This window comes from Salminus brasiliensis, chromosome 20, assembly GCF_030463535.1.
Source record: "Salminus brasiliensis chromosome 20, fSalBra1.hap2, whole genome shotgun sequence".
In the NCBI taxonomy this organism is placed as follows: domain Eukaryota; kingdom Metazoa; phylum Chordata; class Actinopteri; order Characiformes; family Bryconidae; genus Salminus; species Salminus brasiliensis.
In genome coordinates this window covers 20,134,468-20,278,646 of record NC_132897.1, presented here as the reverse complement: position 1 = coordinate 20,278,646, position 144,179 = coordinate 20,134,468, and the positions used below count along the sequence as shown (strand labels likewise).

The window sequence follows — 144,179 nt, the reverse complement described above, 5'->3', positions numbered from 1 at the left end:
CAAGACACTCAGATGCAAAAACGTAGATAAATTACCAATATATACACAATATAAATAATAAAAGTAAATAAGATAACAACAATATTATTTACAGATTATCTACAGATAATTGCAAATGGACTCTTAATTGCACATGTGTGTGTAGTTTAAGTGTGTGTATGTGGTATAACTATATATTGTATATATTTAAATATATTTAATTAATAATTAATTAATATATATTACATGTCTTATATATATATATATATATATATATATATATATATATATATATATATATATATATATATATAGTATTTACTTTTTATATTGGTTTAGGTCAACTTTCCAGGCATGCACTGAATCCTCTTAGAGAGAGTCTGGTAATGATGATTTTTTAAAGAGCCCATATCTTCCAATTCTTTCTTTTGAGGTCCACCTCAAATCATCATCATTCCTAAATCAGGATTTTCAAGTCCCTCTTTATTCTTTTAAACCTTTGACATTTTGTGGGTTTATGGGTTATTTACTGTAATGTGGGACATTGCCTAATGTGGGAAACCTCAGCTATTTGGTGTATCTCTTCCTCAAGCAAAAGAAAGCAAATAAAATACTATTGTAATCATACATGTTATCAAAATCACATGACTTGCTCAAATATCTTACATTGTGGTGGAGTAATCATCAAACAGATCGCATCCCATTTGAAGACCACCCAAACGTCAGTGACATACCGTCTACAAAATGAATGTTAAGGGTATGATTTTCTTAATATGGGACAGCTCTAAAAGTACACTATATGGACAAAAGTATTGGGACACACCTCTTAATCATAACACACCGCATAGCATTGTCACTTATTACAGGTGGCACAAGGCCGTTAGGTAGGTAATGTTCTCCTGGCATTTGCCAAACCCAGACTCGTTCATCAGACTTCTAGATAGAGAAGCGGGATTCATTACTCCACAGAACACGTTTCCACAGTGGTGGTGTGATTTACAACACTCCATCCAACGCATTGCATACAGCTGCTCAGCCATGGAAACCCTCTTTTTTGGGCCAGCATAGTGTTGGTGACTGTTATGCACTATACTCCTCAGAGTTACTGTGGTTCCTTAACACTTTTCAATGTTATCACTCACAATTAAAGGTGGAATATCCGGGAGGGAAGGGACCCCCTTTTTATGAGTTTGTTTCTTATGATTTTAAAGTATATAGCTATGCTAACCCAGCATTCTAGCAGGCTATTTAACATTATTAAGAGATAACTAGCTTTCCAACACAACACAAAAGAGTGTTGTTGGGCAACTTAAATCCACCGATTTCCAAAGAAGATGGCCTGCTTCCATGATTATAAGGGACTAAATTTAAAACATCCACCCAAACGTCCACACGTCTGCTCTTACCATTTTGTGGAGGGGAAACTTGGTTGTGAAGCAGATGCATCAGCTGCTTGTGAGGCTTTCAGATAAGATGTTAGCCTAAGAGCTAACCCAGGAGGCTCAGAAGCACCCTGTGCATCAGGAGCTTTACAACCAAGCCATTTCTCTGGGTATGGTGTTGGTTTCCACTTCACAGAAGGGTAAGAGCAGATGTATGGATGTTTGGGTGAATGGTTTAAATCCAGCACCTTTAACCATAGATGCAGTAATTCAGAATCAATCATTCTGACACCCTCTAACTAAGCATTATTATTGCTGTGGTTATAACCCATGTCAACGGATTCGCTGTTTGCACCAGGTTAATTTGATTAATTCAAAATAAATCTTACAGATTTCTTTCCATATATATATATATATAGACTTGTTAGCGAACAGTCTACCTTGAAACATGTTTTCATACAGACAAAGATTTGGCACTCATTGCTAAATGCACTATGTAAGTTATGAAAAACAGATAAATCACCTTTATAAGCGTAATGAATTCTTTGACTTTTCAAACCTTGTGCCAACACATGATCAAACATGGGCACCGCTACTCAACCGTCTAAAAATCCAAAGACAAAAATAATAGATGCCCACAAGGCAGGTGAAAGATGTATAAGAAGACAGCCAAGTATTTTTCAGCCTGTGGTTTCTTTACAGTGCAGCATGTTATTAAGAAGTGACAGTTCAAGAGAACTGTGGAGGCTGAGAGCAGATCTAAAAGCCCAAGAAAACTCATATGCCTGCAAAGACCCTACAGGAAGTTTTAGCTGTGCAAGTGTGGTGGCCCACTGTTCCGCTGTGCAGCATATAAGTCAGATGAGCTTTGGTGATGTGACGAGTGCAGTGGAGTTTTATGAAGTCAAAATAAAACTGCCCACAATCAGCAAAAAGGTACATTCGGTATGTTATTTCATGAAAAGAACACCTCGCCAACTGTGAATCATGGGGGTGGAGCTATCATGATTTGGGATTGTGTTACTGCCAGTGGTATTAGCAATATTGCACAGAATCTCAGCCAATCCTGGATTCAAATGGGAAATTATCTGTTAACATCTTAAGGCTAAAGCTAAAAAGAGGCTTTTACAACTAGATCCAAAATACAAATAGCCTCAAAACACCATGAACAACCCCAAGAGAGACAAACTAAAGCTTTTGTAATAGACCTTCTTCTCATGTCTGTTGATTTCTATTAGCAGGTAATTTAGTTACTTGTCAAACCAAAATGAAGGGCACAGTGCAGCTCTTCAAGGTGTTTTGCTGTGTTTCTCAATGCCACAGATGTGCTACCTAGCAGCTCTGTGCACCTCTAGACCCTCATACCTTACTTTACTGTTATTATGTGTTACAAAAATGTACATGACTTTAAATTTAAATCTAATACATTTAAATAAATAAATTCTATTTCCTATATCTTTACCATCTAATACACTGATTTAGGCTATCTAAATATCCTGCCTGTTCTAGCTGCTGGGGCCTATATATATATATATATATATATATATATATATATATATATATATATATATATATATATATATATATATGCCGATATATCAAAATACCCTACCTGCTGTTTATTAAGGCAGATGTACCTATAAATATACACTATGTAAGCACACTTTGACAAGGTACTACAACTCATCAGAACTTCAGCATTCATGCCTTCATGCCAATTTGACAAGAATATTGTCTATATGACTCATTTGAATCAATACATGCTCTGAGGTGGTGCTGTACCCTTTCATTTCTCTTGGAATAACTTTTAATAGCCCAATATGACCATGACCACGCATCTCTGCGATCCCAGGGAAATTATCTGGTCTTTAGTATTACAATGTAAGATTGTTGAATAGTAATTGTTTTGTTGTGGTGTATAAGTTAGTTTTATTATTTTATTTTATTTGTCCACATCACTGCTTGAAATATGAGGAAGGTCTTTGAGACAACTGTAAAGTGCCTTACTGCCATGTTAACACCTGCTAAGCTTTTTTTTATTTTTTTTATTTTACCTGCTTAGTTGCTATTTCCTATTAACAGCACAGTTTTCTGACTTAAACATCATAGACAATTTGTCAGTAGACCTTAAAAAGCTGTCCAATTCAAGAACATCTCAGCCCTAAAAAAGAGTAGGGACAAATTTCAACTATGCGAACTAAAAGACTGCTACAAAAAGTGTTAGCAAGCTAAGAATGGGGCTCTACTAAGTCCTAAAGCTGTAAGGTGCCCAAACCTCAAGGCCATTTTTATTATTTAGTAACTCTGCATTAGGATTCACACTGTTTTATAAGCTCATGAAAAGCTTGTTAATGAGCAGACAAGTCTGCATTTCCTGCTAAGGAAACACAGTCCTCCTGGCATTAAGACAGATCAGTGTTGTATGTGACACAATTTATAGCCAACCGGTTCTGTGTTTATAAAGACCTATCTGTGTGCTCCTCAACAAAAAGGATTTTGACTGAGGTAAACATTAACGAAGTAGGACACATGATAACACACAGTTCCAATTTTAAATCCATTTTTATATTTGCATGATATCACAAAAGTCACATAATGGCTCTCAGCAGACACCCTCTATGATTTGGCGCCAACGTCTTTGTTCCAAAGAAGAAAAGTATCCAGCTCATCTGGCTGACTGTCACGTACAACATATTGAATCTTTTTTCCATATTTTGATTCTTTCCTTGAACTTTCATTTAGAGTAATGGAAGAAGATGTTGACAGAAGTGTTGCTTTGGCCAATGCTGAAGTAAACTGCAAAACGATCCTGTGCTTTGGTAAACGTGTATGTCTGCCATCACTCATGGTACGTGAGCAAGGTCACGGAGTAGATGTTGGCATTATCACTCTCTCACGTGTGTTCTGAAGAACTGTAAGCCATATGATATAATGCTCTGACAATCTCAGGATATGATTTACTTCCAAGAACACAAACCCCAAGACAAGACAAGACAACCATATTCACCAGATGGAATTTGGCCTCCACCTGTATCCCATCCATGCAGTGAACACACACATACACACTAGTGATCAAACACAGTGACCATGAGCACACAGTGGGCAGCCATTGCTGCAGGGGAGCAGGGCCTTGCTCAAGGGCCCAACAGTGGCAGCTTGCCAAGCTCAAGTATTGAACCCACAACCCTGTCATCAATTGCCTTGTGCTATAACCACTGAGCAACCACTGCAAGTAGACTTATAAAGCATCTAAACCACAGTATTTATGGAGTGTAGCACCACTGTCCTCCGCCTGGAAGACTGGGCTTTGATTTTCCTTTCAAGCAAGAACATTATGTGAAACCAATAAAAGTCCTTGGGCAGGATATTAACACTACTGAAGGGTGGCATTTTTTAAGGCTACATGACGCCTACATAAGCCTCACAGAACTACTGACATAAACCAACATAACCCCTCATAATGGTCTATACAAACATGTGTCATATGTAGCCATAGCCATAACACTTGTTGAGGTAAAATTTAACCTGAATTGACAAATGTAGCTTTTAGGACAACTGAACTTGGTTGGAATAAGTCTTCATGAATGTTTATGTAGGTTTATGACAGTAGATGATGGCCGTCCTACAGTGAAATGTCATCAGTAGGACTACCCATGCTGTATTTTCCTATCACTGCAACAAGACGTGCAACAAGCTTTGCTGTCTAAGTGTTGCCCTCATTGCTGGGAGATTGGGAGTTTGATTCCCGGTGATGCCACAATTGTACATGACTAGGAGTCAAAGAGAGAGAGTATTACTGGCCTCACTCTCTCTATGGGTGGGTAGGATGGCCCTCCTTCTTTCCCAATCACTCAGCACAATGCTAGCCAGTGCAGGTATCTGTTAACTGATGTAACAGTGGAGCTTCATGCGCCTCAGAGCAAGAACGTGCTAGCCATCAACCTCCTAGTGGCTGACTGGAGAGATTTAGCTAGCTAGGGTGTTTGTCCAAATGTCTATGGCTAAAAATTGGAAGTTCCACCAAGGATACATAGGGCAGTAGCAGCGTTTCAGCCCAGAGTGGCAATGACAGAGATGCTATTCTCTGAATTACACTCAGTGAAGCATCAACATGATTTTGGAGATGCTATTATAAGGTAAAATTGCTACATAATCTTGCTTTAAATCGAATTTGATCTGACTCTTTTTACAGAGTAGGGTTTTTGCTAGACTAAGGTTAAAGAAATGATTCAGTGATGAATCAAATGAACCCCTTATTTCATTTGTAGTCGGTCAGCCAAAACATTTGGCTTGGTGTCTTTAGTTTAGTTTAAAGGTTTCATTGCTTTGTACCGACCTTTAAGTCTAGTTTTCATGATTTCTAAGCCATCTTTGTTTTGTTCTGTTTGTAAATGCATGTGTGAATCTATTGTTTTTCTTGGAATGTTCTAGTTATGCATGTGATATCATGCCATATGTTGATTTCCAAAGTTTGATGTGTATCTTGATGAGCAGGTTTTTCTGAGTCTCAGACTACAGTGTCTTTGGGGATTCTTCACTTAAAATCCTATAATTGTCTATTAGCATTTCATCTGCGGTGAGAAAACCTGTCCTAAGAGAATCAGGTTTAATTCCATTACATTTTTTAGAGCACCTGTTGGTCCAACACAAAGAATACAGTGCAAATTTCACCGAATTTGAAAACTTTGAGACAAATGAGCACAGTCCTCTATAGCTATATATAACATCTGTTCACAATATGCCACAGGTGTTGTTTCCCGTTGTTGCAGCAATGTGGTAACAGAGCTATCTTCTTGTTATCTCATTTACCTCAGTTGGCTTCTCCCCGGCATATTTCTACTACTTGCGTGGACCTGTCTCTTTGTCCCAGCCTATGATAAGTCCATGTTTTTTTTTTTTTACATGACAAACTGGTTCAACCAAATGTAGACTTACTCACTTCCCTTCACTTGTAGATTACAGTATGTGGCATGAATGATGGCAACATATCTTCAACAACAACAACAACCCAGATTACCGAAAATATTGCTTAACCATCATTCATCTTACTCTCTTTAGATTAAAACACTGCAGCCGCCGGTCCTAACCGGTCCAAGCTGCAGCTAGAGTCACGGAACAAGTGAGCAAATGGTATCAGTGGGGTGGAGACCTGTCATACTGATAGGAGCTTATAGACTATAGGCCCTGATGGACAGTTCCATTAGCGGGGTTGCTCCAAATGTAAACAGCTGTGCTAAACTGAAGGAGGGGCATGCGGTCCCTTTTCATAGATTAACCATTAGATGATGAACTTATCCCCAGTGAGAATAAAAGTATGTGTTAATTGGAATTCTTAATGTTCAATCCACTCCACATTTCTAAGTAGAAGAGGAGCAATTTTATTATGCCTATTATTGTAGCAGATTATGAAAATACACATTCTTTTAAATATATAAAATGTATTCTTTGAAATAATCACTTGTGTGCATACATTGACACTGTGTCTTAAATGCATTTAGGGACCCATTCAAAAGTGCAGCTAGGGAGTCATTTTGAAACCAGGATATACAGGAATTACTGCTTGGCTTCATTTTCATTTAAGCCACTGCTTTATCAACTTGACTACAGTGCAATAAAGCAGATACTGTAGGCCCACACTTGACACTGTATTTGGTTAATGTAACATTATTAGCATCCTGGCTGGTTGCAGTAAAGCCGGCGGGTCCTAAAAGAGGTAGAAATCATTCTGCAGTCCTGTAGTTCACCCTGTACAGCTTCTTACATTGCATGCCACCAGAAAGTAAGCATTTTCATCACAGTAGCCAAAAGCATGAATTTCTTTAGAACTTAGTGATCTGGTTTAAAGGAGTTTACAACTTCCTGTCAAACTTGTTATCCAAGGGTTGGCATGCATTAAAAAACCCCACAGTGGATTAAAGGTGCTTACATAGAACTGATTGCGGAGGCACTCTTCCTGAAGTCCTGTAAAATATATTTTTTTAAATCCACCGAAAAAATTAGTTGGCTGTTTGCCTAAGTGATACATATTTTCTTTGTCAATTGCTTCCTCCACACATACACTCTCAACACATTTTCTTTAATATTTAATAATTAAAAACATTTAGCACTGAAAATTGTCTTTCCCATATGGTACAGATTGGGTTTGCCAACTCATTTGCCCATTTGACTGTCTGGCGCTTCATTACTTTTAAAAGTGCTGGCCCCCCTGGTGATTTCTCAGCTTTTTAGAGAGAAACCTGCTTCATTTTTAATTACTTGCACCCCTTTTAGTCCCTGAAATCACTGTCTTCCCAAGATATTTCATATTGTTGTTGCTGTATGAAAACCACGTTTCCCATAACCGGTTATATAACTAGATTTTGGATCATTTCTCCTGCACTTTTATTAATGACGTTCACACATTATAAAGGATAGCTAGCCTTAGAAGAAGAGACATTTGGTCATCTGAGAAGGTTTTGGGTTATCCAGCTCATTGAACTGCCAAATAGTGGGAAGTCAAGACCACTGTATTCGCTATATAATCTATAATCATCAGGTATAAGGCATCATCACTGTACATCAACCACAGAGTTAATTAGAGATTTGAATACCCCCATCATATCCCCACCAGTCACTTGTTTGAACCCCCCTGAATGGATGTCAAATATCTTTAAGGTTCACCACACGTCCAGTTGCCCTGGATCATCTATCAATGGATAATGCTTTAAAAGTTGTCCTACAAGAAATCATGGCACTTAGCCTTGCAGGATCATTTTCAAGCCGTTTGGACACAAATCCATGGTCTACAGCCTTGTATAAAAATTTGACTCAAAGTGGAAACTATACCACTAGCAGTGGTGGCCTTTTAAAACCCCAGAAACGCTAGTCAAAAGCTAGCCTGAAAATGCTGTATGACATCTGCACACCAACTAATGTCCAGAAGCTCCACCTCTTCTGCAGTGGGCATTTATAGAGGTAGAGTAGTTTAATACCTCCCCATGACCCAGGTTAATTCTTCTCGTCAAGAGTGATGGCACAAAGCTACTCTTTGATTTTAATCCTTTCCAGATGGTCAGACAAACTTTGGTTTGCGAAGATGTGTGCTGACCTAGCGTTGTTCAGACAGGTAATTCATTCCAGGCTTGACCTTTGGAATTTGTGGAACTTTCCCTGGAGGAGGTCATGTTGGAGGCCTCTTCCTCCCCACTACTCCACTGTCCATGTTGAGATGGTCTGTTTTTGATGTTTCTCCGAGAGGCCTGGAGACTGGTTCCATACAACTGCCCTTTATGTAGTTTCCACACCAAGTGTCCAGAAGAAACACCGGACTCACCTAACATTCAAGGCATGTCTTTTTGCCTTTAAACTCATGTTTACTCACTTTCTGTCCTTCCTTGGATCTCAAATCTAGCTTTTACTTGCTGAGACCGAGGGCTTCATAACTTATGCCAAAGGTGTCATCTGAACTCTTTTGACAAATTGACAGGGACATAAGCAATAGTGCAAACACCTTTGTTTTTGTCAGACAGCTCCAGGCTAAGAAAGAGTCTTAACACTTGATTTAAAACATTGGCACATGGCAGCGGATAAGCAGGTTTGGATAGACCCTCCTACAGGTAGAAGTGGTAGAAGTGTACTTTAAACTATGGCTGTAGCTACAGGGCTTTAACGTACAGTTTTACAGTTTGATGGCCCTTTCAGGCTTTTTTCAAATGTAAATGTTAAGAAACAGTTTGGTTTCCTGTTTGTATTGTGTGTATCCCACTGTTGTGAAAGGGTTTCCCGCAATACAAACAGTTGTATTCTAAGTAAATACTTGTCAGGTCAAGTTGCCCTTAAAGCAGCAGTATGTGAAAAACTGTATTTCCTGCTACTTTATTAAGGTATTTGCTGCTTATCATTTATTATTATTATTGACTTATTGGTATCGGTTAAATTATCAGTTGGCAAAAGCTCACTTTTAAGGAATACAAATAAAAACTTACTTTCAGCTCCGAAGTAGCTGTTTGTTGAGATGTTTATGGTATATTTAGCAAATATACAGCATATTTAATACTGCATTTTATACTGTTTCTGCCTATAAACTGCTAGAATACCACAATACACAGCGCATGTCAAAAAAAGCCCAGCACAACAAACACATCCAGTGTGAAAGGCAACATTCACCGTATCTGGTAATCAGCAAGCTTTAGGAGTCTTGCCCACAGACTTTTACTGGTGTAGCATGAAGAGCTTGTACAGCTGGGGGTTCAAACCCTAGTCTGTCAGGGGAAAGACTCTGTTGTTACCCACTAAAATGCAAATTTGAGCTTTACTGAGTAGTTTTGGTATAGTAACTGAGTATGATTTGGTGTGCCCACACTACTTGACCTAAGGTTAACGTGTCTCTTGCGACTTCATGTTTTAGGAGAACTTCGAAAGTAATGAAAGGTTATTTCCTCATTACTCGAGATACAAAGATTAGATGTAAAATCAAAACGGGCGTACTCACAGGTGAGACATACGCTTAATGATGGACAGTTTCTTGAGAACAATGCATCAGGATGAAAGAAAGAGAAAGAAACCCCAGTCACGTAATAGCGAGATTTGTGTCATGCATAGATTAATGCCCCCCACCCCTTTCCACTGAAATCTGAATGATTCAGAAACTGCATAAACAATGGCAGAACTTGCTCTGCAGCTAACTTAAAGTAAAAATGAACATTCACAGGGGACTTCCGGGGATGAAGATACATGGCTGAATTTGGGCCTTCTTTATTGGAAGTCTGGGATAGGACCAAGTAACGGTGTCAACAAGAAATTAAAGAACATTGGACAGCACACACACCCAAGAATATTAGTGAACAGGAGGACAGGCTAAGATTCCTCAGGAACACTGCCAAAAACTATGCATCCCATTGGCAGCAGGTCATAATAGCAAAGGATGCTTCTACTACAGAGGCTTGTCATGAAGGGGGTTAATAATTCAGAGACCAGTGTCTTCATTAAAAGTAGCATTTGGTGTTAAATTTGGAAAAGCATTCGTTCTAATCATGTCATGTTTAGTCATCTTGAGCTATTTAAATTGTTCTTGTTTGATTGGTTTGTTGCAGCTGAAGATTTGTCAATTTTGCTAATAAATCCAAAATATTTTACTCTATTTTACTTTTCAACAAATAAAACCATCAGTTTGCCCATTTGAGCGTCTGACATGCAAACACGTCAGCGAATTATCAGGTGAGAACTGCTAAGTGGTGTGCAGCACAAGCTCACCACCCTACGCTGGACATTAGCGGATCTGCTGTGGAAATCGCCAGGGGCACCTTGGGTGTTTCTGGGTGATCACATCGCAGAGAACCTCACTGGGTCCCTTAACACCAGCTCCATAGCCAAGAGAGCCCAGCAGCACCTCTACTTCCTGAGGAGACTGAGGAAAGCTCATCTTCCTCCTCACATCCTTACCATGTTATATGGGGGATGGGGGGGGGGGGGACTGTGAAGAGCATCATTGTCTGTAACTTCACTCCACTGTGTAATTGTACTCGGATTAATTGACAATAAAAGCCTTTACTGTCAAACACATGAGCGAATCGTCGGGTGTGAAAGGCACAATGACTGTATCCATCTTCACTTCACCCCACCTGTGTCCTCCTGCCTGAGGTGTGTTCTGTTTTTTATGCAGGTAGGGCCAGACCTGTCCTATCTGGTCGAAACAGCCCTACAAGACCTTATTTTTCACCTCTCAGCTCCTCCCACCACAATGCTGTTACTACTAACTAGCTACCTCAAAGGTTCCAGAGTAGCATGTTTTGTTGTTAACGTCCTTAATGCAAACATAAGTCACCTTTGACAAGCTCCAGATATCCCTGCAGCCATGAGTTTCTCTTCCTGCGCTTCCAGTTTGTTGTTAAAGTAATGAAAACAACATGCTAGTTGTTTTAGCCCATTGCTGTTATGACTGCCCTTTTGGCAAGAAGATGTTAGATTAGCTGAGTTCTTTTTCGGTTCCAGTCAAGTCAGCGCAAGTCAGAGCTGAATGAACTGCTTACAGAAGGAATGTACTCAAACTGTCATTCTGTAGTAATCTGAGGCCAGATTTGTGGGTCATGATTGCCTAGGGCGCTGCAAAAACACAACTATTAGCTTAGTACAGTAGGGTGTATGGTGGTACCACAACCATTCTCCAGCTTTTGAACCTCAAAATTAGCTTTGCCTAGCTTTGACATGCTTAATAATAGGGGTCAAATGACTTTGTGGTTTTGAATCTGCAGCCCCATGTGGCATACAGTATGTGTACAAGGTGGCGTGGTAGTCCATTAGCACTCTTAAATATTAAGGAGCTAAAAAAAGATTTGAGGTGATGCCACAGAAGAACCACCATCAATTCCCTACTGAAGATTTGCATGGTGTATTGGCTTATACCAGGGGTTACGGTCTCTACAATGCTAATCCACCCCCACCTTCTTATCCACTTCTTCCTGGTCAGGGTAACGGGGGATCCAGAGTGCATCCTACACATAATCAATGAGCGAAAGGCAAGAATACCCCGCGAGTAGAGAGTGCTAGTACACCACAGGGTTCAACACACACCAATTGTCTCAAACGTAGGGGCAATTTAGCATGGCTCCTAATAGACAGGGACCAGAGCGAGGATCCATCCCACAACCCCAGAGCTCTGACGGGGAAACACGCACTACATTCTTTACCACCAAGCTACCTACAAAATAGCTATATAAATATATATATATATATATATATATATATATATATATATATATATATATATATATATATATATGTGTGTGTGTGTGTGTGTGTGTTGTTAGGTACCTGTCCTACAATTTGTTTAGGGGGCTTCCGAGTAGCACAACTGTCTAGGTAATAACCCTGTCATTGTGAAATTGTGAGTACAATCCCTGTGAAGCCATAGCCATATATGGTTGGGAGTCCAAAAGAGCATCTCTCTGGGTGAGTGGAATGGCGCTCTTCTAATCCCTGGGGGTTGGGGGTAAACCTGTCTCTCACCCTGAGTATCTATGACGTGTCATACTATGACTCTTGGTTTCCTCTGAATCAGTGTTGTCACTGTATTTTCAGTCGCTACTGTTAGTCAACACGAATGGTGACAGTATGTAACCACAGCTTTCACAATCCAGCTTTCGCAATAAAAATGAATATTGACAGAAACTCTGCATCTACAGCAGGAATGTCAAAAGAGAAGCAGCTAATCTCACTCATCTTCTAGGACATTCTGTGTCACACCGAGCTTACTCCGAAAAAGCAATGTCCTTCTATGTGAAATCCACCTGTGTGATTACTGGTTCTTCACACCTGCCGCAGATTTCACACAAGATTTTGACGCAAGGTGCCTGCCATCGCTTTTCAGTTGCGACTCCAGACAAATAATAGCAGGTGATTAAGTTTCAGACAGCTGACAAAAGACCAGGACACAAAGGATTGGAATGGGTATGAAAAACAAAAAAGATGTTGTGCGCATGAGAGGAGCGACACTGGCAGAAGCGAAACAAAGGAGGGTGTAAAAAACACACAAAAAAAAAGAAAGAAAAAAAGGAGTACATTTAGTAAAGAGAGTCTGAGATGTTGAAAGGCCACTGCTTAAGGACTGAAGCATCTCCTACAAAAATATCATAAAAAAGGAAAAGCTCTCTATGAACCATTCTTTAGTCTGAATTTTATGAACAGATAATAACGATCGGATTTGGCTGCAGTAATTTGTCCGTACCATCATGGAACTTGTTGTAGCATATCCGAACATCAACCTGAGATTCAGTATTAGTAATGAGCTGGAATTAATATCATTCACACGTAACCTTTTCACTTTCTTTATGTAACATTTATTTTTTTCAGAAGCTTGTATGGACCTGTGGTTTACACAATAGATTCTGAGATCACAATATTCCCATAACACTTATTTTGATGCCAGCTCTGATCACCACCCAAAACCGCCGCAGTTTCTCTTTTAATAAAGTTTCCTAAATGGACGCACACTTGTGGAAAACAAAAATGTACATTCTGTGAAGGTTCTTTAACCTTGGTTAAAAGATCATGGATCCTCACTCTTAATAGGTGCCAAAGAATGCATTTCTTATGTATTCTAACTTACTAAGTTAGGCTATAAATATTGTACAAATAATAAAGTATGTAACTCTTGTTTGGGATGAAGTCTTAAAGATGCTCAGATGCAGTTTTAGAAGCCAGTTTACAACCCTGTTATTTCCCCCCAGAATAAAAACACTGTTTTTCATAAAATGGTTGGCTTGTAAGATAAAAATTATATGCTCTGCTTTTTTTGCAGATTTATGGCAGCATCATATCATTCCACCCAGTCAGCTTTATTGGCTTCCTTGCAGTCCATGATACTGCATTCAAGCAAAGCTTCACGCATCAGCTAGCGGGGGATACATAATTATCAGAAATGATGCATCCTGAGTCTTAATAGATAACTTTGTTGTCCTCTCAATGTCCTCTCAACGCAGTGTGTGGTTAGCTAGCTGAAGAGACAGACGCTAGACAACTAGGGTTAGCTTTTAGCTCGACACTCGCTTGCTTAGCACCTAGTTCGCACTTCTTTCTTATTCAGTCGGCATACTGTTAGCTTTTACCCGTTTTAGCCTTGCTGCCATATTCTCCCAAAGTAGATGTTGCATTTAGCCTTGATAGGCTTTCACTAGTAGGCTGGGTTTGGTGTAAAGTTTGGGACCGTAAATGAAATGAGTCAAGTCAAGACTGTTACATAACAGTTTTGCGGTTTTGGAATTGGCTGTTTAACTGCTCTGTTTTACTTACTTAACATGGATGTCTCTTTTAAAGCAGAAGATAAAAATGGCAAAATAAATACAGTTTTCCATTCTGGAAATGTATACGTTGAGAGTTTTACTAGAAGATCTTTGGCATTGTTCCAAAACCTTTTTGGCACCTTTAGGGGTTCCCTGGGGTTCCAAGGTATGTACCATTCCAATCAAGGATGCTCATAAAAGTGTAATCTATCTAGATCATCTTTGTAGCATATTACATAACAGACTGTCAGTCTCAGGAGTATTTTGACTTGGTCTCCCTTCTTGACTCAGTAAGTAAGATAGAGTTCAAGTACAAGGCCTCCTTTTTCACTTTTTTTCACTTGCATATCTAAAATAAAAGCTGCACTCTTGTTTGGCTTACAGGACAAATAACTCCTTAGTCAGTTCAATTTTATTCAGTCTAATGTGAAGACAGAGCTGAAGAACCATGAAATGATCTTTGACTTTGATTCAAAACTATAAGACATTTTTTTTTACCTTAATCTTCTCCTCTTCTTAGTCTTCTTAGCATGACCCAGCATATTTAATTTGTGTGAATGGAAAACAGAGCTAAGCTGTAGTGTTGTAGTCAGATGGAAGTATAAAGTAAATGCTGAATGTGTCCCAATACTTTTGTCAAAATAGTGTAATTTGTAAATGAGTTGACTTCATTAAGCTATTAAAAACAGGCTATTAGGAACATCAGTACATGAACCACATATAGCCTATATTTCACTTCTAAAGTTTGATGAAAGACCACGCCTGAAGCTAAGCATCTTTTGGAAATGTCCATCTCTGCCTTCTATTTCTGGTGACACTCCACCCTCACCTCATCTCCGCCCTGTTTCCTAGTCCTCTTTCAGTCTGACCTCTGTTCACCAAACAGGGGGTCTGGCCAGCTACTGTAGCTAATTGCAGAAGCCACCTAGACTTCCAGCTCAAGTTCTTAAAGTTCTCAACCCCCCCTAAAGTAGAAGTTTGCCAAATGGCAGTTTGTCCAGACTTACACTCTGATGTATGATTTTACCTTCCTGAAGAACCAAATATCCAAAATGATGCTGTAGAAGTTTATTTATTGATGATTTTCTGCCAGTGCATGTGTAGTCACATACCTTGCAGCTCAGACTGCTACATCTTTATGTCAGCCCGATGCCAACAGGGTGGCTTGGCAAAGAACATAACATATTCCATGTGAATACATAATGGAAAATCATCATTGGCCAGATGTCATAACCTTATATCACATTCTTAAATCATTCATTCGTACTCCATCTACCCTAGAATCTTAACACATATAACATCTAACAGCATTAGGATTATCCCTCATTTTCCAAGCTACAGATTGAGGCTAACCATGAGATCGCCTTCCACTCTGCACTCCTCTCATAGACAACCATAAAACAAGTTCCTGCTCACACAGAGTTTTACAGACTCCCTCCATTTCATGTTCACACATGAAAACGGAGATCCATCCTTCTTGTCATTCTTTCCCCGACATAATTACTCCATAGAAAAGAGAAGGCCCGAGGTGGTACTTGAAAAAAAAGCCTTCAGTTCTTGTGGCTCCTTCAACCAGGGACATCTGACAGTTTGTCCAAATGCAAACAGCTGCAGGAGAGATACAGTGAAGGAATGCAGTTTAATGGACTGCAGTTATTATTATCACATTGTGTAACAGCACTTTTAAGGTGCTATGCAAGGTGAGGTCACGTCAAGATGATTTGAGATGTATATTTGTAATAGGAATGCCACAGGTCTTTTGCTAAGGTTAAGTGACAAGAATACGTCATTTGTACGGTCACTGGTCTTCTTTTTTTTAGCTACTTCAAGCTGCTGACAGGGATGTACAAATGCACCCACACACAGCTTGTCCCTGTAGAGAAGTAGTGGCAAGATGGCAGATGATCGTGAACCTATTGGCACCATGCATAATGCTAGGTGTGGGCTAGAGGAGTATAAAGCCCCCCAGCATTGAGCTGTGGAGCAGTGTTCATTTGAAATGATGGTGGTGCTCCATCCAATACTTTTGTTATGAGTTAAGGTGTGGTGGTAATCACCCAACATCAGGACCTTACTAACGTCTTTGTTACTGAATGCAATCAAATTCTCACAGCAATGTGGTCCAATGCTGGATAGTTGAGACAGTTCCTCCAACAAATGCAGGATAGTCTGTTTTTAAATACCCTTGATTTTTTTTAAAGAAACAATGAATGAGCAGGTGTCCCAATACTTTTTGTTCTTATAGTGTAGTTGAAGTGTATGAAATGACATTTTGGATTTTTGGTTGCAGGAACATGCCTGATGCCCCTCCTCCTCCCAATCTATGTCCCGTGCAGAAGTTTACACAACCAACCACTACCCTGTCTCCTCCCTCATATCTTTCAGTCCTAGCTCCACTGATCAGAGGGGGTCTGGCCTTATACCATCTGAATTCCTGTTCCCTTCTTTTTACAGTCTCCTCCCACATTATCTCATGTAGACGGCATGCCCCTTACTCGCAAATGGGAAATGATTGGATTAGGAGAAAAATAAAGAAGAAATATGAAGGTTCGCAGTTTAAAGAGCCATTTCTGAAGCATCACTCAGTTTGGGAAATTCACAATGTTTTCGTCTTTCTACAGTAAGGCCTGATTTGTCATAGTCTCTTCCATTGAAGCTTGTGTTCAGAAGACCCCCATGTGGTTTTGATCTACTTTTCAAAGGCTTTTACACAAACCTGTGGAGGCCATGCCAGGTCGAGTCCAGGTCTTTAAACCAAAGAAGAAACCAAATACTAACATTATAAAATCTGAAATGCATGTTAGATTTTCAACAATTCAGCTTTTCACACAAATTGATGGTAATAATTTCATATTTAATCAATTATTTTGAATTAAATTACAAAATGATGTAGAAGTACAGCCCTAAGAAGTACAGCCCTATTTGAAATAACCATTTATTAGGACCTAAGGGTCCTCACATTGGGTAGGGCCTCCTTTTGCTAGCACAACAGCCTCAGTTATTCATGGAATAAATTCCATAAGGTGCTGGAAATGTTTCATTGAGCTTCTGGTCCATGTTGACCTGACGGTCACGTGGATGTGGCCATAAAGAGATGCTCAAGGTCATGAACAATACTCAATATAGGTTGTGGCATTCAAGCCATGACTGGTATTAACAGTCTCAAAGTGTGCCGAGAAAACATTCCCCACATCACTGCACCACCTCTACCAGGCTGGACTGTTGACACAAGGCAGGTTAGATCAATGGATGTATGCTACTGGCACCATATTCGGGGCATCTACCATCAGAAATTGATCAGCAGTTACAGAAATACTCAAAGCAGCCCGTCTGACACAAACAATCATGCCAACATTTTCCAGTATTTTTCCATTTTCCACATTTTCCACATTACCTGAAGCTGCTGGCCTGTATCTGCATGATTTTTTGCATTGCACTGCTGCCAGATGATTGGCTAATTAGATAATTACATGATTCAGACAGGCATCATTTTATGTTTATGGAATCATACCAAGGTGCCCAAACGTTTGCATATGACTCTTTTTTGTCTGCATGTGTTTAAAAGAAGATGCTTGGTCCATGGATCTCTGCATGGATGTCCACTGTCACTGACAGTGATCTGCTTGACCCCCTTAAATCACGCCTGCATGCTTTGACGCTTTTCTCAGAATGTTCACAAAACCAACTCTGGGAAGAAATTACCCCCTCCTTTAGGGTTTCAGCACAAGAACTAAGGTGAGCCAGGGTGGGGGCATGACTGCGTGTCGGTGCTTGAAACAGAAACTATAAAGTCGTTGCATGTGCATGGGCAGGGCCACTGTGGAGGAGGGTGTGTGTCCAGAGAGCGTGAAAGCAGGCTGAGGGGTTGGTCCTTTTCTTACAGTGTGTATATAGAGGAGAACAGAGCATCACTAGGCACACTCCTTTAAGGAACGTAAAGAGCAGCACTTAATAACGGGCAGGAGAAGAGCTTCAGCTCAGCTGCAAGATGGGCAAGCAGAAGATTTTCCTGGATAAGCTGTCCCGTGCGTTGCAGATTCGCAACAAGCTGCTGCGGGAAGGACTTGCTGAATGCTTGGGCACCCTCATCCTGGTGGTGAGTGTCCACCTGGGGGGGGGGGGTTCATCTGTTATTACTAAAACTTGTTAAACTTCCACCAATGTAGAACCTTTACACAATGTGAAGGTCTTAAACATCTTCACAATCATTTCTTTAAAAAGTGCCATTCATTGTGAAGCTTAATGAGATGGTTCTTCTACGACATCTACAACATTTTCCATTTAGCAGTGATCTGCTTAAACACATGTCCAGTGCAGAAGACAGTTGTAAATGAAGGCAGAATGGTGTTATAGCAGAGATGGTTCAAGATGGGTTCACATATGAGGTCTACTGGACAGTGCATCCAGTCTGCAAGCTGAGAAGCTGAAAGCTATTTGCCTGTACAGCTGATGCATAGCTGGTACACCTGCTCCTAGCTGGCTACCATTATCAGCATAATCAGGATTCAAACAATGAACTTTACTGACTAAATCTAGAGTCATTCAGTAGCACATTCAAAGGAAGCACTGATAGAATCTCATTCAGCTCAGCTCACTGAGATGAATAAAAAAAAGGCTCTTGGCATGCATCCTTAAAAAACAAACAGAAAACACCCTCTGCCTTCGCTCCCTGTTGCCACTGTTCCGACTGTTACTAAGATGAGATAAGAAACAAGCTCACTTATGACACGGGTCAAATTGTTTTACAGAGAAGTGTTACTGCTTGAACACGGCACTCGTTTTCCCATCTCTCCAGGCTGTGAGTACAATAGGGTGACTGTAAATTGGACAGAGTGGTTCCCCATCGACGGACTTCCTATTGCTTATGCAGAATTACACTTATGAGTGGACTAAAAAAGGATTTGGACATTTGTGCCAATCTTCGAAATGTTATTCATTCATTGTGTTGAAAAAATGGAAGCAACCTGTTAAGCTAAGTGACATTTATTGTGAACGATTCTCTCCAAGACTGTTATTTACTTTTTGGCAAAGTGTTCTTTCAAAAGGCAGCGTTGTGCACCAGGCCATTACAGTTGGAGCGGTTTCTTTGCAGACTGTCCGCAGGTTTGCCTCCAAAATGTCTTTGTGCACTTCTGAGTTCATGATCCCATCGAATAACACAAACTCACTAACACCAGTGTAAGAACAATAGCTCCACTACGTCCACCACTGTGCTTTACAGTACCTTTGTTGCAGTGTGTCTGTGCTTCTTCTAACAGGCATGCTCTGCTTAGTCAGCTACCAGTAAAGCTTCTGAGTTGTACAAGTGCTTTCTGGGACCTCTATACATAAAACTATGGCTAACTACTAGAAGTAGAAGTCATACCGGATTCAAATGTGTGTGGAAAGTTTTAATGATTAAAAAAAAAAAATATTCAATGCATTACATTTTTTCAGGGTAAACACAAAATGACACATTTTCTTTGTATCATAGCCCAAAATCATTTATGTTCCAAAACCATGAAAGCTCAGTCTTGGTGCTTTTACACAGTAACAATTGGGTCCTAATCAATCAGCCAGCAGCAAGACTCACTCACGCACACATGCTTAACCCTCAAAATACGTATGTGCACACAGGGAGTGCCTCTTGCACAATAAGTAGTAATTTTCTGGACATAGGTTAAACCTAGGTCTGGAATAAAGTGCACTGTTAATCATGACTGTGCAGTGACAGTTCTTTGAAACACAAGACTAGAGGGTTAATCTGTGTCCGGGAAGCTAGAGGCCGTAGACATCTCTAACACAGCATTCCTGAAGGTTTCTGTGTATATACTCAAACTAGGAGCCAAAGAGGTTATTTGACTTATAGATTGCACAGTGTGTCAACAGTAATGTTAAATGTTAAATGCATTTTATATGATATTAAAACTAATTGTTTTTACACTTGAAAACATTCTTTAAACTCGTATATCACATTTACGATGACAGTTCTATAAAGACCTGGAATCAAAAGTGGTTATTTTAGGGCATCGGTTCAAAGAACTCTTTAGGAGTTCATATTGTGGCTGTTGTGCCAAAACCTTGACGGTTTTGACAATTTTATGGCGAATGGATCAATAGAAATGCTCCCAAATCTTTTTGAACAAAATCACTTTAAGCTGAATTCCACTGAAAATTAATAATTTTTGAGATACAAAGATTTGGCATGATCTGCTTAAATACAAATGCTTGATTTGATTTATACCGAGTTAATCTCGGTATTTTACTGTGCCATGTAGTGGAGTGCAGATCATACTGAAGGAATACAGTACGTGATGTGATGGTGTGTGTGTGTGTGTGTATTGCACCCAGAAAAGGACTTTGATAAAGGATGACTTGACTTTCAAATCATGTGTATGAATGTACATGTGTATAAACACAATATTAATTGTATATATATTATTTATATACCAGTATTTTACCACCTTAAATCTTTTCATAGTTTCATAGTTTGCTATTCAGTACAGGACAGTTTCCATTTGTACCAGAGGGGGCGGCAAATTCTTAGTCACAATATGTGGCCGGTGCCTGATAACAAAGTAGCATGTAATATGCTCATGAATTCAAAAGGTATACCTACTGACTTTACAGGTGTTCTCAATAATTATCAATAAATAAAACAATAAGAGGTCCCAGCTTACATAATTGCATTTACACAAGTTTATTCACAGATTATAAACCCACAGGAATTCTCAGGTAACCACAAAATAAATCAATTAATAATAATAACTCTTAACTTGTCTTTCCGTGGGTTTAGTACAAGACGTCAGAGTCTACAGTGTGCACTACAGTGTATTGTTAAAAATGCCATAAATCATGGTGCCGCACCCGTTACTATGGTTGGCGTGTTTTGTTCTGGTATATCAGTGGAACATCATGCACAGTTGCGATGTGCTCAAAGTGTACACAGACTTCTTGAGACAGAACTAGAAAAAGAAATGGCAATTAAAATCTAATTCGCTAACAGATATGTAAACACTAGTGATTTTCAAGACAGGTAAGACTTAAAAGTGTGCTTTTTAGAACCCCCTGTATAAAGGTACCTGTATGTAGGCCTGAAATTAGTCAACAGGACTGTAGTAGGAGCTTGTTTTCTCAACTCAGTCATTTAAAAAGAGCCCACAAGATAATAAGATTAGCAGCAGTAACTCTCAGTACAAGTTTAAGTGGTTTTGAGCGGTGAACAGGGCGGCGGAGAGGGGGATTCTGGCCGACATCTGAAGTTCCCTGCAGGGCCATAGAACAGTCTTTGTTTGTTTGTGAAGGTCAGCATGTTGACACCCACAATCATTTACTCAAATTTGATAATTAGGACGTCACCCATGGGTTAACCAAAGTGGAAGCTCATTTCAGCCACTGAAAGTGAGGACTGTCCAAAACTATTTGGACAAAATGAATAGACTTATTTTTATAGCTTGTCCGCTTAACCTTGTACTTAGAGCCATGCAGTTATGGGCCCAGTTTCCCAAGAGCATCTTAGTGCCCATCATTTAAACTGGTAGAGAGACCGTTCAGTATGATACTTGCTCGACCAGTTAAGAATCGCCTTCATGCTAAGATGCTTTTGGGAAACCCAGCCCTGAACAATTAAAGGATTTGAACTCGAACTGAAACACGAACCACGTAATTCCACCATTTGACACCAAAAGCTTTCTAAAGTGAGACTGAATGCACATCATTGAAACAGTTCAGTTTTCCAGTAGGACTACAGTGCTGATGTGGCATGGTTTCTTCTGGGGATGGGCTCCAAACCTCTTCATGTGGACTACACGCTTAGTCTTAGTGTTAACGCTGAACATTTAGAGTGCATGTTCAAGTAACACGGCTCACAGCTGAGCTCTCACCTCTTCCTGTTTGCCACTTTTACTCATTGATGCTACATTGTCTAGCCTTCCTCATTTGTGTAGCCCATAATGTACACAGTGCATGTCAGAACTTCCTGTTGTGAAATGTGGCTGATATGCAGTGTATCTTCTCTGCTGATAGCCACATGTGTTTGAACAGAGATCTGAAGCGAAATAAATTTGATCCAGAGAACCTAAAAGACGGAATGCTCCAGTCCAGGCCATATGATCAATCACTCCATACCTGCTCTTTTAAAGGGAACATTCTGTTCTTGGGCTTAAACTTGGCTCTAGGGGGACAAAGTTCATGTACCACCCTGTTTTCCCTTTAGGTCTGATACACACCAGAAGAAAAATCTGGCACACCACTCCAAGTTCTTGGAAGCTGCAGAACTTTGGGTTGTTTGCCAGAATTGTCAAAAGCCTCTCAGTTTAGCAGAAGACAAGTGACTTCAACTGTTTCATTTGAAGCACACAAATGTAGAGAGGCTGGTGGTAACCCTTTAATTTGAGAATCCACCTTAGATACTTTGTAGACGTTGCCGATAACTGACAATCAACTGAACACTTATTAAACACAACTTAACAGTGAGTTGAGCTTATTATGCGCTTTTGAATCTAAACCTAAACCTAACCTTAACTTTAACCATGCCCTGAAGCTAGAGATTGAAAATTAAGGTCTACCTTCTCTACCTCATGTTAATTTTAAACTTAAGCCTAATCTTTAAACTGGTGATAATCAACTGAGTTTCACTAGATGATGAATTACCAGTTTGGGCTCAGTGTAATACCTTTTCATAGAAGTAAAACATTACACGGCAGGACCGTTACACTGGTTTTACATAGTATAACAAACAGTTCCACAATTTTCAGTTAATTTTCTCCATTTTTTTAAAATGTGAGTAAACCGGATGGGCCCATCAGTTTACCACCAATGTATCAGCATCAACAAAGTTATATTGATTCTCACAAAAATGTGGGATGTTAACAGGCAAAACAAACTAACAAACAAACCAAAGGTCATTGAGGTATGCAGGTGATCAACCATTTAGAGCTGTAAAAACAAGTAAAAGAACTATCCTCAAATCTGTCCTGAGAGATACAGCTAACTAGTGCAGCTGTGTTCTTTTACAACAGGCAGGTGTGTCCTCTCTTTCTTTTTCTTTTTGCATTTTGTACAAGCTGTAGGAAATTGATTATTTCCTTGGGAAGACCACAATCATCTTATCATATTGGCACATAATTTTCCTTGTTGTAAACATCTTCAATTCTTTAGATAGATAAGGATGGTTAAGAATAACACAGTTTCTCTAATTAAAAATATTTAAAAACAATTATAATCCTTAAATAATCATAAACAATGTTTCATCTTGTCATAATTTTTTGCAGTGTGTATTATGCGTATAAGCAAGTATGCAAATGGTTTGAATTCCTCAATCACAGCATTTTTTTTACTGAAGAATGGCATCTAATTTGCTATGATAGTATCAGAAAGGGTCACTCCCAAAAGGTTTGATCATATCAGCAATGTGGACCTACACCCTGTTGCCTTCACTGTTGTTCTATGCATTTCTGGGGACTTCTGCGGACCTAGCATTATCCAATTGTGAAACAGGGCAGGCCGGCATTACTGCAGGTCTAGACGTTGCCATGAAAAATCCTACTGCAAAGACCACATATGAGCAGACAAATATAGCTTTCTAAATGTGTCCCTTGCAATCAAGCTCATGTTGTTGTTTTTTTGTCCTTTCCTCTGTTCTCAGATGTTTGGCTGTGGATCAGTGGCCCAGTTTACTCTCAGTGATGGAACTCACGGCCTCTTCCTCGCTGTGAACTTAGCGTTCGGTTTTGCAGCCACCCTTGGAATCCTGGTGTGCGGCCAGGTCTCAGGTACCTGGAGCAGCTTTAGCCTAATGCATGTTCTCAAAAACCATGTGAAGAAGGAGCTAAAGTGTTTCTGGAATTCTTTATTGCTCACGTTGATAACTTTTTCTGTCCTCACAGGAGGTCATCTAAACCCAGCTGTGACCTTTGCCCTCTGCCTCCTGGGAAGAAATAAATGGAAAAAATTCCCTGTGTACTTTCTCTTCCAAACACTTGGTGCCTTCTTGGGTGCTGGTGTGATCTTCGGCTTGTACTATGGCAAGTATCATGAAAAAGAAAGCAGCTCTAAATGTCAGACACCAATGACAATATTAAGTATTGGGATATTACTAATGACGGCATCACTTTTGACACTATGATATTGCAGAACATAACAACAATGACTAGCAAATTGCAAGTGATCTACATAACCAATGTGACTTACAGTCAGTAAAGGCCAAAACAGAGTCTATGAAGCCTTCAAGACTTGAAGAGTCAAGTTCTAGTTGGAGTTACTGGGCCTATTGCTTCATAAATGTAGGGCAAAAGTTTCAGAGTGAGGTGTCGCAATTTGAATCCCAAGCCATGCTGTTATGCCATCAGCAGCTAGAGTCTGATAGAGCACAATTGGCCATGCTCTATCCTTTCATTGCTCTTAAGCAATGTTGGCAGGCAAAGGCATCTGGTGTGGTGGACCTGGGGACCCAGTGCTTTCTTCTAAACACATTGGGTGCTTGGCTTAAACTAATTTCAGTCTTTTGTTCTAAATCAAGATGCCCTGAAGAAAAAGGTAGAGGCCTCCGGTGAATTGCCAATTGGAATCTTTGCTACCTACCCTGGTGAGCACCTGAGTACCATCAATGGATTTTTTGACCAGGTTAGTAATTGCAAGAGTTTCATTTCTTCTATCGTCAAATAGTACAATTCTACTCATGAATGATGCAAGATTGTAATTGATGGAGAGTTTGTTATGCATGGGCCGTCACTTCCAGAATAGCCGTGTCTGATGCTATCTCATCTTCCAGTGAAAGAGCAGGGGGTAGTTACCCAAATGGTTCATTTTAGGCTCAGTGGGTTCCACTAACAAAATCCATGTGTGGTCTGTTCTCACTCATTCAGGCCATGATTCAGTAGTCAATGCTCTTCTGCATGTACATGATATTTTAGAAGCCCAAACAGTGGAGGGGAGACACAGGTATATGTAAGCTATGAAAAGCCCAGAAAACAGCCCATAAAACTGTTAGTTAACAGTGGAGTATAATATTTAAAATTTATAGCAAACAAAATTATGCCTAAACAGACAAAGTAACAAAACCTTTTATCTCCATTTTTGGCATTTATCTCCAATCATTTGACATCATAGGGATGGGGCTCCCTTACTTCTGCAGATAAACATTAGGCTAGAAATGGAGTTTTCCCCTAACTTAAAGGGTGTCCTCATTGATATTTTCATAGGTTATTCTCTCTGTTGAAATGTCAATGGACCCATACTGGTGGGAAATGCCCTAACTCGGATCCTCCTGGGACCTGTTTCATAAAACTGTTTGTAATGATGTTTCCCAGAGGCCCTGTAATGTTCAGCAGCTCAAATTATGCTCTGAGTCAGGTCCATTCAATACCAGCAAGATGATGAAAAGGTGGTTTCTGTTTGCTTAGAAAGACCACCTGTGAAAATATCCTTTGCACAGTGTGTATGTGCTTTATAAATCTGTGCATTATTTGTGTGTGCTGGAACTGTAAGAAACATAAAAAAAAATGCACAGAGCCCTCTGCACCCTTGCTCACACCAGAGCAAGAAAGAGAAATTATATAGTACACATAAAAGAGCAATAGCTTAGGCTTAATACTCTTATAAGTTTTAAAATATTCTGGAGAAAGGAATTGTACCTATTAATAAAAAAGGAAGTAAATTTTGTTTGTTAAAAACGAGTAAATATATAAATAAATAAATAACATGTAAAAAAGTTTTACATTTAACTTTTTTATTAAGATTAACAAGATTTTGATATCTTCAAAAAATTATAATACCATTGGAGCATTTATTACAATAAAACTGGCTTATTGACCCAGGTGCATTAAATTACAGCCTCTACAATTAAAGAAGCACACTAAAAACAACAGAGGAAACTCTAAAATTCAGATACACCAGCTGGTTGAGAACTGTGTGGAGTGTAGTATCCTCTTGGCGAAGGCATGTTTTGGATCTGGTGTGGGAACGAGTGGAATGTTTACAGCCGCCTCTCTCTTTGTGTGAAAAGAGTGGCTTTGACTGCAGAGTTCAAACCTGCCAATTAGTCTGGCTCTGTTTTGGTGGACACACTGGCAAACAGCTCTGCATCTCTGCCTTCAAGCCTTTCTTTCATAACGTACTGAATGTTTGCCAGGTCTTTCAAAAGCACTCACAAAATATGTACAGTACTGTGCAAACACTTTAGATACTTATGTATAAGTAAAAAACTCCATATCATTAGAATAATTCCAAGAAAACATAAATATGTATTTCGTATTTTGAGAAGACTAGTTGGTATCCTGTGAGCCAGATAAAAGACCAAGGTTTGGTCCCAGATTCCTCATGAATGACAATACCATGCCAGTACACTGATTTATGAAATGTTATTATAAGCTCTGATTTTACTTAAGGAAGGAGTCATTCACTAAACCAAGTGTTGGAAAAGCTAATAATGCTGGGCAGCGACATGACAAGCTTATGGAATGCTAAATGTTTGATTTTACTGAGCAAATCAATGCTGTATAAGAAGCCTTTTCAATTCAAATTTCTTTGGGACCAAAGTATTTGCAACATACTGTATATTTAACAACAATGATTGATCTGCAATGGGAATCTATAGAAAAGTAAACCTGATTAAAACAGTTCAAATGACTAATTTTGAATCTGAACTTTGGGGAAAACAAACAGATGGGTGCAGTTTTGAACAAGTGTTTTGTTTGTGGGGCTTTTTGACAGTGAGGAGATTCATATTTAGCTCACTGACGGTTTGTTTCTCTTTTAAAGCTGATTGGCACGGCTGCACTGATTGTTTGTGTCCTGGCCATCGTGGACCCATTCAACAACCCCATCCCACAAGGACTTGAAGCTTTCACTGTGGGATTCACTGTACTTGTCATTGGTTTATCCATGGGCTTTAACTCTGGCTATGCTGTAAACCCAGCCAGGGACCTGGGCCCTCGCCTTTTCACTTCCATAGCAGGCTGGGGCTCCAAAGTCTTCACGTAAGTCACTCTATATCAGCTAATGTTCTTTCCCTATGATGAATCACCTTCTGTTGTCATACTTTCATACTCAAAATTAAGGTTCCTATAAGGCTCTGGTCTCAAATCTCAAAAATATTTTTTGGATTGGTTATTGTACCTTTACTTTACTAATGAATGATCTTTCTCTCCAACAGTAATGGCAACTACTGGTTCCTGGTGCCCATCTTTGCCCCATTCCTGGGGACCATCGTCGGTGTGATTGTGTACCAGGTGATGGTGGGCTGGCATGTGGAGGGCGAGGTACGAGACAAGAAGAAGGCAACGGAGGACAATGTCAAACTAAATGACATGAATGACGCGTAACCTCCCTAACCTCTGTCAAACCACAGTGCAACTGATCCTGCCACTACTTTACTCATGATTCAGTAAGTTCCAAATGATGAGATACACCTTCAATCATCTTATAAGACGGGGGTGTCCAGTCTTATCCACAAGCTCACAAGTTCTGACTCACACTTTTGATCCAGTATTTGAAAACTGAGACTAACTGGCCTTTTGCAGATAATACTGAACACCCCTGTCACAAGAAGTCCTGGCATTAAATGCACCTCACAGAAGAGGTGCAAATAAAAGAGTATGGACGACCAAAGTTGCAGATCTTCAAATTTGTTACATTTCACAGCAGTGCTGTCAATCATGACCTAGTTGATTGACTGTGTACTCATCATTTTCACTAATCAAGATTGCGCCATAAAAGGGAAACCATCTTTTCATCATCACGAATTATATTAATTCTGTAAAAGAAAGGAACCATTGGAACAGAAAATCAAATGATGGCTCATGGTGAATTATTGTGTATTTACAGTATCTTGTATTTTGTATATTTTTTAAATCTTTTTATACTGTAAACATGCTGACAATGCTTTTGTACTTATGCTTATGGCTGTTTAACCACTTGTACACGTACATGCTACACAACTGCTATCATTTTATTGTTGTATTGTATTACATATATAGATACATATGTAGACGGGTAGACATCATTTACAGCAGGAAACCTGGATATCAAATATTGTACTTAGAAACTGCTTTTATTGTTTACTGTGTTTTAACTCAATGTGTCCTTGATCAGTTGTACAGAAGACGTCTCAACTGGTCCATTCTAACTGTCCAACTGTAGCTATTGAACGCTGTTTACTGTAGCTGTAGCTTTCACATTTGTTGTATATGTAGAAGGGATGGAACTGACTATAAGCTCTCTCTGGTTGGTAAACCTCAGAATTACAACCCTTGTAAATAGTTTACTTTCTATATTAAATGTGAGCCATTTTAGCTTGGGCACTATCTGCAGTTTCGGGGAAGGGCAGCTTGCTTTCATAAAAGCTAGAAAAAAATGCACTTCACAATTTTAAGACAAATGCTGGATGTTTTATTTGATTAATGAAACTTACATTTGCCATTTGTGCACATTCGTCATCCAAGCTGCAATGTTGTACACTGCAAAAACAGTATCTTGACAAGTAAAAGAAGCTTATTTGTAGTCAATATATCCCTATTTCTAGATATTTTACTTATTTTAAGTGATGACCCATTGGCAAATAGTTCAGCTTGTTGGCAGTGTGTCTTGAGATATATATTTAAAGAGTAAAGTACTTAAAAGAAGTTTAAAAACTGAATAATCCTAAATAATTGTATATTATTTTTAATGACAAGAAAGTGTCTTTTACATTTCTAGCGCTATTACATGTTTAAAGGTTCTTTTTTTTTCATACTAAATACCAAAGAAATTTTACTCCAGCTTCTGCATTTGTTGGGATTCTTAAAGCCATTTTGATCATGTTCAAATAAAAGCAGTAAAAGATCATTCATTTGTTTGTTGAATCATCATGTCTGCTAATGTTTTATTCGCTTTTACTTTTTACTTTTAAAATTTTTTGCAGGACATTTACCACAGCTCCCAAGCAGGGCCTGGTAGTGTATCACTGGAAGCACTGGAGAAGGTTTAGACTTAGAGGCTCAGTAACACTGCGTCACAACTAACCCCATCGTATGGAGGGTGTACTTTAGCCTGGGGTACATTTCCCATACGCTGGAGGCTAGTATTGAACTAACATGGTACAATGTATCATTAAACAAACTATAATATATATATATATATATATATATATATATATATATATATATATATATATATATATAGGACTATATATATATATATATATATATACATATATATATATATACAGTGCATCCGGAAAGTATTCACAGCGCTTCACTTTTTCCACATTTTGTTAGGTTACAGCCTTATTCCAAATTGTATTAAATTAATCTCTTTCCTCAAAATTCTACACAAAATACCCCATTATGACCATGTGAAAAAAGTTTTCTTGAGAGTTCTGAAAATTTATTAAGAATAAAAAACTAAGAAATCACATTTACGTAAGTATTCACAGCCTTCGCCATGAAGCTCAAAATTGAGCTCAGGTGCATCCTGTTTCCACTGATCATCCTTGAGATGTTTCTACAGCTTAAATGGAGTCCCCCTGTGGTAAATCCAGTTGATTGGACATGATTTGGAAAGGCACACACCTGTCTATATAAGGTCCCACAGTTGACTGCATGTCAGAGCGCAAACACCAAGCATGAAGTCAAAGGAATTGTCTGTAGACCTCCGAGACAAAATAGTCTCGAGGCACAAATCTAGGGAAGGATACAGAAAAATTTCTGCTGCTTTGAAGGTCCCAATGAGCACAGTGGCCTCCATCATCCGTAAATGGAAGAAGTTTGGAACCACCAGGACTCTTCCTAGAGCTGGCCGGCCATCTAAATTGAGCGATCGGGGGAGAAGGGCCTTGGTCAGGGAGGTGACCAAGAACCCGATGGTCACTCTGTTAGAGCTCCAGCGTTCCTCCGTGGAGAGAGGAGAACCTTGCAGAAGGACAACCATCTCTGCAGCAATCCACCAATCAGGCCTGTATGGCAGAGTGGCCAGGCGAAAGCCACTCCTTAGTAAAAGGCACAAGGCAGCCCGTCTGGAATTTGCCAAAAGGCACCTGAAGGACTCTCAGACCATGAGAAACAAAATTCTCTGGTCTGATGAGACAAAGATTGAACTCTTTGGTGTGAATGCCAGGCGTCATGTTTGGAGGAAACCAGGCACTGCTCATCACGAGGCCAATACCATCCCTACAGTCAAGCATGGTGGTGGCAGCATCATGCTATGGGGATGTTTTTCAGCAGCAGGAACTGCCAGACTAGTCAGGATAGAGGGAAAGATGAATGCAGCAATGTACAGAGACATCCTGGATGAAAACCTACTCCATAGCGCTCTTGACCTCAGACTGGGGCGACGGTTCATTTTTCAGCAGGACAACGATCCGAAGCACACAGCCAAGATCTCAAAGGAGTGGCTTCAGGACCACTCTGTGAATGTCCTGGAGTGGCCCAGCCAGAGCCCAGACTTGAATCCGATTGAACATCTCTGGAGAGATCTGAAAATGGCTGTGCACAGACGTCTCCCATCCAACCTGATGGAGCTTCAGAGGTACTGCAAGGAAGAATGGGCAAAACTGCCTAAAGAGAGGTGTGCCAAGCTTGTGGCATCATATTCAAAAAGACTTGAGGCTGTAGTTGCTGCCAAGGGTGGTTCTACAAAGTATTAAGCAAAGGCTGTGAATACTTATGTAAATATGATTTCTTTGTTTTTTAATTTTAATACATTTTCAGAACTCTCAAGAAAACTTTTTTCACATGGTCATAATGGGGTATTTTGTGTAGAATTTTGAGGAAAGAGATTAATTTAATACAATTTGGAATAAGGCTGTAACCTAACAAAATGTGGAAAAAGTGAAGCGCTGTGAATACTTTCCGGATGCACTGTATATACAATGATATACAAACTATAATCATTAAACATCAGATGTGTCTGTTGAGCATTTATTCCCCAAAAAATAATAATAATAGGCAACGCTTCTTTAAGAAAAATATAGAAGAACTAATAATTATTCCAATTAATTTATAGAAGCTACCCAGAAAAACACACCTGGTTCAGCACACATGAACAGTCTGCATAAGTGGCTAAGTGGGATAGATAGCAGTAAGATGCCCCACTCTAAACAGCTGATGTGTATTTTATCTTTTATCTTTTTTATAATATCAATACAATCCCTCAATAATTAAGAATTGATTTGTTAAAGTAGTGTGAAGATTTCTCTTGTTGCTTCTATATATATTTGCAATAAAAGTTGATAACATTAATAATAACATTAACATTAATATTTTACGAAATGATTTATTTATAACTATATGGGGAAATATTAGTTAGGTAGTATATCTTAAGTTTTAGCTAATATATATTTAACATGGCAAAAACAAGTTGGCAGAACTATATTGTTTTTTTAACCGAGAATTAAAACAAATTTATATGAATATATACATATATAATGAAAATATATACATAGAATTTCATATTTTTTGGCCATTTGGTTTTAAGGGCAAACATTGTTTTTGGCAAAACATGCAATCATACTCAAACACAGAAACACATTAGAAAGTACACTAAAAGCTACACGTTAAAAGCATGTGATGTTCTAAATGTTCATACAGCAAGATTGAAGTACATTTTCAGCTTGCAGGACTGCATACAAATTGATAGATGATGGTGCTATTGGTATCAAGAGAATCAATACTAGGGCTGGTATGTAGGGCTGGTAATGCTTAAATAAGGCATTAATGTGATAAATTGTTATTGGCAGACCATTGAGGCATTTTCCTAATTTGACCTTTTGAACCATTCACAGCATGTTTTGATGATATTCTAAATTCAAATGAGCTAACTAATCTTCTACATGAAACAAATGTAATGTAAAGTAGAGCTCAAGTTCCTGAAGAGACTCTACTGTACAAAGAGTGTAACATCAGAGTTGCATGAGAGACAGAGAGAACATGTAGCCACTGTTGGTCCCACTAGACATCAGTGTTCCATCAGTGAATCCTGTGCTCACAGCATGAAAATAATACTACGAACGCATTCAGCTACTTTGAGTTGCACCCATTGCTGACACAGATGTGCAAATGCACACACATAGCTTGTCCAGTCCCTATAAAGAAGCATTGCCAATATAATAGGACTCTATGGAGCAGGTGAACATGAACCTATAGACACCATGCCTAATGTCAAGCGTGCGCTAGAGGGGTATAAAGCCCCCATCATTGAGCAGTGGCACTATCTTCTCTGGAAGGATAGATGGTGCTCCATGCAATGCTTGGGGATGAGGTGGGGTGGTGATCATCCAACATCCTGATCTCACTAATGCTCCCTGAATGCAATCAAATCCTCACAGCAATGCTCCAAAGTCTAGTAAAAAAGCCTTCCCTGGACAGTGGAGACAGTTACTCCAACAAAGGCAGGATAAACTGTTCACTTATCCTGCAAAGTCATGTAGGGAGCATGGGGGCACATCCTTAGTTGGATATTAAACACTTGATTTCAGAATAAACAATTAATGAGCAAGTGTCCCAATACTTTTGTCCATTAGGTGTATCTCTTGAAGTAGATAAGAAAATGTAAACAACCTAACTAAGGTTGTGTCCCCATGATTCCTACATGACTTTGCAGGAGAGGCTCTCTCCTGGTGCTGGCCTTTTCTGACTTTGCCAAAGATTTTTTGCCCCGTGTAAAGAAATAACACTGGGCCCTACAACTTTAACAACTCTTCCAAAGCTTAATTAATACATTTTTAGGACCTGTGTTGGTCAAAGGCCCTTAAAATAGCCCCTCATACTGCGCCCCTGATCATCTCTATCAGCGCCATCATTTAGTCCTCTCACTTACAAACTGCCGCTCCACAATGCTTTATCTGGTTAGGGTACTTGACTCCCATGCCACTACTTCTTTGTCTGTGCTTTTCAGAGACACTCTATGTCCAGCACAGAAGCTAGGTTTCAGTTAGATATGAGGGGGAACAATCTCACAGGGTTACTGCTTCTATAATAAAGCTCGGTTTGTTATCTAACATGCTCAGAGGGCTTTGGTATATCCAGCCCTCGGCCTTCAGTCTTCATGCCTTGCCACCTGTATGGATGCCTTTGGACATGTGTTTCGCCTTAACTTTATCTTAAGTAAGACTCTGGAAATGCGAGATATATCAACTAAAATGTGGTGTGAAGATCCAGGTTATTTTGGGAGCATGCGTGCATTCTGCTGTTGTGTAAGTGATCCTGAGCCATAATAAAAAGTGCTGTTATGAAAGGTCAGTCAAGGGCTTGAGTAAACATGTAGCAGGCTCTATGTTATTTAGTATCGAACCAAAAAACTTTCACGCCACTGTCGTGCAAACCAAGCAAATCCCAGGAGAATGCAATTGTCCTTTTTGGGATGTGGAATCCAAGCACTGGTATTTTTGAGAATACTGGGAATGGTAAAGAAATTTGAATGCCAGAACTACCAAGAAAGTAGCAAGGTTAAGGGAATTTACAATAGACTTCAGGGAGGTTTTGGATTACAGTCTATGGGTCTACCAACCGATCCACTTGCATCCAGGGTTGGATGTGTTGCATTAAAATGTATTCCGACACAGGTCGGCAGACAGAGGACTGAAAAAAACAGTATCCTGAAGATTACTGTAATTTAGTACTTTAATTTAGTTGAAGCAAATATCATAACAAATGGAGGCAATTCATAAACAGCAGCATTCTGTTGGCTAAATATATCAAACACCAAATGAAAAATATATTAAGGTAGTATAACACTGAGCTGTAGCTGGTAACCTAAACTGATGCGACTTTCAAAACCCCAATGTCAAAAATACAAATATGTGCAATTCCATGGCCCTCATTTTTCTGTCCAAGAGCAAAGACAGAGGGCATCTTGGTTCCAAGGGATAAGCTTACTGTGTATGTGAAGCAATCTAATGTGTCTAACATTCAGATAGGACTAAAATGACTCTGGTATTAAGACATTACCTGACCTCCCCATGTAAAGGTAATTCTATCCGAAGAGAGCTTCAGTGAGTGAAAATAGGAAGTAGAAGTAGCTAGACTGGCTCTGGTCTAGACTAGGCTGTTGCTTTCTAAGAGAACCAACTATCAGGGTTATCATGATCTTCATCAGTTATAGAACTAAAGCAGTCTAGGGTAAACATACACTCACCCAGCAATTTCTTAGGAAGACTAATATCAGGCAGGGTCTCTGTTTGTTCTTAAAACAGCCTTAATTTTCCATGGCAAGGATTACACAGGATGTAGGAACCTTCTTTAAGGTTCTTTTCCATGTTGACAAAGTGGTTATCGGAGTTCCTGTAGTCTTTCTGTCACCTCCAACCAGTCTGGCCACTCTCTATTGACCTCTCTTACCAACATGGTGGTTGTGGTTGGTGTTGCGCAACAGATAACACCACCACCTGCCATTGTGTTACAACAACACCATCTAGGAGACCAGGGTTCGATTCCCGGTCTGGGTGACCATGCTGCGCTACACCAATAAGAGTCCCTGGGCAAGACTCCTAACACTACATTGGCCCACCTCTGTAATACGAGTAACCTTGTAAGTTGCTCTGGATAAGAGCGTCTGCTAAATGCCATAAATGTAAATGTAAACATGAACTGCGGCTCACTGCAGAAATACTCAACAATCATGTTACAACCAAAATCATACCCAGTCATCTGATGGTTGATGTGAACGTTATCTGAAGCTGATTTTTATGCAGCGCATATTTGTGTGATTTTGAGTAGGTGAGTAGGTGTCTTCCTAATAATTTGTTTGGTTTGTGTTCACCTTTTGCAAATGAAATTGCATGGACAAAATTGTGAAAGGCATACACTTGAGTCAATAAGGGCCCACAATTTGCACTGTATTGTCGGGACAAAACAAAGCCATGAAGTCCAAGGAACAGATTGTCACTAGGCTTGGATTAGGCGAGGACATAAAGCAATATTTTAGTTTCTAGTGTCCCCAGGACCACACTGACCTCTATAATTTTGAAATGTTAAAGCTTGGCACTACCTTGAACATTGATAAAGTTGGTTATCTGGCCAAATTGGGCATAGACAAAAAGGACCTTGGTTTGCATTGCTGAGTAAAAGGCCTGTGGCTGTTCTTTTGGGCTTTGCCAAACTCCATGTAAAGTGGTAAACTGATAACATGAAAGGAGATTTTCTGGTCTGATCAGATGGAAATTAAACTCTTTGGGCAGAAAAGCAAGCATGCCGAAAAATAGACACTGCACTATACCTATAGTGAAACATGGTGGTGACAGCACCATGCTGTTGGGGGTGATTCTCAGTGGCTGGGACAGAAAGACTGGTAAGAACTGAGGAACAGCTGCATGCAGCCAAATACAGGAACATCCTTTAGGAAAGTCTATATGGAGGTAAACACAGCCTGGGGTGACAGTTCTCCTTTCAACACAACAGTGATCGGAAGCATACAGCCAGATCAGCACTGAAGAGGCCTCAGAGCAAGTCTTTGAATGTCTTTCAGTGTCCCAGCCAAAGCCATGGAACATCTGTGGAGTGCTGAGGATGGCAGTTTACGGATGCTCACCAGTGGAAACATTACTTCTGCACACCACTACAATGAATTTGAAATGAAGCCTTTAGGAGCAGACTTCAATTAACTTAACTTCAATTAAAGGGATATAACTAAAATATCGCATCAACTGTTTAGGAATTACAGACATTTTTACATAGTCCCTCCATTTTCACAGGCTCAAAAGTATTTGGACAAACTAACAATTGTAAGTCTAATGAGCATTGTTAATACTGGGATGCTAATCCTTTGTATTTAGTGTGTTCATCCTTTACCTTTATTACAGCTTCCTTTAGGCGACTTGATTCCAGTTTTTCAGCACCTCCAAACGTCAGTCTTGAAGTCAGAGCATTCTCTCTGTCCAAGTAATCCTAAACAGTAAGAGCTCTTTCATCACCTCCATATCCTTTTAAACCCATAGCATTGAGTTGTCTTCTCTGTGGGTTTTTCAGATCTGAAGTGAGAGTAGAGCTGGATTTTCTCCTCTCTCTCAAATATGAAAGCTACTTTATCTAAATTGGGCAGTTGCAGTGGCTTACCAGGTCTTACATGTTGTTAGGAGTTACTGTTCTGTATCTTTGTTTTTTTGGTTTTTTTGGGGTTTTTTTTTACATTTTGGAGGTACAGTGTCTTTTTATCAATAATTTATGAATAGTTCTGACCAGAGGAGGATGGGTCAGGCCCCCTCTCTTCCTCCAGCTCTGAGGAAGTCACCTTTGGCTTGCTCACCAGGGAGAGGTAGGTTTTTATGTTGTGTTAATCGCCTGTCCTTTTATTGGATTTCTTTAAAGCTGCCTTGAGACAATGACTTTTATCTTCCTTATATCTGCCATCTGAAATATTAAAAAAATAATAATAATAAAAGCAGTTTAGAATCAGATTTTTGTGCAATACTGTTGAGGCATTTTCTGTACAGCAAATGCACAGACAATTGGCCTGAGTCTAAAATTTGGCCTTCTCCTCCTTAGGTTTTTGCTCTCTTTTTCACACTTGGCGGGGTCTTACCTCTTTATGGTGCTCAGCCTAAACGGCTGCATTGTATTGCCTTGTAATATTTACCTCCAAGGTTGTACATAGGTCAAAAGCGTTCGATTTATGACTTTTATATTTCTTTCCCGTAACAGCCTTAACTGAATCGAGTTATCTTGATCCAGAGCCTCATTCTTTTGGACTCTCAAACAGATGTGCTCTGTCTGGCATCAGGAGGTGTCATGATGTGCTCCTCTGCTGGAGTTGCAGAAAGCACTTCTAAAGCTTGTGATTACCCAGCTTTTAATCAATTCTGTGTTGTTTCCTGCTTTGCTCCATAAAAGGTGTTTTAGTGGGACGTCCTCCGGTAGTAAACTCTTATGTGAAGACTTTTCTAGGCCCGGACACCTAGAGGGAGTTGGTCAGCCATATGCTGTCCATATGTGAAAGACTAGAACTCTAGAAATATGTGCTGAGGTTACGTCTAAGGAGAGGTTTCCAAAGGCATGGATGCCAGGCTGTAAAACCCTTTTCATCATTTTGTCCCCAGGTGGGTACTGGATTTTTTTTAGGCAGAAATTCTCTGGATTTTTTCCATTACCTTCCAAAAGAGGCTGGTAACTTCTAAAATGACAGTCTGTCAGAAACCCTCAGTCACCCTTCCTTTTCTCATGGGTGTCATTAGCAAAACATCCTCAAAACTTCTTGACTAGCTGTTGAAAAATTTGTTTGTGCTACTCTAATGGTGGAGGCAGAACAATGTAAGCTACATTTGGGTGGAGAGGGGCCCATTTCCTTATCAGATAACTAGGTTGCTTAGATCTGCATAGAAAAGAGAATTAAATCAGAGAATTAGAAATGAAGCCTGGTTACACAGCAGATAGACTCAGATAAATGATGGCAGGACTGTGTAGCTTATAGTGTTCTGTCTCCAGCATTACAGTGAAGCCTTATTCAAATGGGATTAGTTTTAAATGTGAAGGTAGGGTAATGTAATTATTACCAGAGTTTCTCAGTGATTTTAGTCCTGTCTGAATGCGCCACATCAGTAATTTTGACAGACTGCACGCTCCTGCATCAGTAAAGATTTCACCACTTTTTATCTTCAGTATATTCAGGGAAAAAGGAGATTTTGGCAGTATGAAAGAGCTTGAGGAGGCATTTTGTTGAATCGTGCATGGCACAGATACCTCAGGTCAAAAAAGCCTGTGGCAAAACTCAAATCCAAGGCCACTGAACGCTCTATGCAAGTCATTGTGTAGCGTAATCTATAGCCTACATATGTGTTATGAACATGTAGCTGCTAATTTTCACATTGAAGTTTCATTATTACTGTAAGTGGGTTATAATGTTGTCTATGATAGTTTCTTTGGAGTGACGGCTGTGTGCAAATTGAGTAGCCATGCCCATCCTAGTCATTTATGCCAAAATTGCTTATCCTGTGCAAATCAGTCATACACTTTACAGACGCCCTGTAGTGAAAATACATTACTCCACCTCCCCATGTAAAACTTATCCTGCCCAAATATGGTTTATGTCTGTGCTTTTCTTGAAGCAATATATGGACACATTTTGTGATTGAAGTGCAGATTTTCTGCTTTAATTTAAATGGTTTAACAGAAATATTACATAAACTGTTTAGGATTTACAGCCATCTTTTACAGTCTTTCCATTTTCACAGGCTCAAGCGTACAGTGCCAATAAAAAGTATTTACTCTTGGATTTTTCCCCTTTTATTGCTATTATTAATGGAATCATGGTATATATATGCACCAATTGTGCAAGTTCTCCCACTTAAAAAGATTAAAGAGGCCTGTAATTGACATCATAGGTAGACCTCAACTATGAGAGACCAAATGAAAAAAGAATTTATTTTTAAAGAATTTATTTGCAAATAATGGTGGAAAATAAGTATTTGGTTAATAACAAAAGTTCATCTCAATACTTTATATATCCTTTGTTGGCAGTGACAGAGGTCAAACGTTTTCTGTAAGTCTTCACAAGGTTGGCACACACCGTTGCTGGTATGTTGGCCCATTCCTCCATGCAGATCTCCTCTAGAGCAGTGATGTTTTGGGGCTGTCGGCGGGCAACACAGACTTTCAACTCCCTCCAAAGGTTTTCTATGGGGTTGAGATCTGGAGACTGGCTAGGCCACTCCAGGATCTTGAAATGCTTCTGACGAAGCCACTCCTTTGTTGCCCTGGCAGTGTGCTTGGGATCATTGTCATGCTGAAAGACCCAGCCACGTTTCATCTTCAATGCCCTTGCTGATGGAAGGAGGTTTGCACTCAAAATCTCACAATACATGGCCCCATTCATTCTTTCATGTACACGGACCAGTCGTCCTAGTCCCAAAGCATGATGTTGCCACCCCCATGCTTCACAGTTGGTATGGTGTTCTTTGGATGCAACTCAGCTTTCACTCTCCTCCAAACACAACGAGTTGTGTTTGTACCAAACAGTTCTACTTTGGTTTCATCTGACCATAAGACATTCTCCCAATACTCTTCCAGAACATCCAAATGCTCTCTAGCAAACTTCAGACGCGCCTGGATATGTACTGGCTTAAGCAGGGGAACACGTCTGGCACTGCAAGATCTGAGTCCCTGGCGGCGTACTGTGTTACTGATTCTAGCCTTTGTAACGTTGGTCCCAGCTTTCTGCAGGTCATTCACTAGGTCCCCCCGTGTGGTTCTGGGATTTTTGCTCAGCGTTCTTGTGATCATTTTGACCCCATGGGCTGAGATCTTGCGTGGAGCCCCTGATCGAGGGAGATTAGCAGTGGTCTTGTAGGTCTCCCATTTTCTGATTATTGCTCCCACAGTAGATTTCTTCACTCCAAGCTGCTTGCCTATTGCAGATTCAGTCTTCCCAGCCTGGTGCAGGTCTACAATTTTGTTTCTGGTGTCCTTCGACAGCTCTTTGGTCTTCACCATAGTGGAGTTTGGAGTGTGACTGTTTGAGGTTGTGGGCAGGTGTCTTTTATACTGTTAACGAGTTCAAACAGGTGCCATTAATACAGGTAATGAGAGGACAGAGAAGCCTCTTAAAGAAGTTACAGGTCTGTGACAGCCAGAAATCTTGCTTGTTTGTAGGTGACCAAATACTTATTTTCCACCATTATTTGCAAATAAATTCTTTAAAAATCAGACAATGTGATTTTCAGAATTTTTTTTTCTCATTTTGTCTCTCATAGTTGAGGTCTACCTATGATGTCAATTACAGGCCTCTCTCATCTTTGTACGTGGGAGAACTTACACAATTGGTGACTGACTAAATACTTTTTTTCCCCACTGTATATTTTTTTTTTTTTTTTTTTTTTTTTTGCAAATACACTAAGAAGCAAATACACTGCAAATACACTAAGAAGACAAAAGAACACTTCATACAACCTGTTCAGTTAAATCCATCAGAAATGGAAGGAATATGGCACACATGTAAACCTGCCCAAAGTTGTAGTCAATGACTGCCTAAAGCCTGGAACCCATGCCGATCACCAAATGCTGACTCTGGTTTAGCTTGTACTGCATCCACCATCAGTTTTAGTTGTTTGTGGGTCAGTTTAGTCTTCAGTCAGTGAAAAGCTGCTCAGTGAGCTCACCTGCCTCCACCATGTTTGACAGATGGTGTGATTTATTTTTATTTCTCACCTACCGGCCAGAGATGTTCTTGTGGCCGCTTTGCTGCTTTCTATTTGGGGGCTAAGGAAAGCTCATCCTATTGGTTATTTAAAATGTTCATGCTTTCTAGAGCTAAAAGCAGTTTGAGTGCTAAGCATTATTGAGCACCCTGGGACTTTCAGGTTTCTGTAGGATTTCAAAGCTTTAAGCGTTCTGGATGATACAAGGAAGACAAAATATGGACTGTTAATATCACAATGTTCTATGCACAGAACATAGGGCGTAAGGGCGTAAGGGTGACCTTTTTTTTTTTTAATAAAACCACTTCCTCTCAGCTCCCTGCTGATTTGAAAAAACACGTGCTCAGTCAATTACGACCCTCTTTCTCCGGATCCTCAAAATGGTATTGTTTTAAAACAAACAATTTCCTGAACTCACTTGGGCTTTAACTGTGGTCACATCTCCCTGCTGCACTTTTGTTGGAGCATAGGCTTAATTGAAGGGAAAAAAAATTATCAGATGTTCTGGTCCAAATAAATCATCAAATGGCAACTGAAAGTAAGGTTCTTTGAACAGTTGCCATTTCGCTTTCTGCTGGGCTTCTACAGAATGTAATAACAAGAAAAGCTCCTGGAAGCCACAACCTGGGTTGCTCTGCAAAACGCGTTAATACCTACCAGGCAAACAAGAAGCAGACATGCCTCCGGAACGAAGTGCCGCTAATAAGACAGGGGCCCCAACTAGCACGAGTACTTGGGTGGAGACATCCTTGGGTGGAGACGTCCTCTTATCTGAACAGATAACCGTGAAGGACGGCACATCTGCATTTAGGTTCGTACATTACAATCTGATCTCACTGAGTTTAGAGCCCTAGAAGTAGTTGAAAGATTAGCTGGCTGCTAGCAGCATTTCCCCCTGGGTTGCTTGGGGTCATTTGTGTGCAATGTTGTTTATACTTACTGTACGAACATATTTAAAAACTTGCCAAGGAGTGCCTTAGGGTAAGGATAACTGTCACAGCAGATTGATTTACGCTGCAGTTACAGTTCCGTTTTGCAACCCAGTCACGTCATGGTGGACTAGCATACGGCACAGAAGTTTAACGCCCCGGCCTTCTCTCAGTACCACTTTATTCATTGGTGGACGTGCAATTAAAATGACCCAGCCACCTAGATAATGCTTAAGGCCAGGATAAAAGAGGACTTCAAATTCTGAATCACTTTAGTAATCCAACTTAGTCCAAGACTAGGCCTAGTACAAGTCCAGAAAATCAGACACATATTGTAAAACATTCTTTGATTCAGTTAAAAGTGAATTTCACATTTTCAAGCATTCTGCTTAATTTATAATAATCATAGGAATGCAAAAAATGTAAAGGGTCCATTACAGAGAAATCATGGTGATAGAAACCAGGAGTCTTGATATTAACTATACACTAGTGTGAATTCAGAACCATTTCAACCAACGTAACATGTTAGATTCTAGTCCTTGCAAGCCTCAGCCGTCAGCTTCATTAAACACACCTCATTCAAGTCATCAGCTAATGAGTAAGAGCTTCATGCATTAAATTCAGAGCATTAAATGAAGGGAAATGCTAGTTCTGCAGAACTGTGGCCCAGAAGGAACCTAGTGTGTCATATCAGTAAATTCCATCTCGTATCATATCACTCAGCTCGACTGTTTACAACTCAGCAATTTAATCCTGCAGATATTTACAAATGCACTGTGCTGTCTGGATGCAGGAAGCAAACGGCTTCCAAAGGTTTTCAGAATTTAGGTGTGGGTAAATCTTTCAGGATAGACATTTTCACAATACAGCACCTGTATCTCAGTATTTTGCCACAAAGTGCACCAATAGTGACATATCTTAGAATCTGCTGCCAAAAACTCTTTCGATGGTTATTTTCACTATTTTTATTCAAAATCTGATGCAGTACATTAACCTTAAGAGGTCTAATAATACCCTACTATACTATACTCTACTTATACTATTGCTATGTAATAAGTAATGCAGGTGGTTAGTGTTTTTGAGGTACCAATGCTTTTTCTTGTTGTACCATTTCAGTTCAAGTTTGTTTGACTGTACCTTTATTCTGGACTGCTTGTTTACGAGGCACGATACAGGGTGCCCCTCTGCTCTGTCTCTCTTGTCTCTTTTCCTTCTGTCACTTTGGTTGGGTTTTCCCCAATGTGCTCTTGTACATGGCTTTGTCTTCTCCCTTGTCTCTGCTCTAGCCCCGCCTTGTCATTAGTGTTCCCACATGTGCCTCCTTTCTAGGCCTGCCCTCTCATTATCTTCCCCAGGTGTAACTTGTTAGTCTATATATATATTCCTTATATTATTCCCTATATTCCCTATATATATATATATATATCCTTCGTTTCAGTCTGGTCTTGTGCATGTGCATCTATAATGGCCGCTTGCTTGTTTGTTTCCAGGTTGTTTCTTTAATTAGTTTTATGTTTTGGTATCCTGTTTGCTTTGTTTTGTTTTCTATTAAAGTAGCACTTGCTCATACATCTGTGAGAAAGGAAAGCTAATCAGAGAAGACAAATAACATTCTCAGTCTTAAAAGGCACAACAAAAACAGGCAGGACAATTCTCCTATAAAACGAGTGCCCCATGTAAAATTCATTATGACTGTTAAAATGTTTAAATAATTTTAAATATTACTACATACACAACTCAGCCATAACATTAAAACCATTGGCATGAAGTGAATTAAAGTGAGAAATGTTGGGCCTTATTCACCAACCGTGCTTAAAAAGAATTTACTGACATTCTGACATTCACCGTTGTTCTCTTATTTGGGATTTGTTCAATTTACGAGGATGATGGGATCCATCATAATAAGAGCAGAGCTGTGAAGAATTCTGTGGTTAAAAACTCCACATGAATCTGATGTAGACTTTTTGTTCTGACTTTTCTCAACAACTAATTTAAGAAAATGAAACTAATATGCTAATTAAACTAATTTTAGAAGAATTTGACTGATGAAGCACATTGATTATCTTGTTACAGTGGCGCCTGTCAAGGGGTGGGATACACATGTTAGGCAGCAAGGGAACAGTCAGTTCTTGAGGTTGAAGTGTTGGAAGAAGGACAAACTGTGATGGCTAGACGACTCGATCAGAACATAAGGCAGGTCTTGTGGGGGTTCCCAAGTATGCATTTGTTAGTCCTTACCAAAAGTGGTCCAGGGAAGAACAATATGTGAACTGGTGAGCTCATTAATGAGCTTGAGGAGCCTACTTAAGGTTAGCCTACTGTAGCACAAATTACTTGATGTAATTACTAAATTACTAAATGAATGCTGGTTATGTCTTATGAAGGTCATGCTTTGTCAGGTCAAAGCTGTTCTGGGAGCATGAGAAGGACCTACAAAATTACAGGCAGGTGGATTTCGGTGTAAATACTTAAGTAGACTAAAGGTCTTACTAGTCACATGCTATGATGTAGAATTTTCCATTATGCATATTTGGTTTAATCGGATTAAGTTGTGAAACTATCTGCAGGCATCTTTGGCGTTATATCTCCTCACTACTGAAAAATGTGGCAGCAAAACAGGTTTCTGTAGTTAGCTTTACTCTCACGCACACCTCCACATGATTCTGCATAGAAAGCAGTGGCCTTGTTGGGACACATAGCTTTCTCTATTTATAAGGCTCACTCCTGTTCTAGCACTGTTATGCATTCTGGAAACATAAGTAATAGCCTAGGGAACCAGCGGATTCCCCTCTGAAAGGGCTGTGGCAGGTTTCAACTTGCTGCTGTCTGATCCGGCAAGTGTGGGGAGACAGAAACCAAGCAGAGCTCAAAATATCAGCACACCTTTTGTGAAGTATTAGTCAAAGTTTCTTTATTAAAATGTTTAAAATAATATTTAACAGCTCAGGTTATCCATAAAATAAAAAATTACAGAAAAAACACCATTGTTTTTGCATAGACTTTTTAATGTAATAATAAAATGATATAACATTAATATCATATTAATTAAATAATCTCATACGTGTTGTTAAGGTTAATCTGTTACTTCACACTTGATACAAGTAAATTATCCTTAATCCTAAATGTATTTAAAGTTAAACACCTTTATTTCCTTGTCCCCAGTTTCCACAGCACCTCAATGCAGGTACTGTACTATCCAGTCTACCATACCAAGTCTAACAAGGGAGAGGAAGAAGATAATGGCTTACAGCACAGCTCATATACAGTGTCTGTTGATAAAGCAGGTCTATTTGCATGTAGGAAATGAAGAATGAGGTTATGTTATGCTATCCTAACTAAATACATACAGGTGCTATCAGCTCAGTTATGCTAAGCTGTGACTGGATAAAGGAGTTTTTAAATATTAAATTATTGAAATATAATAACACTATTTGTCAGTCCCAGTTAAACATACAGGAGGGTGTATAAAATAAGAGAAACACCAAATGAAATACTCATGGGCTGTTTTATCAGGTACACTTGCCATATAAACACATTCTGTGGGTGTACAATGACTGACCTTAGCTCACCTGTTGTTTCAAAATTTGTTGGATCCTCTCCGTTCCATTCATGAATGGAAAAGGACCACCATAGGACCACCACTGAGCAGATTTCATAGAGTGGCGGACAATTTGCAGCACAACTTGCATAAATAGTTCTTTGCGTGATTTAAGGGTTCTTCATATGCAAGCAAAACCTCCTGAATATGGTTATTTCAAAAAGTGGTTCTACACAGCACCAACAAAGGTTCCACTATTTTTTACAGTCGACTCAAAGGACCACTTAGCTTAGGGTGTGGTGCATGTTTTGTGGGTGTAGAGTATGTTTTGTGGGTCCGTCAAACACAGCAGCATCCCCCCCCCCCCCACCTTTTTTTTTTTTTTTATAAACACAGTGTGTGTACTTAATTGCCACCTTATTAGACACACCTACCTTGGTGTACAATTAAGCCGTTAGCAAAAGTAGGAGGGGCTCTCTGTAGCGAGGGAAGCTAGTAGCTAGTTTAAATTCTGGAATCTACAAACCTGGAGGACCAGCTTTGGCCAACACCTGCTTCTTGATGGGTGACGATAGGTTTTCAGGCTAGTATTGTACTGCTCTTCGTGTTCAGAAACAGATCAAACTAGCTGTTCCTCCATGCTGGAGGAAACTTCCAGACACATTGACTGCTATTCGCTTGCCTGGGGAGACTCTAAAGATGCATGGCGACCAAATGTTGACAACATTTGAACTTTATATGTTATGTTGGCTAACACGGAGTTAACTATAACCAACTATGGCCTTATACACAAATCTGTAATAAAATTACAATTATTCATTATTAATATCTTGATTATTAATATCTTGTATTTATTCTGCACAAATGGAAGTATGTCCCTGTGTCCTGTTTGTCCAGCACCTGTTGGTGTTTCAGTGTTCTTCCTGTACTCAAGTCAGTTATATATTTCTACATATTGTTCTTCACATTGTTTTTTATGATGTATGGACTAATATAAATGCTCCAAAATCACTTGGAATATTTTACATTCACTTCCATTAAAGGACATTTTGGACACATAACAGTGATGATATATTCTCTACAAACAATGAACTACATATTCTGTATCTTAACGAAGGAATTGGAAAATGTTATTTAAAATATCAGTAATTCCTTACAACTACATTAGCAGTGCCTTTCTCACGGATGTCTCAGTCTAATGCATGAACTCAAGTCAATACCAGGGCTCACTCCTAAACAGAGCAGCTACCCCACCTTCATGGCACCAGCTTGTTTGTAATTATGTAATGTTGGCGCAGGTCGCGACTAGCGCAGGTACGAAAGTCTCTATATGTTGAACTCTGACTGGCCTAGCCGGTTTAGTACTTTTTGAACCGTGCTCAAACATGTCCGCCCAAACATACGATCAAAGTTACGCTAGATAGGTCTATCTCTGTCTTGGGCTGTTTACATTTTCAGGCAGTGTTGAAAATGTGTGCAATCGCATCCCGACTCCAATGGTTTCTAAGCCGCAAATAACAGCATGTTCTCTGTAAGTGCTCTCCTCTATTACTTAGACATTTCTCTAAGCTTTTTGTGGTTTTACTGAAACACAAACAGTGTGCTTGTTCTCCAGCTCAGTCCACTCCTTTGGGGAATCACAGTGAAATTCACACATCCGCACACCCACCCACACACTGACTGACATCGATTTGAGCATGCTAAAAAACGTCCCATGGTCTCGACTGGCACCGCTGCTATTCATGTGGCTACTAAAAGGGTGTGGAACAAAGCCGTTTTAAAGTTGTGGTTGTTTACAGTTTTTGTGGCCGCTGCTTGTGTAGACATCATCTGCAAACCCGCTCCACTGAGCAGCCACTCGTGCAAAAGTAAAGTAAAAATAAAAATGCTGTGCATACCACCACAGCAAAGTGACACCAGAGAAACAGAGTGGATAGAATATGGGTCAGGTTTCAACAGCAGAACCAGGCATACAACATACCGTTACACACACATTCTGTTGCAGGGATGGAGAAAGCTGGTGCTTTAGGAAGTCAGGTACGTGTCAAACAGTGGAGTGACCGTCCCATCTTTCCACTCAACGAGGATCTCCCCACGCTGAATGGACGGGGATCTGGGCGGTCTCATGGGGTGTTTGGTCAGAGGAGCTCGCTCGCTGGGAACCGGTGATCCAGGCTGACTGATGGTTTCTTTTGAAGAGTACGATTTAAGAACCACCACAGTCTTCCTCTTCCTGACAGCAAGAACAATAAAGTATTTCAGAAGCACTTCATGTGTGGTAATCCCCCATGTAATTCAAAACGTCCAGTAAGTTACTCACTCTCAATGGCCTGCTTCTAACTGGAGCATTATATAAGCAAGACTTTACAAAACAACCAACCAAGGGGGGTAATACTTTAAAGAGAGGTGGCGCACCTGTTTTGGTAGACGTTAAGGATGAGGATGACCGTTCCAAGGAGGAGAGCAAGTGAGCTCAGAACCAGCATGGTCACCTTCCATCCTAACCCTGTTAGAAACCATAAATCTGTTAGAGTCCAGAGGGGTAATGGTTGGTCCTAAGAAGGCTAAAATATTGCGGATAAGGGTTTTGGCAGTCCAGAGTCCAGAGGGGTATTTCATAAAGCAGCATTTCACAGTGATGCTGAATAACTGAGGTTCAAACTTAGGAATGTCTCTTAGCCAATCTCTTATACCGTATATTGGCTACTGGGCAACCCTACAGTAAGGAAGTGTGATTTGCGCTTGTCCACATGCTTCACTTACTTTCAGTGATTCACACTTTGAGGCACCACTAAAGGACATGCTTTCTGGACATACTTAGAGATATCTATATTTGAAGCTGCTGTTTTAGGGTAAAAATGCTACATAAGGCTGCTTTAAAAACTCATCATTTTCCAAAGTAATTATGTGGTGGTTAGATTTTAAGCTTTCCCAAGCCATTCTCGATTAATTAAAACACTGCAATGTATTTTAGAAGTGCAAAAGCTGAACAACTGAATGAACTTTGTACTGTCTTGAATTTGTTGTCTGAGAAAACCTTCATTCTGGAAAACATCCATGATTCTAAATGTAGACTGCTCAGAGACTCATTGTCTGTCCTCTGCTGCCCTCATGTGGGCATTAACTGACACCTCACCATTGATATTTTCTTTTCTTTATCTAGTTAAATACAGACCAACAATGGATGAGAGCAACACATCTGGGGATACTCTGTCCTTGCTTAATGCCCATGGCCTTTTGGGTGACACATTTCTAGTTATTTGACATTTTAGTTACATAAAATAATCATTTAATGCTGATTAGGAGTCCAAAACCTATGGCTAGACAATCTACATTCTTATTTAGAGGAGTATTCTTTCAGTATGCCTCAGTCAAAATGGAAGAACAACCCTTTCCATTATGTTGTACTGAACAATTACGTTTATTGATTAATTTAATTAATGATGATTCGAATCCATATAGTTTTACTATCATGGAATTAATGCAGCATATAGACCCACTCTGACGATAATGTTGTTTTAACAAATCAGAGGAAAATCTAGCTGTGACAGGCTAACACTAACCTGGGATTTACTTGGCTTTTCACCATGTCTTATGTTCTGCCGTTTAGGACTAGCATCATTAACTGACACCACAGATGTAAACGTATTAACTGACCGGGTCTCACGGTTTAATATTTCTCGTTTTGATGTCCTTCGCTCTTTGTAGAGGTAAAGAAAATTGTAAACTAGGGTTTGTTTTCTTGCTGGACAAGCGAAATGCCAAGGCATGGTGACGCAACACTATTTTTTTATATGGCAGCAACAATATGATTAGCCAAAAAGGGAATGTTGCTGTTTGGAAGGCAGTGCGGAAGTGACGTGTTGTTGCTCTTATCCATGTTCTTCATTTGACGATGAACAGTAAATCTGTACTAATCTGCAGATTAATAAAATAAGCCCCTAGTTTAACGGCATGTACGTATCTGAATGTTAGGCACACCCACCATACTCCAAACTGAACTGATTTAGAGAGGCCTCCATGCTGCTACTCGTCTCTGGAACTGCAGATGAAATTTGAGCTGGCTGGGTGGGCTTGAAAGGAGGCAGGCCGTGATTTACTGGAGCTAAACAAAAGAAATCTTCATTAGCTGCATCTGTAGCATATGGTCGATTAACACACACAATAACTTCTACTCCATACATGCTTCAAGACAACAGGTCTTAGTTTTTAGAAGTACTGGAAATTGAGTGGATATTATTAATAGCATGCTACAGATAGGGCACACAGAGATTAGGAAGGTTCCTTTTACCCACCATCCGTGAAACAACCACTACTAGGAGTGTGCAGCATAATGGGTCAAAAAAAATGATGAATACAGTAAAAGGACACTCCAAGAAAAGACCTGTAAGAAAGCGAGTCATTGAAAAGTGAATTGTTAAAACTAAATTATGAATCAGTGAACAAAACTAAATAACTGCTAAATTGATGATGGGTTCATGAAGTTAGCGCCCAGTGAATTATCACTATCCCGTGTTAAGAATTCTGAGATCCGTCAAGTCTCTAAGAAACTAAAGGATGAGATGTTATTAATTGGCTAGAAGAGATGAGAACGTGAGGAACCGTCCGGTTTAGTCCAGGGTAAAGGACTCTTACGCTGCCACAGGCGGATTTTGGCAATGATCCTAGGTCCTGTCTTCTCAGGTTGAGGTGTGCTCTCTGGTTCCTCCTCCTCCTGCTCACACACTGTCTGCTTGCTCATCGTCCTCCACTTGCTGCTCTTGCCTCGCTCCGCGGACAGAAACACACTGGAGGAGTCATGGCGAGTGGTAAGGTGGAAGCCTTTACCATGGATGGTCAGGTAGCCCTTTTTTGAACAGCTCCAAGCCTGGCCTTCTTCCTCCTCAGGTCTGCAGGCTCGCAATCCGACAATCCCTTGCTCCTGGATCCGGACGGCGGTCAAGCATTTGCCTGTCTTGGGGTTTCTGAGGGTTCGGCTCTCAGAGCTCCAGCGCCACTCTTGCACAGCTGAGCCTGGTTTGCACTCCTCCAGGCTGAGGCTGCTGTGGCCTTGGCTCTCTTGTATCTGCACACACTTTGCCAGCTGATCGTTCCTCAAGCTCAACCCTGACACCTCTAAATGGAGAAAAAGACAGCAGTCTTGGAGCATTTTATTTTTCCTCTAAATGCTACCACTTATCCAGGTTATCTGAGAGAGAATAGAGTTCTCTTATAACTTAGTTATAAGCAATTAATTAAGGTTTTAATAGATTTATAACCTGTTTGACTATTTTTTTGCCAATTGCATCAGTTTAATGTTTTGAGCTTCTTACTTTTGTTCAAGCTCTGAAGTGTGAAGCTTCATCTTTAAACAAGGCTGATAATTCTGCCAAAATAAAATCAGCCATCAGAAATCAGGACCTGCCGTAAATTCATGTTTGGGCTTTCCCATTCAAAAACTGTCCCACTTTGGGGCAGTGGTGGCTCAGTGGTTAGAGCGCCGGGCTATCGATAACAGGGTTGTGGGTTCGTTTCCCGGGCTTCTCTTGAGCAAGGCCCTGTACCCTCTCTGCTCCCCGGGCGCTGGAGTTGGCTGCCCACCGCTCTGGGTGTGTGTGCACTCTCTGCCCCTAGTTCACTAGTGCATGTGTGTGTGTTCACTACCACAGATGGGTTAAATGCAGAGGACACATTTCGCTGTACAGTGACAAATACGTGCACCTTTACCTTTTAAAAACAGAAGAACATCAACAAACTCCAGTTTCAGTGCTGGTACATTTACATTTACGGCATTTAGCAGACGCTCTTATCCAGAGCGACTTACAAGGTCACACGTATTACAGAGGTGGGCCAACGTAGTGTTAGGAGTCTTGCTCAAGGACTCTTATTGGTGCAGCGCAGCATAGCCACCCAGACCGGGAATCGAACCCCAGTCTCTCACATGGTGGGGTAGTTTACTGACAGCTAGTGGTGTTATCTGTTGCACCACACCAACCACTGGTAGATGCTGGATGTACCAAGAATGTGATCATTTGGGATCTCCAGTCTTCCTCTCTTGTACCTCTCTTGTAAGGTCCCATGGTGGTCCTTTTCTACAGATGCATGAGGCACTATTGCGCTATTGTGCAGCAACTGACAAGATCACAGTAAATAACAGCAAACCTGCACAGTGTTTATACTTATATAGCAGGTGCAGCATTACCTGATACAGGGAGCAATGAGAGCCTGGTGCAGGGTAGACGAATCTAATAACCTGAAAGGTGAAAGGTGGTCTCCACTTGTCCTCAGTAAAACACCTTCTGCTTCATGCTCAGCCTACTGTCACATATACCCCTCATAACACAACTCACCACGTGTTATGAGCATGGGGACGTTTAGAGCTGTTTGGGATAAGAAGCATCTCCATGAAATCAGTGTTTTTTTTTCAATTTCTGTTTCGAAAATAGACAAGGGATTAATAATTGAGCTATCTGCCAAGTAATATTCAATTAAATCAATTTCAGGCCTTAAAACTTTCCACCTGCTCTGCTATATCGGCAGGTGGCTGCCAGCCTCCTCCTCCGCCCTAACAGCTAGCTAGCTAGCACTAGCTAGCACTAACTTTGTGCAGTTCACGTCCAGTCTTTTTTCTAGCTTCCCAAACATTTATCTAATCAAACTTGCATTTATTTACGAGTAAATACTCTTTCATTTACCTTGAAGAAGAAGTGCAGTGAGTGTGAGAGCGCAGAAGCTCGTCCCTCGCCCCTCCATGACAGCAGGGGGACCGTTGCTAGCTCGCCTGCTCCCGTCAGTGAGGACAGTCAGTCGTTAGGGGGGGAAACTCTCCCTAAATCTACCGTGAAGGGTCAAGCTTAAAAAACAACGAGCTCCTGAACACCTGGGTCGAGATTTCTTTTTTTTTTTTTTTTTTCCAGCACCAACCTCGTCTGAACTCCTGCAGCAGGAAAACTGGTCTAAAAATAAAATATAAAAAAAAGGCACTAAAAATATCCTGAACCAAAAACAAGGAGGAAGATTAGGCGATTTATGGCTTGTGGCAAGCAGAAATGCCCAACGAGTAAGTGGAGAATACTAATTAAGAAGGCATAATGGAGGGCAGTAAAGTAGCCTCAGCGTGTGGGAGTGAAGGAGAGGGAGAGGGCTGCTCCGGGAATGCGCCTCTCTACCCAAACAGCAGTGGAGGCAGCTAGCTAAAAGCACAGGCTGGGGTAGCTAGCTAGTATATTCTTCTAGTATACAAGCTCGATCAGACTGTAAATGATGAACAGCTGAAGATGAAGTCAGTACAGTACAGTGTATGACTGTGTGTCTGCACCACTGAGCTAAAGACTGTGGCATCAGAGCGCCGCCTACCGGCCAGCAGACACAACAGCAGCAAGCCGCCCTACAGACCTCCTCGAAGTTCCACCTTAAGGACGTGATGTGTGTGCAAGTGGTTTGGGTCTATTTAATAGAGCAAGTCTCATGTCACTGGAAGCACTCAAGAATTCTTCACTTTATTTAGGATTCCCAGACAAATCAATGCTAATATTTAAAAAAAAAATGATGTAAATAATCAATTCTGTCCCACATAAGCAGGTCTTAAAGGTGCCAATGGCTGTATTTAGGTTGTTCTGTGATCACAATAAAGACAGATCCCGATCGCTTACCCACACAAGCCTGAACCGTCTAGGCAGAAAGATGGGATCTGAGCAGGCATTTGGAATTGAACATGTGAAGTGGCAGCGGTGGCTCAGAGGTGGCTCAGAGGTGGCTCAACGGTTAGAGCATCAGGAATCAAGAATCAAGTTTGTAATGTGGATGTGTGAGTAATCTGTACCAGTTTAGAGGCTCTCTTCACACTCATGCATCAGTGGTTGGTGTGGCGCAACAGATAACACCACTAGCTGTCAGTAAACTACCACACCATGTGGGAGACTGGGGTTCGATTCCCAGTCTGGGTGGCTATGCTGCGCTACACCAATAAGAGTCCTTGGGCAAGACTCCTAACACTACGTTGGCCCACCTCTGTAATACGTGTGACCTTGTAAGTCGCTCTGGATAAGAGCGTCGGCCAAATGCCATAAATGTAATACATCAAAAATGGCTCTTTAGGGGACAACTAGTGGTTCGTATATGGCATCAAAGAACCTTCTGAAACCTTTTTAGTACAGTCAAATAAAAGAAAGGCTACAGGTTAATATATGTTCAAGTTTTTCTTTCATTTCTCATGTGCATTAAAGGTGATACGGTTTGCTTCTTTAATCTGCAGTTTTAGGGTAATTCCACTTCCCAAATTTTCAAGTAACTCAACGGTTGAGATGTAAATAAAGCCATTCTAAATGGGGTTTGATGTGAAATGGTTCACTGTAGAGAAATGCACTGAGTTTGAAAATGTAGCTTCTATCCAAACCCAACAGTGAACCTTTTTTTTTTTACCTTTTATATGTAATGTTAATTTTTCTAGGCTCTATTTTACTTACAATGTCCTGAATTTACCTTTCCACAAAAAAGATACATTTGAAAAATACATGTTAGACCAAAGGCTTACTTCCAACCTGTCCTACAGTCCAGACATCAGACATTTATAACTCCTAAAATCTGGATCACTCTAGATCTGATCAGCACCACTGTGAAAAAACACGGTGAAAAGTGTTCTTTAGTAAAGGCAATGCTTCAACACAGATGCAGAATAACCCATAATTATTATGCCTATATATATGTCCTTATAAACATCTTCAGATTGGTAGAAAAATGTTTATGTAGATGGTCTTTATAGAACATTTTAATAAATGTTCCCATTTGCAAATTCCGTGCAGATTTAGTCTTTTATTTTTAAAATGAGATGAAAAACGAATGTCCTGCTGAAACTGTGCTACTGTACAAGCAAGCAACAGACCTGGTAATTTGGTTCTCATGGGCTTTTGAACTGGACTGTGGCAGCATTTCCATTTGTAGACCACCTCCAAATGAGTGTGGCTTCTCATCCTCTGAAAGACAACGTTCACCAACATCATTTTCCATGCTGAGTGGATGTGCTTAGGACACGGAATTGAAGAACCTTGCTCTGGTAGTGGTCCTGTGAAAGCTAGAACGTTCTGACACTGCGACATGTGATTTTTTTTACTTTTGAAGGTTTCGGCTTGCTTCATGAAGGGGTCTCGGGTGGATGTGGTTTTCTTTGCAGTTCCAGGTTTGCATGAGCTGCAGGGATGAGCTTCACAGCCCTACCATTTCGCTTTCTATCTCTTCTGAGTTTACTTTGGGGCGAATGTGTTTTCTTCATTGACTGCTGGCTTCTCTGCTTTTGTTGCAGATCTTTGATGTCAGTCTCCTGGCCATCAAGCCTACATCCCACCTAAAACAATAAGAACAAATGTGTAGTACGATATTTACACTATATGGGCAACAGTATTGGGGCACTTTCATTCATTGTCATTCATTGTTTCTTCTGAAATCAAGTGGATTAAAAATGTTTGTCCTGCGCTTGTTGGAGTAACTGTCTCTACTCTCCAGGCATGGCTTTATACTATTTTGCAGCATTGCACAGCATTTGATAACATTCAGCGACAAAAACGTGTCAGGATATCGGATGATCACCACCCCACCTCATCCCCCAACTCCCCAACCCATTCCAAAAGTACTGGATGGAGCACCAACCATCATTCCGGAGAACACAGTTCCACTGCTCCACAGCCCAAAGCTAATGCCCACACCAGGCACTAGGCATGGTGCCAGTAGGTTCATTGTTTAATAGATAAACTTCTCTCAGTAGTACTTCTCTCAGCAATGGGTGCAACTTTAACGTAGCTAAATGCATTCATTAAAAGGGTGTCCACAAACTTTTGGATATATAGTGTAAAGTTACCTGTGACAGAGTTGGTTTTCTGATAACTGACACACAGCCTTCAGCCCAGGAATCTGTAATGGACGGTGGAGGTTCTGTGTCCTCCAGTGAGACTGCGTTCTCTCCGTCGCCTTCATCGCGCATCAGGTACTGCCACTTTATCACCTGGACCATGGCATCCTTTGCCCAAGCCACGGTGAATGGCACCAGCTGGCAGAGCAGAAAGTGTTGAATAAGTGGTTTTCCTCCCACATAAGCGACATACGGTATTCGCATGCTACCACAGTACAGAATCACCTCCCACTGACATTACCTGTCTGTTAACGTCCACCTCGTAGCACTTCTCCATCACACAATTCATGAGCTCCTCCAAAGTGTCTGCCACAATGTCCTCTCCGTCTTGCTGAGAGACCATGGACACCCACTCAGTCTCTGTGAGGCGACCAGGGACGATGTCCGGCACTTCCGGCGTTTGAGTGGGAGGTGGGGGCTGTGCAGATGTGGCCCGTCCTTTTTCACCCCGGCTCTTGGATGTGGTGCGTGACATGTTCCCTAAGGAGTAGGACACAGGTGACACAGGTGTTCAGTTGCATACACACAGCTTGTATGATCTCCATAGACAGGCACTGCCCGTGGAAGGGGAAGGGGGAAGATTATGGACAATCCCAGTAGCACCTACGGGGTATAACGCCCATCAGTAGATCAATGACACTGTGTTCTCTGGAGTGATGTTAGTGATCCAGAACTAACCATCCAACATCAGTACCTGACCTCATTAATGCTCTTATGGCAGAATGCAAACAAATCCCCACAGTAATGCCCTGACATCTTAGGTATTCCAGCAAAGAGAGGACAAACTCTCACCCAATACCCTTGATTTCAGAAGAAACGGATAACGTTGGATGATTGGGTTACCAACCCTGATTCTGCATTTTAGTGGTTTCCTGCTCTAACACATATACGACATGTCCAAATGTTTGTGGACTCACATTCAGCTACTTTAAGTTGCACCCATTGCTGACACAGATGTGCAAATGCACACACGGCTTGTCTAGTCCTTGAAGAGGAGAAGTACTGCCAATAGAATAGGACTTTCTGGAGCAGATGAACATGGACCTGTTGGCACAACGCCTAATGCCGGGTGTGACCTAGAGGGGTATAAATCCCTCCAGTGCTGAGCTGTGGAGCAGTGGAACTGTGTTCTCTGCAGTGATCGGTTGGTGCACCAGTTGGCGAGCTGGGGACGATGAGGTGGTATGGTGATCATCCAACATCCTGACCTCCTTATTGCTCTTGTAACTAAATTCAAACAGATCCCCACAGCAGTTTAAAGCTGACATTGTGAAAGCACAGAAATCACAGGATCACTGTGAAAAGTGGTTTGTCCGTTACATACATAACAGAAAAATATATTTCAGGGGGTTAACAAGCAATTAGCTAAATAAACAATAAACACATGCATATAAATATTAATATAACTAAATTATTTGAATAAAAATGGTTTATCTGAAGTATTCAGCTCCTGTGTTTACTTGGTTATAGAGCTTCAGGTATTCAGTGATCGGTAGTGCTAGCCAGTTAGCTAGCTAGCTAATTTAGCTCTAGCTCTGTCGCAGCTCTGTCACTTACCCGGAGTGTGCAAATTCGTGCCCTTTGTGACCTTCGCTCTTCAAACTGCGTTTGTGGTCCGAGAGTAAAGTCTGAACTTTTCGGAAACTGAAAGGTAAACCGAGGAAAACACTCAGCATGTGGGCAACCCGCACCTGAAACGTTGGTTGCCAGGCAACACAAGCCTCTTTCTCTCGTGCCTCGCCCCCGGACGCTCGCCTCCCTTAGAGGATTGGAGCTGTGCTCCAATCGGCCTACTCCAAACACACGAGTGTACACTTTTGAGGTTTGCTTGTCAAAAGTCTAGATTCAAGCTTTTTTAAATGTAAAAGATTGTATAAATACACAGGTGTTCAGGAAAACCAAGTGATATTCAATTCAAAGTTATACTAGACGGTTACAATATTGATTATATTAGTGCTTTTGTTTCCCAAAATCAGAATAGAATTAGCTAGCAGTTAAAATCATTGAAATACGGTGGTTTAATAAATGCTCAGTTGAATCCTTGGAACCAAAAGTCCAAAGTGTGTTTTTAGAGCTGTAGTGTCCTTGCACACTCGATACAGATCTGCATTTGGCCAGCAGTTGGGACAAGCGTTTTAAGCACTACCTAGGCGTCCTAGTAAGTACACAAGTTCACAGATTGGAGCGTGTGCCACTTCTCCGCTACGTTGCCGTTGCCGTTGCCGTTGCCGTCACCATGGCTGCAGAGGACGCGACGTGGTAAGAGCTCAGAGGCTTTTAGCTGGTGTATTTCGACGGTTATGGCGCTCACTTAGCGATAACTTAAGACTGGCAGCGGTTACGAACACGTTACTGCCGTCAAACGCCATTAAATATAATGGTGAACCAAGCGTTTAGCTGTGGGGTTTTGCTTGCTAGCCTTTCTCCAGTTGAAAGGAAGAAAGGGCTCGGTTGAAACACACAGTTAGCTAGTTAGCTAGCTTTGGTGGCTACTCTGCCTGCTAGCACGAGCTAATGTTGTGTGTCCAGCCGGTATTTGTAAAGAAACGGCATTAGTTAGTAAGCTAACGCCACCAGCTGTTGGTCAGTGAGGTTATAATGCATTAATTAGTCTCACTAATTTACACTAGCTAGCTAACTAGCTAGCTATATGTCCAAATCTTTGTGGACACCCCTCGTAATGAATGCATTCAGCTACTGCATGCATTGTTCACATAGACAAATGCAAATACACACACACACACAGCTTGTCCAGTCCAGGTAGGTAAACATGAGCTTATTGTGGGCTAGAGGGATGCATAAAGCCCCCCAGCATTGGGCTGTGGAGCAGTGGGACTGTGTTCTCTGGAATGATGGTTGGTGCTCCATCCAGTACTTTTGGGATGAGGTGGGGTGGTGATCATCCAACAGCCTGATCTCACGAATGGTGTTGTTGCTAAATGCAGATCCTCAGATCCTCGCAGCAACGCTTTGTCCCTGGACAGTAGAGACAGTTACTCCAACAAAAGCAGGAGAAACTCTTTTTAATACCCTTGATTCCACAAGAAACAACAAACGAGAAGGTGTCCCAATACTTTTGTCAATATAGTCTTTTATTGTAATTAAAAAGACACCAAGGGGAACCAGACAGGAATACACATTTGCAGAAAATAAACCTCTTATTTAGAATGTATGGGGATGGAGCCAGCGGCCTTCATGCCACAAACCTACTTCCCTAAACCTTGGCCATGGCTGTCCCCTCTGTCTCTAGTTCAAGAGTGATTTGCCTACCTGTTGACAATAGAAATGAATGGTTAACATTCAACATCTGTGCATAACTCCATAACAGGTAAGAGAAGAGGCCTTTCTGTCTCTGTGTGTGTTGCAGAAGTCACTGTGGAAGACTGTGTTCATTCGTTTGCTCAGAAATGGCAAAAATGTATCATAAAGAGAAGAGCATTCAGATCAAGAGCAGCGCGTCTGCGCTCTACAACAACCTCAGCGTCCTGCGCATCGCCCCCCGCTGCCTCACCTATTTCACCGTGGTCCACGCCAACGTGGTCAACATGGTCAGCGCCTCCTGGGATGGACTGAACTACTCACATCGACAGCTGCAGTCCAAAGAGGGCAACGTGGCCACCAGCTCCTCACTCATCATGCAGGTAACGCTTACCTTTAATCCCTGCTCAGCCTGTATGATGTGCGTCAGTGTCACTGAGCAAATGACCAATGATTGCTAATATCGCTTGTGCATATCTCTATACCAGCACCAGTTCCTAAAACTGTGGCAGATGAGTATATTATCAACACCTGTGGAAGATAACCTGTTGACTTATTGCTCTCTGTCATGAAACATACAGTTGGTCTTTAAAGTAATACGTTGGCCAAAAATTTTATGATCGTAATATATCAAACATGTTGTCTATCAGCCAAGACATGTATACTATCTGGCATTTGCTTCTTTAGTTTAGAGTGAGAGATGTTAGGCTGTCTGCATGTCACTTGCCATTCCCTTTAAGAGACTGACCTGCTCGTTCACGCTGTGAAGGTGCGCGAGCAGGTCGTTTACGGGAACAGCAGGAATATACTGATAATGTAAAAGTTTGCACAGTTGATATTTAACTGTTGGCGGGGTGTAAGATAGCAATAAGCACCGTGGGGTACTTATCTTCCACAGGGTGGAAGATAGGCCCCCTCAACTCTGTAATCACAGGCCGAAAACGTTTCTCAAACAGCTAAAAAAAATACAATGCAGTATGACCTACTATAGTAGCAAAACTAAACTTTTTCATTTACCTGGGTGGAGGAGCAGTCATTTACAGTAGCCGGAACTACTTTCACCTCCGTACAATATGTGGCATCATTCCCGAATTGTCTACCCAAAGTAAAGCTATCAAAAGCAAGTCAAATCCAAGCCAATCTAGTGCTTGTCTGATTCTAAGGGTCTAAAAACAGACATATATATATATCTTCTCCAAACTTTCTGTTATGTGCAGGCTGCATGGTGTGTCCTACCGTCCAGAGACCTCCTTGTTCTCACGTCTCAAAAAGGGATTCAGGTGGGTCATGAACTTTTACTTGAACATACATTAGCCACTATGTCCCCGTTTGTGTTCTTAAGTTCTGTATTTCTATAATAGATGTACGAGTCTGATGGATCCATTATGGTGTACTGGCATGCACTGGACACTCCAGAGACTCCGACAGGTAAGCTTATACTCTGTGCTCATTGAGGACTTTTCTATGTGTATGTGATACTAACACAGCCTCTTCTATATCAGCTCAAGCAGTGTTTGCGCGGGGGATTGCTGCGGTGAGGGACAAATACATTTGTGTAGGTAAGTGTGACTGAGGCATGACCATGTCTATTGAGGTGTGTTTATAGACAGTAAACACAAGTGTTTTGTGTTCCCGATGTGTCCCTGTTAGGAGTATCTTCTGGTTCGGTCCTGGTCTTTGATGTTCCTAGTAAAGGAAGCAACATCACACTGTCTGAGGTGCTGGAGGAACATACAGAGCCCATCACAGACATGGCCTCAGAGTGCTCAGGCAGTATGGTAAAGTATTGTAATTGGCATATTCGTTTTTTGTGGCTTATATGTCTTCAAATTACATAAAAGCAACATTATGTAGCATTTTCATTTTAAAAGTCACCCCGGCTGCTAAGACCTGTATACCTTAATATGGTGGATTTACTCTAAATTATTGAGTAAATCAAAAAAAAAAAAAAACGTCGCAGTGTATGTTAGGTGCAAGAAAACCATGCCCCATTGTGTTCCTGTTGGATGTTATTTCCAGTCGAAATCACAGCTCTTCTTCATGGATAAAAAGAGGAGAAGAATTTGGATGCAGGCAAGCACAGCTACCTAAAGACCCATGACTTTGCTCTCGCCTACCATAGCTCTCCCCTTTTTTTCAGGAGTGCATAGCTGATTTGGTGAGCGCTGATGACTCAGGTATTCTGTGTGTGTGGAAGTCTGGAGGAGACTTTCAGCTCCTCAACAAGATCCCTGGATTTGAGTAAGTAGAAACACGACCCTGACTTTGAGCTTTGAGAACAAAAATTTGCCTGATTAAGAAGAGTTAGCATAGTGGCAACAGTGCTGATATTGGATGCCTCTTACCACAACAGCACTAGCTGCTCCTCAGTAAAGCTGTGGAAAGGCACAGTGATAGCCGGCTACGGCACAGGGCAGATCCGCCTCTACGAGGCAGTCACCGGGATACTGCATGCTGAGGTCAACGCCCACGCCCGCTGGATCTACTCACTGGACATCGCTCCCTTCACTGGACTGGTAAGAGAAGCAGATCTCACTCTTAGCGCTGATTGTCAGTGATGACCGTGACAGTATGTGTTTTTTTGTTGTTGTTATGTTTATTGCTTTGTTATCTTAAAGCTGCTGTCTGCTGCTGAGGACTCCCTGGTTCGAGTGTGGCATTTAAGTCTCACCCCGGAAACCAACAGTGTTGAGGTGAGAGATCACATCTTAGTCAAAACTTGGTCGACCCTTATAGCTGTGTTCTATGATAGCTACTGGTGTGGGGTTGGCCAGGCTTTAGAACAGCTAAATTCTTCACCTAATGTGGAACTGTGTTGCACACACAGAAGTGTGTTTTTTACATGTTTTAGGCATCTAATCTAATCTAATTAGATTAGATTAGCAGTTTGACTAAAACTAAGAAGATCTCTACACTCTTAAAGAAGAACCTGCTCATGTGTGAGTGTAAAGAACCTATACATAAGTAAAGAAACTTTACATCAAGTGAAGGTTCTTTAGACCTTTACTACAATACAAACATTGAAAGTTCTATACAATTATTAATACTTTTAGAATCAGGTCATTAATACCCCTGTTCTCCTGTTCTGTCCAGATCGAGCACCTGTATAACGAGTGTGTGACGGACACTCAGATCTGTGGAGCTAAGTTCTGTGATGGCGATGGATATGCTTTTGCAGTCACAGGCTACGACTTGAGCGAGATCATCCGCTACACACAGGCTTAGAGTGTAACTGTGTATGATGGTAGTGCTTTTCTTTTGGTGTGTGTTTATGTTTGCAGTAAAGGTGCAGGGAGCAAGCCTGTCAGCAGTACTATGTGTTCTGGGTCCAAAGAGGCGTGTGAAGGCCATCGACATGTTTCTACTACCATTTATTGGTCTAATTTGGTCACTCACCAGAGTTTCAAGGAATAGCTTTGCGAAGGTCTACGCAAAACTTACCACAATCCTGCTGATTTTATGTACACCAATGAGCCAAAACAAGTTGACCACCTGCTTAATACACTGCCATTTGGGAACTCAAACACAAACTTAGGTCTATACCACACAGGTTTATGAAACTGTGCCATGCCTCAAACAAAGGATATTCCTGAGGACCTCAGAAAAAGGTACAGAAGTTCACAAGGCTGAAAAAGGTTTACGAAACCATTCCTAAATAGTTTAGTAAATAGTCTCCACCAGTCCACTGTAAGGCAGATGAAGTACAAATGGAGCCCCACTGTTATTCTTCCCAAAAGTGGTCATACAGCAAAAATCAGTTCAGTGGCACATCGAAAATTGCAGGAAGTCACTAAAAACCTCAGTGTAGCTTCTAAGGATCTACAGGTCTCTCTTGCATAGATTTGCTGCCCCAGGCCCAGAAAAGTTTGCTATTTTGATGGAATTATGCATTTTAGTTTGAACCAACAATTCTATAGGAGAATGTTGGGGTATCTGTCTGTGAACTGAAGCTTAACCATAAGTGGGTCATGCAGCAAGACAATGACCCTAAGCACACAAATAAGTTAAAGTAGGAGAAATTGAACATTTCAGTTATCGTTATCAGCAGATCCTTTAAGTTTTGTAATTTGTGAGGTGGGGCCTCCATGTATGTCATGAATGAGCCTTGGGCGTCCATGACCCTGTCGCCAGTTCACCGATTATCTTTCCTTGAAGCATTTTTGGTACGTACTGACCACTGCACACCAGGAACCCCCCACAAGACCTGCTGTTCTGGAGATGTTACACACATTTTTCTGGCCATATACCTTTTTCTCTGGTCAAAGTCTTCACACCTATCCATTTTGCCTCATTCAACATGTCAGCTGCACCTGTTCAGTTGCCATCAAACATATATCCCACCCCTTGAAATGCACTATGAGTGGTCACTTTATCACTTTATCTATGAGTGGTCATAATATTTTGGCTTGTAGGTGTACATGTTTCATGTCTAGAGGATACAATATTTGGAACTCTGCTTATTGACCTTGTTATAAAAGACGTTTGCAGATATCTTTATATCATGTTATATAACGAAAGTCAACTTAGTTTGAATGTATTTATTTAATATGAATGTAATTGTGTCAAAGAGTGTGAGAGACTATTCTACTGTAAGCAGTTTCAATGTCTTACACGGTTACTGGTTATAACACTATAGTGTGCTCTATTTTTGGAAGTATATGTACTGGAGACTTAGAATACAAGTCAATAAAACCTTCATCCTGCATTTTATCACAGCGCTTGTTGCTGTTCTGTAGATTTACCAGTAGATGGAGCTACAACTGAACGATATGGAGTCTCGGCCCTCTTTAAAACAGGCATGTGTCCGATATGAATTTTCACAATGCCAGTGAACTGTTATTTCTGTAGCAGTGAATGATAGTAATTTAGCATGGATTGCTGTAGGGTTGATAGCTACCACATAAATCCCTGACTACTACAATAAGGCTTTGGCTTGTGGCTGAACTGTGCTGTCAACAGAGTATATAATCTAAGACAAAAGCCAGTGGTTATGGTTATGCTTGGGAACTGACCCATTTTGTATCCCTTTCAGGAGTCTGTGCAACATAATGCAAGGACATAGAGTTGACACGATATTGATTAGGTAATCTACATGACCTAAGCACTGATGTAACAGCTGAATGCTTTGCTACACGTTCTCACTGATGGACTTTATTATTACTATGACTTTTTCTACCAGTTATACTTGTAATGAAGGAATCTAGCCATTATATCGGCACCTGTCAAGGGGCACGATACACATCTGAATGAAAACAGTAAGTGAACTTTTTTGAAATTACCTGGATTTTTTCTGCATTGGTTACCAATAAAAATGTGGTCCGATCGCCATCTAAGTCATAGTTCTAGATAGAACACAATCTAACTAAACTGATGACTGATGTCTTTCATTTAGCACACGTAAACGTCCACTGTGCAGGCTAGAAAAAGTAAGTGAACACCGGAAATGAAGACCTTGTACTTTCTCTTCATCAGTAAATGCCTCCTCCAAACAGTTCTTGAAGCTGCAAATAAGATTTGCACTACGTTGAGGAGAAATGTTGGACCACTTCTCCCTTCAAATGTTTTTAATTACAATTACTTAATTAATTGTGAAACTCCTTTTGAAAATTTTGATAAGCACAGAGGTGTACTTACTTTTTCTAGCCTGCACTGTGGATGTGTACCTAATAAATGTGCTCAATAAAAGACATGGCAGCACAGCTGTGCGTGTGCTATTAGTTTAGTTAGATTGTGTCTCTCTAAAATCGTGACTTAGATACCGATCACCAACCACATTTCGTTAGTAATCCTTGCAGAAATTCAGGTTTGCCTATTTTTTCTTGCAGCTGAATTAGGGACCTACCCAAAGTGGTCCAAGGAAGGACAACTAGTTAAACAGAGACATGGGTCATGGGCGCCCCTGACTGCCCTGATTTTTATGATGTTTTGCCATCATTATGTCACTGTCCTGTTAAAGTCTCTCTGGATGGGCTATGTTTTTTCAAAAGACGGTGCTTAAATAACCTTAAACAACCCATTCTGATATCATGTATATGTTGAAAACACTTTTTTTTACTTTTCTTTTGAAGTTCTGCCTGTGGCTTTGTTTTGGCTCAAATATTTGTGTCCGTTGGCCCCTCAGGATTAGAGACGTTGAGCGTTGATGTTAAAAACACAGTGTGGGACTTGTGTAAGACCAGCTAACTTCACCCAGTGCAACCTGACACTGGGAGTGTGTGTGTGTGTGTGTGTGTGTGTGTGTGTGAGTGTGTGAGAGAGAGAGAGAGAGTAAAAAGGACTGGACATCAGGAACACTGACCGGCTTATCTGAATGGTGGGGGGTGTGGGGGGTTGCATTGGAATTGATGTTAGCTGAAGTACAGAGAAAAACAGCGCAGGAGTGAGAGAGTGAGAGATCCAATGGCTTCTGCTTTAATGGAGTTATGTAACGCTGCCTCGTAGCAGCAGAGAGGTGAGAAAGCGGGGGAAAGTGAGCGGGATGCTTTTAAGATCATACTGCTTATTGGGTGGTAAGGTAATGAACTCTATAGCTGGGCAGCTAAATTCACTACATAGTGCACTAACTAGGGAGTAGGTCATTTTCTAGTGGTAAACCAAAGCCAGAAAGTGAAGCATGAACATCCTCAACAAATACAGTATGTATAGGCTATGTGGACAGAAGTAATGGGACACCTGTTCATTCAATGTTTCTTCTGAAATGAAAGGAAATGAAAAAAAGGTTTATCCTGCTTTTGTTAGAGTAACTGTCTCTACTGTCCAGGAAGAAAGGCTTTCTACTAGCTTTTGAAGATTTGCTGTGAGAATTTGATTGCGTTCGTGAGGTCAGAATGTTGGATGACCACCACCTCACCTCATCCCCAACTCATCCCAAAAGTATTGGATGGAGCACCAACCATCAAGAAATGTTTTTGTCAAAAAATGTTGGGGTGGGAGCACAGCCCTAGGGGGCCGCCAGGACCAAACTGGTGGTGAAGGTGAGAAAGGAGGGAGAGACGTGACGTCACTTCTGAAAACAGCAAAAAATCATGCAAGTTGAGGTATTTTAACACGAGTGGAGGCTTGTAATTGGCTGAAGAAAGGTAAAACTGCCTTGGAGTCTGTTGGGAGAACCTTTACTAGAGCTTTCATTTCTTAAGGTTGATGAGTAGAAAGCAGGAAAAATGGGAAGCATAAGAATCTGAGCCACTTTGACAATAGCCAAATTGTGATGACTAGACAACTGGATCAGGACTTCTTCAAAAACAGATGTCCTGTTTCTAATATGAAGTAGTAAGTACATAGCAAAAGTGGTCACAGGAAGGACAGCCACTAAACCTGCGACAGGGTCATGGACACTTAAAGCTCCTTGATGTAAATCATGGCCCTACCTCACAACTTGATGGTTTATGATTGGTCTGTGTGTGCTAACACTCCACTGGTGTACTAGTCGGCTAGTTCTGACACTATCTAAACTGTGCTTTGAGGGGATGGCAAGATATTTTCCACTATGTTTTCCAACACCACTACAAACAGCACACTAAAAATAGTGTGCCACACAGTGCATAGGGCTAGTTTTGGACATATCCAGTGAATTCAATGCGGACCCCCCCATGCGGACCATAGCCTCAGGGGCTGCAGCTGCGGACTGTCGGAAAGCACAGCCTGATATAATACAGCTCAATACTGAGCTAGTGTGTTCTCTTGGTCACTCAGCTGGTCACTCTTTGCACAGAACTGTGCAAAAGTATTTGGTCCCCTGAGAAAATTATAGCTATAGTTTTTTAAAGTATCCGGGCCCAGTTTCACAAAGGCATATTAACTGGTAGAAAGGGTGTGTGCGTTGAGTGTGATGCTCATGCTATCATTTAGGAATCATCGTTTTAGGAAACCCAGTCGTGGGCTGCAAGCATGTAAGATACACTATATTGCCAAAAGTATCCACTTACCCATCCAAATCATTGAATTCGGGTGTTTCATAAATCCCATGACCACGTGTGTATAAAAGCAAGCACCTAGGCATGCAGACTGCTTCTACAGACATTTGCTCTCAGGAGCTCCAGTGTGGTACCATAATAGGTTGCCACCTGTGCAACAATTCCAGTCATGAAATGTCCTCGCTACTAAATATCCCATAGTCAGCTGTCAGTGGTAATATAACAAAGTGGTAGCAATGGGGAACGACAGCAACTCAGCTACAAAGTGGTAGGCCATGTAAAATGGCTGAGCGGGGTCAGCAGATGCTAAGGCGCATTGTGCGCAGAGGTCGGCAACTTTCTGCAGAGTCAGTTGCTACAGACATCCAAACTTCATATGGCCTTCAGATTAGCTCAAGAATAGCGCATAGAGAGCTTCATGGAATGAATTTCCATGGCCGAGCAGCTGCATCCAAGCCTTACACCACCAAGCGCAATGCAAAGCGTCAGGTGTAAAGCACACCACCACTGACCTCTAGAGCAGTGAAGACGTGTTCTCTGAAGTGACGAATCACGTTTCTCCGCCTGGCAATCCGATTGACGAGTCTGGGTATGGCGGTACTTGTCTGACTGGACAAAAAAAAAACCCGAAAATCAGACGCATGTTAAAGGCAGGTGTAAACAGGCTGGATCAGAACATCACATAACATTCAAATATCACCATTCTGCCTAAATCCCCCATAAGTTGTTTTGCCTTTTGCTTTGTCCTTGTCTAAATTGGATACTTTACCTCCTCAGAAAGCCCAAGTGGCTCATTATGGTGATTGGAAAGTGTTGTGGTGCAGTTGCATGCATATATGTGTGTGTGAGAGAGAGAGAGAGAGAAAGAAAGAAAGAGAGATCACATTTGCAGGTATCTGCAAGAGTCTGTGTGTCAGTGTATTTGGTGTTTTGCAGACTGGAGGGGTATCAGTGACCCCATTCATACAACCCTGCAGACGCACTCCCATTTTTTAATTAAGGAGACAGAAATGAAGCTGCCTTTAATTCTTTCTGTAAGCCTCCATTAATTTTTCTTGATATCATTTCATAAATCTGTCTTCTCATTATTATTTTTTTACGCTAGCCTCAGCCAAAGCTGGTGACCCAGGTCAGATCCAGATCCAGATCCAGTCTTTAGGAAACAGCAGCATTTTAAAAGTGTCATACACCCTTTGTAAACTGTTTTTAGGAGTTATTAATGAAGGCAATGGTTCTATATAAAACATTGCACCTTGTTGCACAATTTGAATGGCTCTTTTCCGGGTTAAAGGTTCTTTTCCGGAAAAGAAACACGTTTTTTTTTTAAAGGTTTCATATGTTTACAAAAGGATTTCATCTGAGGACTCTGAGTCTGCTAAAAGTCCTGATTCCTACAAACACTTCTCTCTGAAAGTTTTTTTGAAACTTATGCTGCATTCATGTGCTATTGATACCAGAGGTCCTGAGTTGAGGTGACCTTCAATTCTTAACATGGTGGAGAAGACAGAATCAGTACTGGATGGTACATAATTTTCTTTTTACAGTGCGCCTGCTGTTAATGATTGTATATGCACATTAATTTAAAATGCAATTTATGTGAATATATCGTTCTGTCCACAGACTACTTCACGAGTATTAATATTTACCTTAGTCGTCATTTTTAATGGCGCTCCAGCAAAAAAGCACTCAAATGTGACGTGCTCGTAATTCAGACTTCACAAGATCAGCACATGAACACAGTTTTAAGATCAAGCATTCTGCTGCACTATTTAAGGTGGAAAGGATAGTTACAATTAGAAGTCCAACTTCAGCCTTGTTTTGGCTACTAAGTGGTAACATTGCTGCACTTTTCAAGGCTCCTTCTTGTTTTATTTATCGAAATAAGGTCAGAAATGAACTGTCTAGGGTAGGTTTTGAACAAGAGGTTTCCCACCAAATCAGGCGGCAAGCTAGAACAGAAAAGTCAGGAGTAAACGTGATACAGCAACAATAATCCGCACATAGAACAGCAACTAAGTTAGACGTTTAACTAAGAAGTACTGTTATTTAACACTGGTAAACATTAGTAAGTCACTGTATTTTAGTGAATAGTTTATATGATAAGAAAATCGTTAAACTCATATTTAGTTTGGAAGCAGCTTTTTAAGATGACTGTTCTATAACTTCACTTCGTGGTGTGTTTACTATCTAATAGTCCAGCCTGACTGACCTACCGGACCATTCAGCTCCCAGTTCAGTTAAAAAAAGTGCCAAAAAGTTCTTCATGCAATGTAACAGAACAGGGGTGGGCAATAGGAGCCCAGCAGAGTTAGCTGTTTTCATTGCTCTAAAAGACCTCAGAAACCTGGCAATTAACAGGTGAGTTGAATCAGGTGTGATTGAGGTGGAAAATCGCAAAACTGTGCAGGAGTCTGGCCCTCCAGGACCGGAGTTGACCAACCCTGCTACAGAATTTAACAACATTCAGTAAGTGGTTCTCAAGCCTTGGTGGCCCAAGCCTTTATGGAGCCCTAAGCCGGTTTTCCTTTTTGGGCCCCCCCATACCACCATCTCAGCACCAGATGCTGCATCATTTCAAAGAGAGAGAGATATTGTGCAATACGCTAAAGCGCCTGGGCCTTTATCCACCACCCAAGCGGCGCATATCTGCATTTGCAGTGGCAGCAGCCAACAGCAGAAATCGATTAACCTAGTACTAGTGTGCCAACTATGAAAATTAATTAATGTAAAATCCCTTTTACCGGTGTAATACCATTTTGTTTTATTATTCAATGTTATTTTTAAAATAGATATGATATGATAAAATAGATATGATAGATGTGAAATCTTGGTGCTCTTAGGGGCCCCCTGGAGGCGTTGGGGCCCTAAGCGGCCGCGTAACTCTAGTATGCCTTGGGGCGGCTCTGCACACAGATTTCACTCACTTTTGGTTCTTTGTCAATACTTAATACTGATGTTTTTTTCTTCCATGGCCTTGGTTTAGAAACATCTAGTGATCCCAGTGTCCCAGTTGTGCATTCTAGGTGCTTTATTTATTTATTTATTTAATTATTTTATTTGATTTCATTTATTTACTCCTTCCAAGCCTCATCCCAACCTAGCCAGAAGATTACAAAGAGGTTCTCGCTGATCTTGTCATGATGTAATGACACCTGCTATTAACCATTAAGGACTGTACTGTTGCAAAACTGTAAAGCATATTTTCAGTACTCGCGTCTTAAGGGATCTTTTATTTCACACACCAATGTGAACTGGTATCTGTTTGTGTCTGCTTTGAATGTGGCTCAGCTCAGCCAGTCAGATTTGAGAACTAACTAACTAGAGATGTCTGGATGCTTGTTCTGTCCACACTCTTCTGTCTCAAGACTTCCTTACAGCTAAGCCTTCAGGGAGGAGTTTCAACCTGCTGGATCTGCAGCCTAATACCCCAGCAGTCTGGCACAGGGGGGAGGGGGTTCAGAAGGAAATTGAGAGAGAAGGAGAGAGATGTGAGTATTAAGAAGAGCGCCAAAGCAGAGAGTGACAGGAAAAAGTGAATGATCAGGGTCTGGATTGGGAAAAAGGTTATGATTCATTTGCTTTATTTAAGATTTTTCTGGGTCTCTCCAAAGTAGGAGAGTCACTGGCTGACCCCTCCTGTCTTTTGTGCACTGCTCGTATCCCGTATTATAAGCTCCATGGCGGGGTGGTTGAGAGGAGAGGAGAGCAAGGCTCCACCTGCTCCACCGGTGGAGCCGCCGAGCGATCCAGAATGTCTTCACGCAATCGGTCACTTCGTTTAACTGACCCACATTTGTAGGGTACATTGACTTATACATATCGAGGGCTTTGAACCCATAATGTCAAATGTTCAGTGACATTATGGGTGAAATGCAGATATACATATCAAATGAAGGCTCTTGATGAGTTCCTTCTACTGCCAAAAGGACAAACATGAATTCTTAATCAAGTCAGAGTCATTCATCAAAAACCAGGACTCAACACCGAACCTACTGTATCAGTCTGCGTCAAAAGGGTTAAATACAGCTGCTTTAATTTTACAAGGAAACGGTGAAGTACAGATTTATTAATTTGGTACTGCATTGTGGACGCACCTAGTTTCACACTGTTAACCCATAAGACACTGTTAACCCAAATTATAATAATAAATGATATAATAATAAATGAGAGGGTTCATTGTATTTTGTTCCAAGGCTTTGCCCAACCTAGCCTGAAGATTACATACCGGTTGTTACTAGTTTTAGCATGATGCATTCAAGAGACACACTCCGCTGGTTCACTCAGGTCCTGTCCACTCGTATCCAGATATCATTTCCATCCATCTGTTTTTTCCATTCACACATGGACAATGAGTTTGACCCATGTGCAGGGCACATTCCTTCTAATTCAAGTAGTCACACATCACAGGAAAAAGCCTGAACTGTGTCCTTGCGCTTGACTCAGCAGTGGTGTTTTCTTACACAGTAAATCAAAAATCCCCTGTTAGATTGAGGACCGATACTTGAAAGAGACTTGAAATAGCTTCTGAGTGATGACTCACACAACTTTCACTCTATAACTACAATGATTAACGACTTGGCAAAGCATGGGTAACCAAAATCAGGGAGCATGCTACACAGGCCAGGCAAGTAGGACTTGTGGCCACTCCTCGTTTCACATTGCTAAACTATGAGACATCCTGTGGCCCAGCTGTATGTTTTTAGCTTTTTATTCCAAGGCTTGGCCTGACCTAGCCCGAGGATTACGTGGTGGGCCATGCTGGCTTCGGCATGGTGCATGCAGGCCCACACGTACACTGGTTCAGACAGTCTCTACTTACACAAATTGGTCATTTCAGAAAGACACTGAAGCTCTGCATAAGCCCATCCACCCCCTCCCTCTCTTTAGTTAAGTAAGGTCAATTAGCAGCTACAAGGAGCATCTTGCCATAAGTGCTTTTTGCGTTAAATAAACATGCTTTGACTTTCTGTCATCTGTGGTGAAACGGTTGGGTTGCCAGGCACTGCGTCCTTGTTTGAGCAGTCTGTCACTGATGGGACAGAGATAATGGGCTTTGAAATGGAAGAGGACAGCATGTTGTTGACGGATTTGTTTGTTCTTCTTTAATTAGTCACTATTTCCATCATATCAGCTTTGGTCTTTGAGGTTGTAAATGAGGATTTGGCTCCCTGGGTCAAAATAGATCAGGTACGTCTATAATATAACAGCTAAGTTAATATAACTTAATATAAACCCTGTTGCAACCTGGTTGAGCAGCTGCAACCATTTCAGCTTGGTTGGGGCGGACAAATGCTCAGATTTCATTAACAAGCCTATTTACAGCCCTGTTAATTTGCTGTTGTTATTGAAGTATAAAACAAGGTGAATTGTTGTTTTGGGTTTTTTTTACGTTTCCTTTTAGAAGGCTTGTGAGATCAAACTGCACTGAACTGCATATGTCCTATAGTGTGACAGCAAATTCTTAAATAGTAGAAATAGCATTCAAGAGTTGTCTTCACTATTAGAAATGAAATAGTGTTATTTATGTATAATGACATGAGTAACACCATTCTTCCCCATGACTTCAGACTTAGCAAGTAGTGAGTATTATCTCTCCTAATACAGTACTGTCTTATCAAAAATATTTTATAAAAAAAAGAAAGAAATTTGGTACTTTTATTAACGTCACACCATACATCATGTTGTACTAAAGGGAAAAAATGGAAGTTATTGCATTGAATAATTACCACATGCACATGTCATAAGCTTCATATGGGGCTTCAGGAACTTGACCTTGACTGAAATAAGAACATGGTGTCACACCAGAGGACATGGATTTCAGTGAGAAATTCCTATGCTTTAAGGAATATATCGATGAAAATGAACTATTGGCATTTAATAAAAATAGACAATTGTAAAATTATGCTAGAGGTATTTGTATGTTTTTGTTTTTCATTTGTAAAAATTGTAATTTATTAACTCATGCTTGAGACAGTCACACCACAGGACCACAGGACAACTGGGGATTTAGCTCAGAATGAAACAATCAACTAACAAAGAGTTATAATGACCATAGAGGGTGTGCACTGATGTCACATTACCGCAGGCACTCGCCACCTTTAGTCAGACTGAGTGGCAAAGCATTCTGCAACCTGGCTGCTTTTATAAGGGTAATGGCCAAAGCAGGGATGAAAGAAGTGATTTTCTGCTCAAATTAAAGGCAGTTGGACTCTACAGCGATCTGTCCAAATCACTAAAGAACCAATGCTCCACATCAAGCTAACTGAGGCTCACCAGTTCACAGGACAAAACCTCATATCTGACAGCATGAATGGTCTTGGGTGTGTTTTTGACAGTTTTCAGGCTGATTTAGTAGACAGGTTTTTCTGTTACTTAAACTTAGCATGTCGCTAAATTCACAACTACAGTGGCCTTGATTTTTTTCCCTCACCCGTTTTCAGAGCGTGACTCTACCACTCAGTGAGCTTCCACACGTTTCGGTGGCTGGATTCTAGTTGTTGCAGCGAACTGCAGCAATCCTTTACTTTCTCTTTTCTTTTGTAAAAGTATAGCTCTGAATTTCTGCTGAATCTGTTCGCTCAGTCAATTGCACAGCTGCTCTGTTGTGCAATGTCAACAACCCAAAGACAGTTCAACATTAAATGACACATTTTGCCGTGCCTATATGAATATCTGCAAGTCCTAGGTTTTGTTCTACTGTAGTTTGTTCATCTGTTGTATCACTTGGCATTGAAATGATGATGAACTGTGCAACCTGCAACTTGTTGCATGCATGTTTCACCATCTAAAGAATTTTACTATGACTGAACAGAAGAATGACAGCAATACAAATGCACCAAAATGAAATTTCACCTTGGCCACTTCCAGCGCTCTGTAGAGAATAGACGATGGTTATGGATGGTTACAGTTTTGATTAACATTGCAAAGGAAGGTTTGAGTCAACCTCAAAGCCCTCAGAGATCAATGGCCTTTTTATCCACTTCAAGACCAAAAACTACAAAGGGAGGTTTTCCAGGGAAGCAGTGTTTGTTTACATCGTGTTTTCTGATGAGAACTTCACTTCAAATGCTTCCTCCATTCTTTTAGAACAATGTGGTCCCAGCTTGGAGTAGCCCACCCTTCCACTGCACTGCTTAGAGTTTATTTTAACCTCTGTTGGGCTAATGCCATGTTACATTTTCTTGGAAATTTCTGGTATGCTGTGTGCATCATTTGTATTTGCGCTACTACTCAATGACATTTTGTCTGCCCCATAGGCACAGAAGCCCTTGTCGTCCGCCTCACCCCTGTTACAGCATCATTGCTGTGGTCATGTTGTAATGCTGTCAGAAATGTAGAGCTGACATCTAAGCTGATATGCTGCCAAGCTCCACTTGGCCACGCTTAGAAAAACTGGCTTACTAGTACCGAATACCTTCACCCTGGTGTCCTTCTGGACAACATCATGTAGACAGTCTGAAAACAGTGGTGACGCCAGTTGTAAAGTTGCAAAGCTGACATTGAACAGTGGCACAGAACAGCTGTTTTGAATATATCTAATTCTTAATATATCTTCCCCAACTTTAATGCCTTGGCTCGTTAAAACTAAGCTCCCCTTCCACGGTCACTTTAAGTCACACCCATTGCTGACACAGATGTGCAAATGCACACACATACCTTGTATAGTCCCTGTATAAAGCCCCCCAGCATTGAGCTGTGGAGCAGTGGAACTGTGTTCTCTGGAATGATTGGTGATGCTTTATCCAATACTTCTGGGATGGAGTAGGGTGGTGATCACAGCAATGCTCTGAAATCTAGTAGAAATCCTTCCCTTGACAATAAAGACAGTTACTCCAACAAAAGCAGGATACATATAAAATGTCCCAATACTTTTGTCCACATAGTGTAAATACAGTTTTTCATTCTAGGGCCCCTTTAAGCTATCCTGCTGACTTCCAGTTATCTCTGCCTGGAAAAGTGTCCCACGGCATTCTAGTCACAATGGCCAGTATTGTCCTAAAACTGCATTTGAGAGGTTCTTCTGAATAAAAACCATGTTGTAAGGCGTGATGGAGCAGGCCAAGCATGGCAAAGCTAGGAACTAGGGGGGAAAGTTCTGGCAAGGAGAGACTGGTGAATTAACGGTCCTGAGGATGGCGAGGGCAACCTGACAACAGGGAGGAAAGGATTAGCGTGTTAGCGGTGGTGGTCCACAGCTTACGGAGGAGAGGGAGAGGCAGTGAAGAAAAGTGAGGTAGAGACTGCTGTGACCTGACCCAGCTCTCCGTCTTTACTAAAAATGGTAGGTTTAAGCTTAGTGTGTGTCAGAGAGAGGGGGGGAGTGAGGACCAAATATCTATGCACGCATGCATGTGCACGTCTTGTTAGCCAATTCCCGTTACACAAGAGACTAATTTCACTTTGCCTTAATCCTGTCAAACACAGCTGTCTAGGCCTTGGATTTGGACGCTGAGGCTCCGCCCGTATATCAACTGCCTCATTACATTTGAAACCTAAACGCCCACTTGCCTGGATACGTGACCTGCTGAATGTTTATGAATCGCAAAGGTCCAACCAGACTGTCCTGCTGAGTTACGAAAGTCCAAGTTCAACAAGTTCCAGGTTTAACGTCCCAAAGTTTTGTGTCAACATATTTTGGCGCATGTCACATGAGAGGCCTCGTGTCTTCATTTCAAACATGCTGGAGATTGACATCAGAGCTTGTGTGGTTTAATGCTGGCCATGGATCTGTTTGTTTGCCAAATCATAACCATAACCATCTCAAAGCTGCTCTCAGATCATGTGACGGCCCTACTGGGTCCTGCAACTAGAGTAGCCTGAAGCTACGATGGAATGAAGGCTTAGGTAGAGGTAAAATAAAGCAGGCATGAAAAATATCAGATGTAAACAACTACTTGAGAACTGAGGACTTCGGAGAAATGCAGTGGGACTTCTAAGTGCATCCAGCATTGCTTAGGTGCTTACGTTAGGTGCTGTTCTTCTCTTATCTGGTCTAAAATAACATAGAGCTGAACACTATATGGACAAAAGTATCTGGACATCTGCTCATTCGTTGTTTCTTCTAAAAATCTAGGGTATTAAAAAAGAGTTTATCCTGCTGTTGTTGGAGTAACTGTCTCTGCTGTCCAGGGAGGGCTTTCTACTTTTTTGGAGTGAGGATTTGATTGTATTCAGAGTGTTAGTGAGGTCAGAATGTTGGATGATTACCATCCTAAAAGTATTGGGTAGAGCACCAACGATCTTTCCAGAGAACACAGTTCCACTACTCCACAGCTCAATTCTGTGGTGGGGGGTGGGGGGCTTTATACCCCCCTAGCCCACTCCGGACATTAGGCATGGTGCCAATAGGTTTATGTTTATCTGCTCCAGGGAGTCCTATTCTGGCAATACTGCTCTACAGGGTCTAGACGTCAGAGTCACAACTGATTTAGCAAGGGGTGCAACTTTAAGTAGCTGAATTCAGTCATTAGAAGGAGTGTCCACATACACTAGGGTAAATAGTGTACATGTAACGTAATACTCGTGTCTAGCTACCACAGCAAGCAGTACTATACAAAATATAAACTATGATTACAGGTAAATTGAATGAAGCTTGCTGGCCTATTTCCTTACACACTTGGCCTGGCTCTCTAAAAATAGGCAAAAGCATAAAATCTGGCTCATGTGGCTCATGTGACTTTACTGGAATAGGCTCAGGCATTGGTTGTCTGCCGCACAGGTTTTATAAATGCACCAGTTAACCTACTGTCAGTCAAAACAGGCAGTGGGAATTACATAACGTAGGTTTAAATGAGCACAGCTGGTGTACTCTGGGTAACTCAGCCTTGCTTACTGTGTGCACCATGTGTATGTGTGTGTGTGTACACATGTGCAACACATTTCCCAGTTGCCTTGTCACTCATGCTGCGGCCTGTTGCACCTGTAACACAAACTAGCCTTGAACCCCAAGTGGACCTGAATATGCTGTGGTGGACAGAAAGTTGACCTTCTCTCTTTCGCGTTTTCGTTCACTCACTCTCAGCCACACATGCGCGTGCGCACACACACACACACACACACACACACACACACACACACACACACTTGGTCCATGACCCCAGTGTTTGCAGCTAGAACCTTCTCTCGTTCTATTTCTCTGACAGCCATTACACTATGTTGACAATGAGGACCCAAATACACACCATAAGCTGTGAATCAGAAGATCAGCACATGTCATACAACGATTATTTCTATTCATCCTTGTCACATAATATTCACACAACCTTAAGGACAGTAATTTTTTTTTTTAATAAAAAAGGAGAAACCGGAGTGACTGTCAAAGCACCCAATTACTGAAACTTGTTTGATCCACAGCCATACATGGTCAGGAGTCCTAGCACCTCATCTGGTCACTTTATTCTTCTTGAGATTATATCTGGATAAGAACAAGTTTGAATGCACTCAAGATGATCACTTAAACCACTTCAGGAGGTGGTCTGAGAAGCATTTGAGCCACTTGTAATAGCAGTGTATAATGCAGCCGTGCTTTCAACAATCAAAACCTCTCCCAGTACAACCGAAACAGTAGTAATTATTGGTGCACAATGAGCAAGTTTGCATATTCCGTTAGCTCAGTGCAATGCTAGCCAGTGCCAGTGCCTGTCAGCTGATGTAACAGAACTGGTGGTTAGTGTTCTCCTCCAAGTGCAGCAATAATGTAAACTGACAGCAGCGTTCACTGACCACACCAACTTATTAGCTTCTCTTTCCTCAACTCTCCATAACACATTGCTCCTACTCTATGTAACGCACTCCCCAGTCACAACACGGTCACAAGATACAAATGGTGGTGGTATCGGAATGCCCCGTAAATAGCCCTATACTACCCTCCATGTGACCTGCAGCCTATAGGACAAATATTTCCAAGACACGTGTGGTCTCCAGATGGTACTTGCCCCCCTTTATGTGCAGAAGAGATCAAACACTGGAGTCTAAATGGAGTGGAAAGACAAACCTCTCAATCTGGCTGTTTGGGAATCTCTGTGGGCCACTGAGAAATGACATTACCAAAGCCTTTAAATGAGGTGTAAAGATCACAAGAAAGGTCCATTAGAAGGACAAGACAAATTAGAGCCTAAGGTTGGACACTTACAGATGGGGAGATTTGTGAGGGATGACCTGAGCCTGAAATCATCAACCACTTTTGGGCTTTATTGCATGTTCCATGTTGTCATCATGTGTGTGTGTGTCAATCAAATGAGAAGCACTCTCATATTAACAGATGTGAACAGGTATGTATGTTAGATCACTGTTAAATCAAGTGTCTCCAAAAATGGCTAATTTAACCCTGTTCAAATTGGTGGGGCTATTCCTTGGTAACTGAAGTGTGTAATTAAACTTTCTGGCAAGCAACTGGTCACTGGACACCTTTTACATGTTATAGCTGCTTATTAATGATTCGTAAGGTGTTTATGACTAATGAATAACCATTAATAAACGCACAAGCTTTGTATTGTTGATGACCTATTTTTGAGGCTAGTCTTGTGGTTAAGTGGCACCCCAGAGCTGTGCAGCGCAAACACTACCTGCCTGCCATTGTGCAGCTTTCTTAAAGCCACATTATGTAGCATTTCTATCGTAAAAGAACAGCTTTTAAATCATGTATTATGTCCCATAAGCCTGTAATGGCTCATCGCTACTCCAGACTCAGCAAGCTGCTAACTGCACTATGTAACTTTGCAGAAGCCGGCAGGAAAACAGTTGCAAGATCTGTATTGTTGATAAGCTATTTTAAACTGAAGCTAAACACACATCACATCACATCACAGAAACACATGTTTTTTTTTTATCAGAAAGCCAAACCCGGGGAAGCGAGTGGGGGCAAGGAAAAAAGCAATCTCTTCAGCTTGCTAACAGCACATCACGCCGAGGGGACACAACGGGAGGACAGCAACACTATCCAGTAAAACCTAGAAATAATTACAGTTTTATGATATAATGCCATCATAGAGAGTATTCACGTGAGGAATGCATACCCTCTATACGCAGCTTCTGTGAGCTTTTGCTGGTGGTGTGAACCAGCCAAATAAAGTGTAGATTAACAAGTTGTTGTTTTAATTTTCACAAGTCCCCTGTTTCATTCTGAGGCAAAATAACAGGGTTGTAAAACAGAATCTGAGCATTTCTGTTCCAAACAAAGTCACATACTTGATTACTTAAATTAGTCAGTAAATGCACTCTATGGCACCTTTAATACCACCCAGGTTCTGTGGTTTTAAAGTGCAGCTGGCCTGCATGGAAGTGTATGCTATTCATTCATTCACAATTCTTCTTTAAGTTCTGATAGGTCGCCCTTTTGCCAAGTTCTAGTGCTGTTACTGACCTCTGTGTAATGGCTTCTCTTGCGAATTTCATGGAGTGTAACTTTCTCCCACTATGAACTGTAATATAGGCTCTACAATCCTCCCCTTCCCTTTGTGTATGAGGGTCTCCTCTCAGTGGCGGGGGTTAGAGAACGGGTGTGTGCGATATGAATAATCTCGAGTGCGTACAATACAAGGATGCCAGGGGCAGTGGCAGCTGTACTCGTCCCTGTTTCCATGGCGACCCCAAAGCGCTGCTGGGACGAGTGACGCTGCTGGGAGAGCGGCGCATGCCAAAGCCCCCGTCTATCTCACTCTTTCTCTGTCTTTATGTACCCCTCTCTCTCCCTCTCTGCTCGTCTTTGTCCCTTTATTTTTTTGGCTTTTTTATCTCTCTCTTTCTCTCTCTCTCTCTCTCTCTCTCTCTCTCTCTCTCTCTCTCTGTCTGTCTCCCCCTCTTTCTCTTCCTGTTTATGTACCCCCTTTCTCTCTCTTTCTTTACGTCTTTATGTACCTCTCTGTCCCTTCTTTCCTTTCTCAGTCTCTCTCTGAGTCTATTTTTGCATCTCTTCATGTCTCTCCATCTCTCGCTCTCTCTGTCTCTCTGTGCTTCGTCTTCATTATATACACTTCCCCTCCTTGCCTTTTTTCTGTGCCCCCTTTTTCTCTCTCTCTCTCTCTCTCTCTCTCTCTCTCTCTCTCTCCATTTCTTTGCTCCTCTCTCTCTCTCTTTCGCTCTCTCTCTCCCTCTCGCGCCTCTTTCTCCTTCTCACTGAGCTTCTATTCATAGCACTCTGTGGTAGACTAAGCTCAGGATAAACGCTGGCTTTTCACAGACGGACCGCTCTGCTCGGCCCAGCCCAGCCCATCCCAGCCCGAGCCGCCCCTCCCTTGCCGAGGAGAGACAGACGAGGCTGAGATTGAGCAGGACTGACCGAGGGCAGGTGTGTGTCTGCTCTGACTGTGACATCTGTGTTCTCTGTGGTCCTGTTCCAGTCTAAATCACACCTGATGCCAAGCTGATCCGAAGCCAGGGGTCAACCGCCATGCCACAGCTTACCCCTGGCCTGAGCCACGTATTATGAAGACACTCGTTTCTGAATTAGACAGGCAGAATGATGTGTGTTTAGGTTGTCTTCTTGTCACCTGGCGTAGTCGATTTGTTGTGCTATATTCTATTTGGTATGTGATTGGCTGAACTGTACAATAAATGCTGATTTTATCTTCCAAAGCGAATTTCTAAAAAAAACATTTATCGCAGACTGAAGCCAGCAAGGCTTTGAGCCACTTTAAGTGGCACCCATTGCTGACACAGATGTGAAAATCCACACACACACACACAGCTTGTCTATTCCCTCTAGAAGAGTACTGCCAATAGAATAGAACTCTATGGAACAGATAAACATGAACGTATTGGCAGCATGCCTAATGCCAGGTGTGGGCTAGAGGGATATAAAGCCCCCCAGCATTGAGCTGTGGAGCAGTGAAACTGTGTTCCCTGGAATGATGGTTGGTGCTCAGTACTTTTGGGATGAGTTGGGGAGTTGAGAATGATCATCCAACATTCTGACCTCAGTAACGCTCTTGTGGCTGAATGCAATAAAATCCTCAATGCTCCAGAATTTAGTAGACAGCCTTCCCTGGACAGTAGAAACAGTTACTCCAACAAAAGCTGGATGCCCTCGATTTTGGAAGAAACAATGACTGAGCAAGCGTCCCAATATTTTTGTCCATATAGTGTGAATTCTATAAACTCCCTAGTTTGAAAGGCAAGTATCTGCAGAAAAAGATTTGGATGACTTAGTGTTTAATAGAAAATGTAACCCTGTTTAAATGAGCACTGTATTGCTGTGCCTGGTTTTCACAGAGCATTGCCAGGCTTTGTTTTTCACAGAGAAGCTTGTGCTGTGAAAGTTTTTTCAAAAAGTCTTCCAGTAAGTTAATTGTTGATAGATTATCCAACTAATCCAAATTAACATAAGTGCTGCAGACCAGTAGCATTGTAGGTTTTACTATTCCTTTAAGGAAAGTGAAGACTGAGAAAGCCCTTTGCCATCCCAAATCTCTGGCAGGGTCATTCTTACTGGTGGTATTCAGAATCTCATTGATTAGTCTTAATATACACTATATTCAATTTCGCTAGTCTTACAAAAGTATACACACATACTCTTAATTGATAAAGTTTGGGTGAAAGAGCCTCCAGCAAGATGGCAGTGCTCATGTTTGTGGCAGAAGTTGGGGCTGGGGCTGGGCGGGGACATGGTCAGTGGTGCTTTTGTGACGGATTGTTCAAGCTCAATTGGCACTTCTGTATCAGGCCATTGTAGGATGGATCAGCTCAGAGAATGGCATGGCTCTGTGGCACAGAACGGCGGGCATTGTGGGTTTGGTCAGGCCGGAGCTCAGCACATAGAGAGTTGCTGAGTGAAATTGATCTGTCTGGGCTTAACCCCCAAGCCTTTCATGGGTCTGTGTCGCAGGCCAGGCTATTTTTTTGTTCGAATCAGCCTACGCAAGGCCTTTCCGTCCCACTGATCAGCACTTTACCCCCCTGCGAGGAGAGAGAGAGAGAGAGAGAGAGAGAGAGAGAGAGAGAGAGGGGCAGTGAACTGCATTGAAATCGCCGTTATTCTCCATTGTTCCCCAGGCACATCAATAGCGTTGGGTAGAAGCCTGGGCAAAAAAAGCGCTAGGCAAGACACTTTAGGATAAAGAGAATGATCACGGGTGCGTGGTACCAGGGAAAACCTGGGAACAAAGGAGGCATGTAGCCTGGCCGTGCATCAAGCAGGCGTTAACGTGCAAAGCAACATAACTGACAGGTGTCTTCGTGGGAGCTGACATCTCCAAACCTAAACATAAAAGAATGCATTCGGTTATGTTGACTTTCAGTGTCAGAAACAGCAAGGTGTTATAATGAGACACGTGTTTAAACTTTTGTCTTTCCTTTAGCTCAGAAGGAGAAAATCACACTGTACAGAAATATTTTTTAGAAGATTTTAGTCAGTGTCATTAGTCAGTTTAAGTGGACGGAGATGGAAAAGGCAGATGTTTTTCAAATGTTTCAGTGACATTATATACGTATCATGCTTGAAGAGCATGTCTAGACCTGCTGACTGCACATACTTTCATTTCATGAAAGAGAGAAGGAAACTGTGAGGGAGTTTCCCAGACTTCCAGACATCTGAAAAACACTGGAAACTGCTCCATGATATCACTAACTAATAAACGGCTGGTTCAGTCAGTCAGTAGTTCACTTCAGTAACCTTTGAGTTAATTGTAGCATGATCTTAAATTCATCAGCAGACTTAGATATTAAGTTAGGAAAACTCTCAAATTTAGAGGAAATCTATTCATTATCCTGGCCATCTTGTGTTCATGAGTCATGTATCCCTCTCATGATAAGTTTAGATTTTTATCTTCACAAATGTCCAGAGTTCTACAAATAACCCACAAGGCAGATTGATGTTGATGTTACCCTGATGTGCAACACACATATTGATCATTGAGCCAGGACCCATGACCTAAATATCAATTTGTGGAAAATTACTTTCCACGGATGTAAGAAAGTTCTCTAAAGGTTCAGTAGGTAAAAGTGGAACTACATCATTGTCAGTAACAGAGATGGTATTGCAAGCGAACAATAGGAACGACTGCTCTTAGTTCACAAGAGAATATCACATAGGCATTTTTTCAGGTGTAGAAACAGCACAAATAGAACATGCTGGGTATGATGATCAGGAGGTCTTTCTAAGCTTGGTCTTCAATGATTTGTCCCACAAACACCACTTACTTACTTACTTGCGATCAAACGTCTAAAGCTTTACAATGACCCAAATGTTCTGGTGCTTCCTGAGGGATTATATACAGTGAAACCCTTTATGCTCTTTATGGAGAGACACACCTGTGGCACCACTGCGTAACTGAGTAACCGAACTACACCACCTCTTGAGTCATTAAGAACCTGTGTGTGGGTGTATCTCCTGAGGAATGCATGTCAGATATTTAAGTTAACTTGCTAAGCTCTGCCAGCAGAGAACTCAAGAGAACATGGTCTATTTAAGAGTCGGTTTCTCAGTTTAGACATGCTGGCAGCCCATCTGGATCAGGGGAAGCTGTTGTATTTGGTTATTTGGTTAGCATGGGGTAGTGCCAAACTGTGTACATGGATTGGTGATACCTTACACCTCCAAAAATTCATAGACAGTGCTCTAGTTTCTCTGGACGTTAACTTGAAGAAGTGGGGTTTTGACACTCTGGGTCGTAACTATGTAGTATTTCTACCTGAAAATAGCAACTTAAGAATGATTTCGATGCTCCACTGACCTCTAATAGGAGGAATGGTGTCTCTATCGTTGCCATCCCGGGTCCGGATCTCTGCTAACTGCACCACGTAACTCTGGTGAAGCGAGCAAGAAAACACTTGTGAAAACTGTGAAATCCTGTATAAAATCCTATGCTGGTTCTGTACCTTTCAGCTTGTCCAGAAATATGTGTTCTTCAGTGGTGGCTCAAAGCACCAATAACACTTCTCGACTAAGGAGATTATGAGCAGGAAATGCCAATTCTGCATAATGCTGCTTTAAAAACTACTGGTTCAGGGGGTGGCCTTAATGCCCAACTTAAGAAAGCCATGGTGGTGAAACTCCTAAAACAGTAAGACTGTATTGGAAAATTTTAGGGATTTTAATATTAAGGGATGCTTACGCTTTGCTGATTTTATCAGGTGACTATTTCACTTGCTGGTTGAGTTCCCCACAAGATTGCCAGATTTGCAGGTATCCAGGGTTATTGTAATGATAAATTCACTGCGGTGACTTTTTTCTAAGATACTTTCTAAATCTTCAGTAGCAACAAGAAGAGTTGACCATTTAAAAAAGTTTCAATGGTCTCAATGGTCAAAAGGTCAGTAAGAATATTCAGGAGTAAGATGAGCTGATAGAAGATCTGTAGAAGGCTTAATTGCAGAAAGCTAGATTGCTTAATCTAGGCTGCCAATCCAACACATTTGGTTGCCTGGCATGTTAGCAACTTGCCAAATCCAAACTGACCTCATGTGCACGGTCACTGTATGGCTTTAATAAACATAATTTTAGGCCTTTAATAACCTCAACATATAACCACAAAACCATATTTGGTTCTGTTCGCTTTGTGCATACCTACCTTGGTCCTGGTGTCCAACTGACCTATACAGCTGTGTGTTCTCGCTGCTTTGCCACATCCTCTTTAACTCAGTAAGGCCTTGTTAATGAGTTGATTGGTTGGATCAGGTGTGCTGGGAGCAAGGAAAAGACTTAAATGTGCTGGACAGTGAGCCTCCAGGACCAGCAGTTGCAGACCACTGCCTTTTTCTTTTTTTACCATTTCAAATATAAAATGCAAAAGTATGCAAAAGTTTGGGCACATCTAGTTCAAAATGTCTGCTACTCTGACTATTTAAGTGAGAAGATGATGATTGCTTACTGATTCGTTTGACGGCAGAAGACCTTCCGGAATCTTTAGTAGACTCTGCACTGGTGGTGCACTGTACTACTGTGCAGCAACACTTGCACAAATATGACCTCTCCAACTGTTAAGCACAGGGGTGGTGCTTGTTGCTGAATCTGTAAAGGATGGATATAAAAAAGTAATCTTGCTTAAAATAGTATAGTAAAAGAAGTTTTCCATGTGTAAAAAAAAAAAATATCTATTTATTTGAAATGTATTTATTTATTTATAATATTTATATTTATATTATTTCTCTGAACATGCTAATCTTCGGGTTCTCTTCAGTCGTGTATCTCAGCTCTCCTCAGGACATTTTAATCTTCAGGTTATCTCAGGTTAGCAACGTTAGCACGACGGCGCTCCCAGCCGCTCAGGCTGGCGCGTGCCACCTTCAGTTCCCGCGCGCTCCACTTCATGAATGGAGGGGTGTGGCGAGCGGCAGCAGCGCGAACGCGAGCGCGGCTGACGTCATGGCACTAGTTAACATTCACGGGCGAATTTTTTTTTACACCCCCCCCTCCTTTTTTTTTTTTTGGAGGGGGGTCCAGTATAGACTCGAGGAGGAGTCCCCCACCAGCAGTACACACAGCAGAGCACGCCGAGCTCCAGACAAGACGGTGAGAGCGAGAGAGAGAGAGAGAGAGAGAGAGAGAGTGTGTGTGTATATGTGTGTATATGTGTGTATGTGTGTGTATGTGTGTGAGAGAGAGAAAGAGAGAGAGAGAGAGAGAAAGAGAGAGAGAGAGAGAGAGAGAGAGAGTGTGTATATGTGTGTGTATATGTGTGAGAGAGAGAAAGAGAGAAAGAGAGAGAGAGAGAGAGAGAGAGAGAGAGAAAGTGTGTATATGTGTGTGTATATGTGTGAGAGAGAGAAAGAGAGAGAGAGAGAGAGAGAGAGTGTGTATATGTGTGTGTATATGTGTGAGAGAGAGAAAGAGAGAAAGAGAGAGAGAGAGAGAGAGAGAGAGAGTGTATATGTGTGTATATATGTGTGAGAGAGAGAAAGAGAGAAAGAGAGAGAGAGAGAGAGAGAGAGAGAGAGAGAGAGAGAGAGAGTATATGTGTGTATATGTGTGTGAGAGAGAGAAAGAGAGAGAGAGAGAGAGAGAGAGAAAGAGAGAGAGAGAGAGAGAGAGAGAGAGAGAGAGAGAGAGAAAGAGAGATAGAGAGAGTATGTGTGAATGACAGGCAAAATAGGGGCGGGACGAGCGCGCGGAGGGTTTTGTGGTTTTTTTGGAGGAGAGACCCAGAGAGGGGAGGGGGATAACAAAGGAATCACAGACGCGCCTGAGTTTCAGAAAACTGCGCTGATCTGTGCAGCAGGAAACATTGTTTCTCTGTTTCTCTCGCTGCGTTCAGCCGTTTGAGCACCACTACCATCGCCAGAGCGAACAAATAAACAAACAAGCAAACAAACGAAGCTGTGTTTTCACTTTTCCTCAGACTCACAGCACAGCACAGCACAGCACAGCACAGCTACCAAGTTCAGGGGCTAGCTATTAACTCTGCTGCAGATCTCCTCAGGCTTTGTCCTCTCTGAGGCACAGCAGCCCCAAACGAAGGAAGACGAGGCGACTCGCATCAGGACCAGTGAACACAAAAGCCACTCAATAAAGCAGCTCCCCCTCTTTTCTTCCCTCCCCTTTGCAATACTCAGTTATTGCATTCCTTAGGGCGTCTTCTCCTCTTTCGCGTTGGCCACGGGCTCCAGCCAGCAGATCCCAGGAGGAGCGTCTAGTGGATCTTCGCTTGCTGCTGCTGCTGCTGCTGCTGCTGCTGCTGCTGGTGGTGGTGGTGGTGAATATATACAGAAGCGACGCCGAAGTGGCTGCCTGACAGCTCCAGCTCCAGCTCCAGCTCCAGCTCATACCCTTCTCTCTTTATCACCTTCATGGACGACTGAAAGTGTGGGGCTCTGTTGTGAAGAAGAGGGGAAGCGTGTCTGCACGAAGCTGAAGGATTCCTCCTGAGAGAGACGCACTGAAGGTAGGCTTTGCTTCCACTTCAGAGGAGACAGATAAGTAGACAACTTTTAGCTGATGTTTGAGTCCACATGTGCGCCTGCTTGCATTACAGAGAGGCAGAAAACTAGAACCTCGTGTGTGTGTGTGTGTGTGTGTGTGTGTGTGTGTGTACGACTTCAGCTCGGTTTAGGCGCTCCGAGGACCCTGGAGCTGCTCTCTGTTGTCCGGACCACTCAGACAGGTCCCCTCGTATGAAGCGCTCATCACTACTCACAGATTAAAGTGTAGAGATCCTCACAAGTAAGTTTTTTCACCTCTACACCTGGAAACCCTCTAATCCAACTCTCTGGTCCAGCTACGGTGGGTGTGTCAGCAGCCCCAGCTGAACCGCTCCTCAGTGTGTCCAGGGCTTGTTGCTGCTGTGTGCTGAAGCTCGTCCCCCCACTGTCCCCCCACTGTAGCTTTGAGCTGCTAGCATGGGAACAGCAGGAGCTCCCAAAGAAAAATGTGTGTAGAAAAAGAAGTTTAAAAAAGAGTGTTTTTGTGTTTTGTGAGAACTGGATTTGGTCACACTCTTCTTTTAAAAGTAGCCCGTCGGCTGTTATCCGCTTTCTGGACTTAACACAGCTGTGTCAACAGTGATGTCCAGGCCAGAGTCCACCTCACTTGGCCTCGCTGTGGTGTTTTTTTTTTTTTTTTAGGGATGTAGCAGGACAACACATCGTATGATATCATACTGCATCGTAGTATTGTGGCTAGCGTGTTCGCCTGGGGCTGACATTAGAAGCAGGACTGTATAAAACGATTAAAACGAAAGATTATACTTCAAATGTTGTATTTTTCAGCATTTCTATACACTATATCCATAAATAACATGTTAAGGCACATTTTCAGACACTGTATCGCAAAACGTGTCGAATCGAGACACTTCCGAATTTTGCAGAAAGCACTTTTCCTCAAGTTCTGAACTCCTCAGTCTTTTTTAGGGTTGGGAAAGTCGCTCGAACATCCTCAGCAAATTCTGGTTATGACCTAAAACATGGGAACGGATGGTTTCATTGATGCTGAAACTGATATGCAAGTGAATTAGTGATGCTATGATCTGAGCTGTAACCTCATGGCAGGTGAGTGGTCTTGCCTGCCTTTTCAGCAGAAGACTTATCAAACAGAATTATCCACCGTGGATTTGAAGGCCTCATTGTTTCGCAGAGGCAACGCTCTCTCCCGATGGACCGTCCGTTGCACGTCCCACGGCCCCCCTGGTGTCTCCCTTTTCTCTGCGAGATTTGTTGTTGGTGACTTGAGCTTTCCAGAGAGCTCGCACTCCAAACATTCCAGGCTTCTCGAGCACAGTGGAGCCGGCCAGCTCCGCGCAGCTGGGAACCTTATAAGACTCTGGGGCTCTTGAGCAATATCACTCAACCCTTAAACTCCATAGCCTGATGCCCTGGGGAAAGTGTGTGTGTTTATGTGTGTGTGTGTGTGGGGGGGGGTAGTTGATGATCTTTGCATTCCACTTTGCCTAACAGGGGCAGCATGCCATCCAGGTCATCCCAGTAAGAGTGGCAGTACATACACACACAAACACGCAAGTATATACAGATGCTCCAATACACAGAAATGTGCCCAAATGCCCTCATACACAAATAGGTGGGGGAAGCATGCGTACTGCACACACACACACATGCCTAAACGCACTAACAGTTGCTTCACTGCTGTCCTGGGGATTGTCCTGCATACTCGACCTGCACACACATATACACACACACACTCGCAGGCCATCACACCCACACAGGGGAAAACAAACATGTGTCATTCCTTCCCAAAGCACATGATGTTTGTCCTCACCGGAGCCGTGGCAGTTTGGAGAGGCAGCTATTGTGGGGTGTTCTATCTGTTCTCTTCTTTCTTGGCTGCTCCCGCAGTTGTTTTTGAAAAGGGAGAGCCCGTGTGCAAAGGGAAACCGAGGCCAGGCCAGCATGGGTGATGGAGCGGGAAAAGAGGGATGAAGCAAGAGAAAAGAAAGAGAGAGAGAGAGAGGGGAAAAGAGGAGTGCAGATCCTGGAGAGAAGGTGCGGAGGGGTCAGGGTGGGGGTGTTTTGGCTGAATCTAGGCGCAGCTGCATGCAAAAGAGAAAGACAGAAAGAGTGAACTAGGGTGAGACGGGAGAATGAGGGGGTGATTACTACTGAGACATGTTATAAGAGAATGGAAGAAGAAGAGGCCTATAGGGGAAGAAATGTAGGCAAGACGTAGGTCTTGCCATGTTGTTAGTTATGCTGCAGCTGACCTACAATATTGCTTTAATTTCTTATTGTTAAACAATATCACAAAACTTTGAGACAAACTTGTAATCACAGTATTTCAGTTTTCCGAAGTTCGAATAGTTGGAAAAAGATGGAAACCATGGCCTCCAGAACCACAGGGCGATCACTTTTCAAAGAACTAGGTCAAACAAATCAAAATCTCAATTTCAGATGGTGGTGGAACAACAAAAAGACAAACTCAATGGCAGAACCAATCAGAATTGTTACCACACTATGTGGCATTTATTATATATAATATAAGATGTGAGCTAGTTAGCTATCTGGGCAGAACCCAGTGAAGACAAGAACCCTGTAAACAAAAACATTGGGACATGGAACTTGCATTACATCTCGGATAGAGGCTGTGTGTAGCGCTGAGAGTGTCCTCAAACGTAGTTTATCTAAATGTAGTTAAAACAGCATTATGCTAGAACTGTAGACTCTCCCTTCAGTTGATGGAGTGTAAATCACTTTCGCTCCACTGTCGTAAATACAAGTCACGCTATTAGTACCATAATATGGAAAGCTGTACATCATGCATTTGTTGACAATGCATGTGGACGGACAGTGATTTTACAGGATTTTACACAAATATGATTTGAGCTATGCAGCGTTACGCAGCTCTCGTGAGAGGTGTTGTGCAGCTTTACCAATATTCCATAGTGCAGTAACAGTGTTCCGGCCTCAACATGATTGAAGCTGCTATTTTCAGATAAAATGCTGCATAATGTTGCTTTAATCAAACCTACTTATGCTTACTTTGTAATTACACAAGTACCCATAATGTAAGAAAAAACACACTGTGATGTAACACGGTGCAATTTATTGCAATAATTGGAAATACTGTCATATTCCTTATTTTCACAACTTACAATATCTATTAAAAAATATATTTTTTAGAGGTTTAATAAGTCGGAACTGGAAGAAAAGCACATTTGAACATTTAAATACTATCAAAAACTGTGAGTACAATATTTTAATTCATCATTTCACACAATGTGTTACATCCAGTCAAGACTGATGATGCTCTCTTTCTATTGGCATATGCTGTAGGTCAGTATACTGTACTGTACTGGACGACAACCAAAAAGTGCTCAAAAAGCAAACTGGTGTAATTTATCATGATAATAATATCATTATATCATCATAATGCGGAGAACAGATTGATATGTAAAGGCATACACAAGGGCATTGTGTGGTAGTGACAGAGCATCAATAGACTACAGCTGACATTTATGAAACACATAACCTTAGTGCTCAGCTATACTGTCTACAGGAACATTGCTTCTTGTGGTCTGTCTTCTCATAAAGTGTTTGCTTGGCTCCGATACACCTGATCTGGTTAATCAAGTCTGTTGTTGTTGAACTTAAGATGTAGGTGTGTTTACAGTTGCAGCTTATTAAGGAGGACATTATGTCTTAGAAAGGTTGATCCACCTAGTTTCAGTAATGGCACACCTTAAGAAATAATTGAACATAATTAGCTCATTAAACAGAGATGATATACCCTGCTATGGAAGGTCGGTCTACGCATGCTTAGAGCAAAGCTGCTAACCAGCACTCTTAGAGACTTGCCAAGTTACAATTCCAATCTAAATGTCTTGTGAATGGTCCTTAGATAACCCTGAAGAATCCGAATCACCTTTGGTCTGAAGGTTTTATGCATCTGATGTCCTTCAGACATAGAGTAGCCTAAATCTGACTAAAGATGGCTAAAGTAGCCTACCTGTAGACTCTTTAGCCGTTTCTTGGAGAGTTCTTTCCTGTCTACACTGGGGCCCAACACTGTTCTCAGAAGATCACCATCTCAGTGTCATTATGGGCAGTGCTAGCTCTAAACCAACACACACCCAGTAGTTTAGTATGTTGCTTTAATAACTCTTTAGAAGATCTTCTGAAGCAGGTTTGGCCACTCCCTTTACAGACCTCAGCCCTTAGATCCACATGTTTATCTCAACATGTTCCTACATATCCAGGGTCATTAGCGTTAGGTGTTTCGTTCGGTACCGTTGCCACAGATGTATTCAAAATCAAGCACCTAGCCATGCAGTCTGCCTTTACACACGTTAGTGAAAGAATGGGCTGTTCCAAAGCGCTCACTGAATTCAAATAGAAGCTCCTGTAAATGCAAGGTGTTGGTGTCCCAATACTTTTGTCCATAAAGTGTGTATGAAGCCTAGATTGATCTACAAACCACTATGACCAGAGGATCTACTATACAGCTCTAGAGCTTGGCTCTCATAAAATGACTAAATGAATAAATAGCTTTTTACTCTGTATTATGGGAGATGTTTTACATCGTCGTTCAAATCAACCACCATGAGAGGAGGGCAGCATATGCAATTTACACCATAACACATATGGGTGGCATGCATGTACTTCCTCTCTCACAGTGGGGGGGAGGGTGTGCATATGCCAGGTTGTTGAAAGACATGAGGACATGAAGGTGTGATGTTGGGATGGAGGAGAAGCCTAACTGGTGATAGGCTGTGCTGCATCACACACACTGTCCTTTCTTTCTGCTGTCTATGCCTGTACTCCCTCACTTCTCTCCTCCAGCCTGCCAAGGAATGTGTATGTGTGTGTGTGTGTCTGCTTTTTGGAATGCCTGTTCTGGGGTCCATGGTGACTGTGCAGATAGGGGTGTCCATTGCACAACTCCTGTTGACTCAGTTTTAGGGGTAATGCTCTCAAGGGCTGTTGCATATATGTTCTCTTTTCTTTGTATTTTTTCTAGATTAGGATCTGCAGCGTTGTTTCTGATGGACAAATGGACGCTTAATATGTCCGGTTATGCAATCACAAGCGAATCCGAGGAAATGTAAGAGCTTTTATGGCCTTGATTTTACAAGTTCACATTATGAATGATTTGCTTTATGCACATTATTATTAATTCACAGTTAATTGGCGTACATGTGGGTTGGCTTCTCTGCAGGACAGTCTTGGTTAGGGCGTGGGGGGCGGTCTGTTGGCCCCAACTCAAGGCTGGCACCATAGGACATCCAACAGTGAAGTTACAGGAATGTTCCTGCACTTTTAAGCTGCTTGTTGCTTCAGCTTCATGATCCATTGGGTATTTTTGCAAACTTGTTTGGAGTTGATTGATTTTCTGTTCTTTTACGAAGTACAAGCAAAGAACTGTCCATGGTAATTGACAGTACGTTACAAAGAAACAGAAGGATTGTACCTTGCAGTCCTGAGAGGCTTCTAGACTGTCAGTAAGCGAGATAATCAAAGCAGTACACGGTTTGGAGCAGGAAAGAAAGAGAGTATTGAACATACCCTTAAGAAAGAGGATGTCCTTGTGAGGACAGAAATGAAAAGATGTCTCATTGGAAACCTAAAGCTAGATTTGAAGCTTTAACATGAATGGCGGGACAACCTAGGAACTGCAGTCTGAAGATTGTCGTCCTGAACTTAACATCCCAGACCTCTTTTTGCCAGGACACTGATTGTACTGTTAGCCTGTATGTCTTTTTTTTTTTTCCTGTGCTTTCGTCCCTACTGTAAGGGTTCAGGTTAGTCCTGTTTTGTGAAAACATCAAGTCATAAGGCTTTGATATCTCATGGCTTTTAATCAGGTGTTTGGTGTTTCTAAGAACACCCGCCTTTCTTGGAAATCAAATCCTGATATTTATTAAATTCTTATGAAACAGGGCTAATGGGAACTTGGAGGCCTCTGGTGAACAAGCAGACCACACATGATGGAATTATTTGAGCTACTAGATAATAGGGATATTATATAAAATATTACAGGAAAAGACACTAACACAATTACAAAGAACAGTTGTTGAAAATGCACCAATTGTTGCCCTGAAATGGATGTGTGGCTATATCAGCCATAACATTAGTACCACAATAAAGCATTGCTTATCTTAATCTACAGTGGCACATGTTTTTGAGGCAGCAAGTGAAGAGTCAATTCTTGTTAGAGCAAAGATGCCTAAGCACTTTATGTTAGGGAAGGCAAAAAGCAATGTTTGTGGGAGGGCCAAATAAATATAAAAAATACAATATAGAAAATTTCAGTTTCTATTATTACATTATATTTAAATACTCCAACCTTTAATAATTTAAGGATGTGGTGCTTGTTCTCTCATAGATTAGGTAAATGTGGTTGGGTAACGTTCTGACTTTCCATGCCAAATCAAACAGCCAAAGTTGGCCTATGAGCTCTACTTTATTCACCCATGGTATCGAACAGAGGTCACTAATAGACAGGCCGCGGCCCACGTCCGGACCCAGATGCTGTCTAGAGACGTCACTACGAGACGAGTTACTAAGCTCTGTTTACTAAGCATTTTAAGATGAACATTTTTTTCAAAAGCATTGTTTTATTTTTCAGTTTTACTTCAAATTAGAGAACAACCTTTATTTTGATTATTTGATATTTATAATTCGTCCAGTTCAGTGTGAAAACTGACAGTAATATTGTCTTTGTGATTTGGTAATTTGATTGACATTCAATCGTTGACTCACAGGAAAAACACAGGATATGGCACTGAATCACAAATCAAGGTAGACAATATAACATTCTGGACCTTTAGTTGAGAACATTTTTGAAGGCATTTAGCAGATGCTCTTATCCAAAGACTTACAAATGTACTTCACTGTTGACTCCGAAAATACCCTTAGCTACTTTGTCTCGGCTAGGATCCAAGATTCAAGCTCAGAAACGACTAAATACAAAAGTCAGTATGGAGACCACAATACTCAGCACTACACTTTGCCTAGGTGCTCTTGGAACAGGAGGATCTTCAGTCTGTGTTTGAAGACAGCGAACATCCATGGGAAGTTCCACTACTTTGGTGCCAAGACAGAAAAAAAAACCTGACCCTTGATCTAGAAGATGGTTCTGGAGCATTTGAACAAATTTCTAGGCCTTTCACCCTCTGAGATAGCTTCTCATTCTGTGTTGGAACCAGAGCATTTACACTCTCCTCTTCTCCTGATAACTGATACTGACCCAGAAACACAGCATGGAAGGCCAGCTTGCATGACACTTTCAGGGAATAGACAGAGGCTGAGATCAAGTATCCAGTTTTGGACCTACAGTGCTTACGTAAGATCAGTGGGAGAGAGGAACCAGATCCAAAGTCAACATCACAGAGTGCAGACAACATCTCCAACTGAAACACTGTGACAGCGCTGTTTAGGAAAGGGGCGATGTCTTCGATGGGGTTAACTTGGACTCCAGCTTTACTTGTCTGGATGATACAACATGCTTTTGAAGTTCAGGATTTAAGAGCGCAATAAGTTTAGGCTAATGTCTAATATGTTCTCATAAGGCTTTCTCAGCAAAGGGTGGGACTCATTAAATCAGAATTAAGAAGCCACATTAACAGAACCTCTATGCGTGCGTGTGTGAATGAATGAGCGCAAGTGAGTATGAGGAACGAAAAAGGGTAGAGGAACGACTAGAAACAGAGTGGTACAAATAAGGAAAAGAATGAATCACATTCCTTTTTTGCTGGGTGTATTACCAGTCCAGAGTCAGTCACCCCTCCTAAGGTTATGAAAGGAGTCCATCACATTCCTACACAAACAACCGAAAGAACCAAAAGCTTGACTACTGCTCTCCGGTTGACTTAGTATCACAACAGCGCAACTTGCGCTGGAATCCCATCAGAATCCTAGTTCAATCGAGCCCCAGCATGCATAAGTCAGCTCTTTGCAATGCAGCCCACCTGCGGAGTCACCACTGACCCAAAGCCAGAGTGTAAATTTCACCATAATGTAATTAGAATGGACCTGCTTTTCTGGAGGTGCAAATTACAGACCTCACCAGACTGCAAAATATAAAACACTGATGCAACCATGCTGACACACCACGTGAGTCATCGGGGGGGGGACCCTGAACCGCAGCCTGCTACGTGCTACCTCAGGCGTTGCCTGGCCGGCTGCTGCAAGCTGGGAGTTGCTCTTGTGGCATTTTTATAATACTCCTAACAGCTGAAACCGAGAGGCCACGGCCACACTCCTTCCCATTACTGTCCTGTGACGTTCTCTTGGATGAGATTGAATATTTCGTAGTTTTTCATACAGGTACTTGTGTTTGGTAGTGTTGTGTGCATTCCTGTAATGCTGCTTTCAATTAATGATTAAATAAATATGAAGTTGTGGTCACTGACCCACATTAAGTGTAGGAGGTTCAGTCAGCTGAGTCTGGTATAGCTAATTAAAGGTGCTGTAGAATGGGATTACAGAGTATTTTAAGTTGTTTTGTGATGTATTAATAGTAAACGTGTCTTTGGTTTGGGTGATGCAGTTTTACAAGCCTATTTGCTGCTTTACAAGCCTATTATTTGGCAGTGTTTGGACGGGCTCATAAAAACTAAATAACTCTGCTTTGATTATCTGGTTTACGCCACCACAGCAGCTCACAATAGCCACATAGTGTAGCATATCATAGTTTCTAGGAACAAGAACCTTGTAATTGCTGTAATTTTTTGCTGTCCTCTCTGGGTCCACTTGGTGTCCAGTTGGTACGGTGTGCTTTTAGCTAGCTAAAGAGACTGTAGTAGCGTCTGCTACAGTTAGTTTTTTGCCTAGCAATCAGCTTCCCTGCACCATGTGGTACTTGTCAGGTCTTCATGTGGTTACCCTCTGCAGTGCTGTCGGACCTAGCATGGTAAAGAACTCAAGCCTTGCTCTCAGAGCCTTAAGATGTAGACCACATGTTTGCCAGTTTTTAGATGTGAAGGGTCCATAGCGGTGCAAACACTGCGGTAGTGATGCTAATGCCACAGTAGCAATGCTGGGCGACACACACATTAATGCCACAGTGTCTTCACATCACTTCCCTTTACAGTAATATTTCAAGCAAGAAGACACATCAGCTTACCTGATATTTTATCAGGATACAACACACATACTAGTCACATGACATGACCAGGTGTAAATGGGGTTACCCTGCAGTTTAGATTTGGGGCACTGCTTTTTAACCTATTAAAATTTTTTTATTCTTCAGAGAACCCATAAAATCCATGCTTTCAGTGTTCTTGGTTTTGGTTTTGGTTTTTTTTCCCATCACTGATAAACTGTCATCAGAGTGACACGTATGACGCAGTCACAGTGTGAGGTGGCTAATGCCAGCGCCAGCAGAGCTAACCAGTATAGATTTTTCCATTGCTTTTTAGATTTGACGTTTGAAATGTTCTGCAGGATACAAGGCAGAGAAGTGTGTGTGTGTGTGTGTGTGTGTGTGTAGGCTTAACCTATGACCTACTGTCTCTAAATGTTGTATTTATATATCATCACTGCTGCAAAACCTCTTTTAATAAAATTGAACTCTTATTCCAGTCAAGCATCAGCTGCTCCTATTGGTTCATTTATGCCGAAATGTTCACGCAGGGTAAAAAACAGATGGCTTAACACCCCTGCAAAATGCACGCATGCATGGCAGTCCTCACGTTTGTAAGCCTGTTCCTATCGTGCATGTTTCTCCTCCACATTTTTAAACAGTGTATGGAGAGGCATACCAAAGCAGTTACAGCATCACCCAGTCAACACTCCACAGTCATCCCAACAAAGCCCCTTCCTGTTTGCACTGAAAGCCCCTATCCCAAGAGAGACGGAGTCAGACGCGCACAGAGAGGGAGGGAGGGAGAGACAGAGAGAGAGCGTGCGTGTGCGAGAGAGAGACAGACAGAACAAGAAAGAGAAAGCGATCAACACAGAAAAGAATGCGACTGAAAAAGCAAGACCCGAGTCAAACAGTGGCCTCCTTCTCTGTTCTCCAGAGTCTAGAAAGCTCTGCTCTCTCCACAGGCCTACAATGTGAGGCCTGTGAGAACATCCCAGTGATACAGCTGGCTAACAGGCTTTGTGAAAGACATTCCTTTCAATTCCTACAGATTTTTTCAGTAGTATTTTTATGTTTGATTTTCTCTCATATTACCAAATCTTAAAGGTGCTATATAAGACTCCGATCTGGTGGGAAGGCCATGGAGGAGCTCTGAAGTCATTGTTGTGTTCATTAAATCTGCTTGAGATTGTCTTTTTCAGTCTTCAGCTGTCCATATTTGCTACTCCTGTGTCCACTGCAGACTCAGCCTTCTGTTCTTAGCTGAAAGAAGTGAAACACGATTGTGACAAGGACAATACAATTGCCTATCACCATTAAGCCTATGATAGATAGATAGATAGATAGATAGATAGATAGACAGACAGACAGACAGACAGACAGATCACTTTATTTATCCCCAGGGAAAGTCAGTTTTTGCAGCAGCAAAATCAAACAAGAGAGCAGCATAATAAAAGCACTTAAATATACACTATACTTAGGTATAACTATGCATAGTTATACCTACCTGTCACACTTTCAGCATTGCACTGCTGCCACACGATTGTCTGATTAGTAGGTTTAGAGTCTTCCTACAGTGCTCGGTGAGTGTATTTATAGTATACAGTGAATGAATAAAAAAGATCACTTAACTATAGACTAATACCCATATACTGGTTGTTGTTGCTTATAGGCATGCACTATATGGACAAAAGTATTGGGACACCAGCTCGTTCATTGTTTCTTCTGACATCAAGGATATTAAAAGTCCTTCTTCTTTTGTTGGAGGAACTGTCTGTACTGTCCAGGGAAGACTTGCTAGATTTTGGAGCACTGCTGTGAGGTTTTGATTATATTCAGTGACAAGAGGAGAGTCCTGATGTTGGATGATCACCACCCCACCTCATCCTAAACTCCCCAACTCAAAAGTATTGGAAGGAGCACCATCCATCATTCCAAAGAACACAGTTACACTGCTCCACAGCTCAATGCTGGGGGGGCTTTATACCCCTCTAACCAGGAGTGGCATTAGGCATGGTGCTCGTTTGTTGTGAAAGGCAATATCACAATAGCAATAGCTTGCTGTCCTATTGACCACCTCTAAATGTGCATGCTCTTAAGGTCACCACAAGCCCAGAGAAAAGTAGGGCTGTGTGGACAACCCCGTTGCCCTCCCCCCCAGAGGTCGACGGCCCAATCCTGGCTTGGCGTTCACCTGAGCTCCGGAGGTGTTTGGCTTGGCAGATCCTTGTATTTGATCAGCCTGTTTGTGCAGTACTGCTCCTCCTCCTCCTCCTGCACCCTCTCCACACCCTCTCTGTCTCTAGAGTTTTTTTTTTCTTTACATAAAATAAGAATACAGGATGCTTTGTACTAGGAGTGAGATGTGTTCACTGTGTGTTTATACTCAAAGGGAGAGCTGTGGAGTAACAAGTCTGTTTGAGATGACTCCACAGGATCAGTTTACTTGGGTGGTCCATTGTAGATGCGTCATAGATGCTCACCTGACATCTAAGTGAATATGTATTAAATGCAGCTGAACTCTAAGTTGAACATAAATGACTGTCTAATGAATCTAACCCTGCACCTAACCCTAACACTAACCTTAACCATAGCCTTTTAGTTTTAGGTTAAGGTTAGGAATAGGTGGTTACATTCAATAGACAGTCATTTAAGATAAGATAAGATAAGATAGTCCTTTATTAGTCCCGCAGTGGGGAAATTCACAGTGTAACAGCAGAAAGGGATAGCAGGACACTCAGTTACAAAAATTTAGATAAATAATTTACACTATATACACAATATAAATAAGAATTAAAAAAGCAATAAACAATATTATCTACAGCAAAAGACTCTTAATTGCACATGGGGGTGGGATATTGCACATAGTATTCCCTGAATACTATTCAACTTCAATGAGTTCAGTTGCATTTACCCCTTAATGCAGAAAGGCTTATTACACACTAAGGTGTATTTTTCAGTAACTACAGGGAATTCTGTACAAACTGGTGAGGCTATTCTTTTTTAGTAGAAGTCCATATGCTTTTTAAGGGGTTAATAGATATTCAGTTTAACGTTAGTTGAATGTCAGGTGAGGCATTTAGCAGACGCTCTTCTCCAGAGCAACTTACAAAAGTGCTTCACTGTTTACTCCGAAAGAATCCCTGGCTAGTTTGTAAAAGCTAGGATCCAAAAGAGACCTCTAAGCTTAAATACTACCAAATACAAAAGTCAGTATGACCATTTGAGACAACTAGATGGTTTAGGTGTGCAGTTTGCACAGTGTTGGAGATCATCTGCTTCCAGTACTTCTATTACTACATTAGTCGAGTAGCTTCAATTGAAAATAAAGAACCAAATCAAGCAACATAAAGCAAACTTGACTTGGCTGCATTTGGGGTACTAGTTACAAGAAGGCCACTTTCCAAATCAGCCAAGAAATGTTTCGCTTCTGAGAACTCTCAAATAACCTCCAGTTTTAGTGACTGACTTCATGCACCGTTATTTTTAGCTTTCATAAGTAACCCTTGGATTATAAATGGCCCACTCTTCTTTTCTCCCTTTCCCTTGTTTACAGAGCTCTCCTTTTATTATTCTAGTATTAAAGAAGTGCTTACACATCAAAGTGTGAGGGCTAGTGAAGATTTATCTAAAGCTCTGACAGGTTAAGAACATTCCAACATTCCTGCAACTAACGCATAAGTGCAAATGCTCAGTAATGGCCTGCTGAAGCAGCCCGGGCTGCATCTCAGGACAGAGATTGATGAGAATTGGCTGGAAAAAAAAAAGATGCTGTTTTTCCAGCCTGATTCAGGAACATTTTTCTCGGCTTCAGCTGACCTCACCAGCATTCTGCCAACTGATTTTAAATCAGCTACATAAACCAGGCACGTTCCAATAAATGTAGCGTCTCGGTACCCAGTAGGCTGTGAAAGCATTCGGTGCAGGTGTTTGGACAAGCTTTCTGTCACATGGCACGCAAAATAGGACAGAAATTACATCATGCAACCCTGTGGTGTGCTTTTTTTTTTTAGAGACCTAGGGTTGTGTGTTTTTTTTCTGACCATAATACACTGGCTGGGTTGAGCTGTTGGCTTTGGTATTTGACCTCAGTGACATGCTAGCCCTTGTTTTTGATAGATATTACAGACATTATTTGCACTCTAAAAAATGTATAGGCGGGCCAACTTCCAACATCTACAAATTCTGTAATGTATGTTTTTTTCCAGCTAATTCAGCTTAGCTTAGTCAAAAGTTTCCCTTTATGTAGGAAATTTAAGAAGTCGAGGGAGGGGATCATTTTCCCTGGTTTGGTTTTACACAGAAGAATTCCATTCGAACCGTGGATCGATTGAGCAGTTTACAATGTTTCTTATCTTTGTGCGTTTTTGCAAAATGGCAGGATTTTCCTTGGATGCAAACACTCAACACTGCAAACAAGGAGCCGCTGATGTAGGAGAAGGTTTTAACCCATGCAGGCGATAAGTCCATGCAGTCACGTGACAAAAAAAAAAACAATCACACAAATCCACATGCGACTCCAGGAGCGACTAGCTTTCCCATGCACAACAGGGGAACACTTAAAACTAACCCCAGACCACAGACTTCTGGGGGACCTCAGGACCGCTCCCAGGCTCAGAAACAACCTTCAAGCGCCCCAGATCCAGAAAAAAAAAACACCAGTGACTGGGCTATTGATGACAGGGTTGTGGGTTCAATACCCGGGCTCAACAAGCTACCAATGTTGGAAACTCAAGCAAGGCCCTTCACCCTCCCTGCTTCCCGGGCTCCACAGAAATGACTGCCCACCGCTCTGAGGCATGCGTGCTCACTGATATAACTGTGGGTGTTTGATCACTAGTGTGTATGTGTGTGATTACTGCACGGATGGGTAAAGGCAGAGGCTAATGGTGAATATGGTTGTCATGTCTTGAGTAGGAAGGCCTCCTCCCTTGTGGTAAGGGACGTTCTAACCTACAGATGGATAAAATGGAAAAATCATTTTAATATTTCTAACGCAATTTCTAACGTTTCTTCAGATTCGATATGTATTGTTGATGAAACTGAGATGCAGTAATAATGTGGGGTAGGACAACTGCTGCTTAAACTAATAATCAATGCTGTGTAATCAGTTAACTTACCATTTTCAGTTGGCCTGAATGTATTTATTTTTTACAGTGTGACCATTAGGCCTGCACAGTACAGACAGGATGTACAGTGATGCACTGGAACACTCATCTGGGTCATCTGAGGTTGATCTTACAGCATGCATGGTAATGTTTGGAATATGTCTTGTATATTACAGCATTCTGCCATAGCACCATGCAAAAGCCAATTACACAAGTAAAGATTGTAAAGATTAACAAATAATATAATGCTATTATTCCGAATCTAAACCCTCTGCATCTGCGAAAAGCCTACAACTCCTTCATGGGCAAATCTGTTGTTATCTGAAGAGAGTCTGGAGCTCTAAATTAGACGTTCAGGTACTCAGCCATAGCGTCTGTCCTGTGATTAAGCCTTAATGCTGGAGCAGCTGGGTCAAGCCTTAATGAGATTAGCCTCTTCACTTTAGCTGGCTGGGCTTAAAGAGTCTCAAGTTCAACCTCTGGGGAACAATCTGCTGAGAACATTATCTAATGTGTCCAGGTTCCTGTGTCGAGTGGTCTGCAATCAGGCTTTGTCACTACCGTCCTAGTGGATGAGACTTTTTTTTTTTAGAGTAGAACTGACCTTGAGAGATGGTGACCATGCAGCCACTAAATTGATCTCAGTGGCTTGTTTGGCTAAACTCAGAAAGCTCATAAGGTCTGTGTTAACTTCTAGTTGTGATAACCATGAAACCAAAATCTGAAGGACAGCTCTACTCCAGGACCAAAACCTGGAACCCCTGCGGTAACATCAATGACAACACACACTCCTGATGAACCTGCCACTGGAAATTGAATGTTCAGGCATTCAGGAGGCCCTTTTAAATCTAGGTTTCTAGCCATCCATGGAGCTCCACTAAGCTCAATCCATCTCCATCAGAGCAGCTTTATGCCACTAAAGAATGCAAAGCATCTGCTGACCCCGCTGCACCTCCTGCCTTCCATACTCCCTCAGAGCTCCATCACCCGTGCTGGTTTATTAGCGCTGGGGCTCGGGGAGGCCGCTGAAGCTGCATGAGCAACAGCAGGACTGCATTCTCCACAGTGCTGCTCTTAGAAGCCGGCATAGATGCACTGGAGAACTGTGAGAGTGGAGGAAGGGGTCTGGAGATGAGAAGGTCTACTAGCAGGGAAGAATTGGAGGCTATGCATTAGACAGGGAGCAAGTTTTTTTTGGATGCTACTGTGATGTGTGTGTGTTTGTGTATGTGTTTTTTTCAATGAATGTGTGTGTGCTGACAGTACTCTTGGGGACCTGGTTCATATCACTGAGGCCAAAGGCACTTTTCCACAACCGATCTGCCCCACTGCTTCACCGCATGCACTGACACCAATTTCAGAAGCACACAGCTCCCAGCCCTGACATGTGCTTGGGGTAAATAATGATCCAAACACACTCACACACACACTGGTTTGTATGTCAGGCTGTGTGATGTAACAGTAATAGAGCTTAAAGAAAAACAATTGCCCAGTTAAAGAAATCAGAAGAGTACATTTGAGAAATTTCAATTGTCTTCCTCCCCCAAAGACATATATGGTGGGTGAGTTGGCTATACTATACTGAGTGTGTGAGAGAAAGGGTGTGTGTGGTTCCCTGTGATGGACTGGTGCCCTGTCCAAGAGCATAGTTTCTGCCTTGAGCCCAGTGACTCTGACCAGACCAGCTCTCTGACCAGGACTGTAAAATGAACACTGTGAAATGTACAGTAACTTGCTAGCTGCAATTAGCTAGTGTAACATGCACTATATGTCCAAATGTTTGTGGACACCCCTACTAATAAATGTACTCAGCTACTTTAAGTTCCACCCATCACTGACACAGATGTGCAAATGCACGCACACACAGCTTGCCTCATCTTTCCTGAAGAGAATTGCCAATAGAATAGGACTCTCTGAAGCAGATAAACATTAACCTTATGCCAGGTGTAGGCTAGAGGGATATTAAGCCCCCCAGCACTGAGCTGTGGAGCAGTGGAACGGTGTTCTCTAGAATGATGGCTGGTGCTCCATCCAATACTTCTGGGATGAGGTGGGGTGGTGATCATCCAAAGCATCATTTCAGAATAAACAACAAGTGAGGTGGTGTCCCAGTACTTTTGTCCATATGGTGCATGTTGTATAACTAAACTCAGTAGTAGCAGCCTAAATGTTTGTTATTATTGTATAGGGAACATGTCAACATGTCAAAGTGTGTAATTACCCAGTCCTGTAATTTGAATGATACTCAGTAATGAAGTACATCCTTCATTGGTTCCACAAAGTTGTCAGCTACATTACATTACCCTAACTGTGGTTATTCCCCAGGTTCATTTCCCCTTTCATTTCTGACACCTGGTGACAATTTAGGATCAGTATTGCCCTACATGACCAACACAATCCAGCATGACCAAGGTACACACAACATAAAACGAGGCATCATACAGTACATACTGTATTTGTTATGAATAAGACTGTCCGTCCATGATGTCTCATGCTGTGATTGCGTCAGATGAATCAGAACAGTGGGCTAGATCACATACACTGGTGGCCAGCTTGGACACACAGTCCTGACATACTTGGAGAGCTTGATATTGATCATGGATAAATCTGTCCCAACCACGCTGAGAGAAAACCGGGGAAAAACAAGTTGAGTTCAGTTCATCCCAGGCTCTCTTCTCTCTCTCTCTCTCTTACACACTCCAACTCTTCCTCCCCATGGGCCGATCCCCTTCCTCTTTTCCTTAACACCTCCTTTCTTCCTCCCTCTCTTCTCCTGTGTGGACCACCTTAGTTTCAGAGCCTTGATTTTGCTTTGCTGGATCTTCCTTTCTGTTCCCTACTGATGCTCCTTCCCTCGTTGTTCCACACCCTCTGCTGATTTGTACTCTAAATGTTTCTCCTCTTCCTTCCCTTCTTCTCTTTCCACTCTGTCTGCTGCTTGGTCCTCGCTTCTTCTTGATGGCCATTTCCTGCATACTTTCCCTGTTCTGCTCTTTCCACGTTTATCGCCGCTGTTTTGTTTAGTCTTATCTAGTCTGGATGTCCTGTCCACACATACAAACACACACACTGATCACATGGGCAGCACCATGCCCCTGATATCACAAAACCACTTCCTCTTCTCCATATCTTAGCCTCCTGCATGTGCTTCAGGAAACGTGTGGCAGTATCTCAGTACCGTGGAGCCAAAACCATACACCTCAACCTCAACAGCCGTTCTCATTCCAGTCCTATCACATGTCTAATGAGCCAATGATATGCTACAGAACCTGTGTGTACCTGCCTCAGATGGTCCCGCTGAATTTGAGCTCCCCAAATTGCCTCCTCCTCCACGTGAGAGGAAAAGGATTGACCTACCTGCGACCTAGTTCGTATGACTGAATGACGACGGGGTAGGACATTAGATTGCAAGGTCGTGTGTGTTGGCCTCTCTTTTGTCTAGGTAATGTAACTATCACCCCTGTGCCGTCAGGGTAATGTGATATTTTTATGATAAATAGCATTTGCTTTAGTTTGAAGACTTTATGGTTTACTGAGCTACAAAGGAGACACAGGTGGAAACACTAATGGCAAGGTGGGGCTATGGTAACAAGATAACTTCCTGGTCTGTGTGTCTGTTTTGCCCTGCCGTGTGCACATCAGCACATGGCTCTGTTTATGTTTGTATCTTGTCTCTGCCTTAGCCCCACCTTGCCATTAGTGTTCCCACTTGTGTCTCCTTTGTAGCCCCGCCCTCTTGTTGGTCTCAAATGTTGCTTGTTGGTCTTGTTCGCTAGTCGTTCCATTGTTCCAGTGTTTCTTGGTCTTGTTCATGTTCATGTGTGTTTGTGGCAGTTTACAGTTTGTTGGCTTGGCCTGTTCAGTCTTGCTCTGGTTCTTGTGTTTTGGTTCCTTTTGTTAGTCTCCCAGTGTTTTGTTTTGTTCTCCAGTTTGTGTTTTTTAAGATCCTGTTTTGCTATGTTTGGTTTTATGTTTAATGAAATACCTGCAATTATGTCCGCCTCCAAGCCCCAATATTGTGATAACATCTACACTAGCAAACAGGGCTCTACATAGCACCCAAAATGTAAACAAAAAAAACAACAACATTTGACCATTCAGCTCTTGAAGAAGTCTTTAACACAGAGGTTCACTTACTTTTTCTAGCTTGCACTGTGGATGGTTCCTTATTGTGCGCAATAAAATACATGAACATTACAACTATTTGTTATTAGTTTAATTACATCGGGTTTGTCTGTAATAGTGAATTAGATAAAGTTCCATTCCATATGGTTCACCTACTTTTTCTTGCAACTAATATATGATTTTTGTCTGCCTTTACCAGAGAAACAGGGCGAAAGAAGATATACCTGGCTGGGCCTGAAAAAAATGCCACCAAGGTGGATTTTTGGGATACATTCACCACAAGCATGTGTCTGTTTGTGACTGGCACAAATTGTTCCAACGAAGGATGGCATAAAGGGGTTTAAATCACACAGTGGGGGAAAACAACATAGCAAGCTCAAAACTCAAACCCGTCAAACATTCTAGGCTAAAGCGTAGCTACTGCCATGGCGGGCAAGATCTTAAAGACACATTTATATCTACTTCTGTTCAATTGATGCACTGCATTTTTGACATTTTTGACACAAACAGCATTTTTTCATTTCCTCTTCGCAGGAAAAGGAGGAGGATAAAGTAAGCATTTAGTTTGTTTGCTTGTTCTTTGGAATTTTCTGTTTTTAAGGCTTTTATGGTACCCAGGTTACATCTTTTGGCCTGCTGGAATAATGGTGAATTAATAAAGGCTATGGCAGATAGCAATGGTTGCAAAGCAGTGATTGCATGGTCAAGAAAATAAGACAGAGCTTGGGAATGGGACTTCATATTTCTTAAGGGTAGGCTTAGGCTCAGCTCACCATGGTTATACTTCTGGTGTTGCAAGTACTTACTTTAGACATTCATGTTGGGTGAAGCTACTAACAGTTTCCCCAACTTTTCCTTAAGGCCTTAACCAAATGGTCCACATTTTCCTCTATTAGAACACACCAGAATTAAACCATTAAGAACACTGGGTAAAGGTTTGTTGGCCCTGTCTGGTAGGCCATGAGCACTGACTGAGAACCACTAGATTACAGACACTGATTTGCGGTGAGAAACCCCTTTACTGGAGGGATGAGGATGAGGTTGAGGCTGTTGCAAAAATATCCTGCACACCACTGTGGTAGGAGGAGGTGCTGCACAGGCAGCTGCAGTCTGGGGCTGGGCTGGGGTGAGTGGATCAGGCCCGGCTGAGTACACAGCAGGGGTCAGACTCGAATTAGCCAACAACTCTGCCATCGGTCTGCCTGCCCCTTCTGTGCCTGGGGAGCCTGGAATAGCGGATTGGCTGTGGGTGTGTATATGTGTGCGTCTAAGGAAGAAGGGCTTGCTGGGGGGGGGATTTGTGGATGTAACAGATACCAGAGGGGTGTGTTTGCATGAGTAGATGTTTTAGAGGAAGAGTTTTTTTAACGTGTGTGTGTGTGCGCGTGTGTGTATGTGCTTGTGTCCATGACCTACTGTCCACAGCACGGCACAACAACAAACCCACCCCACCCCTGGAGGAGCCATCTCTTAATGGTTCCCAGGCTTACCATTCGTCCGTCCAGACGGAGCTCAGCTCGCAGACCTATTTGTCTCTGTGCCCTTCGCATCTGTATGGCCTAGTTTAGATTGTGCCGTATATTAAAGCAAACACTACTTCACTGAACCGCTTTTTATAGACGGCCTTCAGTCCCAGTGCTCACTTGCCCTCCCTCTTCTGACCCCCTGGTCCTGATCCCCCTCCTTCATCTATCCTTCTTTTCTGGGCTCGCCAGAAAGGGCCAGGGGGGCATCACTTTCTCAGGGCCGGCTGCTGTACTGGCACTGCCATGCCTGCTAGTGTCCAGCTGGGCTTCAGATGGACGGCAGAAAGGCCTGCATTGACTGAAGTGTGGGAACAGGCCTGGGACTGACATTGCTGCCACTCTGTAGGCTATGACATCATGCCTGATCACACTGCCTCACAGTGGACCTTTTAAGCATGGACATTTTTTCTTTAACATGTTTTTTATTTATATATATATATATATATATATATATATATATATATATATATATATATATATATATAAAATATATATAGCAGTGCCCGCAATTTACAAATGAGCTGTTTGTTGTAGCACATTGTTGTGGAACAGAGTGAAGCTGATTATTTCAATTTGGGAATATTGTACACGGACAAACCAGTAGAGGTCAGTGTTCTTAACATGTGCTGCCTAAATGGCACAGACAGGCAAATAGCATGGGCTATTTTTAAGTCTTTACTCTTCTAAAAACAAACTGACCCTATTTTACAAGTGTCTGCATCTTATTTTTCTGGACGTTCTCCAGCTTGCAACAGCAGTCCCAAACACCTCCGTTCTGGGATCAGTCTAAAATGCATGTGCAGACACAGATGGTCCATCTTTTATAGCAGGGGTGCACAACTGTAGTCCTGGAGGGACAGATTTCTGTACAGGTGATTTTCCTGCTTAAATTCCAGACTTTGCTGGAGATCAGCTCTCCAGGACTGGAGTTGTACACCCATGCTTTATAGGCAGTTCCTGCATGCCTCACAGGAGACTTTAAATTGAACATAGGGTTTTATATTTAGGACTTTCAGGCTTTCATAGACTATTTAAAGACCTATTTTAAGAAGAGTCCAAAACAACCCCCCCCCCCTCACTTGTTTGCAGCAAATTTGAGCAAAACCCATGAATAAAATAAAAAATATCCTGTATAAATATACACTCTAATAAAGCTACCACTCTAAATATTTGAGTGTATGTAATTTTAATGCTCTGAAAGCCCTAAATAACCAGTATAATATTCTACAGTTGTATAACCGGCGCGTTTGGGCTTGGCTCCGGCACGCCACGAGTTAACTAGGCGCCAGACTCTCCGGAGAGAAGAGGGCGGGGCTTTGTGGAGCTGTCGGGCGGGGCCGTGGCCGCGAGTGGACGCGATTGGCTGCGCTGCCCCCGGGCGTCACAGGCGCAGGCGGAGCTCCGTCGGCGTGACGCAGAGACGGAGGGGCGTGACAGGAGGCGAAATCAGCTGTGGAAACAATAACACTTAAACGAGACCCCCCCCTTTTACGCACGCATACACTCACTCACTCACTCACTCACGCCAAAAAGCGACATGTTTCTACACAGGTGTGCAGAATCTGAAGCTAAAGAAGCTTAAAGTGGAGTAAAGGTGCAGTGAGGAGCACTTCTGTGCAGAAGCAGAACTTCTGTTCTTCAGTGCGCTCAAAGCGGAGATGCCTCCTTCCGTCGTGACAGGGGCGAGATAGAGCAGAGCAGAGCTGAGCAGAGCTGAGCTAGTCCTGGGGGGTCTTCGCAGTGAAGTGTGGGCTTGTAGAGTCGGTTCGAGCTTTTCTGACCCCCTCCTCTTCCTCCTCGGCCCCGGTTTAACGGGAGCTGGGAGCGGACGACCAGCGGACTGGCATGTGGGTCAACTCCGGAACCGTCGGAAGGTAGGCTGGTTGGAGGGAGGGAGGGAGGGAGGTGGGGGGGTGTCAGCGGTGTTGGGGACGGGTCACATGTTTTTCCTCACGATACAAGAGCGACGGCAGTAGCGGGAACTACTCTGTAGCCCTGCCTGAGTTTCCATGTATGGCCGCAAACGCAGCTCTTTGACTGTGTTGCTATGCTTCCTCCGCGTACAAGTGCCACAGTACCTGTATCTCGCTCTCCCTTTCTCTCTCTCTCTCTTTTCCTTTTCCCCGCCTCGTTGGCGCGCATGGGCTCGACTCCGCTCTGCTGCATCTCTGCTCCTCACGGTTGCAGCAGAAGGAGCCGTGGTTGCACACACACACACACACGTTTCCGTAGCTTAGTTAATCTTTTTCTATGTCTAAGGCGAGAAATCCTCTTACCGAGAGAGCTGAGAGAGCTGCTCATTAGGGTTTCTCAATGAAACGCGTTCTCAATGAATACAGGATTGTTGCAGCTTGGAAATATGAATGGGGTGGTGGTGGTGGTGGTGTTGTTGAGAGGGGTGGGTTATCAATGGCTGCCCACAGATGTTTCACACTACACCTATTCACCTGATGTAATCTCTTGAAACACTGGCTCTGGCTTGAGTTCAAACGGATTGCTCAGATATATGTACACGGTAGGTACACTCCTAAAACCAAAAAAGATGTTACCAAGGGTTCTTTGGGCGATGCCATGGAAGAAGTGAGGGTGAAATTGGTAAATTGCACCTGTTATTTGTAAGAGCGTACCTACACTGTATGGGCAAAAGTATTGGGACACCTGCTCGTTCGTTGTTTGTTATGAAATCAAGGGTATTTAGGGTTTGATTGCATTCAGCAAGTCCGGATGTTTGATGATCACCATCCCGTCTCATCCCCAACTCCCCACCTCCTTCCAAAAGTGTTGGACAGAGCATCAACCATCATTCCAGAGAACCCTGTTCCATTGCTCCGCAGCTCAATGCTGGGGGGCTTTATACCTCTCTAGCCCCACCCTGGCATTAGGCACGGTACCATATAGGTTCATATGTTGGTAATAATTTTCTACAAGGACTAGACAAGCTGAGTGTGTGCATTTGCACATCTGTGTGAGCCACTGGTGCATCATAAAGTAGCTGAATGCATTTGTGAGAAAGGTGTCCTATAGTCTACACTGATGTTTTAGCAGCTGATTTGAGCGGATGGTCCTGATGGGATCAGTTTTGATAAAGATCCGCAAAAAATGACCTGATTCACCAACAAGACCATAATGCAAGGCACCACACTCATCAAATGGTGGGATGAATTGGCTTTCTCAAGAGTGAGGAAGTTCAGGTAATGTCACAAAATGTAACAGTTGGGAGAGTTTGAGTGGGACAGTGTCGGAAAATGTGCAGAGAAGAAAAATCCAACCACTATAGGAGGTGTTTGGACAGCAGTGAAGATCGTGTGGGAAGCAGTTCTTGTAGAGCGCTTTAATAAGACATTATGGGAAGGCCTGAGGAGCTACACTTTACTGATAGACTATCATAGTTGCCTGTTTTGTTTGTTTTCAGAAACCAGAAACAAAGTGGCAGTGTATTTTGTGGATGCATGTTAGCGATGCTCATGGCTTACATTGCCCATGGCCATTTACATTTAAATTTTAATTCAGAGCGATGCCGCTAGTATGAACAGACAAAGGTCAAAGATATCTCCAAGCTCAGATACTGCAAAATACAGAAATCAGTATGGATACCTAGATACAAAATGTACATCCTACTCAACAGATACCTACAAACATCACAAGTCAAATGTATCCAGTAGTCAATGTGCTTTAAACATGAGCAGGGCTGTTTAGTGTCCGGAGTATGTTTCTTTGGTTTGCACTGGAGCTATGAGGCCAAAGCAAGAGAATTATGTGACTGAAAAAGAGTCCCTTAGGTAGCTACACTTAGCTACATTGACTTATTTTTTGGGTAGAGAGAATTTTATTTGAGATGATCCCTTAAGTATAAGCATATCCGAAAATATCCTCACTCTTCACTTAGTCTGAGCACATCCTTCTTCCCTGTTTTATAACAGGCAACGTTCTAAAACATCTTGCAACTTTAAACATACTAACAATGAGCTTGTCTGCAGCAACCTACGTGTGACGGCTTCAGTTATATGAGCAGGCCCTTTCCAAAAACGCCTCTTCCAGGGCGTGAGATTGAATATTCACTGGCAGTGGATGTTTTATGATGGTTACTAAAACAAATATGCAGTTTGATGAAGAAATCGATCTTGTTTTTTAAAAATGTTTAAAAATGGTGATGAAGTGGAGGGTCGGTAGTGCTATGTATGCTTTCATGAGTAAATGTAGTGAATGCGATGTGAGTGCGCCTTTGTGTGGAGTCTCTGGAAGTGTACTGGAGGGAGTGAGTGCTATTCTTCCATAGCAGAAACCCTCAATTGGTGTTCTGATGGTGGTGTTCTAATGGTAATGGCGGAGAGTGCTGTCTACAACATTAGCAGTAACAGTTCTGTTACATTAGCCAACAGACTCTCACACTGACGATGCAAATTGGGCTCTCTTGGACTCCCAGCCACGGGTGTTGCTGTGGCATCACCAGGGGATCGAACTGATTAGGCCAGCGCTTAGGAGCCCAAATTGCTGGCCTCATGTCAACTCCAGTGTTGGGTAAGGTAATCTGCAGTGGTGTAATTTTTTTTTTACCTCATATTCTTATGAGTAACCTGATAATTGGCATTGCACTTCACATGACCACATATAGCCTTATTGTATGTACTGGGTGGTTTTCATGTTTTGAAGCCGGAAGCCGTAGTCTGCTCGAGCTGTAGGCATTTCACAATTGAAAGCAAAATCAGTCTCCTATCATCATAGCGACTCAACCTCCACTAGCGCAGTCTGAAAGCATTCACTTTGGCAGGGGCATTGGAACTAAAGGAAGAAGTCTTGGCCCACGGCCAGCCTTAATGAGCCTTTCTCTCTGTCCTTGGCTCAGTTTCCCTTGGAGAGCAAAGGTGCAGTCGTGTTTGGAGAGCATCTGACAGCTGAGGTCCGCAGAGGCCCCCCGTGGGACTGCAGTGGCTGGTTAAACATTGGAAAGAAGTTACTTGGCAGGTTGTTAGGGTGTACACTAAAGTCTTGATCCTAGCTGCTTGCTCTTTGCAATTGTGTGCCCACAAAGACAACAGTCATTGTCTTTGCACACAGTGTGCAGTGGTGAAGGAGTGGGGCAGTTGGGGGTAGAGACGGTGCTCGTTTGTGTGGGGGGGCTTAACGGATATATTACAAGGGTGTGGAGAGAAATCTCAAAACAGAGTGAGTCACTTGATTTTTCTGTGTCCTCTTCAACACTCTTAAGAGTGCCAAAATAAAGTTTTTTGGAACGAGATGTGTGAATCCCATCAACTGAAAATTCCTGTATGTACCAAATAAAGGCAGAGTCAATTTCAGTCAAATGTCCAAGTACCGTTTTGCAACCTATTATTAAGACTATTACACTATTACACTATTATTACTCTGGTGTCCCTAATTAGCTCTTGGTCCATGCAGTTTTGTCTGGTTGAGCATGCTGAGACAACATTGGCGGTCAGGCGGGAAGAGAGTAAGCAAGCAGATGCCACTTTTATAAGCCTGCATATAAAGAATACTACCTTTTTTTTTTAGCATTAAGACATTTGTATGCTGTGGCCAATTTGCTGTAATGGGAAGAAGTTTGACCAATCGTTGAGGCAAATGCAGCTACATGTAGACCAACAGTGAAAGTGAGATAGCGGGGGGTCGGATGCATTTTTTTCACATCTCCAAATGTGGACATCTCTTGGGAAAAGAGGATGTTTTGTCAACTGATGAACCACAGACATGCAAAGCCTTTAAAGCTTCTGCTACAAGAGAGTTGACAGAAGGTGATTATCAGTTGTCCTTGTTAGCTAGGTTTAAGAGTTAAAGGCTTGACAACCCCCCATGCCCCTGTATTGGCCTAACTTTTAGATGCTTCTCCATTGGCCAGTGCATGAAGATCCTGGCTGCTCCGTAGCATGCTTCTTCCTCTTTAACCTGTTTACTAGCAGGCCATTGAGTTATGTAACCAGTCTGCACTTGCCTTGCCTATGGCAGAGGCTGTCTTTACATATCCTCTCCCAAAACACTGAGGAGCATTGCTTTGCAAGTCCAGCCCAGTAAACACATGGCATGAGCTCAGATTGGCAAGCCACTTAATTCACACGTAAAATAGCCATGCTGTGTACTCTCCACATTTAGACAGTCACATCATCTGTACGTTTACTTTTCTGTGTGTGTGTGTGTGTGTGTGTGTGTGTGTGTATAGGAGCATTAGTGTATTTATATATGTGTGTCTGGAGTCTATCCCTCAGGGCAGCATGCAGACGGCTGTGCTTTGATATAGAGCGCTAGTCTTGGATCCTAGTTATGTGGCGGCAGGGCCGGATCAGTCTCTGCCACTGGAGCCGTTACGTAACACACACACACACACACACACACACACACACACACACACACACACACACACACACACACACACTGCACTATGGAGGGGTGAGTCTCCCTTGGTCTATCTACTGTCCTGCTTTTGGAGAGAGAGTGCAAGCGTGAGAGTGGTGCAGCACATACAGAGAGCAGAAACAGCCTGAAAAAAGCAATGTTGAAGATCAGACCCAGATAAACAGAGTGGCAGTAAGTGTATTTCTATTCCACTGAATTGTCAAATGAAATAATCTCCATAGTTTCTACTGAAACAGAGGACGAAAAAAAAAGACTTGGGTCCATCCACAGGCAGTGATACTTTCCACTCTAGCTAAGTGGACACACACATATAGCCTTCAGAAACCAAGCTTGGCTCAGCTCAATTGAGCAGAAGGCCTATTGTGTGGGCAGCGGAATGTTTGTGAATGGAGTAGGCGTCTTTCTCCTCTCTTTCTCTCTCTCTCGCGCACTCTCTTTCTGTATTTCTCCCCGTTCACCCACACTCCTCGTCTCTTAATACATGTCTTTTTTACTCTATCCCTCTCTGCACCCTCCCACCATCACCTTGCACTATATGTGCTCTCTGTCTTTCACTAACCACTCCTATAATATTACACCCTAAAAATGAATGACCTCCATTTAAATGCATAACTCATGTTTTTTTGACTTATACAGGCAAAACCTCTTTTATATGTATGTCAGACTGCCAAGTAACACGCATTGGTCACGAGACTCACACAATTGGCTGTCGTCTTGATGTAGGTGCTAATGCCATGCCATTTTTAACGACCCAACCCTCCATCCCACCCATGCTCAGCCAGCCAACTGCATGATCGATAGATGTATAGATGCTACTACTAAGCCAGTCTCTGGGTTAACTCTATGGTAAACGCTCCCTCATTGAGCCTCATATAGAACACATTGCTGATGCAGTTAAAAGCATCACAGAATACACTGATACCTCTGGTGACATGGCTTTGTACTGTACACAATGTAAGCGAGCGTGTGTTCGGTGGTGTGAGGCTGCGCTTGTCGGTCAGCCGATGGAAATGAAACTCAACTCTGGGCGATAGGTGTCTGGTTTCTGGAACTTTCGGCCGACTTCTCAGGTAGTGTACATGCAGCGAGGGCCAGTATATGTGTGAAGTGCTCGCTGGTTCACTGAGGGGTGCCAAGAGAGGCCAGTAAAGGCCAGGATGTTTGAATGCCTGAAAGCCTTAGCTGACCTCTAGCCTGTTACGCTTCCCCTGCTCAGTCCCAGACACAGCGGCATGGCTTGCTATTCCGAGACAGAAAGAGACAGGGAGATGTGAATTGTCTCTCACACGCTCTCTCTCTCTCTCTCTCTCTCTCTCTCTCTCTCTGTCTCTCGCTCTTGAGAAACTGTCTGCTGTGAGGTTACATCACACATTGCTCTGATGCTCTGTCTCTAAGCTGATTACTGGCCTGCAGAGAGGGAGAGGCCGGGAGATGTAGGTGTATGTGTCCACTGCACTTCCATTCTCAATAAACACGGTCAGAGCACACAGCCACCACGTGCATCTTGCGAGCATTACAAGCACTAAATCGGAAGAAATCCCCCCAAGCATTCTGACCAGGCAGACCCGGATTAAGTGAGAATAACAGCAAAGAAACGTTACATAGTGCAGTGGGATGCTCCTATCTTATGTAGCTCCCATTAGACCCAAGGTGAACTTGTTGAATTTGCGCTTTGTTCTCATTGGCAAACTGCATAAAGCTGAGTCAATGGGAAAAGTAGGCCAAAAGCTTTCCGATCTCCTATGGTTTACATTCTGCTGTGCACGTTCTCTGCTCTGCAAGTCCTAAACTCATTATCTCCAGCCCTTATCACCACTTTATTGCTCTTCCGAGTTCTTACAAGAGGCAGTACGGTTTAACATGTTGCCCTCATCCTGTGTGAGGAAGGTTTCACGAAAGCAGGTCTCTTCAGCGATCTTCTGAGCAACTTCTGGAAGAGGCGATTTTTTTTTTTTAAATGAACACATCAAGGTAGGCTGCTTCTTCTAAGCACTCTTGATTACTGTGGCGAATAGCAATTAGATCTTGGAAGCGAGGTGAAGCGTCAGTGATAAACCATGATATAAAACCATGCTACCTTTTTATAGGTGTCTACAAGAGGGAAGACAAAATAGGTCCATCTTCACGTACATGCTAGAGAAGTTGATTATCGCTGACAGAAGACTGGAACATCTTTTGCCTTATTCGTCCTTCTTTCAGCTTTGTGGTGAGTGATGCTGAGCCGGTACGGTCTTTACCTTCTCGTCCTGGAGAGACGTGAATGGCAGAGCCGGCGATTGTTAAGCACTGAAAAGATGGCTCGTGTGTCTCTCTGAATAGGATCCATTTTTAGACAACCCCCAGCCTGGCATCGGAGGTCACACCAATGACGTCTTTGTCAATGGAATAATAAGCAGTGGCCCTATCAATCTTTCATAGAAGCTTTTTTTGGAACCTCAGCGGAGCTGGATGACTGAGCTCGTCACTACTCGTGATACAGATAGCTCTGGCCTTTGCTGAATAGAACGCATTCCTCTGCGGCAGCTCGTCTTCTTGCATGAGAATTTATTTATTTATTTATTTATTTTTAGCATTTACATTTAGTTGGAAGAAATAGTCTGCAAGTCCAGGTTTGCATTTATTTCCTCACACTTCGAGGAAACTTTATTTAGAATAAAGTTTTACTCAGCCAGTTGCATTATTTTCCATGTAGCTACTGAATAATTAGCCTTAGGGCAGATTCACATACTAACTGTGCATGAAATGAGCAGCATGGCTTTTTGACTGAGTGCTACAGGTTGTGCATGCCGGACATAAACAGTTGAATCAGTTACTCCTCGATATTTATAAATGAGGATGCTGCGGTTGTTTACCTGTCTTCTGACTTTTGATTGGGCTGATTTTACTTGCGGCCCAAAAGAATTTACATATATCCTGCTCACTAGTGAAAGCCTTTCAAGGCCCTATGCTGAAAGGATGCTTTGGAAGAGTATGGAAACGAGTCTAAGAAGGCTAAAAACGAACAATACGCTGACCAGAGAAGAAAGGAGAGCTGCCCGTAGGAAACTTACAAGACTTAAAGAATCTGCTGCTAGCGTCTTCATAGGTCTTGTGCAGTCCATGCCTGCAGGGGTCAAATCTGATGTGGCTGCACAATATTAGGCTGGGGATGCTAATGTTTACTCAAACCTCAGTCCAGTTTGTTTTGTAATTTGATTCGTATTACTGCGCCCAAACACAAACGGTTAGAATGAGTTATTTGGCACAGAGCCAATGACCCACTAACACCATGCTCTCATCCCACTTTCAAACATAGTTCTACCCCTCATCCGGCAGTGTTTTAGCCTACTCGCAGTGACCTCATGACTCAGCATAGCCAGTTCTTTCTACAAACACCTTGGTAACCTCCTCCATCCTTTTCTTCTTCTCTTTGGTCTGAGAAAGAACGCTGACTACCCCTCACTGCTCTTTCATGCTAGAGCCTGCACAGGGTTTTTTTTGTTGTTGTTGTTGTCATGGATATCCAGTTACAGCAGTATGTGCCGTTCATGCTGCTCGGTAGTCCAGTCTTAGAACATCTTTTTAAGAAGGTAATGTGGTGTTGTTGTGTTTTTTTCTTCTCCTTTCTCGTACAATGAGATGTAGTTTTAGTGTGGATGAATGCCAGGGTGGGTGAGTGTGTGTGTGTGTATGCAAGTGTGTGCATGAAAGCACAGGCTTTCTTGTAATCTGCTGTAGCAGATGGGAGCCAGACGCACTTTTCCAAAATAAACTCTGCCACTGGGCTTTGCGCTCTTCTAGCAGCCTGAGCTCTCGCAGATTCTCAGGTAGGCCGCCCTGTCGCTCCTCTGTTCTCTGAACTGTTTAGTTGTTGCAATAAGAAGACAGAAATAGCACCCTGATTGAAACAGAGTTTGTAAACATTTGGTGTATAGGATAGTCCGGACTCATGGTTCCATCTGCCTTTGATTTGTGTTAGCCAACACTCTACGATTCACATGGGCAGCCATGAGATGCACCTTTCTTTGACATTGTCACCTTTCCACTGACACCTCATGTACCTCTTCATCTTGTTTTGTTCTCAGGGCCCTCTCCATGGATATAGACACAGACTATGAAAGGCCTAATGTGGAGACCATAAAATGTGTGGTGGTTGGTGATAACGCGGTGGGCAAGACCCGCCTTATCTGCGCCCGCGCCTGCAACGCCACTCTCACCCAGTACCAGCTGCTCGCCACCCACGTGCCAACCGTTTGGGCCATCGACCAGTACCGCGTGTGCCAGGAGGTGGGTAGGCCTGTGCCGTGTTGCATGTATTCTGCATAACATATTGGAACGTACACAAATATAATGTGGTTCTATTGTTAGAAACCCCAGGGAAGTGTGCTACATAAAATGGGCGTTAATATCATCAGCAAAAAAAAACAAACAAACAAAACAAGTGTGAATTACGTCAGCAAAAATGAGACGCAAATCTTTGTTGATTCTCAAAAGAACAAATGCAGTGACTAATTCATTCAGTCCTAGTGTGTGTGCGTATGTGTATATACGTAGATTAAGTGTAATGTGGAGGATAACACTGCCTTCCCCGTGATAGACTACGGTTTGATTCCCTAACTGGGCAAACTCAGCACTCCACACCAATAAGAGTCCTTGGGCAAGACTCCTAACACTACATTCTACGACTCACTATATTAAAAAATGATTCATATTGTTTGATAAGGGCATCAATACAACGCACTGCACACTTTCTGTTTCCTTCTATAAGTCCAGAAAAAGTGGGTGCTTGGTGATTTTCATTGAGCCGGACACCCCAATGCTCTGCACAGTTTTGTGTTTCCCCTTCTCTAACACACCTGACTCAGCACACGAGGAGCTTGTTAATTAGTTAATGAGTTTAATTAGGTGTGCAAGACGAGGGAGGACATCAGCTATCAGTTACATGATAATGAGAAAATGGGTTACGCCACAGCCATATAATGCTGCTACAGCTAATCAGCCATAACGCATACTTATCTTTTAAATGATAAATGAGTTTACAGTCTGTTGAATTATAAGATCAGCTTGATCAGAGGTTACAGCCCACTTAACCTAGAATGCAAGTGCAGTGTAAGCCATCAGGTTACTCCTCTTGATGCCACACCAGAACAGCCCCGTCACATCCATCTAAAACACACTTGAGCCAAATGACCAGTTCATCAGCATTCTGCAAATATAAGCACAATTTTCAAATGGCAACTTTACTTCTTAACCTTTAAAAAAAAAAAATTTTAGGCTATGCTATACTATTCCACTAGAGAGAATGGCTGCTTGAGCTGCTTAGACCCTTTCATAGTCCAAATATCCATTTTAATCTTACTACACAAGTAGATCAGTAAAGGAACTAAATGTGTTTTTTTTTTCTCATCTGTAGGTGTTGGAAAGATCAAGGGATGTAGTGGACGAAGTCAGCGTGTCCCTCAGGCTGTGGGACACATTTGGAGATCATCACAAAGACAGACGTTTCGCTTATGGCAGGTCAGTGGAACGCCATGAACCTAAACCTCTTTACTCGTCCACTCTCGGCTCCACACCCCACCCCATTTCCATGTTTAGTCTCACCTGACCGTGTCCTCTCATCTTCCCTCACTCTTGCTAATGGTACTTGTAGTCCTGCCAAGATTTGGTTACCAGCATAATCCGCCTGGCTGGCACACTAACGTACCATAAGCAGGGCCAATTGGGCCGCGTGGAGGCTCGTTTGCCGGGTGGGGAAGGATCAGTAGATCAGCATTGCTATTTCGGCTCAGTGGCTATTAGTGAGGGATCCCAGAAGAGAGCTGAGCCAACGGTAGAAGATGAAATATCACAATGCGTTAAGACGTTTTCAGAATACTTGATGCGTATTACAACAAATAGCTTGTTCCAGCAAGTTGGAACAAACATAATACATTGAGGAAACCGTGGTCCCACATTTCGAAAAGACTAAAAGAATTGTGTGGTGATGTACTGTTTAATACACAGTGAAAAAATGTTCATTAATTAATATAAGAAAGGGATATTTTACCAGCTTTTTACATTTTTAGCTAGTACAGCAGGGTACACAGTCAGTAACAAATTATATCTAATGTGTCTAATTTTGGATGTGTTTCAAGTGATAAAATGAAAGAGAAAAGGCTTTTGTGAGGCTCTAACAATAACCTAGCATCCAAGCTTAGAGCAAGGCCCTTGACTGTAGCTTTTGGTGCCAAAGAACAACCATTTGGGTCAAGGATAAAATCCTTATTTCAAAAGAACTTAGAAACCGACGCCAGTACTTCTGTCTTATCAGACTTTAGACTGAGGAATCTAGGCCTCAAACACAGTGTTCTGCTTTGTGTTACTGTGTTGCTGAATCTGACTGGGCTGACATAAACCTGCTTCATCAGCATAAAAAGTTCTATAATGTGTCCAAAGGGCTGCTAAAGGTGAACAAGAGCCAGAGCCTTGAAGCACACCATATATTTCATTTTCTATGTTCAGAAAACCCAGTCCCAGTTTGACCAATTAGAAGCGGTCCCTCAAGTAAGACGTTAACCAGGCAGGAATGTGCCCTCTCTAAGCCATTAAAAAAATCATGACCGATTTTATTGAACTCTCTATTGCATAATCTGAGGCAGCCACTGTCAGTCAATGGTCATTCTAGCCAGTGCAAACTCCCTGATATAACTACTAGAAGCCAGACTGAAATGATTCTTCTTGGCTATACTTACCCAAGTGTTGTAAATAGGTTGACCGTTCCAGAGATGGGAGAGATTAAGGCATAGCTTCTTAAGCAATGGCATGACTCCAGCTAACCTAAAGGGTGACCTTAGCTGGCTGAAAAGTGGCCCACGGTCGGCTTGGTGTCAGGGGCTGTACAAACCTGAAGCAGTCTACTTGGAATTAGACTGTTTAGTTCAGTTTAATGCTTTTTGATTTTTGATTAGTTATTTTCTGATCTGTCTACAACTAGTTAAAACTCCCAGTAAATGACTTTTAATGCAGTTAACTATATGCCTGTTGACAGTTAACTATACCACCATGTGACAGCAATACCAGTATGTCAGTGTAGACGATATGTCACCCAGCACTGTGTGTGTGTGTGTGAGCCAGACACGTCCAGAGAGTGAGTGCACTGTTCTGGATACTGCAGTCAGCTGATACGTGTTGCTCGGCTCAGCTGTTCCGCTCTTGTCCGGAAGGGCTGGACAGGATTCAGAGGGGCTAATGTCTCTGTCCTGGAAACACAGCACCAAATATCCTTCCTCCCTCATCAGCCATGAACACACACACACACACACACACACGTATACAAGCACGCTAACCACCTTATTAGCCAATGTTTCTCTTCGCTCAGTGACCTTTTTCAGATTGCAATCAATGGGAGATCAATTCTGAGAAGTACATTTGGGTGCAGTTAGCCGGTGGGTGTTATAGGGGTAAACAGTTTCGTTTAAGCATCAAATATATAAAGAGGCCGATAACGCTTCGGTGCTCATTATTTGGCTCAGTGCCAGGGTAAATCCTCAGAAACTATGACTTAATACAGAACCTGACTCAATTTGACTGAGTTTTAGGAAAGGATCGGCATCGTTTCGAGTCTCCCTTTCACAGTAAGAACCAGGTGATCGAACACTCTGGTCAGAAGTTTGTGGACACCTGCTTATGCATCGTTTGTTTTTTCTTTCCTTTTCAAAATAAAATATAATAAGGCTGTTACTTCTGCAGTAGCAGCCTCTACTCTTGGGGGACACTTTCTACCAGACTGTGGGACACTGCTGTGAGAATGTGAGAGCTTTCAACCATCTTACATAGTTTAATATTTAGCGCTTTTTTTTTTAAAGCTTTTTGAAAACATTAAAAAGACTAAAAGTTAAATGAATTGACTAGTAGTGTAATCTATCGTAGCAGCCATGTGTATTTGGTCTAGTGCAGTGTCAGTGATCTGGAATAGCCCCGGATAACTCTGATGTTTATCTCAGAGCCAAATGCAAGATTGTGTGTACAGTGCAGTCAGGCTAACAGAGCGGCAGGAGTTTGAACTTTGCCGCGCTCTGCATCTCGCCCTTTCCGAACAGCCAGACGCTCATTACATAACGGGCTGCTCCTGACCTTTGTGATGTGCTTTTACAGCACAGAAAAAAACAACTGTTCGTTATTCATTATGGCACATGGTAAATCATTGCTATAGACAGATATGTGTGTTTATTGTTTTGTCTTAACTCCTGACACAGTTCCACACTTCCCTTGGTTCAAAACACACACAGATATGAACATTTGACCTTTGTAGTCAATCGGTCCACAGGACCATTTGCCTGTGTACTTTGCTATGGCTTAATAGCAGCAACAACCTCTTAAGACTTTGACTGAGCATTATTTGTGAATTCCTGTAGCTTACAATTGGGGTTGAAGGTTTTCATACATTCGTGTCACTCACATGAGTGTCATGGCAAAAATTGGGTGCAGAGGTTTTAATATTTTGGGGTTTTATGGACTTAGCACATTGCACCTTGACCAGATGCTTTTGGGCTATGGACTATGGTTTCTTAATTGGATTCCAGTGTCTCAGTCTGTGGCTATTTAAAACCAATTCATAGCAGGCTCTCTTCATGGTTCTTGGGCTGTTTTTGATCATAAGAACCTATTACCTTTCAGGTAAGAGAGGCTGGAAGGACAGTACTTCATCATACCAGGTCCCAAAGAATTGGAATACATTTTTGTTGCATTAAAGTACATCAACATGAATTGTTTTGTTATGACCGCAGAAATATGGAGGTCTATTACGCACAGGTGCAGCTGCACTGTTCAAAACCGCCTGAATGGAACACTATTCTGGGACCAGCAGTAGGGCAGCAGCCTCCTGGAGGGCTTTAGGATCTTATGTAACAGAGGGGCTACACTTCCTTTCATTGTAGGGGGCCTAGGACCACCAGCACACACAAACACCCACACAGTCGCATACATCTCACACATACACACTTGAGTTATTTAGCTCATTAACGGGCGGCAGCGCAGGCACAGCTTTGTGTGTTCACCTCGTTAATTTATGTCTCAGGGAAGAATAGGCGAAGTATAATAGGCAGTCTGTGTGTGCGGTGACCTCTTCAACTCCTGAATTAAATATGTCTGTGGTGATTGCCACCGTTCTGGTCTTAACATCTGGATGTGTTAAAACATGCCAGTATTTTTACAGTAATGTACATGTTTATAAGCACTGCATATTGTTGCTATGCATTAACCTATTAACATTTAACAGAAGTTATTTTATTTATTGTATTTATTGTCTATTTGCACTCTGACAAAGTTGTCATTGACTTTTGATTTGCAGCCTTCTCCCATAAAGTTTTTATTTTCCAAAGTTTTGTATTCCCATCTGAATATTTCACATCTGCACTCTGTTAGAAGTGATGTACAATGTACTATATTCAGAGTGTCCACTTTGTTTTTTGCTCCCTTTTGCACACAAAAAAAACCCTCATCTGCACTTTTCAGGTCCGACGTGGTGGTGCTGTGTTTCTCCCTGGCCAACCCAAACTCCCTGCGCCACGTCCGCACCATGTGGTACCCCGAGATTAAGCATTTCTGCCCCCGCACCCCCATCATCCTGGTGGGCTGCCAGCTGGACCTGCGCTATGCTGACTTGGATGCTGTCAACCGGGCCCGCCGGCCCCTGGCCAAGTACGGCCCACGGCCCACACCCTGTCTCTCTTTAAATACCTTCTCGCCTTTATGTTGCCTGAGTGGTTTGATATGCACATTTAGAAATCAGGCAAATGGAAACATGCAGTGTCCGTGTAAACAGTCATTAATGTGCAGCTTATCACTGCAATTACATTAGTGGGTAATAGATCCTGCCCTGGGGGCCTCATAGACTGCATGTGTAAGTAAGTAAGTAGTTATCTTTTATGTACTTAGGTAAGTAAAATATAAGTGCATAGATTGTGTAGGTAGATGAATAGGTATGTAATAGATAAGTGGATAGATAGATCAAATATAGGTAAGTAAAAGAGATAGCTTGATAGAGAAGACATGGGAATAGTGAATGAAGGATTAGCTTCCTGTACTACACTTGTCTTTATTATTTTACTCTCTGTTTCAGACCCATAAAGCCCACAGACATCCTTCCACCTGAGCGGGGCCACGAGGTGGCTAAGGAGCTGGGCGTCCCCTACTACGAGACTAGCATTGTGGCTCAGTTCGGTGTCAAGGACGTCTTCGACAATGCCATCCGCGCTGCTCTCATTTCTCGACGACACCTTCAGTTTTGGAAGTCCCATCTGAAAAAGGTCCAGCGCCCTCTCCTCCAGGCACCCTTCCTGCCTCCCAGGCCCCCACGGCCTGTGGTGGGCATCCCCGACCCACCTCCTATGGATGGAGAAGGCCCAGACTCCCTTTTCTGCCAGCCCTTGTGTTCAGACGTGCTGTTTCTCCTGCAAGGTGGCGCCACTCGGGTATTTGCCCACAAGGTCTACTTAGCCACTTCCTGCTCCAAGTTCTATGACCTTTTTACCATGGACCTAGGAGGCACGGAGGAGGACAGGGAAGGAGAGGACACCCTGGAGGGAAGTGAGGAAGATGAGCAAAGTCGGAGAGGAGCCAAAGAGCAAGCCGGTCGTACAAAGAGTCTGGACATTGATAAAGATGGTGAAGGGGGAACCAGGGGGCCCAAGAGGCCACTCCTGCTGGAGCAGGGTTCACTGAGGACTTCCCAAAGCGATAACGCTCTGCCGGCCAGGAGCCAGTGCCCCGTGGGGACCCTAGGAGCTGGCCGTGCCCTTCTGGGGTGGGGCCGGGGGTTCCTTGGTGTGTGCCTGGAGAGGGTGGACGATCCAGTAACCGGTCGGCCAAGACTCATGACGGTGGTGTCCATGGACGAACTCATTCAAGAGGCACCGTTCCGGGTAAGAACATGCTGAGCTCTCTTTGTTAACTGTAGAATGATGAATCTAAATTGAGGACAATCATATTTGGAGAAGACCGCTAACTGGCAGTTGAGCATAGGTGTTTGATTAAAAAATAACTTTACACAGTGATTTACTAGCATCTTGAATTAAGGTGTTTCAGCAAAAATTCTCATATTTTTTTTTCTTTTGCTAGTGTCCTGTAAACCTTGTCCAAACTTGTAATAGTTGCTATAAAAAATGCATTTGTGGGAGGGGCATGGATGAATATCTTTTAGCGTCCACCTGTGCTTGTGGCTCTTCATGAGTCTAAAGCCCATGCTTCCATTCTTCATAGCACCATACATATATTCAAGATAAATTGAAGATATATTAAGGATGGCTTGTCACGTTTATAATCTTGAGACATTTATATGATGTTACAGAACTGTATAAATCTGTATCTCTATGAAGTGAGTGTGCTCATTAAACATGTATATTTATACTACATGATGAAAGACTAGAGTGAGTAGTGGAGTAGTAGAGTAGTGGTCATTTCTGGGAAAGATGAATGAAAAGGTTTAAATGAAACCCGGAATAAATGGTTTGGAAAATTAGTAGCTTTCTGTTGAAGAGGGGCCTTTTTTTTACAGCGATCAGAGGGTAGATTATAATGAACAGACTTTTTCTTGAAGCAGGGGAGAGGTTGCTGCTTGCTGTGCTGTGGCAAAGCCGAATCCATGTGGTCCTTTTGAACACAGAACAGAGGAGATGGGTTTGAGCGACTTTGATATGTGTTTTTAATTGGCTGGCAGAATTCCTACCGCTGTTTTTTTAAATCTCGTACGAAAACAAAGGCAGACAAGAAAGCGTTCAACTAGAAATATCTTTTTTTCTCGAAAAGAAGGTAGATTCCTGATACAGCATGTACTGTATAGACCCATTGACTGTTATTCAGGTAAAAAAGGTCAATTATTTGAGTGTAATGTAAACAGTTTGGCCAATCTGTCTGTCTGGGTCTAAATTTGTAATGTCATTAAGATCAAAGTACCCATTCAGCATTATGTAGACGTGCCAAGCCCATGAGCCCTTTAACCCTTCCACGGCTCTTGGGGCTCGAGTACAGGGCACACGGCATTGTGTAATGGTAACGGTACAGACGTTAGAGGAATGCAAAACCAAATTTGAGCGCTAGTTCCACTTTGAAAGGCTTTGCTCAGTTCAGGCAGATTGGCGTCTCAGTATGGCGAGTGCAAATGACGCACAGGAGCTAGAAGACCTGCATGTTTTTTTCCAGATCAGCAAGAGTGTTTTCCTCTGTCTTTTCTTTGGGTGGGTGAGGGAGTCATTGTAACTAATTAAATGTAATGTAAAATTAATAACCATAGCAATTATATTACCATACACACCATACATAAGAGCATCAAATCAGTCTCCCGAGTGGCACAAGCATCTAAACATTGGCCCTGTCTTTGAGAGATTGCACGTTCAATTAACGATGATGCCGCTGCCATCCGTATCCGGGAGTACAAGATGGCATAACGGGTAGAAAAATGGAAGGATTCATTTAATTTCTTCCCCCAAATTGTTCAACACAACGCTAGCCAACACGGGTGTCTGCTAGCCGATGCAACAACTTTTGATACAGTGCCCTAGTTTGTTTGAGAAAAAAAGAGCGCACCAAAACGTCTTGAATCTACTATTGAACAAGACAAGCTTGGTTGTGCTGGTCTAATTTGTTGAATTAAATTTACATTTAATATGTGTGTGTGTGTGTGTGTGTGTGACTGGACTACTCTTTCTCCCTCAGGCCGTGCTGCAGTACCTGTACACAGGTCATCTGGACGAGGGCCGAAGCGACCTGATGCAGGTCGCCACCATCGCCGAGCTGCTGGAGGTGTTTGATTTGCGCATGATGGTGGCCAATGTGCTAAACCGCGAGAGCTTCATGAACCAGGAAATCACCAAAGCCTTCCATGTGCGCCGCGCCAACCGCATCAAAGAGTGCCTGTGCAAGGGCACCTTTGCCGGTAGGCAGTTTCTCCGGCCTCATTATTGCCTAGTTTAATCAGTGCTTGCCCATTGTTATTATGCTGCCAGTCAAAGTATTTGTACTGAGCTACATAAACAGCAGTTCTTTACTGTAACTGAGTTTATGTTACACTGCTGCACTGCTGTGTAGTTTGGAGGTTTGGCATCATCTCCATCCTAGTTTAGAATTATGTGCATTATATGCCAGATAAATTCACATTCTGTTCTATTTCCAATTCCTATATTAACTGGAATTTGAATAGAATTGCTTCCTGTATAATGCAGCGTTGCTGGTGATGGCTCTTACATAAATGGAAGCTTTTGTGTTTATGTTCTAGTTTTGTTGTGAGAAAGTGTTTTTGTCTGTGTATTGCTCCATGTTTGTGGTGGTCATGTCTCGTCTTGTGTTTTGTGTGCATGTTTGTGTTTATATTATTAGAAACGACTAACTCACCGGTTCTTTCCTTCACTTTGCCACATTTTCATCTACATCACAAGCGCTGCTACTAACCTCTCATAACCTGCCTTTTTAAATCCATTTCCCACTTTCACTTTTACTTTAGAACCTCACACTGGTAGCTTGTTTTTGGTGGAGCAGTTGCTGCAAATTAGTTAAGGACCTCCAAAGTAACCTTGCTTGTGTAGTTTGGTACTTTGTTGGAGTGAATTATTTATCTGAATTTATTATTGTGTACACTCACTGAGCATTTGAGTAGGAATACATAATCTGTATACCTACATACTGGTGTAATCATCTAACAAGCCAATCGTGTGGCAGCAGTACGATGCATAAAAATCACACAGATATGGACCAGCAGTATCCACATCTACCATCAAAATGGGGAAGAGGTCTCCTAGATTTTTCAGGCACAACAGTCCCTAGAGTTAACGCCAAATAGCGTAAAAAAGGAAGCATCAGTTCTGCGGACTGAAATGTCTTGCTGATAAGGGAGGTCAGCAGAGTATGACCACACAAGTAACTCTGTTACTGTAGCTGCATGAATAGCCAGCTGCATGAATTGATGGACCCATCCTGCCTTCTGTCAACAGTCCAGACTGATGGTGGAGGTGGATACTAATCAGTCATCAGTCTTGAATGCCACAGCCAGTTTAGGTATTGTTGCTGACCATGTGCATCCCTTCAAGGCCACTGTTTACTCATCTTCTTAGGTCTACTTCCAACGTTATGATGCACCATGTCACAAAAGTAGTCTTAAACTGGTTTCACTTTTAAGAGAACACTTTTTTAAAATATGGTAGAGTGGTAGATTAGCAAAAGCACTTACCTGACAGATAATGTTTGGAGTGCAGCAGTTTTACCATTTGGAAGGTTTGGTTTCTTACTATTCATACGTTCTCTTCATATTTTGACATAATATTTATATTATTTTGCAACCAAAACATTGATTCATACCAACAGAAAATATTTAAAATATTTTCCAGAGACTGTTAAAAGTCGGTTGTCAGTATTGGTTGGTATTATTTGCCAACTAAATCATCACCTGGGCTCTAGTACCTACCTTTTACATGAAAACTATGGAAATTTGGGTTGGTAGCAGTGATGGACACCATAGTTTGCAATCGACATTGCTCAGAGTGGGCCTCCCATGTTTATTTCCTGCTGACGTAGCCCCAACTACCAGGCCCTTCCTCACTGTTTTCTGTCTTCTTATAAGCCCTGTCTATCTGTCTATTTATTATTTGTTTGTCTGTCTATTTGTCTCTCCGTCTGTCTCTCTGTTGTTCGTCTGTTTGTCTTCCCCCCTCTGTAGCCCCGACTCTGTGACACACGCCAAGATGTGTGCTCTTTTCCGACTGGTTTTAGATGTGGTGTTCCAACTGGACGATGGCTACCTTCCTGCCCACAAGCCTCTGCTCATCTCCAGCTGCGATTGGATGGCGGCCATGTTCCGTGGGTCTTTCATGGAGAGCTACATTGAAGAAGTAAGCTGAGATTTCATTGATAAACTTTGGGTCTGTACAGTATGACTCAATAGACCTGGAGTATGTCTTTATTTACCTGTCCCCTGCCCAGTGCTGATTAGGCTAAGGAGATACAAATGAGCTTACCCCTTATGTGTTCAGGACGTTTTTTCACTCTTTTAACTTAAGAACGACTCAGGTAATTTGTATTGTTTTTAACATAGTTGCTATGATAAGCTTTTGGTCGTAACAAGCCTAGCTTGTTAATGGGTTAACAGGCATTAAGGTTTCTATGACCCAGATTGCACCTGAGCCTAAGGTAAATAGACTCTGACTGTATGACTTAATCCTTGTCAAAGAAACCACCCTAAAGGTTCCTGTATTTTAATGAAATTCCTTCAGTTTGTTCTAAATCTGCACAATTATATTGTATGTAAGCACTCATTCAGAGTGGTTTGGTGTGAAAAGCTCCATTTCAAGGAAACATAACCAGTCAGAATTGTTTATAACAGTGGAGATAGGAATTAGCCATCCAAAGTTCCAGGTTTCTGGATGCATTGTGGACGCCTGATGCATTGTGTTCCATTAGCTTTAAAACAGCTTTTGGTCTAAAATGTATGCATGCAAGGCAAAATAGTGTCCAAAGAGAGACTTTGCTGGTTTAAAACCCGGGTCATGCTTCTTTGCCACCTGCAGCCGGAGCCTGAGAAAGCACAATTGGCCTTGCTTTCTCTGGGTGGTTAGATCCCTCTCTCTCGCTCTCTCTCCACATCACTTTATCAGAGCTGAGTACCCAATGCTTCCTTCCAAGCCTGGTGATGTTGCAGCAGTTCGAAAGCTATTTCACATTAAAACCCTCTGAATGACCTTATTTCCATCTTAAGCAGACTGTTTAGACAGTTGGACCTTTACTTTCCCTGTAATTTAGCTTAAACATCCCTATCTTGCCACTGCTTAAACACGGCCATCCTGATCCTGGATATCCAATCCCATGGGCTCTATGAGATCCTTAACAGAAAACTGGCACAGGTAGTTGAAAGTAGGCCGCCACCACAGCAACCTGACCCACATTGCAGTTCCAGCAGCAGGAGACCATCACATCCATGTGGATGAGGGATGCAGCCTGCTGGACTCAGTAGCCCTCTGAGGAGAGCACTCGGGCACATGGACCCAGCGAAGCAGTTCAGAATGAACAAGAGGAAGTCAGGGGCCAGTGAGAACATACATGAGATCCACACACACACACACACACACACACACAGTCAGGCGCTAGCAGAGAGATGTCTGCTTTGTGTCTGTGCTCCTGAAAGTCTGAGTCTTTGAGAGAAAGGAATGAGATGCGCCTGGGACTTGTCTGAACTTGTCTAGTTTGGAGGTCTTGAAGCACTCCTAAGAGTATTAAGGAGCTGTGCTATGAGTAAAGTTGTGTATGGCCTGCAGGGAGTGTAGAATTCCCTTAGGGATCACATTGCCAATAAATTGTGTGCCCTGTACAGAAGCATTCAAAGGGAATTGATGCGTGAGAGCTTGTGAATTTCACTATTATTAACCTGCCTGTCCCCCTTCTGTGCACATTACCATGTGTTTGTGGCCTCTCAGTAAAATCATCCAAATACCCTGAAAAGGATGTGAGAACTGGGGTATAAACAGAGTTGAAAAAATGGACATTCTAGTGATTGTTTGGTAATAGATCCGCTTGGATTTAATCTTGGCTGTGCCCAACGTCTGAACTAGATGGAATTAGGAGACACAATTAGGACCTAGTTGGGACCAATTAGATGTGTTGCTTTTTATGTAGTAGGATGAGAGGGAGTCGGTTTCTTCCCACATTAGCAGTGTGTGAGGAAATGTGTGTCCTTAATTCTAATCAAAAGAACTGTTTGAGGTGACCTCAGTATGACCCCCTCATATGTTTTTTTGTCAGTGCAGAGTTTAGACTGCATTGACAGGAAGTCTGTATGCTCTGTTGCTTCCTGAGCAAAATTCACTTCCCCCATAAACTTTTTTTTTTTTTTTTTTTAGATGAGGCATAAGCTAGACCACAGCGTGTGAAACAGTGTAGATGAAGGTTAGCTCTGCAGCTGTGTGATCCGTTTTCTGCAATTATCGTTCCCATATTAAAGAACGCCTTTAATATCTCAGCACAGCTTGCCTATCATGTTCAGCTTGACCTTGACAGGCTTGATATGGATCGGCTTTGCCCACATATGAAAATGATCATCTCATGAATTTAGCGTCATGATTTTTTAATTCAAGACCATTGCTCAGCTAAGGTTTCACTGTATTGCGTCCTGAAGCATGTTATGTGCACACTACTCTCTCCAGGTCAGTATTCCCAGCACATGCTCTCCAGTTTCTCTGGACAACCAGCTGCCAGCTCGAGTTTTAGAAAGATGAACTCACCGAGGGCAGGGCCTCAGGACCAGACCGACCCGAGAGAGATTGCAGAGGATCATTGTGGAGGATCTCGAGGCATCCTGACCCATTGAACGGCAAGAGAATAGGATCGCCACGTATAGCGTTACAGGCATTACAGACAGCTAAACTTACAGAGAGGCAAGGAATTGATGCGAGAAATAAGATGCTGGCCACTTCTGTATTCTGAGAGCATCGGTTGAGAGGACACGTAAAGAGCAACATGAGGTGGCAGAACACAGAAGGACCTTCTGCCTGACAAGTGTTTAATCCTTACATGAAATCAAATATAATCAATAAATTAAGTCCAAAAATCAATCTTAGCATTAAAGGTGTTAAAGGCTGCGTTTATAGCTTTTAAAGTTGTTGTTTGATGTATAAATTGTAAGTATGTGATTTTGCTTGGGACAAGAGGCTTAGCTGTCCTTTAACAAGTCTATTTACAACCCTGTTACACCAACCACAGCTTTTATTGGCTGGTTTACTCAGCTTGCAAAAGCCATATATCAACAAAAACACTGTCCTCGAAGTTATCCTGTTAATCCTGAGTCTTACTGGTTAGTGTTGTTGTCCTCTCATTGTGTCCTCTCAGCGCAATGTGCTTTTAGCAAGTCGTAATACCCACTTAGTCTTGTCCCCACTCGCTTTTTGGGTTTGGCTTTCTCAAGACAAGCACTGTTCCTTCTGATGTGTATTTAGCTTCAGTTTGGTTCAAGTAGGGGCTGGGCTAGTCCAGTTGAGGTAGTCCAGTTTGTTTTTAGAGGAGGTGAGATCGTTAAAGCCTGACTTTCTCTTCGCTGTGTTCTAATTTGGGCTGGGGACACTGACCTAGGAAAAGATGTGGTCATGAGGTCTGGTTCATGTAGCAAGTCATATTCCCATAACAAGCGGAGTCTGCTACATGGCGATGTGCTGCTCTCCAGTATCAACAACAACAATTATAGCCGAAGACACTGTCACGCTTTACTGTTTTGCCAGCTGTGACAAGGGCATTCTCTTGTGTTGTGTGTGTGTGTGTGTTTTATATAAATTGTAGGTGTTAGAATTGGCCTGTTTTCCAGCCCTGTTTTGGATATGCCGGATTTACTTTTTAAGGGTGACTCAGCAGTGTTTGTGGTTCGCAGTATGTCAGTTTCATGTACATTCATGTCCATTCTAGAGCCCCTTTAAGAAGCATTAAGAAAAGCTGCACTTCACTCAGCGGAACTGCTCTCCAACTGACTCATCATTACACACCTTGTAACCGTTCTTTGCTCTTCGTTCAGCCACGCTGTTAGCCCTTCATTTAGCCACGTACTCTAACGAATAACTGCCTGTGTGCGCACCACTGGGATGGACTTCACAGTAGTCGACACAAATGACACAAAACCAGACACAGGCAGTCAGCAGACTTCATTTAAGTGTATCACCGTCTGCCTGGCACAAGCCAGTGTGGCAACTGACTGCAGCGAATGGAGCACTTTTTTTAGAATGCGTTTGAATAGATCCAGGCCTCGTCGCTGTCTGTGTGGCGAGCGTAGCACGGGGCGTTGTATAACCGGACATAATGCTGCTGGGAGACCTCTAGAACTGCAACTGTTTAGAAGTGTCTCACAATTCACCCGTAGCCACAATGGAGCACACACAAAAGGTGCGCTCAAGTGGTTTGAAAATGGAATTGAAAGAGGTTTTTATATTTATATTTTATCGGCACAGGAAAGTGGCTTGTTCACTGTATCCACCAATCCTGGTGCTGTGTTGCTATTCTAGTTCTAAGGTGTTTAAAGTGCAGCTGTGTTTGGCAACACGCGCTTTCCACACTGGACTGAGCTATATTTATTAACCTCACGACACACAGGCACATCTGTGTCACTTCTGCATTTTTATCTATTTATAAGTCTCTCTTGTATCGCTTTTGTAGGCTAGAGCAAAGAGTGGCAGAAGTAGGCAGGCAGGCAAAAGTATTGAGACTGCTCATTCCCTGCTCATTCATTGTGTCTTCCCAAATTAAGATTATTAAACAAAAAAGAGCTTACCCTGATTTCTGAGATGGCTTTCTACTATATTTTGGAGCAAATCTGCTGTGATTTGATTGCATTCAGCCACAAGAGCATTAGTGAGGTCATGTTGTTGGACAATCACCACCCCACCGTATTCCCAAAACCCAATTCATCCCAAAAGCACTGGATGGACCACCAACCATCATTCCAGAGAACACCATTCCACTGCTCCACAGCTCAATGATGGAGGTTTTATACCCCTTTAGTCCACACCTGGCATTAGTCATGGTGCCTATAGGTCCATGGTAACATCTGCTCCAGAGAGTCAGACTCTATTGGCACTACTTTTCTACAGGGACTAGACAAGCTGTGTTTTTGCATTTGCATATCTGTGTCAGCGATAGGTGTAATTTAAAGTAGCTAATAATATTTATTAGAAGGAGCGTCCATAAACATTTGGACATGTAATGTGGCTAAAAGAGGTTCTGTTTTAGCGCTCTAAAGTGTAATGTGATGTTATCTGATTGAATTGTAGAGCTTGCATGTCTCTTTCTGTTGGTTACACTTTGTGTGACTGCTTGCGCTGTGAACATACGGCCGATGTTCAGGCGTTGAAATGCTTCTCAGCAGCAGCTCGAATGTGACAGCAGAGTTGATTAGCGTGAGAGCGAGAGGGTGCTGAGAAGCTCAACTGTGAGAACTTGTAAGAAGAAGTGGAAGAAAAGATCTAGGGTAGGCTGTGGTAGACTGTGGCTAGTATACGTCTTCACCACTTTCCTCTTCATTTTTTTCGTTGGTATTCTTTGACTCATTTCTTCTGACCGCAGTTCCTTTTTTTTAATGAATTTTCTTCTGCTGGTTTTGCATTTCACTAAACAGGTTCTCTATGACACCAAGGCAATGCTAATCAATTGGTTTGCAGGTCATACTTTCAATAATTAATATGGTATTGGGTACTGTGTTTAATATTCCATTAATGGCTATCACAGCTTATAGGTCAAAGCTCATACATCATTATCCTTTTAAAGGATTTCCATTTTGTGGTGTTCGATCTTTGACAGGAAGCTACCTCCTGTGCTCCGGGTGTACATCTTAAATCTGCCCTTTAGTCTTAATTACAGGCCACAGTCGGACTGACATTCTGCTAATTGGTCTGGAGTCAGGCAGGTGTGGGGCACCCCAGGCTTCAGAAGGACCCCTGAGTTGTTATGTCATTCCTCCCAACTTGCCCTCTCAGACCTCTCCGGTGTAATCACCTAGCCTTGGTCTTCTGTCCCCACGGATCGGATGGGGCGACATCATTATGCGCAAGACATGATTAGGATTTTTAATTACCTGATTTAGCTTAGAGGTTTTCCTTGACCACCTCATGTGTCCACGGTATCAAGGCAAGGTCCATTATCCACAGAGGAGATCAGAATCCGAGTTGTTTAACTTAATGGGAACATATCCAGTCATTAACGCAGTGTTAAGGTCTTTGATCCAGGACAGTTCCAGAGGCATGATGATGCTGGTGCCTCCTCTAAAGATGTGTTTGGCAAGCTAGTGATTGTCATTGTGGTGCCAGCAGAGCTGAAGGCCACTGAAGTGCTTCTGGTCCTCGGACTGCTGTGACGCTCTCAGTCCTCAGGCAGAGTCACTGCCAGCGGCAATTAAACCCTCTGCGTCCTGCCCTAATTCACAGAGGAGCCACTGTTGGGCTCGGGGAAAAGCGACAGCATGAAGAGAAGATTGCCACGCTTGGATCTGCAGGCCCGGCGCTCTTTTTGTCCCCGCTAAAAGCTCCCTCTTAATTCCTTGGCCGTTACTTGGAGCTGGCGGAATAAGCGTGCCTTTGTTTGCACTCTCCTCCGAGCCAAAAGCAAGAGCACAGGAAAAAAAGCCCTCCTCCCTTTGACCTTTGGGCTATGTGATTTTGGGAATGAATGGGGTAAAGATATGCGCAGATGATGTCATGTGCTTTCCAGGGGGAGGTTTAGCAGATCTCACCAGTTTAATCCAGATTCACTCGCTTTCCCGTTTGTTGCTGCAACGTGGGCAAGCTCTGCAAGGAGCGGCGTGTCTTGCGCTACTATCTGACACCGTTCTAGGTCCGACGGGCTGGCTTGTCAGCTCTCATGTGCTCTGAGGCTAGGTCTCCCATAGCGACAAGCCCACATGGTTATTTGTCCAGAGCTTTGAGTTGAGAGTGCCAGTGGCTTCACGCAGTGCTTTTATCTCCTGAAGGATGAAAGACCCCTCGCAGAGGCCACTGGCCCGCGCCCTCCACGCCCTCTCCCCGGCTTCTTCCTGCGTGAGCCCTTTCCGTCACATATACCTCCCCCCTCAGCTCCCTTGACCATGTGCCCATTCATTTCAAGTCCAACAGAGTCCACATGAAGGCCTTGTCTCATGGGCTGCTGCCAGGACCATGCAGGCCTCAATAGGGGAGAAGTAGAAAGCAGATTGCTTCATCACTGGATCAATCTGCCTCTCAAGTTTCCATATCCTGGAGCTGAGCTATGAATAAACATCCAACAGCACTGCTTATGAACTCCTGTCTCAAAGATTTGATTCGTTCACATCATTTATTTTCATCTGTTGGTGATCCTTCAGATATTTGCATATTGCACCAGTTGAGTTACACTGGATAATGTGTTTGTTGTCTGATGTTTTTTTTTCTTCCTTTCTTTAGGTGTCTATACCCAACACCAGCACTGCTTGTATGAGAGCTGTGTTGGAATACCTGTATTGTGGCTTGCTGACACCCTGCCCTGAGCTGGAGCCTATGGACCTCATAATATTGGCCAACCGTCTCTGTCTGCCCCGTCTTGTGGCTCTCACAGGTAAGCATTGTTCTGATTACGTGCGGCAATCTGTGACCATATTTAAATATTTCTAAAGCTATTCCATTAGCATACAGGCCATGACAAACTGCTGATACACACTTTAACCCTCTGGAGTTTAAGGGCGTTTCTTCAAACATTTGCCTTTAAAGGCACTTGCATATAATCTCTATAATGAGACCCCAAGTGACCTAGAGCATCAAGTGAAGAGATCTCTTGACTCTAAACCTAAAATGTTAGTCTTATTTTAGAAATTATTAATATTTCTTGTAAAAAAAAACATTGACTCATGTGGACAAATTGGTTTGGTGATTGGTCCAGTGTCCGTCTCACTAAAGTAGTGGAATGTATGAGTATGAAATTACAGAAAAATACAGTTTGAGCGTCCATTGGTCGGTTTCACATAAACCTATATCTCTACTCATCTTCACAGCCTCCTAGACACACTCTGTGTAACCCAAATGTCAACATAGGCAGTGTTTCTCACTTCTCAATTAATAAAATATCTAAGAAAATGTGTCAAAACGTAAAAAAAAAAATTGGTTATGTATATATTTTAAAATACTTTCCACTCCAGTAGGTTTAATGGCACTTGTGCATATTGGATACTACCACCAGCTTCAGTTAAACTTATTGAAGCTCCATTTAAACAGCAGGTAAAATGGACCAAAATTGATTCTCTCACCAAATCTGATTATGTTTTTTTAGGCTGTTGATCATAGGCTAGTCTTTTAAATGTGACCTTTACCCGACATTCACATCAGCTATCATCACATGAGCTATTAAAGTGTTCCAGTGACTGACAGCTGAGCTTTAGTTGCTAGAACCAGGCACTGTTATGGAGCCAGTAGAGCACAACTGATGGGTAACGTTTCTGGATTGGCCATGGCTAGCAACATTAAGACTCTCAGGGATGCTAAAAAGGTTTTATTAAATGGGTCCCACTTTCCTTTTTCTGAACCCTTCTACTTTAAGTGTGTAGGTCTGTTAATGCTAACCGCTATGCCATATTGTTAAGCTTTAAACCATTCAGCATACCTATTAACATCATATCATACCGTTGTGTTGCTGTCCACAGAGAAACATGCTGTTGAAGAACTGTTGCAGTGGGCAGTTAAAGGAGCAGACATTGATGGACAGGTGCTGGCTTACCTAGAGATGGCCCAGGTAATCCATTTCATTTAGCCCTGTAGCAAAACAGACCTTATTCAGAGTAGAAAGGCCTGTTATTCTGTTAAACACAGTGATTTGAATACTGAAGGAGCTAGGTAACAAAGGGAACACACTAATCCCCAGAATTAGCATTAATTCATAGCCCACTCTGAATCCAGTTCAAAGGATGATCAGTCATTGCCTTTCAAATGAGCCCCATTGTTAGAAATCACCGTTTGATGCCTCATGCCAACCCCACTTCATCTCCTCTGCTGTGTATCTTCCACAGTTCCACAATGCCAAACAGCTCTCAGCCTGGTGCCTGCACCACATTTGCACCAACTACAACAGCGTGTGTCGCAAGTTCCCCAAAGACATGAAGGTCATGTCTCCAGGTATAGATTTATCCAGGAGATTATTTTTACTTTATCTTATCTATTGTCTTTTTTCACATAGTTATGCTCCCAACCCTCTTAACCTGTGTAATTCAGTGGGGTCTAACAGTCTGAGACCATCAGAGGAAGTGATTCAATTTGGCATGCTTTTTTTAATTGAATGCATATATGTTCATTATTAGCATTTTGTGAATTTAGAGCACGCCAGCAGTATATAATTATGTGGGAGGTGACTGTAAGAGACGGGCGAAAACTTTGGGTTGGAGTTCAAGTGGCTTTTGCTTTGTGGTAGAAGGCTGGAACCCCACTGGCAGAAGACGGACCTCTTGTACGGTCAATGTTCAAAAAATTGCTTAAATTTGATTATTCTTCAGAAATGGTGCCAAATCTTCTTCTAAAATCCTAGATTCTCACTATGGTCTCAGAATGTTGGACCCCACTCTACGTGTCCCTAACCCCACTCCTTTTCCAACAGTCCTCAGTATCTCCCCCTATGTCTCCTGCAGAGAACCAGAAGCATTTCGAGAAGCAGCGCTGGCCGCCCGTCTGGTTCCTGAAGGAGGAGGACCGCTACAACCGCTCAAAGAAGGAGCGCGAGCGCGAGGAGGAGATCCTGCGCAAGCAGCACACCAAGAGGGGCTGGTGCTTCTGGAGACACCCGTCCTCCTCGGCGCCCCACATCTCTTGAGGCGGGGCCCCTGTCCGACAGCCCCCGCCCCGAAATCCCCTCGCCCCTTCTCGGCCTCGAGGCTCGCCACTGAGCCCGGGGGGAGCCCCGTGTCCGTGTCCGGTCCTGTGCGCTAACATCCTGGCTGTCGGAGGTTTGTCTGGGGTCACTTTGCCTCAGAGCTTCCACCTTCCTTCCTTAAGCCAGTCTTTTTAAGCAGGCCTGAGGCAACAAAAAAAAAAGCTGTGGCCCCTCTCACAAGAGCCCACAGCGTGTCTGTCGAAGGGGAGAAGGTTGAGAAAGCATCAGATCTTTCTCGTGCTGCGTGTTTCGTGTTTCACTGTGCTAATCCAGCGAGGGGAATGTCTTCATGGTCCCCGCCATGTAGGGAATGTCTTCACGGCAATGATCTGCCTTCACCTTCTTAGACTGTTATTGTTAAACAAAGACCAACAAATACACACATTCTCTCTCACACACACACACACAGAGCCAGCACCAGGCCTAGGCGCTGGCGCCCGAGCATGCATAGAGCATGGTGCTGTCGAAATGAGCTTTCTGAGGGTGAAAAACAGAACGCCCGATGTCCAATGCATATGAGAGCTGCAAAATACCTTCTGCTTTGAATGCACCTAACAACTAAAACAGCGGCAGGGATCTGGTCACTCTTAAAACCAGAAAGGTAAATCCTGTTGAACTGTGGTTCGTGCTTTTTTGCCTCAGTAATGAACCGCCTTTGCCTATATTCTCACCAAGAAAAAAAAACAGTTCCGTTTTGTATCTTCCGTATCCCCGTTGTTGGCTCTTCATGCCAATTGTGTTTTTTGTTTTCTGTTGAGGCACTATGTGGGGAAACTCCACTCAAGAATCCCTGTTGCTAGGACTTGTTAATGAAGTAGGCCAGGGGCAGAAACACAACACTAAATAAACAAGTGGTGCATAGCTCGGGTCATTCACCCAAGAAGGCTCTGACAAAGCACCAAAGAGAGACAACTCGGGCTTGTACAGATGATGAGAATGCCTCACCAAAAACGAAAAAAGTTCAACAAAAACTTCACAGCAAGTGAGGTTCACATTTAGGGCTTCTTTGTACCACTGCCTTGGGAGTATTCACATTCTCAAAAGAAATGTTTTTTTGAATGAGGCTTTTTGAACACATTTTGACCACTAGTTTGGTTTTTTTTCTGGGTTACCTGCCTTTATATCTCCAAACCTCTAGAGGCACTTTTGCTTACTAATTGTACTCTTCTGTGGAGCTTATTAGCAATTATACCAAGAGCAGGTTAAAGATTGCAATTTGCAATTCTTGACTTTTGTTGGATTTTTATTTTATTTATTTTTCCCACCTACAAAATTGTAAAGTTTTTCTTCTGGTATGGTTTGAAAGGGAAATTACACTGGTTCTTCAAAAGGCCTGAAAATGGGATTGTTTTTATTAGTAAGCAAAGTAATTCAGAGTGGTTTGATGTGAAATTTGAGGAGATGTTTGATAAGTTTGATGAGCAACCTGCTACGCAATGATGATGGCATTTTATTTCCCGTTCTGAACCAGCAGTGAATCTACACACCTTCTACATGAGTTTTGTTATAGTTGCTGTCACACAAAATTCTCCTTTTTCATCGTTTTTCATAAAATATTTTAATTTAGTAGCCGTGTCCGAAACACTACTTTGGGGTTCGGGCATTTTGTAGTTGTGTCCGAAAACTTAGTGCCGAACTTTTCAGTGCACTGTAACAATCCTGCAGTGCGCCGTAAGATACGGTGTACAAACGATATGAATACCCACAATCCATTGCGTTGTTTGCTTTTCTGAGGAAGACCAGTGTTCAGACTGTTTATGTGACACATTAGGAGCTCACTTGTAGAACAACATGTCCAGAATCGCTCCCTCTATGCAGTGATCTGGATCTGTTTCAGGTGTGGCAGATAGTGAATAGAGCACAGATTTGATCACATTCATAACCAGCTGTTAGAAGCTTCCAGCTCTGATTCCACCACAGTGAAGAATTCCCACTCTGAACGTTTCTCCAAAGTGAGCCGATTCACACCAAACCACTCTGTCACTTTGTGTAAAATTCAGGAATATTGAAAAATCTGTGGATTTCCCTTTTTCAGTTCTGATTGAACCAAAACTTTAGCTGTGATGCTTCTTGCCCCGCCCCTCCCTCGCTAAGAACAAATTAGCTAAGCTCCTTTCTTCTACCTCTAAGGATAGGCAGAAAAGACCAATGGATAGAGGGACAGACGCGGAGTAGTTTACTGCATCGTGTGATTCACGAAGCTGCGACGCAAGACCACACAGTTGGAGCCTCACTTTCCACATCATGCAGAGAAAAAAAAAATGGTGCTCAGGATTCCTAACCACCACAGTGACAGTATTCCTACACACCAGTTTCTGGTCTTCTATCTCCTTTTTTTCTCCTTTTTGTTCTTCAGTACGACAATCCTAAAAGAACAACTTTTTTCCTGACCGTTCAGGAAAACAGAGGTGTGTCCGAGAAGCTTCATGGACTTTACATTTCTGAATTTAAAGGCTTGTAGCAATTCAGAAGATGGGATTTGTTGTAGTAGCCGATCTGTTCTGCTAAGGTGGTATTGTACTGTAACATAGCTAACCATAGATGCACCTCTCCACTCTGTTGCCCCATCAACAAGTGCTTTGTTGTGCTGCGAGTATTCGTCAAACACCTTCTGTTGGATTGGTAATATCCTGAAAGGGGTGTGTTTTTTTTATTGCCTTTCTAATCATGAGAATGAGTGCCTGTTGTTTTCAATTTCCACCTTTTCACCAATTTTGTCCTTTCTTTTTTTGGATTTTTTGAGAATGCCATGTTTTTGGAGTTTCTTCCATTGCTTGGGCCGTGTTGAGAAAGGTGCTACATTCCTAATGAGGCATGAAGTCCGTAGGTAGCGTTTCACGATGTGCTATTTCTGGGAATTTTTGAAGTGAATGTGAATGCGGCGAAATATGAGGTGAAACTTTTTCCCTGGCACTTTCCTCTATTTCTGTCTTCCTGATTTCTCTTTTCACCCCCTCAAGGCTGCACCCAGGTGTCTGTGTGGTAGCTAGCTCAAGACGTACGACGCGGAAAGGCTTTCTCCTCTCTGGGGATGCGTCGGAATCATCAACAGCTACTGAAATAGACGCGTGAGAGAATCTCACTGGGCCCAGGTGCGAATGAGGCTGATCTTTTGGAAAGACAGACAAGGAAGGACAGAAAAAGAAAGCTCTCCAGCCTGGTGCTGAAACGAAGAGGCTCTGATTTGACTGGTTTGTTAGTGTGCATACAGCCTTGAACCCAGCCTTGACTGTTCCTCTGGTACTGGTACTGGGTCTTTGGTGATGGTGGGCTAGAGATCTTGTGGAGATGAAGTGTTAATGCTACAACTGACTGACCAGAAGGTGGTGGATACTGTAAATGTGTGTGACTGTGCAGTTTACACTTGCGAAGATGCTGTTGGAGTTCTGTAATTAACTGTAACATTAATGCTGTGGCAGATGAAAACATCGAGTCAGTGTTCTCCTTACGAGCAAAGTATAGAACATTTCTCATTATGAGATTGTTATAAGAATATATATGTTTATGTAAGGATCATTTTGCGAGTTCTAGAGAAACATAAATCCAGTAGAAGCCAATTTCTCTAAATAATTTAAGGCCCATATCATGCAGTATCTTTCTGCCACACCATCCATTCCCCACATCCACCCATTCAGTCTTCAGCAGTTTAGCTCCGCCCATTCACACTGAGGTAATAATAAGTCTTTCAGCCCAAACCCCAGTTTTGAAAATACAGGGCAGCCAATCAAACAGAGGTTATAACGTTATACAGCTTTTTGATTGGGTGTACGGTTTTCGCATAGCATCACATTATTATTTCTTTTTTTACTTTTTTCCCTCATAGGAATGAAAGGTGTGCCAGCCAACCGCATGGGGTACCACATCAACCATTTGGCAACACACTAGTAACCACTCGGGATACCATAGTACCTGCGTAGCAACCACTTAGCAAAGCCCTAGCAACCACCTGGGATACCTTAGCAACTACTCTGCAAACTGCAGCTCTTAACAGTCCAGTGCAATCTTACAATCACATAGTTTCGTCTTAGTGACCACGTAGAAACAGCCTAGCAACTGCTTTGAAGTAGGAACCACTTAAGCTGCATAACCACTTCATTTTTTTCTTTAGAAATGCACTATTCTAAAGTGTACAGTCCCTAATGTACACTAAGGAAAACACCCTGTGTAATTTAAAAGAAGGGGGTAGGAAACGGTCAGATACAATGATTTATGACTGTTTATGATTGTGTAGAATATGGGCCTAGAAAATTATTAATTAAGAAATTATAAAACTATTTTTAAAACAATCTCAAAATGAGTAACATTGCATATATATATATATATATATATATAATGTATTAAAGGCAGTGTAGCTTAGACCTCCTCATCTGACCTGCTGTCTGTGCCTCTATAAGAGACTCTCAGCCTAAGATGAAGCACTGCAAACTACAGAGTTAATAGAGCAGCTCTCACAGACGAACCTGTAGCGTTGGCCTCTGGGACAGTGATGGAATGCTGTGTTGCCTTGGTGATTTTGGGCCACATAGGACTTAGGATATTTCTCCTTCTCCTCCTTCTCCTCCTCCTCCTCCTCCTCCTCCTCCTTGTTCTCTTAGTATGTCCTTGCACATGTTCTTTCTGACTGGATGTGCCTCAGTGTGCATGGCATCGACTGTTCAGCTTTTTTTAAAAAGAGGGTACATTTTGTAGCATGATATGACTTTTCTTCCGTAAACGAATGGTGGACTTCTTCTTTAAAAAAAAAAAAAAAGAAAAGAAAAGAAAGGAAAAATGCTCAGTGCATTCTGTGCTCAGTGTCCGTGGGCCGAAGTGAGGTTGATAGTCTTTGTATAGTAACCACGTGCTTTAACATTATGCCTTTGCTGATTTTGGGTTTTGGGGGCTTATGGGTGGGGTGGGGATGTATAAGTAGGGAATTATGGGCTGTGGGTGGGTTGATGTATATCTGTGGTGCAGGAAAGAGTTTGTGAACTTTTGTACAAGTCATATTTTGGTTTGTTTTTTATTGTCGTTACCACTTCAAGGTAAAGGCGTAGGATTTGAGGCGCGTCTTCGGGGAGACCTCCGCGATAGCACTAACAGCACTAATGATTGCTAAGCCCTTGTTAACAGTGTATTGATGAACTAAACAACCTATGCACTTTATAGCCCAAAACGAAAATGAACTTATTTGCTAATTCTGAACCGACTGCCTTGAATCTTCCATTGTAAAGTTGTGAGAGATGCACGTTTTAAGAAAGAAATGTGCATGAGGTTGCATGCATTGGCCGGTAAAGCTTGTATTAAGAATCAGGTATGCACTTTGTCATTATTAGGCTATTGTTTTCCTATTATGAGCCCATGTGTGAATAGGTCAAACGAGTGCTACGTTTAAAAGGGAGGAAACCCTAATGACCAGTTTTACGCCACTTTTTGCCACAATTTTCTGGTTTGTTGTGTCTTTGGTCAGTTATCTATAACGTTCCCCACATTGTTCCCCAGAGGTTGCAATAGTAACTCTCCACAGGGCTCCATAGTAGTTTATTAGCATAGGTAGAAGCAACTCAAGAGCTGTCGTATCCTGGCATTACCTGTGCCTTTGATTTTTCAAAGAAAAAAAAAAAAAATCTCCTGTTGCCTTTCTCAAGAGGGGCCTCTTACAAATGCCTTTTAGGTTTTAGATAATTGTAAAGTAGACAAACACACAAACACACACACACACACACAGATACAAACACACACTTGATACTTATACTTAAACCAGGCAGCTGACCACCACCGTATTCCTCCTTCCACTGTCAGTGCCTGTGTGGACGCTATGTAGCAAAGCCCACTGTTCTCTGTCGTCTTTATGCTGCGTTCTCGTCTCGGCACCTCATCTGCTCGGCACGTTTCCATGCTCTTGTGGTTTTGCTGAGCTGAGTGGAAACCATGCTTAGGGTGAGAGCTGCAATCATGCTGGTTTGACTGTGGGAGAGGTGGGTGGGGGGGTGTGTGTGTGAGTGTGTAAGTGAGTGTCCCACCCTATACTGTTCTCTGTAACAAGGGTGCTGATGCCCTCTACAGGCCAGCCAGAGCAAATCTAGCAGAGTTTGTCCTGCTGTTCCTCAAGAGCTATACAATGATTATGCAGCAAATTCTGGAATTATGCTCAAGTTTAGGTTATTGTGTAGAAGCCGGGAGAGCAAGCAGCCTCCCGTTCAGTTCCATCCTTGGATGCCTTCGCAGGAAGGGTCATTTTTTCCCCTCCAGTATCTCAAACTCTGCTTGATTGCTGCTGTTTTCAGCTCCAATCACTTCTTCTGATCCCCCACCAAAGCTTTCCCGCAAATACTGCATTTTCCATTCAGTGAACTCTCTTGAGACAGAGCCAGCATCCATGATCTCTCGTATAATGAGGATGAACTATATGCAAAGGGGTTCACATTAACATAACTGACGTGCTTTTTAACTGACGTTACCCATCTCGCTTTGTCCGAGAACTCGGCCTTATTTCTCGGTCTCGTAAACTAACTTGCAGCACGTTACAGTACCGTCACAGAGGTCCTCCTCTGTCTCAAGGCCCGAGAGCGGTCAGCAGCTGGCCTAAAAAGGCTGTGGTTCGACCCCTCTCCCCTCTTTTATCTGTTAACATGTGACCATTTATTATACCATTATGCACTTTGTGTTAATCTTTTTTAACCTTTTTATTTAATTGTTTTTGAAATTACCATTAATGTTCTGAAACAAAAAAAGAAGAAAAAACAGCACATGTGACACATTAAGGGCTTTTTTTTTTAAATAAAAATAAAAATAAAGACAACAATCAGAATGTTTTTTGCTGCTGTTGCAAAAAAAAAAGTTTTAATGAATCCTTTGTACTACTTTTTTGAACCACTGTGATTTGTACAAAATTGAACAAAAAAAAAAAGATAGTAAAAAACATTGCCGTTTCAGTATTCTAATGTTTGACCTGGCTTTTAATAAAAATTAAGTGAATTCTCTGACCAATCTTTTTGTTTGTGAGGGTGTTTTTATTTATATAAGTGCATAGCATGAAATGAGATCATTCATCACTCATTGGTTAAGGATATACCCTTCATTTCCACGTGGGACCCTCAGGCCCTCTAGTTCTTCAGTGGTCACGGGATGTGATGGCAGATTTACACAGATGTTAAAACCCTGTTAACAGAAGATTCAGAACCTTCAGTAAAGCAGCACACGCTGGTTTTAAGTGGGAACTGTTCACTGCGGAGAACCGTACAGACTGTGATTTCTTTATGGTGCTTTATGTGTAACCAGGGGTGTCCAATATAGCCATTTTCTTTACACTCCAAAGCGACCAGTGAACCTTTTTCCATGAGTGGCTTTACATACACCATGTCCAAATATTTGTGGACACCCCTTCTGATGAATGCATTCAGTTACTTTAAGTTGCACTCAATGCTGACTCAGATGTGCAAATGCACACACACACACAGCTTGTCTGGTCCCTGTAGAGAAGTAGTGCCAATAGAATAGGACTCTCTGGAGCAGATAAACATGAACATGTTGGCACTATGACTAATACCAGGCACAGGCTAGTGGGGTATAAAGCTCCCCAGCATTGAGCTGTGTTAATGCTCCGTCCAATACTCTTGGGATGAGTTGGGGAGTTGGGAGGGGGTTGGGGGAGTTGGGGAGTTGGGGGTTAGGTGGGGTGGTGATCATTCAACATTCTGAACTCGCTGAATGCAATCAAATCCTTTCAGCAATGCTCCAAAATCTAGTGGAAAGCCTTCCTGGACTGTAGAGACAGTTACTCCAGCAAAAGCAGGATACACATATTACATATACATACATATACATATATTTCATATCATAACTTTCTTTGATGTAGGTTTTTAAAGACATCAAAGGCTTTAAATGTCTGGTGCTTATCACCATCACTGTAAACAGTTTTTACAATTATTTTGAGTGTTTTTAAGGGGCCATTTCCAATAACTGACCAGTAGAGGGAGCCAGATATCAACTTTATAGTGATGCTCCACAAACATATCAGTCAGGTCCATAAAATAGGAATGTCTCTGTAGTAGAAACTCATGCAAAGCAACTGCTCCCAGGTGTTTTAGTGGACATACAGAAAACTTGACTGACCACATTTTGGCAGTGATCT

The 144,179-nt window shown here is 42.2% G+C and overlaps 5 protein-coding genes across 9 annotated transcripts; 3 read left to right on the top strand and 2 right to left on the bottom strand.

Annotated features, from left to right (window-relative positions):
- Nucleotides 1-18,010: 18,010 nt before the first annotated feature.
- Nucleotides 18,011-28,912, top strand: aqp3a (aquaporin 3a). Its single transcript, XM_072664487.1, has 6 exons — nucleotides 18,011-18,212; nucleotides 23,742-23,868; nucleotides 23,983-24,120; nucleotides 24,615-24,718; nucleotides 26,855-27,072; nucleotides 27,249-28,912. Exons 1-6 carry the CDS (start codon nucleotides 18,105-18,107, stop codon nucleotides 27,415-27,417), a joined length of 864 nt encoding a protein of 287 aa, XP_072520588.1. The 5' UTR covers nucleotides 18,011-18,104; the 3' UTR covers nucleotides 27,418-28,912.
- A 15,157-nt stretch (nucleotides 28,913-44,069) lies between these two features.
- LOC140541898 (uncharacterized) lies at nucleotides 44,070-51,922 on the bottom strand. Its single transcript, XM_072664697.1, has 5 exons — nucleotides 51,335-51,922; nucleotides 49,296-49,775; nucleotides 48,646-48,765; nucleotides 47,076-47,166; nucleotides 44,070-46,893 (listed from the first exon to the last, which is right to left on the bottom strand). Exons 1-5 carry the CDS (start codon nucleotides 51,390-51,392, stop codon nucleotides 46,686-46,688), a joined length of 957 nt encoding a protein of 318 aa, XP_072520798.1. The 5' UTR covers nucleotides 51,393-51,922; the 3' UTR covers nucleotides 44,070-46,685.
- Nucleotides 51,923-52,692: 770 nt separating this feature from the next.
- LOC140542066 (uncharacterized protein C2orf81 homolog) lies at nucleotides 52,693-56,237 on the bottom strand. The gene is made up of 4 exons (XM_072664900.1): nucleotides 56,098-56,237; nucleotides 54,782-55,020; nucleotides 54,490-54,678; nucleotides 52,693-53,979 (listed from the first exon to the last, which is right to left on the bottom strand). The coding sequence occupies exons 2-4, from the start codon at nucleotides 55,013-55,015 to the stop codon at nucleotides 53,770-53,772; spliced, it is 633 nt and encodes a 210-aa protein (XP_072521001.1). The 5' UTR covers nucleotides 55,016-55,020; nucleotides 56,098-56,237; the 3' UTR covers nucleotides 52,693-53,769.
- A 515-nt stretch (nucleotides 56,238-56,752) lies between these two features.
- On the top strand, nucleotides 56,753-62,508 carry wdr54 (WD repeat domain 54). 2 transcript variants are annotated; one of them, XM_072664667.1, is made up of 10 exons: nucleotides 56,753-56,799; nucleotides 57,908-58,181; nucleotides 59,016-59,078; nucleotides 59,160-59,226; nucleotides 59,301-59,357; nucleotides 59,449-59,576; nucleotides 59,939-60,039; nucleotides 60,152-60,314; nucleotides 60,417-60,491; nucleotides 60,892-62,508. In XM_072664667.1, exons 2-10 carry the CDS (start codon nucleotides 57,948-57,950, stop codon nucleotides 61,021-61,023), a joined length of 1,020 nt encoding a protein of 339 aa, XP_072520768.1. In that variant the 5' UTR covers nucleotides 56,753-56,799; nucleotides 57,908-57,947; the 3' UTR covers nucleotides 61,024-62,508. The 2 variants fall into 2 exon arrangements, with proteins under 2 accessions (XP_072520768.1, XP_072520767.1); XM_072664666.1 differs by lacking the exon at nucleotides 56,753-56,799 and adding an exon at nucleotides 56,844-57,300.
- A 21,623-nt stretch (nucleotides 62,509-84,131) lies between these two features.
- rhobtb4 (Rho related BTB domain containing 4) lies at nucleotides 84,132-143,035 on the top strand. Of its 4 annotated transcripts, XM_072664508.1 has the most exons (13): nucleotides 84,132-84,156; nucleotides 85,197-85,525; nucleotides 85,684-85,803; nucleotides 115,804-116,005; nucleotides 117,132-117,235; nucleotides 121,211-121,396; nucleotides 121,818-122,619; nucleotides 124,409-124,628; nucleotides 126,455-126,573; nucleotides 133,621-133,771; nucleotides 134,850-134,938; nucleotides 135,213-135,318; nucleotides 135,825-143,035. In XM_072664508.1, exons 4-13 carry the CDS (start codon nucleotides 115,814-115,816, stop codon nucleotides 136,004-136,006), a joined length of 2,151 nt encoding a protein of 716 aa, XP_072520609.1. In that variant the 5' UTR covers nucleotides 84,132-84,156; nucleotides 85,197-85,525; nucleotides 85,684-85,803; nucleotides 115,804-115,813; the 3' UTR covers nucleotides 136,007-143,035. The 4 variants fall into 4 exon arrangements, with proteins under 4 accessions (XP_072520609.1, XP_072520610.1, XP_072520608.1 ...); XM_072664510.1 differs by lacking the exons at nucleotides 84,132-84,156; nucleotides 85,197-85,525; nucleotides 85,684-85,803 and adding exons at nucleotides 113,609-113,710; nucleotides 113,827-113,945; XM_072664509.1 differs by lacking the exons at nucleotides 84,132-84,156; nucleotides 85,684-85,803 and having other exon boundaries at nucleotides 84,908-85,525.
- Nucleotides 143,036-144,179: the final 1,144 nt, after the last annotated feature.

Excerpts from the sequence above, each read along its gene's own strand:
- aqp3a (XM_072664487.1), top strand. The coding sequence starts at position 18,105 with ATGGGCAAGCAGAAGATTTTCCTGGATAAGCTGTCCCGTGCGTTGCAG. Across the intron at positions 18,213-23,741 it reads TGGGCACCCTCATCCTGGTG|ATGTTTGGCTGTGGATCAGT; the intron begins GTGAGTGTCCAC and ends CTCTGTTCTCAG. Across the intron at positions 27,073-27,248 it reads TGGGGCTCCAAAGTCTTCAC|TAATGGCAACTACTGGTTCC; the intron begins GTAAGTCACTCT and ends TCTCTCCAACAG.
- LOC140541898 (XM_072664697.1), bottom strand. The coding sequence starts at position 51,392 with ATGGAGGGGCGAGGGACGAGCTTCTGCGCTCTCACACTCACTGCACTT. Across the intron at positions 49,776-51,334 it reads CACTGCACTTCTTCTTCAAG|AGGTGTCAGGGTTGAGCTTG; the intron begins GTAAATGAAAGA and ends TTCTCCATTTAG. Across the intron at positions 46,894-47,075 it reads CTTAACGTCTACCAAAACAG|GAAGAGGAAGACTGTGGTGG; the intron begins GTGCGCCACCTC and ends TCTTGCTGTCAG.
- LOC140542066 (XM_072664900.1), bottom strand. The coding sequence starts at position 55,015 with ATGTCACGCACCACATCCAAGAGCCGGGGTGAAAAAGGACGGGCCACA. Across the intron at positions 54,679-54,781 it reads AGGTGGACGTTAACAGACAG|CTGGTGCCATTCACCGTGGC; the intron begins GTAATGTCAGTG and ends CTGCTCTGCCAG. Across the intron at positions 53,980-54,489 it reads GAAAACCAACTCTGTCACAG|GTGGGATGTAGGCTTGATGG; the intron begins GTAACTTTACAC and ends TTATTGTTTTAG.
- wdr54 (XM_072664666.1), top strand. The coding sequence starts at position 57,191 with ATGTCCAAATCTTTGTGGACACCCCTCGTAATGAATGCATTCAGCTAC. Across the intron at positions 57,301-57,907 it reads ACACAGCTTGTCCAGTCCAG|AAGTCACTGTGGAAGACTGT; the intron begins GTAGGTAAACAT and ends TGTGTGTTGCAG. Across the intron at positions 59,577-59,938 it reads CAGAGTGCTCAGGCAGTATG|GAGTGCATAGCTGATTTGGT; the intron begins GTAAAGTATTGT and ends CCTTTTTTTCAG.
- rhobtb4 (XM_072664507.1), top strand. The coding sequence starts at position 107,219 with ATGTGGGTCAACTCCGGAACCGTCGGAAG. Across the intron at positions 107,248-115,803 it reads AACTCCGGAACCGTCGGAAG|GGCCCTCTCCATGGATATAG; the intron begins GTAGGCTGGTTG and ends TTTTGTTCTCAG. Across the intron at positions 133,772-134,849 it reads CCGTCTTGTGGCTCTCACAG|AGAAACATGCTGTTGAAGAA; the intron begins GTAAGCATTGTT and ends TGCTGTCCACAG.